This window comes from Acanthochromis polyacanthus, chromosome 6 (assembly GCF_021347895.1).
Source record: "Acanthochromis polyacanthus isolate Apoly-LR-REF ecotype Palm Island chromosome 6, KAUST_Apoly_ChrSc, whole genome shotgun sequence".
NCBI classification, from domain to species: Eukaryota; Metazoa; Chordata; class Actinopteri; family Pomacentridae; genus Acanthochromis; species Acanthochromis polyacanthus.
The window spans coordinates 7,461,835-7,606,013 of record NC_067118.1 but is presented as its reverse complement, the minus strand read 5'-3'; the positions used below and the strand labels follow the sequence as shown (position 1 = coordinate 7,606,013).

The 144,179-nt window shown below is 39.1% G+C and overlaps 4 protein-coding genes across 9 annotated transcripts in view; all 4 read right to left on the bottom strand.

Annotated features, from left to right (window-relative positions):
- Positions 1 to 37,909, bottom strand: part of usp19 (ubiquitin specific peptidase 19) — a 45,004-nt gene extending 7,095 nt beyond the window's left edge. The window contains exons 1-26 of one of the 6 annotated variants that reach the window (XM_051949813.1): positions 37,548 to 37,909; positions 34,561 to 34,955; positions 28,860 to 28,988; positions 27,602 to 27,738; positions 26,969 to 27,481; positions 21,639 to 22,017; positions 20,456 to 20,612; positions 20,292 to 20,363; positions 19,704 to 19,819; positions 17,141 to 17,379; positions 16,860 to 17,052; positions 15,716 to 15,849; positions 15,412 to 15,570; positions 14,660 to 14,770; positions 14,426 to 14,536; positions 13,434 to 13,535; positions 11,727 to 11,867; positions 11,528 to 11,646; positions 9,762 to 9,905; positions 6,569 to 6,960; positions 6,361 to 6,471; positions 5,196 to 5,412; positions 2,926 to 3,078; positions 2,610 to 2,776; positions 2,003 to 2,178; positions 1 to 481 (exon numbers count right to left, since the gene is read on the bottom strand). The exon at positions 1 to 481 is cut by the window's left edge and continues 5,925 nt beyond it. In XM_051949813.1, coding sequence (XP_051805773.1) covers positions 203 to 481; positions 2,003 to 2,178; positions 2,610 to 2,776; positions 2,926 to 3,078; positions 5,196 to 5,412; positions 6,361 to 6,471; positions 6,569 to 6,960; positions 9,762 to 9,905; positions 11,528 to 11,646; positions 11,727 to 11,867; positions 13,434 to 13,535; positions 14,426 to 14,536; positions 14,660 to 14,770; positions 15,412 to 15,570; positions 15,716 to 15,849; positions 16,860 to 17,052; positions 17,141 to 17,379; positions 19,704 to 19,819; positions 20,292 to 20,363; positions 20,456 to 20,612; positions 21,639 to 22,017; positions 26,969 to 27,481; positions 27,602 to 27,738; positions 28,860 to 28,988; positions 34,561 to 34,786 — 4,677 coding nt within the window. In that variant the 5' untranslated portion in view covers positions 34,787 to 34,955; positions 37,548 to 37,909 and the 3' untranslated portion in view covers positions 1 to 202. Of the gene's footprint in view, positions 482 to 2,002; positions 2,179 to 2,609; positions 2,777 to 2,925; positions 3,079 to 5,195; positions 5,413 to 6,360; positions 6,472 to 6,568; positions 6,961 to 9,761; positions 9,906 to 11,527; positions 11,647 to 11,726; positions 11,868 to 13,433; positions 13,536 to 14,425; positions 14,537 to 14,659; positions 14,771 to 15,411; positions 15,571 to 15,715; positions 15,850 to 16,859; positions 17,053 to 17,140; positions 17,380 to 19,703; positions 19,820 to 20,291; positions 20,364 to 20,455; positions 20,613 to 21,638; positions 22,018 to 26,968; positions 27,482 to 27,601; positions 27,739 to 28,859; positions 28,989 to 34,560; positions 34,956 to 36,731; positions 36,751 to 37,547 lie in introns of those variants that run through there. The other 5 variants (XM_051949816.1, XM_051949815.1, XM_051949814.1 and 2 more) reach the window with 5 other exon arrangements.
- A 1,864-nt stretch (positions 37,910 to 39,773) lies between these two features.
- On the bottom strand, positions 39,774 to 41,478 carry LOC110964619 (tubulin alpha-1A chain). The gene is made up of 3 exons (XM_051949823.1): positions 41,343 to 41,478; positions 41,109 to 41,257; positions 39,774 to 41,003 (listed from the first exon to the last, which is right to left on the bottom strand). Exons 1-3 carry the CDS (start codon positions 41,461 to 41,463, stop codon positions 40,023 to 40,025), a joined length of 1,251 nt encoding a protein of 416 aa, XP_051805783.1. The 5' UTR covers positions 41,464 to 41,478; the 3' UTR covers positions 39,774 to 40,022.
- A 14,547-nt stretch (positions 41,479 to 56,025) lies between these two features.
- LOC127534508 (homeodomain-interacting protein kinase 1-like) lies at positions 56,026 to 60,924 on the bottom strand. The gene is made up of 11 exons (XM_051949822.1): positions 60,806 to 60,924; positions 59,557 to 59,759; positions 59,184 to 59,372; positions 58,858 to 59,039; positions 58,627 to 58,750; positions 58,430 to 58,540; positions 58,256 to 58,339; positions 57,964 to 58,136; positions 57,397 to 57,811; positions 57,233 to 57,287; positions 56,026 to 56,465 (listed from the first exon to the last, which is right to left on the bottom strand). Exons 2-9 carry the CDS (start codon positions 59,737 to 59,739, stop codon positions 57,436 to 57,438), a joined length of 1,422 nt encoding a protein of 473 aa, XP_051805782.1. The 5' UTR covers positions 59,740 to 59,759; positions 60,806 to 60,924; the 3' UTR covers positions 56,026 to 56,465; positions 57,233 to 57,287; positions 57,397 to 57,435.
- Positions 60,925 to 62,948: 2,024 nt separating this feature from the next.
- lamb2 (laminin, beta 2 (laminin S)) lies at positions 62,949 to 143,108 on the bottom strand. Its single transcript, XM_051949812.1, has 35 exons — positions 142,974 to 143,108; positions 142,677 to 142,748; positions 111,969 to 112,138; positions 110,216 to 110,351; positions 106,080 to 106,153; positions 105,812 to 106,000; positions 103,825 to 103,888; positions 99,436 to 99,638; positions 99,216 to 99,336; positions 97,693 to 97,881; positions 96,031 to 96,210; positions 95,074 to 95,186; positions 92,238 to 92,317; positions 90,647 to 90,782; positions 89,650 to 89,808; positions 89,324 to 89,451; positions 88,047 to 88,179; positions 86,925 to 87,117; positions 84,226 to 84,369; positions 82,374 to 82,605; positions 80,943 to 81,112; positions 77,891 to 78,115; positions 77,592 to 77,809; positions 76,346 to 76,442; positions 74,057 to 74,238; positions 73,783 to 73,973; positions 72,111 to 72,295; positions 71,696 to 71,937; positions 70,632 to 70,835; positions 69,811 to 69,955; positions 69,508 to 69,715; positions 69,285 to 69,426; positions 67,029 to 67,205; positions 66,787 to 66,946; positions 62,949 to 65,206 (listed from the first exon to the last, which is right to left on the bottom strand). Exons 2-35 carry the CDS (start codon positions 142,711 to 142,713, stop codon positions 65,070 to 65,072), a joined length of 5,364 nt encoding a protein of 1,787 aa, XP_051805772.1. The 5' UTR covers positions 142,714 to 142,748; positions 142,974 to 143,108; the 3' UTR covers positions 62,949 to 65,069.
- Positions 143,109 to 144,179: the final 1,071 nt, after the last annotated feature.

Below are 144,179 nucleotides of genomic sequence, written 5' to 3'. Positions count from 1 at the left end.
TCTTTGATTGTTTCCAACATTTGAGTTTTTGTGGACAGTATGAGGCTTTATAGCTGCTACAAAATGGAAGTTTCGCCCCTTGTTTCCAGGTTTAGCACCCTCGTACCTCGTCTCTGGTTTACATCCAGCACCTTCTTCCTCAAACAGCCGAACATTCGTTACTTATTGATGTCTGAGCTCAGCGAGTCACCAACCACCCAGCTCAGGTCCAGCTGGTTTTGTAAAGCAGAGGGTAGACCAGATTGACGAAGAGAGCGAGCACGGCGGTCAGAGTCCCCAGGACAAAATATCGAACGCAGTCGTCGTCGGGATAGTCCGACATCCTCTGCCCGCGGTGCCGTCGCACCGGCCCTTCGGCTCTGTCTTCGTCTTCCTCATCCCTGTTCGTCTGTCGCCTTCGCAGCGCAGAGCGAAACAGTCCGCGGGGCCCCTTGTCCGGACCCTCCTCTTCCTCCTCCAGTTCCCGCCATATTAGAGAGGCCTGCGATTGGCGGAAACCGGTGTCAGCTTCTGGGAAAAGGCGTGGTCTAACAAACATTACATCAGAAACTTCAAACACGTCTACCTGCTGATTCATGAGCAGCCAATAACATTTACTATCGATACTTCATAGAAACACTGGGACAAAACCAGACGGACAGGTGAGGTCAATTTAGGACTAAACACAGGTGAAGAAATAAAAGCACCAGCAGGTCTAAAACCGTCGTATAAAAAGAAAAGTTTCATACTGAACGAACCACAATCAACAGAAAATTCATGTTTTTAAGTGAATAGAAAGTAAGACTGAGAAAAAAAACACATTTTTCACGTCACATCTGTCAGATTTTGTGATTAAAAACACAAAAAGGTACCCCATTAAACATCCTGTGGTGTTATTTTCCTTTTCTATTCATCTTTGTTTTGTTTGAACACTATTCCACCGATCAACATGAGGCTGTAAAGCACCAGCAAAAGAAGACATGACCAAGACAGAAAGCTGTCAAGCAATGCAGATTCCCTCTTTTAAAAAATGATTTTCCAAATGTTTATCAAGAGGGAATATACTCCAACGTGCCTGCTAGACCATTAGGGATACACACAATCTGATTTGCTGAGAAACACTGAATGCAAACATGACATCTGATTGTTAAAAAGAACATCAGAGAGTACAGACACCAAGAATCAAGCTCCCACTTTGACTAAAAGTAATAACTCAGGACACACAAGCTATAAGTTATGAAACAAGTTCAAATTGTTTATATTACCCTATGTTTGTTTTAAATAGAGTGAAAATACCAGAGAAGCATGCTATTAAAACCAAAAGAAACTGAGCATAACAAGATGCTAATCCTTCCTGACAGCCGAGCTTTGCTGAGTTTAGATTAACGGACCGTCTCAGTGATGGGCCTTCCCATTATGAACCCACTGGATTGAATGTTATTAAGAACCTCAGAGCAAAAGCTGCTGTCAAGACTAATAGAAGAGTTCTCGGTTCTCAGAGGCATTTAACACACAGGATTCTCTCTAAAGACCCGGCAAACGATGTTAATTCCTCATTAGCGGCTGACGTGTTATCGATTTCACCAAACCTGATGAACGGCAGATCTCGTGTTAACAACTTACGAAGAAGGAATAATGAAATGAGGTGTCAAAGTAGCAGGAAAACTGATTCTAGATCAGATGGGATAAACATGATTGACTTCATTGTCACTGTAATGGGATGCTACCACAAATAGATTATCTTATTTGAAGTAAATTATCACCAGTGAGGAACACGCTCATTGCATGGTACGACATTACTGCAATATTTAACGGTGGTACTTTTAAAGACTTGGTATGCTATTAACCAATTTAATCAACCTGTTAAATTGGATTCTGATGGTGGGAAATCCTTCAAACTATGTGCAACTTCCAGTCTTGATACCGTACAATGTAAGTCTACAGACTAAAACTAAAGCCTAAACCTCTGCAATCGCATTATAAAAATCCCTTTAAAAGGTTCTATTTACTGTGTTCTCCTCACCTGGCTGGCTGTAGCTCCTGCAGAGGTGGGCGACTCGGCTCCGACCGGTCGGAGGAAGCGTGGCGGCCGCTCCACCGGAGAGTTTCGGCGGCGGTAGAACAGGACGTAGGCGTAGCGGGTAACCACCTGACTCTCCTCCACCATCGTCACCGTGCTGTCGTCAAACAGACGCCAGCCTGAGAGACAGTAGAGGAGGAGATAGAGGGCAACGGGGTGGTAGGAGAGAGGAGGTAAATAGAAGAATTAAACACTCGTCAGAACAACCAGATGAATAAAGAACTAAACCTCAGAGACTGTAGACGCTGCAAAAAAGACATTGTCTTAGTTGAATACCCCCTCATTATACTATATAAGTACAATAACCCTGTACTATACTATATATGTACAATAACCCTGTACTATACTATATATATGTACAATACCCCTGTACTATACTATATATGAACAATACCCCTCTACTATACCACATATGTACAATACACCACATATGTTCCGCCCGTGTTTCACCAGGACGGATATTTCTGTTGCACAGCACGTTCACTTCCTGTTCTGATGCTGTAATGTGCATGCCAAGTGTGGAATCCGATTACCATCCAGCCATACTCACCGACGTCACTGCGCTGGCTGTTCTTGTCGCTCGGCAGGCGAGCGTAGGCGGTGTAGTGGCCTCCGATCATCCCTCCATAATGGTTGATGACCGCGTACAAGTCATAGATCGGAGGCTGCTGCATTTCGTCCTTCTGGCCGATACAGAATTTACTCAGATCTAGATTCCTGAAAGGACAACAAATAACCAGACTGATCAATGCTGGAGACTTTAATCATCCTCAGCACGTTGTGTGAGTGGAAAATATCACACCTTTTTTTACACTCAACCACAAATATAAGGACAAAAAGTGTAGTGAAAGGCCGCTTGTGTTTACCTGACGGGGAAGTCGACCATGTCGTTGATCTTGTCCCTCCAGATGAAGCTCCTGAAGGAGAAGCGTTTCAGCTGGATGATCAGAACATTGGGCAAACGCCACAGCAACAGTTGCTTGGAGGCTTCGCGGTGCTGCTGGCACTTTGGACAGTACCTGAACAAAGCAAAACACAGATTTACAGCTACAGTGATCTGTTCTCCAGACAAGAAGGAGAACCAATAACACGTCTAACCAGACCTGTAACTACATGTCAGGTTCACAGTTTCTTATTTTGAATCTTTGAAACTAAAAGCATGAAAAAAAACTTTTCATCTCCACTTTACAAGATGTTAGGATTGAGTTATCAGGTTTGTTGCACTTAAAACCTCTAAAGTCTGAGTCTGAGACAGAAACACTGAAGGTTTTACCACTGATTTCACTCATGATGTCCTCTAAGGTATATATTAAAAATAACACCATATGGACACGCAAAGAGTTTAAAAACCAAGAGTTACATCTTCAAAACTTTGAGGCAGATTTACTTTAAAACCTATTCAGCTAATTATCAGGGCTGGGACATTAACGCGCTAATTTCGATTAATTAACAAAAAAAACGCATTAAAAAAAATAACGCATTTAATCACACCTTTCTCAGTTCCCTGTTTTGTGGCTCACCAGTAACACTGATGAACACTCCAGAACAGTAGGTGGCGGTAACGAACCTAAAGCTTATTTTTCAGTTGTGAAGACGACGCACTGAGTGATATGAAGAAAGTTTGGTGAACAGTGAAGGAAGACGAGACCACACTGAGCTTGTCGGGTGGAAAGCTTTCTTTTAAAGATCTTGGTTAAAAGTGAGGTTGTGTGTAAATTGTGCAACAAAGAGTTTTCTGATCACCTTAATGTAAAACATGTTGCTGTTAGCACCAGAGCTAACGTTAGCAACAACAGTCCTGGTACCGGCTAACAGTGTAGCCATCCCACAATAGACCACTTTTGAAGACATTGAAAGTGTCTGAGTTTACAAAAAGTTTTAAAATGTTTAATATAATCTCTTCAATTGGACTTTGAGTTTGCAGTAATCAGTGAATGTAGTAGACAGATGAAAAGTGCAGGTAAATAGAAACAAAACATAACCCTATTTGTTGTTAAAGTTCATGTATATGTCTATTCATTGATTCAGTCGACAACCAAAATTTACTTGAATTGAAAAATTATGCTTGTCAAATATTGCTATTTGACAAAAAAGTGATTTATCGTGATTAATTAATTACAAAGCCTCTAATAAATGAGATTAATTTGTGTCCCACCACTACTAATTACATATTATATATAATTATAAAATAGGTTTAATATCCTGCAAATTTGTGTTTTGTTTGATGATTAGGAACAAGGATTTGTGTAAAAAACAACATACTGACTTATTAAATAGACAACAGAGCCGTGTCAGACAGTCAGCAGGGACCTGAACCATCCCCTCCACACTCACTTCTCCCTACTGCCCTCTAGCTGGAGGTACAGGACTCCTGGGTGGAAATGGGTGCGCTTCAGCAAAAGCTTTGTCCCCTCCGCCCTTGCTGCTCATAATCACCAGTAGTATGTTTTCCACCCATCTTTCACCAGCATGTGTGTTGTTCTATTGTCCTGTGTTTAACTGTTTATAAGATGTGTATTTCTTATGTACCTGGCAGTGTCGGTGACAATGAATATCCCCTTGGGGACAAGAAAGATCTATCTATCTATAGCTTGTCACTATGAATCACTTACCTTAATTAAAGACAAAACTATTGGAATTCTCTGGTGTAGCTTCTCCAGAGTCAGAATTTGTTTCCTTTCTATGTTCCAGATATCTATCTATGTTCTGGAAAGTTGCTCAAACAACATCAGAATAAAACACTGTCTTGGTCATTTCTCTTCTTTGACTAAAGAGTTAAACTAGCATCTAAATGATTGAGATCTGGAGCCCTGAAATTCTCCGTTTGAGGCTAATTCAGCAAATTTACCTTCAGCTGGGTGATTTCCTGTCTCACATGACACGACTACACTAAAGGTCATTTTAGAGTACAACTATTTTCAAGTTTCTGTCCGTAAATACTCAAGTGTTTGGGTGAATCTCTCCAAAAACGTAGCGCAACGATAATCTTGGACAGTCAGAAATATGAAACATTTTGTATAATTTTAGAGAATCCAAGTACAAATAAACTTCAACGATTTTATTTGTGCCTTGAATAGCAATTTGTTACACAGCAAGTACACAATAAAACAATGAAAAACCAACTAAAGGTTCCTACCAGGCCTCTTCTGGTGCCAGGACCTCTGGCTTGGTGAAGAGGTTGAGGCACTGCTCCAGGGTGAAGTGTCCGGCCCTGGCGGTCTCACTCAGAGATCCGGGATCCTCCTCATACTCCAGCTCTTTGGAGCTCACCAGAACATATTCCTTCAGACGCTCGTTGTTTTTCCACACCAGCTCCAGCGTTGCATCTTCAGGGAGGTCAGCCAGAGCATCCTCTGCAAGGCGGTCAGTAGGGGAGGGAAAAAGTAACGTTGTCTGTCAGGTCTAGACACAGCAAATAAACTACACGCTGCAATATAAGACACTAAAACACCACCAAGTTTAGTTTTAACAACACCCATCCATCCATTGGATGGACACCACTGAATCCTCATTAGGGTCGTGGGGGGCTGGAGTCTAGACCAGCAGACTAAGGGTGAATGCAGAGGACACTTGGATAGGTAACAGGGCTACACATATACCCCTTTTCCACCAAGAAGAACCAGGTGCTAGTTCAGTGCTGGTGCTTAGTTGGTTTAAACCTCGTGCCTCCTGAGAACCGGTTTGCTTTTCCATTGGCAAGGAGTCATGTTAGAGCCACGCTATTGGACATTTTTGCTTTTCTAAACATTAACACTAAACACTACGACTACACGCTACAGCTGTTTTAAAAATGCCCGTTCTGTGTTTTCATCGGTGATCGTTGGTCAGCATAACCCCGCCCCCAGCCCCTGACATACTCGGTTCTTAGCTCTGGCCCAGCAAAGAGTTGGTGCTCGCTAAGCACCAGTTTTTGCAGCCTGGAGCCAGTGCTTAGGTGGTGGAAACACAAAGAACTGGTGCTAAGTCAGGCTCTGGCCCCAAACTAGAACTGGAACCAGCTCGGTGGAAAAGAGGTAATAGAGGCAAACAATCACATTCACACCTATAGACAATTTAGAGTCAACAGTTAACCTCAGCATGTTTTTGGATTGTGGGAGGAAGCCGGAGAACCTGGAGAAAACCCACACATGCACAGGGAGAACATGCAGAAAGATCCCAGGCTGTGACACGAACCGGGGGTCTTCTAGCTGTGAGGTGACAGTGCTAACCACCAATCCACTGTGCAGCCCCTCAAATAAACTGGACAATAGTATGACAAGCAACCCAACTAAATTTAGTGCTGAAGAAAATCCTGCTCGTACCCTTCTCATCCAGCCGTTGCTCCTTGTTGTTGGAGTCCAGCAGGGCGATGTAGAACTGGCTGGCGTGGCCTGACGCTGATTCACTGGGGTGTTGGTACCCCGTTACTGCAGCTGCAAAATGAGGGACAAGGGACAGAAATAAGAGGATGCTGCTGCAAAAAACTAACAAGTGCATCAATGCTGGAGCATCTGTGTGTTGTGTTTTTACCTTCAGGTCGCACTGCCTTCTCACAGGAAGTCTCCTTTTCAGCATGAGGGTCCAGAGAGCAGCAGGAAGTGGAGGAGATGGGCTCAGAGAATCCTGAGTCTGAAGTCCTGGTGGTGGAGATGGACACCTGGGAGGAGGAGAGCGAGTCCGGCTCTCCGGAGTGGACTGCCGAGGCCTGAGCACACTCTGCCTGGGATTCGGCCGGCTGAGAGGGGCTCTCCATCTCCGGATCGCTTCCCCCTGCGGTACTGCTGCCGCCCACGGCCTCATCGCCCGACCCGGGACACTCTGGAGAACCTGCCGGCATCGGAGGTAGGTCAACCCTGGACTGGGGGGTTTCAGGGGACGTCCTGCCTGACTGGAAAGGAGGCTGGAACACGTTGACGGAAAACCTGCAGAGAGAAGAGCATCGGGGAGGTCATTAGAGGTGTAACAGTGAGTTTGGGTTGGTGATTTTCTCTTTTTTAAAAGCACGGGTGTAAACATGAGGCACAGGGGGTCAAAACCGGCCCTCCATAGGGTCCAATCCGGCCCACAGGACGACTTACCAAGATATTAACTGCAATTTTTTAATAGAAGTAACTGCTATTGTAAATTTGTCCACAACTTTTATGTATTTCTGTATAAATTTAATACATTTAAAAGTCAGGGGGATAACGTAACCTTCTTCCTTAATAGTTCCTATTTTAGTTTGTATGATACGATATGTCAGAATTACTACACAGATGTAGAAATTAATGTAAATTTAAAATAATTTCTAGTTCTTGACAAGTTGTTTTGGTGTTTTTTTTGTCTATTTTTTGTCCATTTGTTTCTTTTATTGTCATTTTTGTTGCTTCGTAACTTTTTGGTGTACTGTTTTGTCTCTCTTTTGTTATTTTGTGCCTCATTTTTGTAATTTTTTGCCCGTTTTTGTTGGTTTTTTTGTCTGACTGTCATTTTGATCATAAAGAAAAACACTACATCATTCAGTTCCAGACACCTGTGACTAATTTTTTTTCCTTTGTAGACACGCTGTGATCTGTAAGTTGTAATGTGGAAATGATAAACTGAGGCATGATATTGCTGAAATTTTATGTTTCTTAAGAAATTTCAGTTTGTTCATAATGTTTTGCAAAGAGATAGTTCTATTAAAAACTGAATGTGAACATTTTCAGAATGTATTTTTTGGCACTAAAACAAAGGGAACATTTGGAGTTTTTTTAGATGATGATGCTATGATTTCATTGGTCTGATCCATTTGAGATTTAAAGTAAACAACAATAACCCGGTGTGTGTTTGTGTAGTGTTTTATTTTCGTGCATGTTCTCATGGCTTTACTAAAGCACATTCTGGAAAGAGAAACACCGCTTGCATAATATTTGGCACCTATGTGAGATGGAGTGGTGTCAGAAGTAATAATATGAAGGAGGAGGGTGTTTTCTGTTCTTACAGGCGGCATCAGAGATGGATTTGAAGCTTTAAATAACAGCAGCTGTGAGCATAAGTGCTGCTCATTGTCACCTCTCGTCATTTTAATCATTTAATGCTAGGAGATAGTAAAGTCTGCTTACGGTTTTATGTCTAACAAACGTATAAAAACGAGGCATTAGGCTCTGATTTAATCACTAACATTTTTCTGGAATCTCATTCATCCATCTGTGCTGCTGGCATGGATGATAAACCCCTAAATACAGAGAGTACTGGTCCGATTATTAACGTAGTTATCTGAAGAAAGTTTACTTGAAAAGATGCAATAACAAATAACTATCACCCTACTGTTGTCTTCTCAGCTTTATGGAGTTTCACGGTGAGTTTTAGCTTAATGTCTAGCTGGCTTACTGCACAACTTTACTGTTTACGTTTGGTTTTGGCTCTCATTGTTTTACAAAACAAAACTCCAAACAGAGTGCAGTACTCCACCAAGGCTGCTCATTCCCCCATATGGCATGGTCAGAAATGAAGCATTTGTTTTTTAAATGCTGCATTTGTTGATTAGTTATTAATGATCAGAAATCAGGACTACATAGAATGTGTCCATTTAACATAGATGTACCCACAAACAAAATGATCTTGCACAGGCGCGTGTTATGCACGTGTACGTTATGTATGGATAAAATAATGCATGTCTGTTTCAAATAAGCAAGAACGCCGTTAGAAGACACTGGGACCCCAAGAAAAAAAAAAAAAAACTCGTGGCTGCCAGTTGTTGAAGAAATCTTCCTAATGCGCCCTAAATGCACATATATCCAAAACTGACACAGATCATCCATTTTATGTTGTTTTTCTTTATACATTCATATATGAGTGTGTTACAGTTTAAACAGCATTACTGTAACATGCTGTAAACAATGCACTTTACTGCTGCTTTGCATGTCTGGTTAGATGTTAAACCGCTTTTCCTCAATAAATTTGAATGTAAATGACAGAAACATGGTCAAAATGCACACTGTACAGAACTCAAGACAGTGGAAACGAGCTGCAAACAGACTTCCCACAACAGCAGCTACTGTTTTGCTTCATCTTTCCTTTCAGTGTGGTGTTTTGAAATCTCTACAAAGTGAGGAAAAATGGAAATGTATTCCAACAGAGACCCTTAGTCAGATGTAGGGCTGCAACTAATGACGCGTCGACTAATCGTCTGAGCACGCTACGTCACCAAAAGCGGAAGTGAGCGCGCAACAAATCGCAATCCAACCGGAGCGCGGAACATGGACGGACATTGGCACTGCATCGTGCATGTATTATGTATGCACGATGCAGCGCACATCCATGATCATTCGTAAACACGGATGTCAGCGTTTACTATACAGCTGTATCTAAACGCGGACATCCGCGCTGCATCGTTCATACATAATACATGCACGATGCAGCGTGTTTCGCGCTCCGGTCGGACGCTGATTTCTGTTGCATTGCGCGCTCTTGATGACGTATCGTGCTCATACGATTAGTCGATGCGTCGTTAGTTGCAGCCCTAGTCAGACGCAAATGTCAAATGATGGTTTGTGTCTTAAATCCAAAGCAATCAGGGTACCACAATAAGAACTGCTTTTTTTTTTGCAAAGTCCATTCAAACAATATTGCTGTCATGACTCAAACATTTAAATCAGTTGGAACATGTGCATGTTTGAGAGAGTCAATATTCAGATGAGGTACAGCCAAAATGATAACTAATGTGTGAACTAAGCTACAACTGGATGCACAGACTGATCACCTGGAGTATCCCTCGAGCAGCTGGCTGAGGCGAGAGTAGGAGAGTCGAGACTCCGGCACGCTGACCAGGAAAGGCAAACCAACGTTCTCTGTGTTGGGCCGACAAAGACCCTTGTGATTGGGCCAGTGGTTCCTCTGACACACTCTGGGGAGAGCAAAACAAAAGAATAAAAGATCAGTTTATTTTTGAAATCAAGATTAGTTTGATGGTCCTAACTAGGAACATGTTAGCTTCAAAGCAGCAGCATGTTATCTTAGTTTCAAACTAGAAAAATAAAAGCCTCAAACCTCCGGCAACCTAACATCAAACTGGGAGCACGTTTGCTTCGAATCGACATCAGTTTAGCTAAAAACCAGCAGCATGTTAGCTTCAAGCCAACAGCATGGTAGCCTGGATTCAAAGGATTTTGCAGCTGCACTACTAACGAACTACGATCTTTGTTGTGTGCTGCAGGCCGTTATTGAAAATGAGAACTAGTTCTCAACTAACGTACCTGGTAAAATAAAGGTTAAAAAAATTCTACAATAAAAAAATTTGAAAATAAAAAAGTTCAGTGGATTTGCTCCTATATATCACTCTATGGCATTACCAGCCCTTTAACCCTTTAAGCTTCAGTGTACCGCCGGCGGTACACCTACTAATTTGCATAGGAATTTCAGGAATGTCCGACGGGTGCAAACGCGATTATACAAACACTATACACCGATGGAAAGCTTAGATTCTCATGAATCTGCCGGTATAAACCACTTTCAGATGCGATTACCACAGCGGGTGAGAAAAACACATTTGTCCGACAAAAACAAATATTCATCCATCCGTTCTCTATACACGGCTTCAAAGCACACAGCGCGACTCACATTTCCGGGTTTATTATTACACACAAAAAAAAAGATTCCACAAAAAACGGCCATAATCCAACCTTTTACATCAGACGACACAAGCCAGTAAACTATTTTGTCCAAAACATGTCCTGAAGTCGGTATAAAATCCCCGAATCGGTCGTTTTCAAGGAAATGCACCTCCCGATGCGCGTCCAATATTCCCCGTATTTTTCGTAATTTTTTTTATTTAAAAATAGAATATTAGCGATTTTTTGTACTGAAAACGGCTGGAATTGACTGAAGCTTAAAGGGTTAACACCTACCATTGTGCTCATCCACCAGGACATATTCTTACTTCTTATAGTGTAGTGCAATTTCTTTGGAGTATTTTTATGTGCTTTACATCAATATAATCCTTATATACCAAGTTTTAATATGTCTTAACTAATGCAATAAATTGCTTACAAGTGCAATAAACCTAAAAAAAATGAAAACAGTTTTTTGCTTTTTTTCCACTTATATTTGAAAACCCAGAAATAGCATAGCTGTATCAATCAAATTAGTTCCACACTATCCCATGGTCTTGTTTATAAAGATTTTTGTTTTGTGCGCTTTATTATGTACTTTTTACAAACCCGTCCCTGCAACAAAAAAGCGCTCTGAGACCTGGTGAATGTGTGAAATGTTAGTGTAATTCCCCAGGTTTTATATGCAAAAAGAATGATTGATCTCTCTTATCTGGTTTCAAATCTACCACCAATCAAAAATGAAAACGCAGTCATAGCCCCCACGCTACGCTGGCCTCTGTAGGGTTCAAGCAACATTTTGAAGGAAGTTTGTTTTGTGGCTTTTATCCAGGTTGTTTTACATCCTTGCTGGTGCTGTATCTACTCCCAGATGTACGCTGCTTTGGATAGAAGCTAAATGAAACTGTAGAAAACTCACTGATTGCAGTAGCCCACACGATAGCACCGAGTGCACCTCTTCAGCTTGTCCTCCTCAGACACTGGAGGCCTCAGGCAGGCGGCACATTTTGAGATGGGGATGTTGGGAACCTGGAGTTTCTGGAAAGCAAACGGGGGTCCATTTAACATCTGGTGTACTTAACATGTTTCAGAAATATAAAATTAGGATGTTTTTTTACCTGCTGCACTCTGAGTAAGACCACTCTCTCTTTGGCCAGGTCTTTGGAAAGCACCTCAAAGCAGAACAACATGTCAGAGGAGGACACTGTGTCCAGGGAATGGGACGGCAGGAACATACGCTGGAAGCGGTTCTTTCCCACCTGAGGAAAAAAATAACAAAAAAATCAAATCAGGTTTTGTCCTCTGGTGTCCTTAAGCAACTCAGTACTAATTACTTTCATTTCTGTTGTACGAAAGCCAACAGTATCCAGTTACTAACACTGGTTTGTATCGTAAAGAGTCAAACACGGAGTGAATCACTGATTCATTTGAGCCATGAGAATAATCAGTCAAAAAAAGTACAGAGATCCAACAAACCCATTATTCCTTCAGTTAAAATTGAAGAAATTTCACAACATAGTAGATTAAAGTAATCTTCAAATTATGCATAAAGCTCATAAAGAAACTTTAGCAGTCAATCTCCAGAACAGATTTGCAAAAAGAGAAAGTAAGTTGGAGGAAGTAAGGAGATCTTAAAAACAAGATTTGCATTTCTGTGAAAGGGGTCAATTTATGGAACAATCTAAACGAGGAATCAAAGAATCTAAATCACCCGCAAGATTTAAAAACCAGCATATTACTAAAATACTAAGAAATGAAATGAGTTTCACAGAGTCTGTTATGAGAGAAAACTCTGAAAGGACTGAGAGTGGCTGTGCAGGGCTGTCAGACGTTATGGTCATAACTCCGCCAAGGAACAAGGCAGTGTTATGTGATGATCAGTGTTGGTTTGTTTGTCTGTCTGTCTGTCTGTTAGCAACATTACAGAAAAACAGACAAACAGATTTGGATGAAATTTTTTGGGAAGGTCAGAAATGACACAAAGACCAAGTGATTAGATTTTGGCAGTGATGCAGCTTATAGTCTGGATCCACAGATTTGTTAAAGATTTCTGTATCATTGTGAGATAGCAGCATGGCGTCTCTGTAACCATGACAACAAGTGAACACTACATCAGCTGCCTGCTGATGATCTCATGATTGTGATCCTACTACAAATCCACCACTGAGGACTTATCAGGACTTATGCATCAGAAATGATTCAAGGAACAACTGATTAAATTGTGGGAGTGTTTCTGAGTCCCATCAATTCCCGCCGCCCGCTACATATTTAGGTCACGTGATTCAGTTTAATGCTCGTTGTAAACGGATTTTTTGATATCAAGTAGCAGATTACATACACTATTGTTCAAAAGTTTGGGGTCACTTAGAAATGTCCTTATTTTTGAAAGAAAAGCTGTTTTTTCAATCAAGATAACATTAAATTAATCAGAAATCCAGTCTAGACATTGTTAATGTGGTAAATGACTATTCTAGCTGGAAACGGCTGATTTTTAATGGAATATCTCCATAGGGGTACAGAGGAACATTTCCAGCAACCATCACTCCTGTGTTCTAATGCTACATTGTGTTAGCTAATGGTGTTGAAAGGCTCATTGATGATTAGAAAACCCTTGTGCAGTTATGTTAGCACGTGTGAGTTTTCATGGGAAACATGGAATTGTCTGAGTGACCCCAAAGTTCAGACGGTAATGTAAGTTTATTCTTCTTTCTGCTCCCTTTCATTCAGAAGTTGGAAACATGTTTTTGTACTGTTTTTTTCCTTTTGTCACTGAATAAAGTAAAAGGTAACTAACTAAAAAAACTATAAAAAATTAAATATCTGACCTCTGCCAGTCTGAGGTTCTCTGGTTTGACCCTCACACTCCTGGAGATGGACTCGAGGACTTCAGCGGTGCTGGAGTTCTCCTTGCTCACGCTCACCAAAAACTGAGACACACATGCAAACAAAAACACATCAGAGAAGCAGTCAAACAAAACATATAACGCCACATTTTCAAAACCACAGTAAGATTTTGCATTCTATTTTGAATGAACCAACCAAATTAGAAAAATCTACAAAAAGAAAGGAATGAGGTGTATTATTTTAAAATTAAAATCAAAAACACCATTTGATCTGTTAGAGCCAGAAACTTTCAAGACTTTGCTTTTTGAACTACTTTCCTGTGACATGCGGTTCCATCTGAAAGGTGCATACAAAATCCAAACTTAAAATCAAGATATTTCACTGAAATAACTACATAATAAAAATTAGCCAAAATATATAATAGCTGCACCAGATTCTGTAAAAAACAAAAAATTCTGCACTGCTTGGCGCAACTGAGAAGCCGTGACCAACACACATTCAACAAAAAATCTGCAACTTTTGTCAGAACTGTAGGCAGTTTTTAAACAGAGATCAGAGTAAAGTATGGATGCAACTCAAAAATGGAAAAAGCTAAATATCTATAGTGTGCGGAGCCATATTTTTCCAGTATTTATAACACCTTTAGGGATTTACAAAAATGTTTGAATTTGTTTTCATTTCGAATCAGGACATTTTTGGAAAATAATATATTAAAGAAATTCCACTTAAATTTTTCTTCTTGTATGATTTATGGAATTAAAACTTTTTTATTCTACACAAAAACATGTGAGTTCTTTCTATTTCTAACAACTGTTTCAACTGAGGTGCAGAACTTTATAAAAGTAGTAGTAACGTAGAAAAAAGAACCCACAATGAGTGAAAATGTGAAAGAAGCAAATAAAAAACACTGAAACTGCTTTGAGGCTCAGAGGGTTACAACTGTTAACAAAAGACTAGAAACCACTTATCTTACCTTGATGGGTTTTTTATGAGGTTCCTTTGCAAAGTAGAAAACTGAGAGCACCTTTTGTTTCTGGGGCAACGGGACGGGCAGGTAGAGGAAGGGGTCAAAGGTGATAGACACCTGAAAATGAAGACACAGAAGTTAAGACAGCGTTGTCATTTCACTATAAAAGAAATCAACAGCATTTACTTGAGACAAATAAAACATTTTGTGCAGTGTTTGTTGAGTAGTTCCGAGTGTTACCTTGGAGCATGTGGGGCAAACAAGCTTGGATTTAAACTGGCCTTGGAAGAGGTCCACTATGAAGGAGTCGTTCCTCATCTTGTGTCTCTGCCAGGCCTCCTCAGCCACAACCTGCACCAACAGACAAAACATCAGGACAACGCTTGCGAAGAGGAAACGGCTCATTTTCTAATCGGCGTTCTCTCAGCTGCAGCATCATCGTCATGTAAACATAAAAACATATTTATATCATTTCTGCATCACCGGCTGAATACATGTTGGGTTCCCATAGCAACGTGACGCATACTTTGTACGATATTTTGACCACAAGGCTTCATTCAGTGGTTTTACAGATCAGCAGGTTTGCAGATGAAACATTTTCTCAGTTGAAAATCTGTATCGCTCATAAAGAATAGTCAGTAAATGGTTCGGTTAAAGTTTCTCTAGATGATTTAAATCCCAAACTGTGAACACAACATGCTCCGAATCATCAGTTACAATGAAGATCTAGCTCCATAGCATCAGTTACCATGGAGATCTAGCCCCACAGCATCAGTTAGCATAGAGATTTAGCGCCACAGCATCAGCTACCATGGAGATCTAGCACCATAACATCGGTTACCATGGAGATCTACCTCTACAGCATCAGTAACCATGGAGATCAAGCAGGTTAAAAGCCTTAGCAACACCGAAAACTCACACACTTCGCTAACACACTAATCTCACTTTGTAGTCTCATTTCTAGACACCCAAAAGGTGAGAAAAACACCTACTTCATCCAGCCGTCCGTCGGAGTCGACCGTCTCCGTGTACGGTTTATTCTGAATGCGGTTCAAGTCCTCATGGAGTCCGTCCAGCAGGAACGCCATGAACTCCTGGGCGTCGTGCTGGGCGTAGCCTGTAAACTGACTCGCTTTACTGGCCACGATCGCCTGCAAAGAAACAGGAAATGAGAGAAAGAGGAAATGAATGCACCGATTATTAAGTGACAAATATATGAAGTATGCACTTACAGAAGAGGAACAACGTTAGCGGATGTTTAATAAACAGAAAAACATCAGAGTTCTGCTGGTGTACCTTGAGTTTGGAGGGTTGGAAGGCATGATGCGTTCCCTTCCAAAGGGCCCTGAGCAGCACAGCAAAGCCGATGGCGAGTCTACCTCCTGTTCCCAGTGGATTATTGCAATTGATCTCTGCCTCAAATGCTCGATCTGGTAAAAGATAACAGAACCACACTCAGATCACTGCAGTAAAACTTGACCAAACTGATCTTCATGTGATTGAACAAGCAGTTAAAAGCACTTCAAAGCACTATAAATGTACAGGCTAGTGTGCCTTTAAAGACACTGTCCTTTGAGCTGCTGGTCACGGCTATGTTAAATATAAAATCTATATCTATCCATCCATATATACAGGATGACACAAAAAAACGGGAACTTAACAATCCAATAAAACCAAGAGTGATGGGAGAAAAATATTTTATTCATAGTAATTGAAACCTTAAAACATGGCATTTAAGAAACGATGGAATTTTCATTTTTTAAAAATTACTTCCTGTAGATGGCGTCCTATTCGTACAGGAGGACGCCATCTACAGGAAGTAATTTTTAAAAAATGAAAATTCCATCACTGTTTCTTAAATGCCATGTTTTAAGGTTTCAATTACTATGAATAAAATATTTTTCTTCCATCACTCTTGGTTTTATTGGATTGTTAAGTTCCCGTTTTTTTGTGTCATCCTGTGTGTGTGTGTGTGTGTGTGTAAATATATAAATAAATACACACACACATATATGTTAAAGCCCTTTGTGTTTTTATGTGATACAGCTACTACCTATTGCCCCTCAAAATTTATTTTCTATCAACCTCAGGCCATCATGTTCATAGAACTAGGTGACCCAGTTTTTCCAGCAATTATTTCGGTGTTTTTTAGACGCTTAAACTGCAGAAACTACAGTATTTCTGGCTTATACAGATAAATCCAGTGGAAGTCACTGAGCCCTAATTAAACCAGCCCCCCATGGGCCAACTCTGTGGAGCCAAGCCATAATGAAAAACTTCTTAGCAACAAAATGGGCGGCTGTTTATGGCCGCAGTATAAAAACAATAACATTTACTGCGCCTTTGGCTGGCTTTATGAGCTTTTCATCAGAGTGGTAGTGGAAAACACATGCTTTATTTAGGTTTAAGGGCTCAGGAAGTGGTGGAAATCAGTATTTACCGTGAAAGTAATCCCTGAGTTCTCTGGTGTTGGACAGGGACTGGATGACGCTGTTCATGAAGCAGGTGTTGCCCAGGTTGACCAATCCTGTAAAACCAGGCAGGCACACCTTCTTCTCCTCCTCTTCCTCGTGACGCTCGTTGCTGGCGGGAGGTGCGTGGGTCATGGGCTGGACCATGCAGGTAGGTTTCGGCTGGAGAGACATCACACAACCATTTATTGATCTTCCAGTGCAACAACTTTATTAAGTCACCATCAGGAAACACTGAAATAAGACTCACCGCGGTAACAGTGGGCTCTGGCTTGGTGATGGCGACATGCTCGGAGACGGTACGAGGAGCCACGGTGTCCAGACCCCCGTCCTCCACTCTGGGTGAAGCCTTGGGGGCCTTGGGTTTCTCCTCCCCGACCCTCGGAGGCTCCTCTTTGGCCGGAAGGCTGTGCTGGCTGCTGCCCGGCTGACTCTTCTCCATGCAGGCGGGACTGGAGGGCACGGCGACCTTGGCGCCACCCACTGCACCTTAAACAGAGGAGGATGGAGCTTGTGGTTAGAAGACTAGGGTCAACCGAGAGGGAATGGAGAACACTGGCAGTTTCCTTCATATTCATTTAGGAGTAGCGGGCCTCCATTCCTAAATCCTAGCCGTGACTCCTTCGAATTTCTTCCTTTTTTTTTCATTTTTATTGTCGCAAATACACCGCATGTCTCCACCTTCACAGCAGAGTCCTTCACTGTGTCGGGTACTCACGAGTACCAAGGTAAACTACAGATAACTAGCTTGCTCAGTATCTATTCTTTGATATGTCGGGTTAATACGATGTTAATTACTCGCGAGAGCGCGGCCTTGAAAGTGACGTCACATGAAGCATCCAGGTACCGGGTCAGTGAGTCAGAGGAGTGCTGTCTTGAAAAACAGGGCAGCCACTTACCAGAGAAAAGGTAGACTTATTAGCTTAAGCTTAAAATAACTCAGAATATATTTTACAAGTTAAATAGAAATATTGATGTCCAGCTAACGGTACGTAACATATCGGTCGTAGCTTCAGTTAACGTGAGTAAACTGCTGATAGCATGAAGCTAATATCTACTCCATGATGTAACTGCTGACTGCATTTTCACATGAGCTTGTTCAAATATTTTTATTTTTTGATTTTTATGTTCAGCCTTTAAAAAGCTATTTTTGACTGGCCATTCAATAAACAGGTTGTACAAATAAAATCTGCAGTCAAGTGTCTTTTGTTTACACCACCACGGCTCCCAGAGTTCCTGCTGCTGCTGAAAAAAAATCCTCCAGGAAACACTGACTGGGTATCAGTAGAAAAACTGTAGTATGTCACAGGTATCAATCTGCAGAATATTCTCAATACTTCCTCAGAATCTTGGTTCTAATTATAGGAAGCCGAGAAGTTCTGTGGAGGAATAGCTTGATCCAGTAACACCACTTCTTTGGGTTTTGGTTAACCTGCAGTCCGTAGAGCTGCAGCCACTCGTCAGCTGGCAGAAAACTGATCAGCAGCTACTCTCATAACTGCATATTCATTTTTTCTTTAGAGGAAAAACTGCACAACATTCTACACCTTCTCTTTTACAAGGTTTTTACCATTTTCCAACATTTTAAATCAATGTAAACTGATGTTCTCTGGCTTCTAGTGAACCTGCAGCTCACTAGTAGAGCTACATCCACCAGAAAACAGATCAGCAGCCGCTTTGATCACTGATTAATTGTTGTAGCCTGCAGTCTGTAGAGCTGCAGTCATTAATCAACTTACAGAAAATTAACCAGCAGTTACTTTAATTATTAGTTAATGATTTAATTTACTTTAATTGAATAACAGTTGCATCATTTGGTAAAGAGTGCCAAACATTCCACAGCATCTCTAATAAAAGGACTGGCTGTTTTCCAACGCTATAAACTGAACTTCTTTGGCTTTTATTTAACCTACAGCCCAATAATAGAGCTCCAGTCACCAGAAAATAGATCAGTAGCTAGTTTGATCAGTGAATAATATTTGCTTTTAGGCAAAACTGCCAAGCATGCTACTCCTTCTCTAATGCAAGGGTTTGGAGTTTTTTCTACGCTGTACATCACCGTAAGCTGACGTTCTTTAGGTTTTGGTCAACCTGCAGGTATTAATCAACTGACAGAAAACTGATCAGCAAACTAGTCTGATAATCAAATATTCATTCCTTTTATATCTGTAAAAGCTCCAACTATTCTGCATCTTCTCTAAAGTAAGGATTTGGAGTTTTCCAACGTTTCAAGTCACTGTAAATTTAACTTCTTTGGCTTGCTGTGGCCACCAGAGACGTGATCAGCAAACTAGTTGGATCACCGAATAATCACTATTTTATAGACAAATATGCAGAATTGCTTACAGCTACAGCCAATATTAACATTTTGCATTTCTCCAAGTTGAATTTCATTTGGGTTTTGGACCACAGAAGCCATGTGGAAGCACCAAGCTGGATTGCTGTGCCTAAGGAACAGCTTAAAAGCTTCTAACGATCAGAAGTTAAACCTGTTCAACCCAAAACATCTCCAGAGCTCAGGGGTCACACCATCTCCTGGTTACATATAGATTAGCACCCATATTAACTTACTGGTTAAGTTACACAGTTCAAGTTCCTGTTACTGAGATCTGCCTGAGTGAGACATAAATTGAACTAAACACAAGAGCTGCACATTAAACTGATGTCCAAAGAGCAATTAGCATTCTATAAGCTGTGATTTTCCCCTTTATCATGCAATATCCATGACCTATATGCTCATAAAAGCTCAGACTCTGACTGACAGTCTGCTGGATAGAGGTAGATGGTTGACAAGTAGAAGCCTGGCAGCAGACCTTGTGTGGCCGGAGCCTCCAGACCTCCCCAGCGCTGACTGTGCCTCTTCTTCAGGGTGATGTCCAGGCGGGACGGGGTGAAGGAGTAGCTGCACTGCTCAGGCTGGATCAGGTTCCTGAAGAACAGCAGGGAAAAACAATTACAAATTACACACAGGTTAACAGATGAGCATCAATCAGGTGTGACACTATTTGACAACTGATGTTTTGGAGACGTTTATAGACGAACAATGTTGGCTCTCAGAAGCAGAATTGTCTTTACACCTGCACTATTCTTGCTTTCATGGCAAGTATTAATGAAAAAAAAACTCACAAGAAGCCACTGAACACTACTACTTTATCCGTTTTATGTGTTTGACCCGATGCAGCACCAGCGTTTGGCGCTCGTTTTGTTTATTCATGGCTCATGAGGCTCGAATAACGGCTCCAATTAGCTGGCGAGGTTTCCTGGAACAAATCAATTCAGTGTACTTCTGCAGTGAGCCCACGCTTCAGAACAGGAACAACATGCTAACGCTGCCCCTCTCCAGCTGCTCTTTTTGAAACGTCGTCTCGTTTTTAAATCGAAGCTGCGATTCCGGCACTCACCTGAGTTTGACTTGCCACTTGAAGACTGTGTTTGGTCCACAGTCCGAATGGAGCCGCAGGAAGTTCACATCACTGTAAAAAGGACGACACGGGAGTCAGTGGCGGTCGTTGGAAGAGATTAAAAGTGGAACCGCTGGGTATTAACAGCAGCTTAATTTTTCTACCTCGTCTGAAAGATGAGGGTGAAGTCTTGTTCCCTGAAGATGACTCTGGCCGTGTCCCTGCAGATGCCCTTCAAGTAAACATTGACCACCATCAGGTCTGTTCCCTTCTCGTACGAGTCGTTCTTGACAAACTGCAGGTTCACCATCGGCTCTGGGGCTGCAGGAAGTTAATACAGGCATTAACAAACTCACATTTAGCTGCTTATTTATCTACTCCACTGTATATGCATGGATTTTGTGTGAGTGTGTAGGTGCAACAATCAGACAACAAATGAAAAGAAGAGCAAAAATCTGAAATGTGGCGTTATAACTTGTGTCTACTCTTGAATTAAAACGAGGCTCAAGATAGAGCAAAAGTTCTCAAAGTTGTAATAAAAGTTAAAGAGTCAATTTTAAATTCAACAATCAAAATTTTAAAACAAACATCTAAACAGGTATATTTACTCCTGAACTTTATAGAAGTCTGAGATATTTGTTAACCCTTCTGTCGTGTTGTGGGTCAAATTGAGCCATTTTAAAGTTAAAAAAAAAGGTTGTTTTTTGTATAAAGCTTCTTCTGCTTGATTTATTAAGTGGAATCAACTTATAAGATGAAAAACATTCATTTCTCATATTGGCAAAAACACCCTGAACACAAGAGGTGTGGTAATTTATCAACATCAAAAAGAAAAAAATCTAAACGTATTTTTTTTTTAATGGACGTGATTTAAAACTGTTGTATTTTAAATGTAGTTCTTTAAAATGTACCATTAAAAAAGTTTTAACAAGCATTTTTGTGAATTATCCTTACTGAACCACGATCTGTGAAGAACACCATTGCACGAAAAATTGATTGAAATGTTTAGTAATAGAGTTAATAATGAGATATAAACAATGTTTATTGGGATGTTTTGGTTTCGTTTGCATAATTAAACATAGCCCAGGTCAGGCTGACCCAGGAACATCATAGCTGTTCCTTAGAAATGAGCCGGTCAGGAGGGTTAAGTCAAGAGAAAGTTAAACTGAATCTCTGGTTTTCATTATTTGAAATTGTAACAAAATTATGCTTCAGAACTTAAAGAACCAAAACAAATACAAAACAATCAACTACAGGTCCCGCCTTACAGCATTCCTCTATGTTAGATGAAATTAATTTAATTTTATAAGATAAAGCCTTCTGCATTCTCAAAACTTCTCAGCTGACCTTCCTGTTGCTTCATCTCCAGCGGCGGTTCTTCCTTTGACTGGTCCCGTTTCTCCTCCTCGTCGCAGCTGCTCTGGTTCTGCGTTAGACCGGCTGACTGGTTTTGTTTTTCAGCCACGCTGGCGGCCGGTGCCGGTGCCGCCTCCAGTGATCCAGGCTGCTGGCGGATCAGAGTATCCTGCTCCGATTCCTGCTCAACAGGCTTTTTCTCTGGCTCAGAGTCCGTTCGGTCTCCCGGTTTCTGGGGAGAATCAGAGTCCACTTCCTTGTTGAAGGCGACGGGTTTGAGGCAGTCGCTGGTGCTGAGGGGAGCTTCAGGCTGGGCATCGCTGACTGCAGCTCCAGACGTGTCTGCAGACTGGTTTCGCTTCTCTTCCTGCTGAATGAGAAAAAGAAAAGGAATTTGACCTAAAAACCTCAAAAGGAGACAATACCAAGGAACTCTAATAGTAGTACACAGTAGCTTTCAAGGAGAAAACAAGAAACTTGATTCAGTTCTGATCAAAACCACGTAGAGCCCAACACAAGTGATTCCTTTAATGACATCTAAAGCCACGCAGAAAGAACTAGAAAAGCACTCAGAGAGCTCAATACTCCACCAAGGCTGTTCATTCCCCCATATGGCATTACTGGAAAGGCAGCATTTATTTATTTTTTTTAGAAATGCAGGACTTTTTTTTTTTATGAGTTCACTGTACAAAATGGTTGATGCTAGAGGTACGGACCCGTACCCGTAGCATCTGTACTAGAGGTACGGACCCGTTAAGGTCACTGAAGAGCTGGCGCCGGTTATTGCTGCACATTACAGGCAGTTTATATGAATGACTTTGACGGCGAACATTGTATAATTTAACTAAAAATACACCGTCTCCTCTCACACTTTACGTAGACAAAGTAGTTTTTACGCTTTTAGACGCCGTGTAAAAATTGTTTGAAGTCCAGTTCCTATTAAGTAGTTTACCGCGTTCAGTGGTGGAAGCGGCTGACGAACTCCATTGCAAATGTTCCCATTTAATTTCGGACGCTAATTTACAAGATAAAATTAAGGATGTCGAATATGAAACAAACACTCATGAATGGTGAGGAGCAGCTCTTTAATTCGGCATGAATTAAAAAAAAAAACACAAACTCCATTTACTGTGATATTGTGAGATTTGTTTGTGGTGATGTAAATTAGCCATTCAACAGAGTCCGCTAACATTAAAGTGACTGTGACAGGGTCTGTGTTGACAGACGTAGAAAATACGTCAGGGTTTTGTTTAGGTTGTTAATATGTAATAGTCTGTCGCTACTTTTGAAGGTAAATAAAATACTTATAGTTTGCTAGCTGTTAGTTCCGCCATTCATTCTGCAGATTCACCTCGAATCACGGAAGCGCCTTCATCAGCGTCGCCGGCTCATTAATATTTATGTCGTCGGATTACCAGCCAATCACGAAGCGCGTTCATCAGCCGGTTCATTAATATTTATGTACGGCTCATTAATATTTATGTTAAGGGAAAGTGCCGTATCCGTAGGCCACAGGCTACGGGTACAGGTCCGTATCTGTAGACACTACCGTACAAAATAGTCTGGTTTAAAACCGGAACATGGGCAATAAAGGTTGGAGATCGCTGATCTAAAGTATCTGAAAAGTTGACTTTTGTGACTTCAGATTAGAGATCTGCCAATACTGATGATTAGTGATCAAGAAAAGCAGATGACTGATGTTTGGGACCGATAAATGTTAAATCTAATGTTTTAACAGCATGTGATATTAGAGAACCTGTCATTCATAACTAGACCTCTTTACTCATAAAGGTTACTGTAACTGAATATGTAAAATAGAAAGCGGAGTGATTCAATTATCTCCTCTATGTGGATTGACTCAATCACTTTTATTGCCCACTAAGGGCCAGATCTTAAATTAATTATTGTTTTCCATATTCTGTTTCAGGTTAATCTGTGGCTGCCTTCACACTGAGCTGCTAGCTGTTAGCATAGCATTAGCCACTGTGTTAGATGCTAACTTCCTGGTTTCTTGTTCAGACATTTCTGAAACCACAGAGTGACGATAGACAGACAGAGGAGGCTGATCAGAACTCAAGCAGAACATTTAATTTATTGATAAACTGCGAAAAATGTATCAATAATTGGTCAAAAGCCAAATATTGGCCATAAACATCTGTCTGTCCCCGCACTAGATGCCCTGAAGACACCTCAGTACGCTACAGACAGGCAGTAATCTCCTGTATGACTCACTCTTCATTGCTCAATCTGTTTTGTGAACAAACTGTAAAACCGGTGACAGTTAGGCGACCAACAGAAACACACTGAGCTTGTTTGCTTATAATTATGTGGGGCGGCTGCCGTGAGTTAAAAAATTAAATTAATTAATAAAAGAACAAATCTCATCCAAGCTCTGGAGAAACTTGAAAAGGCAGAGCCCACACATGCCAGATGGTGTTACTGGCTGTCATCTTAATAAATCACAGCGATGAGCGATTTAAGGAAATAATCCAAGTACAGTTTTTCAAAAACTAAATTCAGTGACTGTAGTCACTTGTTGGATGTTCTCACAGAGTTCAGTTAGAAAAGTTTACTTCTATTTCTAGTTTGCCGGAAAAAAAAAATTAAGCCTGCAATTTGTAGCAAAGTGTTCAATTGGTGGTTTAATTACAATTACTCTAATTTAGTCAAATATAATTATCACAAACAAACAAGGGATTATGCACTGCCCGTCCAAAAAAAAAAAGTCAAACACTAATACTTCATTGGACCGTCTTTAGCTATGAAAATGACTTGCATTAAGTGTAGCATCATTTCAATAAGCTTCTTCAATGTCACAGCATTTATTTCTGTCTAGAGTTGGATTCATTTTCTACCAAGATCTTATATTGATGATGGGAGAGTCGGACCGCTGCACAAAGTCTTCTCCAGAACATCCCAAAGATCCTCAGTGGTTCTGAGGTCTGGAGTCTGTGGAGGCCAATCAATCTCATGCTCCCTGATCCACTCATTCAATGTGAGCCTCATTAATCCTGGCATCATCATCATCTTGGAACATGTCCATGCCATCAGGGAAGAAAAACTCCACTGATGTAAAGACCTGGTCATTCAGTCTCTTCATGTATCAGCTGACCTCATTCTTTGGGAACATAACGTCGCTGAACCTGACCAACCCCAGATCATAACTCTAACCCCCACAGGCTGGTAGACACTAGCCATGATGAGTTCATCACTTCATCTGCCTCTCTTCTTACCCTGATGCCCCCATCACTTTGGAACAGGGTAAATCTGGACTCATCAGACCACATGACCTTCTTCCACTGCTCCAGAGTCCAATCTTTATGCTACCTCGCAAACTAAAGCCTTTTTTCCTGACTAGCCTCACTGATCAGTGGTTTTCTCAGAGCTGTAGCTGTTTAGTATCAATCCTCTGAGTGTCCTTCACATTGTTCATGTAGAAATGTTCTTACTTTCACTATTAAACATAGCCGTGAGTTCTACTGTTGATTTCCTACGACCATCTAAGAGTTTCTTCCGACCACATTTGTTCCTCTAAGATGATTGTTCTCCACTATCCTTCAGGTTTTAATAATGCGTTGGACGGTTCTTAACTTGATTTTAGTAGTTTCATCTCCTTAGTTGTTTTCTTTGCTTGATGCAGGCCAATAATTCTGAGACAGATTAACATCCTTTCCATCACCACAGGATATGTCTTCCAACATGGCAGTTTAAGAAATGAGAAGCTCCTCACTGCATCAGCTAGAGTTAAAGAAGTTTTTGCAGCTGAAACATGTTCATCACTGCAGTAATTTTCCAATGGAAGGATCTTATCTGTTTGCTTAGTTAAATCCAGTTTCTGACTATTTTTTGGACAGGCAGTGTATTTTGTCTTCCAGGAGAGATCTACTCGGGGAAATCAGGCTTTCCTTATCTCCAGCCCAGATGACAGTAATCAGGTTTCTTGTTTGCATGAAAATCAGGGCACTGGAGCAAGATGACTGTAACCCGGTTATTTAAGCGCATGTAAACACAGTGAATGATGATGATGAAGTGCTGCTGTGCTTTTCTAGGTTTTGTACAGCTGGACAGAAGAAAAAAATAAAAGCAGCACAGAATCACAAGCCACAGAGGGCTCTTTTTTCTGACTTTTGTCCTCCAGAAACCTCTAATGCGGACGTTACTGTGGAGGATCGCTGAGTTCCTCAGCGGTTTCAAACTACTGGTCTAAAGTTCGTCTGTGGCCTGAAGCTCGAGGATCTGATGTTAAAAATGCATTCAAGTTGTGTTTCTAGACTCATCAAAAGCACAAGCATGAGCCACTGTGCCAAATCTGATAAAACAGTGAGCAGAAAATAAGCGTAAACTCCTTCAAATCACGAGTCTCGATCAGCATGTCTTTGGAAATGAATTCACAGATTTCAACTCAAAGGCCGACCTCTGATTAAAAAGCATTAACGTTCAAGTTTCTATATAAATATTATAGTATTAAGAAGTCCTAGATGGATGATAGCATTGGCCAAAATTCTAAATCATTTAAATAACTTAAATTTGTCGATGGCATAGAGTTTGCAAGAAATTCAGATATTAACACCAGCATTTTTTGGCAAACAGGTCAGAAAATGTGTAAAACATTTTTAATATTCACATTTTTGTCCATTCTTCTGCCACATAGGACATTTTAACTTAGCGTGTACATTACACTTCTTGTTCATTTTGCATTTTCCTTCTTGTCTGCTTCTCTTACTGTATATTTTTGTTTATTTATCTGTATCAATGGCGGCGGTAGCTTCACCTTTTCTGCTTTAACAACCAAATCTTCCCTTCTTGAATTAATTATTTCCATTCTACTCATGAAAGAATCTGCATAAAGTATCACTGAGATGTGCAATGCTGTTATTTCTTACGTATATTTTGGTTTATATGATTTTTTATACGACATTCCTCAAACGTTTGCACCATCTTTGCTACTGTAATGTTGAAAATTCCCCCACTGTGGGATTAATAAAGGCTTATCTTATCTTCAATGTGTCTTTAAAATTAGTCAGTTACAGCGTTTACAGAGTAAATTTAGCAGCAGCAGCTGTCTTTTTTTTATAGCTGGTGAAATTAATTGCTATCAGCTCCATATTAAAACACTCCAGTATGTCAATTCAGATTAAATAAATAAGGTTTGATTATTTCAGTTTTTTTGGTACATGTGTGCTCCGGTCTATACTGCTCACTATAATTCAGTGTCTGCAACAAATAAACTGAAATTTAGCAAAACCTAAACACACTTTTAAACCCTACATGAAAGCAACTCAGGCGTAGCACTTAATTAGCAACCCTGCGGCTCGTCTCACCTGTGTTCTGTTGCCTGCAGCAGCTACTCCTGGACCTTTTTCTGCTCGGTTGTCTCCGTCCCTGCGTTGCGTCTGAGGGCTCCGACCAGCGGGCGCTTTATCGTTAGCTGCTGTAGACTTGACAGAGGCGGCGTCCCTGTCGGCTGGTGATGCCGCCTCCTTGGTGGTCTTGGGCGGCCGTACGATGGGACGCTTGGCGCTGGGTTCCTGAGGCTGCTGCTCACCTCTCATGATGTTAACAGGCTTGCTGGTGGCAGCGGTGGCGGCTGAGGCGTCTCCGGTTTTCACCCCGACGGAGTCCGTAGCAGTCTTATCAGACGCTGGTTTGTTCTTCAGGCAGCGCTTTACGCCTCGCTCGGCTTTGCCACCGCTGCGTCTGGACTCTGTGCTGTGTGCCGGTGAAGATGGAGGCTGAGGTGAGGATAGTTTGGGTTTCTCAGATGATTCCAAGGCAACGGGCTTCGAGTCGTTTTTGGTCTCTGGGGGTGCCGCCTCCTTCTCCTTCTTGTTGGACTGCAGCAGAAGCAAAGTCAGACTGAGTTAAGAAACCTGGCTACAGTTTGAATCACACTCATTACTGAAAGCATTTATTAGTGCAGATAAAATCTTTAAACTAAAGGGAAAAAAAAGTACCTTAAGAGAAGGCCAGATGTGAAAGGGAATCTTCTTGTGCATGATGAGATGCAGGAATCCACCCTTTTCCTTGTACTGGACTCGACTACACGAGGCCTCAATTTCCTCCTGCAACTGGCAGCTCCACTGTCGTCCATCTGAAATAATTAAAGCACACGTTTAGAGCAGAACGAGCCTTCAACATCAACAATAAGATATACAATACAGGCCAAACATTTGGAAACAACTCCAAGTTTTTGTTCACTATGCCATTCTTAAAAAAATGTGAATTCTGTTTATTGCACGATCAGACTTTGTTTTCAATGAAGTGCACTATATTCTTCATTTTACGTTTGGGTACACATTGAAATTAAAAAACAACTGCTGAATAAATGTTAACAAAAGAAGAGAATGGCTTAGTTTTAGAATTGAGAAGATTTACAAGAGTCACAACTTCAGCGTTAAAGTTCAAAAGAAAAAAAATCACGGTTCGTATTGTTCTCTTTAGCTCTTTGGTTTTGGAGAGTTTGCAGACAAAAATCCTGATAAATCTCAACTGTGTCCATATCGCTGTAACGACCAAAGACAGAAACAAGAGTACAGATACAGACACTTCATGACGACAGTAAAAATGTATTCCAATGAGTGATTCTTTATATAATAATCATTATTTTGTTTCAAAGTCCACAAATTTGATCCTGCTTCCAAACATCTGGTCTGTAGTGTACAAGTCAGACAAAGATTGTAAAGCACTGCAAACAAACAAACTCTGGAGACTGAATCTAACACCCTGTTTAGGATACATCCTATCCTCTCTTCACTGGCTCCCAATCAATTCTCGTGCTCATTTTAAAACACTGGTGCTAATTTTTAAGGCTCTGCGTGTCTAAACACAGCAGCATGTTGCCAACCTCCTTCTCCGGTACACCCCAAATAGAGCTCTCAGGTCAGGCCAACAAAAATGGCTTGTTGTCCCTCTAACAATTATAAAACCCCTGGTGACTGTGCTCTCCAAGCTCTCATACCAAAACTGTGGAATGCTCTTCCTCTACAGCTGAGATCGGTCGACTCCTGTGAAGCTTTTATGAGGCAGCTGAAAATGTTTTCATTGAGACAGGCTTTTAGTTGACCTGTAGCTTTTAGCTGTTGCTCCCCTGTTTTAACAAATTATTACCTTCATCATTTTTGTTTTATTATTGTTGCAAAGCACTCTGATCTTGTGTCTGTGAAAGGAGCTAAATAAATACATTTTACTTACTATTTTCTAGTTTTGACTCACCTGGGAAGGACACATCGCAGTGTGTGTCGGTGAAGGTGGTGCTGATGTCCTCTATCCTCTGCACTCCTTCCCCACAGCGCAGCCTCACCGTCACTTCATTGACATTCTGCTTCCAATCCACGAACACATCTGAGGAGAACAAAGCGACATTAAAGTGAAACCAGAGACTGAAGCTGAAAATAAGCCTCTTCCTCATTCCATCGTTAGTCACGGCCCCGAGCGACTGCTGAAGTTTAAAGATTAGAAAGACATCATCTGGAAAATGAAGCACATAGAGCACAAAAACAAAGAGGCTTTACATGTACTACTAACCTGACAGATTACAGGCAAACACACACTGAAATACACCTGCACACAAACTCACATATCGCTGCTCAAGTGGGTCAGTCCAGAAAACTCACGGACAGACTGAACCAGTGGACTCAGCAATCACAGACGGGACGGCTAAATTTATCTGCGCCACACGGACTCTATTCCAAGTAAACAATCGCATGAAAAGCAAGCAGAATTTCAGAAACCTTGATACCACACACACACACACACACACACACACACACGCTTTTCTTGGTAGAATCAAGAGTGTTAAATAAATCCCAACACGAAGAACAAAAGCAATAAAAACAAAAGTACCATTTTTCATAGTGACCTCAGAGTTGTGGCAGCGACGGGAGAGAAATTCTCATTGCAAGAACATGAACAGCAAGTTCTGGATTCTCCGCCGGTTAAAAAAAAACAAAACAAAACATGTATGGATCGACCATGTGGTCCTCAACAGCAACTGGAGAGCTTCTACTTTCCCACACTGACTTCTTCTCTCAGCCTCGCTCTCTCTCTCCAACCTAATCGCCCCAGAAAGGTCACAGGCAACACTCAATCCCTTTCAGCTGGTCGCAGTCGTATTCCCGGAGGAGCGACGTCACGGCGAGCTCTCATGACCGCGTTAAACGGCGGACACGGACACGTTTTAGCACAGAAACACACACATCTTCTCGGCCACCAAAACTACATAATCCTGTGCACTGTTATGCTGCTGAAAACTGCACCTTCAGCTGCGGATAGATGGATTTTATTTATTTACTGCATTTATTTATTTAATAGGCTCTGGAACAAGCTCCCTCCTGACATGCACACCATCATTGATCTAGGGTTTTTTTTAAATCCAAACTCTAAAATCTAACTTTTTTTTTTTATCACAAGAATGTCTCATCTGTAATTTGATGCTTTTGGAGATTTTTCCATCTTTCCTTGGCTTCCTTATGCACATTAATGCAAATTTTTACCTAGGGTGCCCAAACTTTCGATCCCCACTGTAGATATTCCATTAATAATTTCCAGCTAGAATGGTCATTTACCACATTAACCATGTCTAGACTGGAGTTATCATTCATTTAATGTCATCTTCATTGAAACAAAAAGCTTTTTCTTTTTCAAAAAAGAACATTATAACATTTCTAAGTGACCCCAAACATGTGAACGGTCGTGTATATATTCAGCTATCCTTAATAAAGCACCATAGTTCTGAATGCCAGGTTTCCTGCTATCACTATTAAAATACAACATTTAGGGAGTCAAACGTCACTCATCTGTCTTTCCTGAATACCGATTATCACCATCGGTATCAGAAAACCCACATCAGTTGATCTATCTTTATATCAAAGAAAAAACAAACACCGAATAACAATGCAAGATATATCAGTGCACCATGATGAATACAACTAAAATTTACAAGTTACTGCTATTTTTACCATTACAATAACACAAACTAAATTTAAAAACAGAACAGTTGCGTAGGTCTGAATAACAATAATCAGCGTACGTCAGATTTCCTGTAATCATTTCTGATGCTGTTTTAATATCATCTTTTCTGTAAGATCTATTGAAAGAACACACAGAGTCCAGCAGGATGGGAGTATAACCCTGTACAGTATTTTGTGTCATAACTGCTAAATTATGGGCCACATCTGCATAAGATCCAACATTATAGCTTTATTTTCTTGCCATTTCAACTGTTTCATTACAAATTTACAAAGCAATCAATAGCGATGAGCTGCTAGAATCAATATTTTTAGGCTGCATATCAGATTACTCGGTAAAATCAATGTAAGAGACGTCTTGTATTCATTTTCATTCATCATGTGTGACTCTGAGCGTTGCTCTCTAACCGGAGCAAGTATCAGTGGATTTGCCATTTCAAGATTAACAGTAATGATGTGATGGCGTTAGGTGAAAACCTGTCATTTAAAACACGTATGGTACAGATGGCCACCATAGACATCTCCAGAATTACTCACAATGAATAAATCTAGCTGGGGAGGTCTACCTGCTTTTAAATGGTAGATCATATTATTTATCCAAAATGACTCCAAAAGTCCTACTGAAATAGATCATAAAGAAATCAACATTTTTTTAAAAAAGAAAATTGAGTAAAACTGGTCATAAAAGGATTGAAAATGGTTCAAAATGACTGAAACTGGTCACAAATTAATTTAAAATTGAAAAACTAATCATAAATCAGTCACATTTTGATGAAAATTACTAAAACTAGTACAAAATAAATCAAAAATTGGTTGCAAAATTGATTGTAAATCAACCAAAAACTGCTTAAAATGACAAACTGCTCTAAAATTCAATTAAAAATTGTTCAGAATTGGTCAAGATGATGAAAATTGACTAAAATAACTCTAAAAACAATTGTCATAAATGAAATTTGATCAAAATTATGACTAAAATTGGTCACAAATTGATCAAAAATTGTGAAGAATTTTTCAAAATGACTAAAACTAGTCATAAATTGATCCAAAAATTTTGAAACTGGTCATAAATGAATCAAATGTGTTGAATATTGTATATATTTATCTTCATTTTAACCTGTATATTATCCATAGCAATCAATTTTCTGGCACTGATTGTATTTTTTAAATCACATGTTTCTTCTAATTTTGCCTGTTGTAATCACAGTTGTTGATAGAGAGAGTCACTCCACTGCTGTGTTTTCATTCTTAATTACAATATTCTTGTGAGCAGTTTGTGCATCAACAAAGTATTTATCTATCCACCTATAATTGATTAGACAGTAGGACCAGTAAAACGTGACCTTCAGGATGTGGAAATAGAATTTTTTTCAAATTAAAAAAAATTCACAAAACATTGAGGGATTAAATACAAAGACAGCTCCTCATAGAACTTACTTTAATTCACATTAATTTAATTTAAATCCAACTTGCGCATTGTGTGCATGTGATTATTCAGAAAACTTTAACATCCATGCTAAACCCTTCAGTCCTCAGGCCAGACAGCCCACAGTTCCTTTCTTTCTATGCAAGATTTTTTAACCAGATTTGTCCTACATTTCCTGCACTTTTAAATGCACAAAGAAGGCTTTTCTGAGCTCTACCACCAGAAGTAGAATCTAGGAATAGTTGACATGTTGTTATTGTCAAACGCTGGTGTGTGGGAGTTTAAGAATCGAAAGAAAAACAACTCCAGCGCTGAAACCTCCTCCTGTTTGACCGAAACGTACACTCAACCACAAGTGCTTCAATGAAAGGCATCTAAAGGAGAGCCGTAATCCACATCCACACACGCAAAACACTGAAAAAATACTTCCAATTAACCACACACACACAAACTGCACAACAAGTGAAAAGAACAGGATGTACAAAGGAATCCACTCTAACAAAAAGAATTCAAGCCGCAGCATGAATTGCAATTAGGTCGATGCAATTAACAGCAAAGAGGTAATACTGAATAAAAAACAGAACCAAAAGGGGGCTTCTTGTCTTTTTCAGTACAAAAATGTGTTTGAATGGCTATTAGATAGAAAGATTAAAATGAGGAATAACAGAAATGGAAAGTGTAAAATATGCTTTTGACAGATCAAAGTGTGCCGACGGTGGTGTACCAACATGTCAAGAAAGTCACACCATAAATGTTCTAATGAACGACAACAGAGCAACGTCGGCCCTTTGTAGCCTGAACACACCCACAACAATCATCTTTATCTAGATGTGTTTGTCTGTTAATGATGCAAAACTGCAGGCCCAGAAGTTACACTTTCAGAAGTGCATTACTATTTTTAACAAGGACAGACCAATTATCAGCATGGCAGATTATTGCGACCGATATTTGGCATTATTACAATTATCAGTGTCATTATTTTTATTGGCCAATTACTAATAAATAAAATGCTGTACTTCAGGTCTGATCGGTCTCCTCTCTGTCTGTCGTCACGCTGTGGTCTCAGAAATTTCTGAACAAGAAACACAAACCAGGAAATAAGCTGCTTTCACAGTGTTAAGGCTACGCTAACGGCGAGCGGATTACCGTGGCCGAAATTTAGCATTTCACGATTTTTTTAAAATTTTATTTGGCAGATTATTGTTAAATTAAATGTACAATTTCAGGTCTGATGCACCCTCTCAAGCAGCAAAAACAGGAAGTTAGCCTCTCTCACAGTGACGAAGTTAGACGGGAGCAACAGACTAACATGAAATAGAATCTGGAAAATAAGAATTTAATATGATTTAAGATCTTAGCAGACAATAAAAGCGACAGAACATAGAAATATTTAGAAAACAGCGAAGAACAGCAGGAGACAAACTCGTTAATGTCAGCCATTTAAACAGAGAAGATCGTTTAATCTCTCCAATTTCTATTGTACATATTCAGTTACAGTCACTTATTAATGAACAAGTCTAGTTATGAATGACAGGTTCTGTGCTACCACACACATCGAAAACATTGCATGCAACGCAGATCGGGTCAAAATATTGGTTATCTTCATTTCTTGATCACCAATAGTCAACATCAGGCCTGGAAAACCCATATAGGTTGATTCATAATATTTTTACTATGTACCTAATTTACAATAAGGTGAGCATAATTCAGCTTCAACAGTTTACAAATTAAAAACTAGAAAAGCACTCAGAGAGAGCAGTACTCCTCCAAGCCTGCTCATTCCTCATATGGCTTTGTCAGAAATGCAGTATTTGTTTGTTAGTTATTGATGATCAGAAATCACAGCAACATAAAATGTGACCATTAAATATAGATGTACTCACAAACTAAATGACCTTGCGCTGAGCACAGACGTGTGTTGTGCATGTGTACGGATACCGAATCTGTGACCTAAATATGTAGCGGGTAGTGGCAATTGATGGGACTCAGAAACACCCCCACAATTTAATCATAGCTACTTGTATCAGTTCTGACAAATAAGTCTTGACAAGTCTGCAGCAGTGGATTTGTGGTAGGACTGCAATCACGTGATCGTAGTGTTCACTTGTTGTCATAGTTGTCCCTGATTGCTATCTCACAATGATACAGAAATCATTAACAAATCTGTGGATCCAGACTATAAGCCGCATCACTGCCAACATCTAATCACTTGGTCCTTGTGTCATTTCTGACCTTCCCTCAAAATTTCATCTAAATCCGTTAATGTGTTTTTGAGTGATGTGACAGACAGACAGACAGACAGACAGACAGACAGACAGACAGACAGACAGACAGACAGACAGACAGACAGACAGACAGACAGACAGACAGACAGACAGACAGACAGACAGACAGACAGACATTGTCACAACTCCACCGCATTCCTTGGCAGCAAAATAAGGTGTGTGTATATACGGTATAATTCATTGCTTTCAACAGTTTAAAACTTTAAAATGACTGTTTCTTTACTTTCAACACTTCTTACCTTTCTTGACCTCTGCTATAACTCCGTCCACGGCGGCGGCGGCAGCAGCCGCCGCCGCCCTTTTGGCCTCTCGACTCTCCTGGTTGGCTCTGTCCTTCTGCTTCTTCTTACTGGAGGGCTGGTCGGAGCCATTTTCTCGACTGCCACTTCCTCTCTGCTGAGCCCCGCCGCGACGGCCCACCGCATCACTACCAGCCATGCTGCCTCCTCCACCGCTGCTGGCCATCTTCAGGCACTTGGCACTAACAGGCCGCCCGTCGCCGGAATCGCTACCGCTGCTGGGGTCTGGATCTGAGGTGTGCCTCTTCCTGCCTGGCCCGGCTATCTTGGCGATGATACTGGTCTGAACTCCCCCAGAACAGAATCAGGAAGGCGAGTAAGTAAGGGATGGGGACCTAAAACACAGAGAAATTCAATAATTAAGAGGAGAACGTACCATTAACCCTGTGAACCTCCAAACTAGGGCTAAAACGACTCCTCAAGTAATTTTCTTACTAAAATGGCTCGTCACTACTGTTCAAATATTTGGGATCATTTAGAAACGCCCTTATTTTTGAAAGAATAGCAGGTTTTTTTCCAGCTGCTGACTGGAACCATACTCTACTGTTTTAAAGCTCCTACTGGTGTCAATCACAGGAAAAAACCTCAGCCTCTTAGGGTGAAAAATAAAGGTTATATGATTGGTGGAATATCGGAGTAGACAGAAATGTGGACAATTTTCAGACAAAATTTGCACCATCACATAACCAATTTGTATTAGTCTATCAAAACTAGTGAAGACTACATGTCCATGTCAATGAATCTACAAAATTTCAGGACTCCAGCTACATCATTTCTCAAGTTGTTGCACTTCAAGCTTTTATCACCCGATTGGTGCAAAAATCGTCATGACCCACCTGTTTAACTCATAAATTAATTACCTATAGGGTCAGATTTTACATGTTTTACTTAATAACACACAGAAAAACGATCTCAAAAGCACGAGACATCAGGTGTGAACTTTATTTAAAAGTTTAAGCCTGGTTTAATTAAATACAGTTTTACTTATATAGCACAGATTCACAGCATATGCTACTGTTCGGAAGTTTGAGGTCACTTAGAAATGTCCTAATTTTTGAAAGAAAAACTGTTTTTTTAATGAAGAAACACTAAATTAGTCAGAAATCCAGTCCAGACATTGTTAATGTGGTAAATGACTATTCTAGCTGGAAACGGCTGATTTTTCATGGAATATCTCCATAGGGGTACAGAGGAACATTTCCAGCAACCATCACTCCTGTGTTCTAATGCTACATTGTGTTAGCTAATGGTGATGAAAGACTCATTGATGATTAGAAAACCCTTGTGCAGTTATGTTAGCACATGGATAAAAGTGTGAGTTTTCAGGGAAAACATGAAATTGTCTGGGTGATCCCAAATTTTCGAGCAATAGAGTACCTTTATTTAACCAGGAAGTCCCACTGAGACTAAAGGTCTCTTTTACAAGCTGGCAGCCACACAAAATTTAGCAGTCATATAAACTAGATACAAATAAGCAATAAAACAGATTGACAGCTATCTAAGGACAGAGACCTCTCCTGAATAACACTGACACTCCTCCTTCACAATATTCTTCATGATATTTCTAAATTTCTTTTTCATTTTTACGTACAACTGAACTTTGTATGCACTTTTTGCACAACTAAAAGCGACATTTTCTCGTGTATGTTCAGAAATAAGGTGCTGTTACAGTTACAAGCTATCTTTAAAAGAACAAGTGATTCCAGTTTGTATAAATACACTTGCACATACTATTTATTTTTAACCCATGAGATGTTTAGACTTTATATTTACACATTTGTTCCTGTTCTTTTAAAATGTTGTCAGAAATTCTATTTCTACTTCTGGACATGCTTGTGCTGTTTTAATAGAGGTGAAGGACTTTATACTGCAGTGAAAAATGAGCAAAAATGCCTGGAAACTGCTGAGAATTCAGACGGTTAATGTCCACTAATTATTATTTGTGCATTCGTAGATGCTACATGCTATTAGCAAGATCTAAGAGAGTACAGTTCAAACAACTCAGGCATCGTGCCAGTCTGTCTGTACCGGGTTTAAGAACCCATTAGACACACAAACGAACTAATTAGGATTTTAAAGGGCTAAAACAAAACCGAGAGAGATCCACTGACCGGTATGTCTGACAAAAGAAATCATGTGGCCGCATACAAAGGTGAGCCGAAGCAGACGGACGCTGCGCCTTCCTCGTTTCCTTAGCATAGCACCAGCAGGCTGCTAGCTCGTACAGCCAAATGACAAACAAAGGACAACAGCTAAATCAGCCATTTTACTTGGTTATGAACACAACACACTCACTAAAAACCCGGACGGGCTTCACAACAAGCTTAACGGTGCGGCAGATTTAGCGAGTTAGCCAGCCGCCTGCAGAGGTTCGTTCATTATGAAGCACATCTGTTTGCGGCTGTCATGTGTCCGTCGATACGAGGAACACTTTTTAAACTTCTATACTTTTAAAACTCCATTTTGTAGAATTAGCAAAAATCCTCACCCATTAACAGTAAAATACCACTATAACACACCTGGTTTACAGCAGGGGGAATGTGGGACAACACACTCCCTGGGCGGCTCACCTGGATTTCACCTTCCAAAATAAATATATATATATATATATATCACTAAAACCAGCTGCATGGACTTTACTGATCAACCCCATTACTAGTGTATGATGCCACAAGTATCACACTATCGGTGGAACTGCTACAACTGGTCCATAATTCCATGTCTCCCAGTAGAGCGCAGGACAGGTGAGGTAATGAAACGCACCTACGGTCTTCGAGCCGCTAACGTCATTAGCCACATGCTAACGGCAGCTCCATCGGTTGATATGGCTACCTGTTTTACACTAACAACATGACATCTCTAGACACCTCACCCTCATTTGTCGCTAAACCGCCAAATTCACGGTGACATTAAAACGGAAGACTTACGGGGCTTTAATACGGCGGTAAATCCGTCTTAACACACAATAGCGGGCGACTCCTTCTGCTTCACCCAGCTGCTAAGCTCCTCCACGGCCACGGGCCGCTGCGCTCCTGGACACACTCGAAACCCCGCAGTCCACGGTGTTTCTAGAATATTCCGTCCTCTATCCGGGAGCCATTTTTGCGAGCTTTACACTAGATGTTTTAGAAAACCAGAGAAAACACACACAAAAAAACGAAGAGCCGTTCAGTCCATTGGGGTCATTCGGCCTCTGCAGGGAGAGTCCTACTTTGTTTGGAACAAAATGCTCCGCTGCTGCTGCCCGGCCAAACCTGGGATGAGTCCGCCGATAGGCTACTTCCTGGATGGTCCGTTCACGTGACCTGAAGCCCCGCCTTCCGCTTCCCCTTCGTTCGTCTTCAAAGGAAGATAAATAAGTAAATAAATAACAAAGAAAGGTAATTCAACAGAACATTAGAAAAGTAGAAAAAATATTAATAAATAAAAAAAACAACCCTTAAGAAAAGTAATTTAACAGAACATAAGAAAAGAAGATAGAAAATTACTAATAAATAAATAAACAAAAAGCAATTTAACAGAAAATAAGAAATAAGAAAAGCGGAAAAATAGATATATAAATAAACAACAATAAAGAAAGGTAATTTAACAGAACATGAGAAAAGTAGCAAAATAACTAAACAACAATAAAAAGGTAAATAAACAGAACAAAAGCAATAAACAATAATAAAATACTACAAAAAAGGCAATTTAACAGAATATAACCAAAGTCGAAAGGCAATTATTAATAAATAAGTAATACTAAAGAAAGGTAATTTAACAGAACAAAAGAAAAGTCGAAAAGATAAAAAATGAACAGTGCCAAAGGAAGTTAATTTAACAGAAGGTAAAAATAACAAAAAAAAAAAACATAGCGCTAAAGGAAGCAAAATTAACAGAACAGAGGAAAAGTAAAAAAACACAAATAATAAACAGCACTAAAGAGAGCTAATCAGAAAAAAATTAAAACAACACTGAAGAAAACAATTTAATCGCAAAAGAAAAAACATTGAAAAACTATTCTTGAAATTAAAAAACAGCTAAGGAAATCTAATTATAAAAAATTATAATTAAAACAGCATTAAAGAAAATTAATTTACCTCAACAGAAGAAAAACAGATTTTATTATGAAAAAACAGCACTAAAGAAAGCTAATTTAAAAATTAAAAAGCACTAGAGAGAGCTAATTTAATAGAACAGAATAAAACAAGGAAAATAGTTCAAAAGAAACAAATACACTCAGTTCTCTCAGTCGTGTTGTCTTCAGGTCATTTATGAAGTGATGCTGGTGAAACTCCAGGCAGACTGCAAATAGCGATTAGCTGCTGAGCAGAATGTCAAATTAAAATAATGTAATCATGAAATGTTAATAAAAAAGACTTGGCTTATGGATTTTGAACTGTGGCCCCATTTTTACAAAACACGCAAAGTGCATTCCAAACAGACATTTACAGATTCATCCCAGGAGTGAATCTCATTCACAATGTAAACATTTACTGTTGGCTTTGAGTCATAAATGATGGTATTAAGTGTGAAAGCCTCACAAAAGAATGATTTCAGAAAAACAGGCCTTTAGAACATTCTTTGGAAATTAAACTAGACGCTATTTTGTTTGACTTGTGTTTTTCGTCACCCAAAGCAAACACCAGAGGTCTCCAAATAATTAGAAACGGTAGCTGTACTTTAATTTTTTTTTTTTGTCTGCAAGTCCGCTCAAAAATGACACCAACCAACCATGGCATCATTGCTTAAGCTTCATGTGCATTTTTTTTTTTAAATTAAAGCTGTACTTTAATTACTTCAGTTCATTGTGGTTGAAACTGTTGGAAACACAAGTTCATCTCTTTTATCCCAAAGATTTTTTTTTTTAAATGAGTCACTTGTTGATTCTTAGTTGGGGTTTATTTTATTTTGGTGTCCTGTATTTACTGGACTTTCCTGAAGTCAGAAAATACATTAACTGTGAAAAATCTTAATAATACGGTGTGTTCACATTCATAATTCAGTTTCCTGCATGATTCAGATTGCAAGTTTTGAAAATAACAAAATTTTTAAAATCCTGTAAAGGAAGTCCTAGCTCAAATACAGTGACTGTAGCATTGAATACAGTTTGTACACTCCAATAAATAATACACCACAGCACAGACAAACTTCATGTTAAAAAATTTATTTCAAGGGTTTTATTTCATTTAAACGCTCACTTCCTCACCAACTGTCAGTTTGATTTCATCAAAATTAAAAGCAGTAAAATGATGAATAAAAACATCTTATTGGAACATATTAAAGCAAAAACTGTAAATTATTCATGTTTAACTCATGCCAATAACAACACTCAAACAAAGTAAACATCTTTTTCGAACATATTTAACAACATTTTGAACTGATTGATTTCTAAATTTATGCTAAATGCCTTCATGTTCATTTTAATACTCATTTTCTTCCTCCTCTTCCTGACCATCAACACTGTCGGCTCCCACCTCCTCATAATCCTTCTCCAGAGCTGCCATGTCCTCTCTGGCCTCAGAGAACTCTCCCTCCTCCATACCCTCACCTACATACCAGTGAACAAAGGCCCGCTTGGCGTACATCAGATCAAATTTGTGGTCCAGCCGAGCCCAGGCCTCAGCCACAGCAGTGGTGTTGCTCATCATGCACACGGCCCTCTGGACCTTGGCCAGATCTCCACCGGGAACCACGGTGGGCGGTTGGTAGTTGATGCCAACCTTGAAGCCGGTGGGACACCAGTCCACAAACTGGATGGTGTGCTTCCTTTTAACAGTGGAAATGGCAGCGTTGACATCTTTGGGCACCACATCACCACGGTACAAAAGACAACAAGCCACGTACTTGCCGTGGCGAGGGTCACATTTCACCATCTGATTGGCCGGCTCGAAGCAGGCGCTTGTGATCTCAGCCACACTTAACTGCTCATGGTAAGCCTTCTCAGCGGAGATGACAGGAGCAGAGGAAACCAGAGGGAAGTGGATGCGGGGATATGGAACCAAGTTGGTCTGGAACTCTGTCAGATCAACATTCAGGGCTCCATCAAAACGAAGAGAAGCGGTGATGGAGGACACAATCTGAGCCATCAGCCTGTTCAGGTTGGTGTACGTGGGACGCTGGATATCCAGGTTCCTACGGCTGATGTCGTAGATGGCCTCGTTATCTACCATGAAGGTGCAGTCGGAGTGGTCCAGGGTGGTGTGGGTGGTCAGGACGGAGTTGTAGGGCTCCACCACAGCAGTGGACACCTGGGGAGCTGGGTAAATGGAGAACTGCAGCTTGGACTTCTTGCCATAGTCCACAGACAGACGCTCCATCAGCAGGGAGGTGAAACCAGAGCCGGTGCCTCCACCGAAGCTGTGAAACACCAGGAAGCCCTGAAGACCAGAGCACTGGTCAGCCTGAGGACAGAGAGGGAGACACAGCAGACAAACATGACACAGGAATGTCATTTCATGAGTGATTTGTAAGATATATTAGAAAATAACTGCCCTGAATTTACACACCTGTTTGCGGATCCTGTCCAGAACCAGATCTATGATTTCTGTTCCAATGGTGTAGTGTCCACGGGCGTAGTTGTTGGCAGCGTCCTCTTTGCCAGTGATCAGCTGCTCAGGATGGAAGAGCTGGCGGTAGGTCCCAGTGCGCACCTCATCTAAAGAGACACATTCAATCAGAAATCACAGGAGCTTTGACTGACAGCCACAAGCAGCTTCTAGATCTACTGAGAGTTTATTTACCGATGACAGTGGGCTCCAGGTCCACAAACACAGCTCTGGGGACGTGCTTTCCAGCTCCAGTCTCGTTGAAGAAGGTGCTGAAGGAATCATCTCCTTCTCTAACAGTCTTATCGTCGGGCATCCGTCCATCTGGCTGGATCCTATGTTCATGGCAGTAAAGCTCCCAGCAGACGTTGCCAATCTGGACCCCAGCCTGACCAACGTGGACGGAGATACACTCACGCTGGAGGAAAACAAGAGAATTTAGACATCTTACCAGTTAGCTACATGCTATGATCTAACAACTACTAATTAGACACTTCAGAATACTCATTGTATGATAAAGTCAAATAAAACAAACAGTAGACTGAAATAACCTCAAATTGGAACAACAAAAACTCTTCGAAGGAACATAATTTTAGTTTGCCATAGCCAGACACTGCTACAGTCATAGTTTTCACACACACACACGTAGTTTTCTTAACTTCAGTCAACACATTATACAAGATGAACATTATTAGATCGATTTTTTGATTCACTGACTTCTTCAAGTTAGATAAAGTCAGTCAGCAGCAGCAGAGTGAAGTGACAGGTCGTTTGAAATGTTCACTAACTGTACAAAAGCTGGAACTGCAAGTAAAACTGGACTTATAACTTCTGATTTTTCAATTTAAAGCAAATCAGTAAGAACTTCAACTACACTTAGCAAATATTTAAAGTCACAACCTGTTAACCTAATAGCTAACTTTGCCAAAAGAATTTTAAAAAAGGGATTTTTGCTGACTAACCGTTAGCCAACGTTTCCACGGAATGTTAGCTAACTTAGCAAGTTAGCTAACGTTAATGTTACCTCTAGCAATTACACTTCAAATCAGCAACTGTCGATTATTAGTACCAACCTGAAACACGCAGTAATTGATTTGATGTGTTTAAAACCAGTTTACTCACCATGTTTGCGGATTTTGTGTTGTTGAAATACGAAAAAACGGACGTTACAATCTCACAGGTCTGTGTAAGAAGCTGCCGTTGCGCTACGAAGCAGAGCACTTTATACTGGCAATGCGCGGGACTCAACAGCAGCTGCATCTGATTGGCTAAGAGTCTCAAGAGCTGCTCCCCTATTGGATGAACACAAACGGTCGTCTTTTCAAACAAAATTTTGCCGTTTTTTTCCCACAGACTGTACAGTCTGTCTATGGTTTTACAGTCTATGGTTTTATCACATGCCATTTAGTCTTATAGTGAAACTGTCAGTTTGTCCTGGAAGCAGAAAAATCAGTTCACAAAAACCCCATTAAGATTAAAAATGTCACAGTGTAAGAAACATCCATCCATTCGCTATACCAGGGCTGTACGCTTAGCTTTTTCACTAGGAGCACAGGTGCTCCTAAATGAAAAAATTTAGGAGCACAGAAAAACATTTAGGAGCACTATGAATTTTCACGATGAATCGCACAATTTTATTATTAACATTCACACAACAAGCCAAACAGTAGGCTCAGTTATTTAGCACAGAGAACATCTCTGTCCCACATCTTTTTGTATTCAAGTCGCCTGGCACACTTGGATGAGTTCATCCAGTGGTCCACAGCAGGACTTGGATCAAAGTCCTCAAGACATGGCCCCTCCAAGCTGATCCTCATGAGGTCTTCGGTGGTGGTCAAATAAATGGATGCAGTTCTAACAGTGACATTGCACAAACAAAGCTTCTCCCACAAAATAGATTATCATCCCTCATCAGTGTCAGATACATCAGCTTCATTGGTCCTCAGGACTTTGTGAACTAATAAACCAATGTATTTTTTACAGATGGACATCTATACTACATCCGTCACAAGGAAACACCAAAGCCCATGTTTAGAGAGAGAGAGAGAGAGAGAGAGAGAGAGAGAGAGAGAGAGAGAGAGAGAGAGAGAGAGAGAGAGAGAGAGAGAGTGTGTGTGTGTGTGTGTGTGTGTGTGTGTGTGTGTGTGTGTGTGTGTGTGTGTGTGTGTGTGTGTGTGTGTGTGTATTTTGTTAATAGTTTGCAAAGAATTATGTTTGATTTTGTTCTCATAAAAGGCGGTGTATGTATGTATGTGTATTTTGTAATTAGTTTGTAAAGAATTATTGATTTTGTTCTCACAAAAGAAAACAAAACTTTCACCAATATGGCTTCCTTTCATTTGGAGTGTGATTGGTCTACTGACTTCTTTCTTTTGTCATATTTTCCATTATCACTCAGATGGCATTGTGTTACATTTTTCCAATTTCCAAGCAAAAAACTTGGTGGAAGCTACCATGTACACAAGACCTTATACAACAGCAGCAGAGGTACAGATGTTGTAGCTGAGAAAGTTTGGAGGTTGCCACTTCTTTGCCAAAATAATAGGGGAGTCATATTTTGTTAAGTGGCCCAACAAAATCTGACTGCAGATTTTATTTCATATCATACAATCTGCACAGTTAACTCAACCTGCATATTTCTGTTAAAGTCCTAGTTTTGAAATAGTCTCTCTGTTCTTAATCTGCCATACTGTGATCTGTTCTTACAGACTGTAATTTACTAGGATTTAAAAAAAAAAAAAAAACTTGTAATTTGGTGTTGTAGCTGTTGTAGCAAATAATTTCCCAGGTGTGGGACAAATAAAGAATTTCAATTCTATTATATATTGTTAACTGGCCCAATAAAATAACAACAATTACAAATAACTTTATACTTAAGAACTATACTTATATTAAAGACTTTATACATAAATACCAGACATATTTTGATGCCATATCTTGCATTTGTAGGGGAGTCTGATTATAGGTGCGGAATGCATAGATTGGGTTAACTGATGACAATTTTAGTTCAGTTATTACTTTATGGTATTTAAACTGTTTCACATGCTTAATTTAGTGTCATTTGCATTATTATAATTTAGACAGACACAGTATTTGGTTATTTCAAGTTAATGTGTTCATAAAAGCTAAAGACAAAAATAGGAGCCTGTCGCTTTAAGAAAGTGCGCCGGTCTGTGTGATGCTCGGTACTGTGTGGGGGAGACGGCCTGAGAGTCGAGAGGAGCTCACGGTTTTTCTGACCATGTCGTGTTGTAGCTTGCCGATGTGGGAAAAAAAAGTTGTTGAAGAAGAAGGTGTAGGCTATGACTTTTAGTTTGATCCACTTTGTGTGGATTTATTTTAGGAGCCAATTCGAATGATAGGGTTGACATCTGTACTCGCACGGGGGCTCCCTTTTTTTTTTTCTACTGGCACCGATCTATTTTTAGGCGCATATGCGAGTGAAACGCTCGCACTGTACAGCCCTGTATACACCGCTTTATCCTCACTAGGGTCATGGGGGGTGCTGGAGTCTATCCCAGCTGACTCGGGCGAAGGCAGGGGACACCCTGGACAGGTCACCAGTCTGTCACAGGGCTACATATACAGACAAACAATCACACTCACATTCACACCTACGGGCAATTTAGAGTAACCAATTAACCTCAGCATATTTTTGGACTGTGGGAGGAAGCCGGAGTACCCGGAGTAAACCCACGCATGCACAGGGAGAACATGCAAACTCCATGCAGAAAGATCCCAGGCCCACCCCGGGATTTGCTTGCACCTTCTTGCTGCAAGGTGAAAGTGCTAACCACTACCACACTGTGCAACCCCTGTAAGAAACAGAACAGAAAAATATAAGCATTAAAGAAAAGTGAGAAAAGAAAGTAAAACTGAAGTTACCAGGTCTGTGTATATTTTGGTAATTGGATTTTCCGCTCTGAAATGGGTATTGAAAAACAAACAACAACAAAAAAAAGAGTGGTCATTTGATTTTCGTTTTAAAATACAAAAATTAAAACAGAAATACAAGGTGAAGGTGTTTTTCCTTTTCATGATCAAAAATGGATATTCAAAATTTTAAAAATGCTTTGATTTCCGTTATATATTTACAATAACAAAAAATAAAATCAGTAAGAGACAGAAACGAAAAAAGACCCGTTTTTCATTTTCTGAGACCGGAAGGATCATCAGCAAGGGTGGAGCCAAACAGAGTAGGATGCATGGACTGTATATCAATTTTTTTTTGTTAGTTTACATGGTCATAATGAGAAATCAGGTGGCCAATCTTATAATATATCAATATTCAATTTTTTATAGAGCTTTAAAGTTTTACAAAGCCAGGGGGCGGGGCTATTTGATTGAGAGTCTGGTCTGGAATGGTTGACAGGTCGTCTGGAGCATAGACATAGAGCCTTTTCCAAACCGCCCCCTACACACTTCCCCTACCTTCTACCCCTCCGTTTGCGCGTCCTCGCAGAGGGTCCGCCATATTAAGGGCCATCCCAAACCGATCCACGGGGAGGGGTAGTGGGCTATAAAACCCATAGACATAATAAAGAGTAGACACCGCTCGGGGTGCTGTGCAGCGAGAAATACGGCCGCCATCTTGGTCCGGTCACCCGCTCCACTCAGCGCTGTTTGACAGCGCATTTAATCCATCATAACTCTGAATATTCAACTAATTTTCACGCGTTTTTTATTTTTATTTTTTTGCTGAAAACGTCATACATGTAGCTATGATACAGGACAAATGGTTCGGCGTATTTTAATATTCATAGTGGGAATAATAGATAATAATAATAATAGATAATAGAATATTCTGATATTAAGCTCGACTGTAGACAGGTATTTTGCAAACCCTGTAAACACACACACACTAATATATGTTAGAGAAGCAGATAATGACAGTAAAGTCAATTATTAAAATAATTGACTTTACTGCCATGTAAAGCATTTTTACCTTCACAAAAATAAAATTAGCACGGGTTGTGATGTGGTCTACAGTATAGTTCAGTGTGGCAGCTTCAGGGGGAACCAAGATTAACATGAGTAATTTCATCATCAAGGCATAGAGGGCAGCTACATGCACCTTCATAAATAAAATGATTTAGTAGGCCTGTCACAACTAAAAAGCATGGAAATTGCAGAGCAAACCATGGTATGGCTTTGAGATTATTTGGTCTTGTTTTTGGTAATGCTGAATTGTTATAGATTGACCACTGACGATATTTCCAAATTTAATGGAAATGGTTTGTGTCCGTACTGACATGCATGTTTGGCAGGACAAAATTGCTTCATGGTCCGAGAAACATGTTTCACGATAATAAGTGTAGGGTTAAATGCATATGAAGAAGAAAAAGGTTTGTAAAGCCACACTTTTTTATTGGTAATTTAAAAATTGAAATAATAATTACTTTATGTTCAGACAAATCATTTATAATCAACAACTGAAATTCAAAGAGAACATATGATATTTTTGTCACAAATAATCATGGTCAGCCAAATGATGTGGCAACTGGGCAGGTGCAGACAGGTGAGCAGCAACCCTGTCCCTTATCAGGGTTCCAGGGCTTTCCTGTCCAGCAGCACCGATGGAAGAGGGGGCATCTTGGGGTTGTTCATCTGGTGGCATGTCCTCCATCTCTTCAAGATCATCGTGCATTGTCAGACAGAGATTATGGAGGAATGCACAGCAGGCAATGATGTCTGGTGCAAATTGGAGTCGCACCTCCAGGGCCTTGGAAAGAGTGGCTCGCCAGTGTGATTTCATCATTCCAAAAGCTCTTTCAATGACAGAACGCGCCTTTGAATGATGTACATTGTACCTCTCCTGTATACAGTCTTGCACAGGATGCTTGTAAGGTGTTATGATGCCTATAGGTTTTGCGAAGCAAGGATAGGCACCATGCACTGGAGGGTACAGGGCCTGGTAGAAGATGGGGCTGTTACGCAGAACTCTGGCATCATGAACTGAACCTCGACAAACACATCCAGGAATCTGCCTCTTGCATCACAGATGGCCTGCATTTGGATGGATGGAAAAAGTTTGTAATTAAGGTAATCTGCATAGTGCTGATTACCTGGAGCTTTGATGCGTATGTGGCATCCATCAATGGCACCAGCAACATGAGCAAATGCAGGGCTCTGTGCAAGGTTGCAGAATCCTTGGGCAACGGCAGGAAGCTCATGCGGAGATGGCAGACAGATGACGCTTGAGAGCTTGGCCTTAATCTCCCCACATACTCTGTGGATCATATCATGGACTGTGCTCCTTGGTATCCCAAATGCTGATGTTACGGCCACAGCCGTATTCTGGCTCCTCCCCTGTGTTTGTGTGTGCGCTCCTCCCCTGTAATTTGTGTGTGTGCGTGAGTGCTTGTGCGTACGGGTGTGTGTGTGGCTGTCAATCTTCCCAGGCTGCCGGCAATCCGCTCCACCTGTGCTGGGTAATTGGAATCAGGTGCTGTGCTCTCGTCAGCCAATCCGGTGCGGCCCTGGTTCACCATAAGAAGCCGGAGTGCCTGAGAATCGTTGGCTTGTCACTGTACTCCAGTCTTGCCCATGTGCCTCATCGTCTTAGAAACTTTGTTAGCCATCCGGTCGCTCTGTTATTGTGGAGGCACTAGTCTTTTTCGTTGCTGTTTGTTACACACGCTGTGTTTAGGTTTATTGGGTACATTTAGGGTCTTTTTGTTAAATTGATAGCTCTAGTTTAGAGTCTCTTTTTGTTCTCATTTATATTTATTTTTACGTCGTGACTAGTGTCCTCCATTTTTATTTTATTTTGTACCTCATTCTCATTTCTTTATAATAAATATCTTTAAAGCCATAACCATCTGGCTCTTATGTTACTTCCCTTACCCACTACACGAGCCAGGGTTGTAACGGCTGAACTGACCACAGAGAGGAAAAGTCCATGGGCCAAACTATAAAGAAAAACAAGAACCCCCATCTCCTGGCCCCAACCGTGGTCCCTTGGGGAAGAGATTAACCTCAGGAGGTAACCCACGGTGGCTCTTGTTACACGGAAATCCCTCTTCAGACAGGCCTCAGGATTATTATACAGCTTCATAATTGGAGTGGCTGCATTCAGCTGCATGTACAGCCCTCTGCCCTCCCGAGATTAAACAAAGTGATTGAATTAACTTACTCATTTTGCAGCAAATTAGACATTAAAGGGCGATCTAGTGATTCAATGTCATATAATTTAATAAAGATGAATAAAATCAATAGCCAGATTGACTTTTACAGAATGCATTAGCAACAAAAAAGAGGCTTACCTTTTGCTGCCGCATGGTTAAAAGTAAAAGACACCTCAAACGCCTCAAACATCTGCGCCTTCTGGTGGATCGCAAATACTCATTTCTCAGTTGGTTTATCAAAGCCAGAACTGCCGCTCCCGCAAGATGCCGCTGCAAATCCATGGTAACATGGTAACATCCACTTCCGCTTTGAGCCTGAGAGAGGGAAGTTTGTCTGACGTTGTTCATGTGATAGACGCGGCATGATGCTGTTCACTGGACTAACAATGGTGGCCTTTTTTGGGCCTTTATATAGGCCTTCAAAACCCATTCTCAAATTGTGCAGATACTCACTGAGTATTGCTTGGTGTGTATTTGGTTCACTTTTGCAAAGTGACCAACCCATGTGCAATGAATCATGACAAAATGACAACTCATCATTATCTCAACTACCAGGGCACTAGATCATCAGTAAATCCACAATGAATAATTACAACCCCCCTACAAGTAGAATTCTGCGTACATTTCTACCTCAAAGTTTCTATTGACTGTCAGTATACATTTCCATCTTAAAAAAGGCCCCTGTTCAGTATTGCTTTAGGACCCATTATCAAGCATGTGCAGGTTGGTCCAAATTGGTCAAAGAATCTGTGAGATTTTGACCTTAATTGGCCATTTGGACATTAAAGGGGCACACAGTGTGTCCTCTGCTTGTCCTGAATCATAAATCAACGTCAGTAAATTTCTCGGTCTTTAATAAGAGATGTAAACGAGATGCCATATTCATTCAATATTCATTACGGTACTGGATGGTTTAAAAAAAACAAAACTTCATTGCAGTATGTCAGTGAACAAAACAAACAATGAACACCGGACCATGATGTATGGATTGTACTTTATTTCATGGGGAAAAAAGTATTTAATAGGCTGCATAAACACACCCACCAGGAAATTACGTCAGTTTGTTGATTATCTAATTAATCGAAATCCAAAATATTAAAAAAACTGATGCTTTTGTCGGGAGCGAGCGATAACATCCGGATTGTCTCAAAAACGGGGTGCCGAATTCCAAGGAAGAATATATTTGTAATCCCCGGGGCACTAAAATCCGTCTGAGGTTGTTTATTTATTGAATAGTGTTGTGAGATGTGTCTGGTTGCCAAGTGTAGCTCAGGCAGCTTAGTGTGTGAATGGGAGTGAGTGTGTGCGCGTGGCCGAGCCGCGCTGCGGGTGCACGAGCGGGGCGAGCAGGTAGAAGCCCGGGGTGTGTATGAGAGACGTAGAGGAGAGACGACTGAGACGGCGACCGGGGCAGGTAGTGAGCAATGGCATGTTGCTGATAACAGTGCAGTTAGTTAATAAAGAGCCCGTCTCTTTAAGCGGACAGCAGGAAAGGTTAACAATAGATATTGTCAGTAACTACACAAATATGTTAAGAGCTCAGATAGACACAATATAACGAATAAATACAATAACATATAGGCCTACACCATTTGGTTTAGCCCGTGGACGCTTCCTTAGCAACCACCACAGCAACGGTAACAATGTAACAATTCCATTCCGAGACGTGAAAGATTCCTCGTAATAACAAACAAACCAAAGATCATACACAAGAACTGAACGAATATTGTGAAATTAAAATGTATATTTTTCGCTATAAATGTCACCAAAATGCTTTTTTAAGTCCAAACTGTCTTGAAATAATGCATTTTCCACCGAGAATGAAAGGAAAGGCCGCCATGTTTTCATTTTGAGAGGCCGGCAGCAAGCAGTCACGTGACCTGTCGTCAGGCCAATAGAAAATAACAGGGAGAAAAAACGTAAACATTTTACAATTTTCAGACCTTTATTGTGAGACTGTTACGTTTTGTTCTGTGGACAAACTTAGTTATTTCACATTTGGCCATGAGACTGGGTTGGAATGCACCATCGGTCTGTATGCAGATGATGTCATTTTGACTCTTTCAGCTGTAAAGACTTCTCTTGCACTCCTTCTGAATCTGATAGATGGTTTTGGGCGAATCTCTGGGTTTACTAAAAATTGGGAGAAATCTGTGTTTGTGCCTTTAGCTGATGGCCTTGACCCTAGTTTTCTTTAAAATTTGCCTTTTAGAGTTGCTCATGATCAATTTTCTTATTTGGGGATTATTGTCCCCAGAAACCCTAAATTTGTTTTTAAAATGAACTGTTGTTGTGCATTCAGAAGTGCCACATCTAATGCCAGAGACCTGGGGGTTAGCTCTGATGGCTATGGCCAGAGGTTCAAGAGCTAATGCGAAAAGCATAGAGGAGAGACACCGGCCCTGCCTAGTGCCACGGTGCAACAGGAATGGAGGGGACCTGTCATGGTTAGTTAGCACAGAGGATCAGGAATTGGCAGAAAGCATCTTTAATATATTCATAAATTTCAATCCAAAACCAAATTTATCGAGCGCAGCAAACATGTACCTCCATTCTACCTGGTCAGAGGCCTGCTGGGCATCTAGTGAAATAACAGCAGAGTAAGGTAGATTTGTTGTGTACATCAGGTTTAGCAAACATCTCGTATTTGAAAAGGAAAATCTGTCAGGAATAAAATCTGATTGATCAGGATGTATTAAAGTACCAATAAATTTGCTTAAGCGATTGGCCAGGACTTTTGCTATAATTTTTTGGTCTGAATTAAGAAGACTAAGGGGGGATACGATCTTGTTTCATCTCTGTGATGTTTCAAAAGGACACAGATATGGGCATCATAAAGAGAGTAAGGGAAGGTACCATTTTTCACTGAGCAATTGATCATCCGAAGCAAAAGGGGTGCGACATTATGAGTCTTATAAAATTCTATCCCAAAACCGTCCAGACCACCTGCCTTACCGCTGACAAAAGAACAAATAGCATTTCTAATCTCAAGCAGCGTGAAGTCAGCGTCCAGAACCAGCCTCACAGACTCAGAAAGGACAGGAATGTCTAAAATGTTAAAAAAAAAAATTGGCACAGTCAGTATCAGTAGCATTAGATCTAGAGGTGTATAACTGTCTATAACAATTTAATATAAAAACACATTCTGTCTTCTGAGGCCTCGATAACATCTGGAGAACATTTTCTGAATGTTGTTTTGAGAACGTTCTTCTTTAGTTATCATGGAACATAATCTGACAACATCCTCCAAACATCCTCTGAATGTTAAAGCGTTCTGTCTTAATTTAATTTCAAATTTAATTTCTGGTTTATTTAGTCGGGACAGTGCACATTAATGGACAGTACATACATGATGTAATGTAAATATGCTGGAATTAGCATGCATGCTAAATTTCATCCTGTAGTCCCCAACAAAAAACATAAAAAACACTCAATACAATACAATACAAAGAACAATAAGAGACATTGAACATGTGCAAACACGCATATACTCCTAAAATAGGGGGACTATATATAGACATTAACGCCTCATGTGTATGTGCAAACGTGCATAAGTTCCTAAAATACAGATTTTAGTTCACTTTTAATCTCACAGGAACATTATTAGAAATGATTAACATCCTGAAAACGTTCTTTAAACATCAGATTAAAATGTTTTCTTTCAAACATCATTAGAACTTCTGGATATTGTTAACCAATGTTGCAGGAATGTTCTCTGCTTTCTTCACCAAGCTTTTTTTTGCTGTTCTAGAAACATTATCATAAAGTTCTGCAAAGTTCTAGTAGTGTTTTTAGCAGGAACCTTTCTCTTAGTTGCCAGAATGTTCTTCTTAAAGGCAGATAAAGTTCTGCAAAGATGCTCTAAAAATGTTGTATGTTGCATTGAGAAGATTCTTCCTTTGTTTTCATGTTACATTGAGGGAATGTTTTATGACTTAATGTCTTGTTTTTACTACTTAGTATCTTGTTTTTGCGAGTTAATAACTGGTATTTACAAGTTAATATCTTGTTCTTATGAGTTAAAATCTTGTTTTTACGAGGTAATATCTTGGTTTTATGAGTAAATATCTTTTTGAGTTATGATCTTGTTCTCACAAGTTATTAACTTGTTTGTAGAAGTTATTGTCTCATTCGCAGAAGATATCTTGTTTTCACAAGTTGTCATCTCGTTTATACAGGTTAATATCTTGTCAGGTTATCTTGTTTGCAGAAATCATCATTTAATATCTTGTTCATGCAAGAGAAAACATAATTATTAGTTTTCATTCATCCATAAGTTACCTGGTCTGCTCATGTAAAGGATATTTTACATAAAAGTCCTTATTTACATAATTTGCACACAACTGTTGGTCTTCAAGCAACTAGATAATAAAAAATGTTGTTTATTTTACATCTTTTATGGATTTTGTAAACATGAGTTCATGTCTTCTTCATACAAAATGGCAGCAAATGTTGATTTTGTGAACATAAGTAATAATTTGATCTTTCTGGGACTTCATGGGACTCTATTCAGAAGCTTTTTTTTACTATGTTTGATGTCCTCTGGTGTTTTATTTAATGTTTGGAGAAGCTGTACTGTCATGTTCTGTCTTTATTTCTGACCTAACAGAGTTTAAAACTCAATCAACCCATGAACCCTTCAGAGCGTTTAGTCGTCCTTTAATCAGCGACGTCCAAACATTCTGACAGTGATTTAAACGCTTCAGTCTCAGCAGTCATTAAAAGTTTGATCCACTGAACCTTCACCACTAAGAACTTGTGTGAAACTTCCTGCGATGCCACGGAGAGCGTCCTGCACCCGTCCCATGATGCACCTGAACTTCCTGCTGTCGTGAGCTGGTGTCGCTGGACAGTACGTGGTGGTGACTGACTCTAGACCACACATGATGCTGAATATTTTCTGTTTTGTGGAAAACAGGCAACTTTTTTTTTTTTGTTGTTGTTGAATGTGTATCATCACTTTCTGCTTCGTTCCTTGTCTGATTGTCTGTATTCCCTCCAATATGTAACGATGATTAATGTATATGGACGTCCTGTCCTTTAGCGTCCCGCCACTGGGGACATCAAGGCCTTGTATAGGAGGACATCAGTAATATCTACAGATAACGTCGTGTAAATGAACTATTTTAATGGCAATAGTAGTGTGCACAGTATAAACATCACTAGACTCCATCTCCCACCACACTGTATAAAGAAAGAAGCCCCAAATATTAAACAGCATGGAGGAAACGTTCTGTCGTCTTTATGTGTGTGTTTGTCTGCTTCCTGTGTGAATGTTTTACTTTAAGAGTCATTCCAGAATTGGAGGATATTGGAGCTTCAAAATGATTGGAAAATAAAAAAATATGTAATTTTCTGGTCCATATTCATCAATAATAGGTAATAAACTATCAAAGGCTTGATTGTCTCAGCTTACACATCAATGGTACCATTTTTATTCTGTGTTTTATTTGTTGTTTGTTAACCCTACTCTAATCACAGTAACAGGGTTGCTAATCCATGCTAATATTAGCTTTTTCTCAGCAGTAGAAGCTAGATGTTTAGCTAGCTGTTACTGCTGACCAAGAGGACAAACTGATTCCTGGAAAAATACAGAAAAAGAATTAGTCTGATCCTGATATCATGTATAACATGCATGAGGGATTTATCTGTTATAAAAATGAACAAAAATGAGTGAATCCAGAGCTTATAGCAGGTTACAGTTGTGGACTTTTTTGCTTTTTATCATCTCATCCTAATTAAAGATTTTGTACAATTTTAGGATAATTTTTTATCATGTTTTAATGCTAGGAAGAGACAAACTGACAAAACTGGGTTTAAAAAAAGAGAGAGCCAAACTGTAGTCATGATCATCTTTTCATCCACTATTGGAAGTGGAAATATTGTGGTGTTGGTGGTTAAATATTTCAATTTAAAACTGGCATTTCCACTGTGTAAAAATACTGCAGCAGTCCTGCATCAACATATTATCAGCAAAATGCACTTGAACCCTCTAAATCTTGCACGTTTTGCTCCTGTTGCATTCCTACTGCAGGTTGATGCCAAAATTCTCGTGCATTTATTTGTATTTTATTCAACCATTCAAGACATTAAATCAAGGCTGATAAATATGAAAAACAGAAGAGAGAACATAGCTTTGCTCGACCCATTCTTCAGGAAAACTGATTGATGATGCTAATTTCAGCATTTCATGTCATTCACTGTTTTCTTCTTCTACCAGATAAAAAGGTTTTGCTAACAGGGTTGTTGTGGGACACGTGAATTTCAGATTTCATTCATGATAATTATTATTTAAAATATTATGTTGATTTACAAAGTGTTCCCACAATTACAAGAGAAATCAATGAAAAAATACCAAAAAAGGAGATTTAAATTTCATTTAAACTGTTTTTCTTTTTTTTGGTTGTTTTATTTGAGATTCAGTTTGGTCATCAGGGGGTTGGAAAAATGTCATTTTAAGGGGAACTCCAGACTTACTTGGTATTTTAAAAAATATTTTCAAACATTCTTTTCTCCTATAGTTTTTTGTTAGATTTGGTCTCAGGATAAGAACATTTACACAACAGCTGCATGTTTTAGTATTTTGTACATGGATTATTTGAAATTTGATGAATGGGACGTAAAATGTCCTCCAGTTCTGGAATGATCCATACATATTTTTTATCTAAGTCCGGCTCCAGGGCCAAATCCGGCTGTTGAATTTCTTTGTGGCCCGCCAGCATTTGTGATCAGGGTATAAATACACACATTAAAAAATATTTTAGGTTTTACCACAAGGTGGCAGCCTGACCCATTCTGACCAGAGGAGTGTTCGGAAAGTTCAATTCTTTCAATGCACTAAAATGTGTTCCTCCATGTGCTCCTTCTCTTCACTGGGAAAATAATGGATACTTCTTCAAAAATATTTGGCCACATGACCAATTTCTTCCATGGTTTTCTAGAAACACATTGCTGATGACTAAAATATAGTTTGCTAATATTGTTTTTTACATTTTTGCCATTGCTTCCATTAAGTTTTTTTAGTATGATACAAACAAAATACATCATGGACTTGGTTAATACTTCATATTATGTTAAAATATGTTATTATTAGTGTTAAAATAACACAATAGTATGTTAAAATATGTTGCATATTAGTAAAACACATTATAAAGTTTGCTAATAATAACTTATTCGTCTTCTATTTTCAAAATGGAATTTATTTTAATGATATTAGAGAACAAGGTCTGATGGTAATAATCATTATATTTTATTATTACATTATTTTTGTTTTATTATAGTTGTAAAGGACTTTGTGATTTTGTATCTGTGAAAGGAGATATCCAATGTAAAGGATTACAAATAGTTAGGATTGATAGTTTGGAGACTTGTAAGTTGCGGAGTGCAGGAAAAATAACTTTATCACTCATTGCAATGAGATATGTTTGTCACTTCTAACCCTCTTAACACTACTGTGCTTAAAAGGCATGCTTTCTTTGAAAAAAATCTCCAAAATACAAATGTTTTTTTAGAGCCACAAACTGTAAAAATGGAAAGAATGGTTCAGTTTTCCGACTGTTTGTAATAAATACCATCAGTTTTGTGTGGTTACACTGAGAAAAAATATTGAAAATAAGCTGAAAATTTTTAGATTTCATTGTAGTCACTTTATTTAAAATGTCAAATTCAAAAATTCACCAAAAATAATGATGAACGTTTAAAAAAAAAAACCCAAAAGATTCTCTGTTCTGCACGGCAACTGAGAAGCCATGACTGACTCAGACCAGTTTGAGCAACAACCATGTGACCAAAATCCAGACACTTTTTGGGTGAAGCTTTCAATTCAGTTTCAATAAATTTTATTTAGAGTTCAAATGTGTCATGTCAAGACACTTCAATGAGAAAAGTAAAGACAAAATTATAGAGAGAAACCCAACAAATCCAAATTTTCCTTTGGATTCCCGTCTGAGCAAGCACTTGGCGACAGTGGGGAGGTAAAACTCCCTTTTTCAGGAAGAACCCTCCGGCAGAACCAGGCTCAGACAGGGCGGCCATCTGCCTCGACCGGTTGGGGTGAGGGTAAAGGAGAGAGAGAACAGGACAGTAGATAGAACTTTAAGGCAGGTGAGGCCAGGAACCGCAGCTCCATAATGTCAGCTCCATAACACCGTTCTGTACAATCTGACGTCTCTTCATCACGGCCAATCACCTGCTAGAATACGTGGTAAAAATCAGAAAATAAATTAGTCATATCTGCCGTGTAATCAACATTTTAAAAGTTGACTTGAGACAAAATGTTTTTCTAATACACTTTCGCACTATCTATGCTAAAGATGAGCACGTGTCATTTCCCTTTGAATTATTTTTAGATTTTTTGGTCCATGTGTTTTAAATCGAAGTATTTTTATTATTGTTCTTTTATTACTTTTTTAAAATCCTTTTATATCTTTAATGTAGCACTTTGAGATTTTGCTTCAATGAAAAGTGCATTACAAATAAAATGGAGTATTATTATTATTATTATTATTATTATTAATAAATCATTTTAGCTTTTTGAATTGAATTGAATTCTATGTTAGCAAGTAAGTTATGTTTTTGGAGTAAGCCTTCTGTCTGACTTTACATATACACAATACACAAACTGTGTATTGTATAGCCTGCATATTATATTTACAAATAACATACTTACATATTTTAATAAAATAATAATATTATATATATATATATATATATATATATATATATATATATATATAACTATTCTTTTGATCTATTTTGTGCTTTGCACTATTTAAGTAAATAATATTTAACACTACTGTCCTAATTTACATACTGTCAGTTCATAACAGATGTCTCAAGTCACTTTACATGATAAAATGAGGACTAGTCCATTAAAAATTAATTACAGACAGAATCCCAACGAATCCTTTGGATTCCCCTTAGAGCAAGCACTTGGGACACTTGGGAGGAACAACTCACTTGAAATGGGAAGAAACCTCCGGCAGAACCAGGCTCTGAGAGGGCGGCCTTCTGCCTGCACCGGTTGGAGTGAGGGTAAAGGAGAGAGAGAGCAGGATATTAGAGAGAAAACAGATCAAAACACAAGAGAACAATAAACCCAGAGAAGGATACTGAGGTCAGACCTGTGAGAGTGAAATGTGACTGCAGGCCATTGGTGCTGCTCAGTCCATCACATCAGACACACAGCAGCAGCAGAACGTCTTCTTCATCCGAGACAAGATGCGTTGGAAGGAGTTCTTCTTCTTCTTCTTTTTCTTCTTGCTTTGCTCCTTCTCGCTGTCTTCAGTGTACTGATGATTCTGCTCGACCTTCCTGAACTGATCATCTTTGCTCACGTTGCTGGTGTCACCGTTTTCACCGTCCTCAATGTCTTTAGCAGCTTTAGAATCAACACTATCCTCACTGTGCTCATCTTTGCTGCTCTTCTTGTGCTCCCGGTCTTTGTCCTCATCAGGCAAGCCTGTCAGGTCAGTTCTGTTTTCAGGGTCTGCAGGCTTAACCATGATGAACACGCTGGTGGAGGGTTTAGGTTCATCGCTAAAAAAAGGAAACGCACACTGTTGGGTTTACATCCGACAAGCAGAGAATGTAAACATGGAAATCAGCAAAAGTCCATATCAGTGTTTTGTCACTTGCTGGGCTGTTAATACCTCACAACCCGTGTACAAAGTAAATAGAAGCACACTTACCAACTGCTGATGGGGGAGCTGCTGTTGAGGTAGCTTTTAGTGATAAAAGGATGGTTGAGGATACCACTGGGGGTGATTCTGTCCTTCTCATCCCACTGAACCATCGCCTTCAACAGCTCGATACACTCCCTCCTCTCATCAGCCTCTGCTGGGTTGTCCGGCTCAGAATACACCTGGTGCAGAAAACGTTTGGAAAGTACAACAGTGGTCAAGTCACCTTCCACCTGAAATATGAATACAATAAATGAACGTCACTCTTCAGCAACTAGCTGCTGCTTCCTAAACTACCTACCGTCTTCATTTCATCCAGAGAGCCGAACCTGTGATGTGTGGGGATGGCGTACATGGCCAAGATCCCAAAATGCTCTCCTGGTGTCTGAAAGAAGAAAACAAAGATGCTTACTAAAGCCTTCATCTTATTGAGTGAGTAGAGGTCAGTGGTAAAATCACAGTAGGAGTATCGTACCTTCAGCCGCCACACACCACCACTTATTTCCTTAAAAAACAATCGTGATCTCGGACCAGCTTCGATGAGGTGTTGCGGTGGCGGACCCAGCAGACTGATCATTTGTCGGAGCTGCAGACAGAACACAACACCACGTTAGACCTGAAGCTAATCGTGCGACGGCTTCTAATGCGTTTCAGCTACAGTAATTTACTCACTATCCAGTATTCTGAGTGTGTTCCGAAGAGAGCAATACGAGCCACCATCCTGGCCATCACGCAGCCTAACGACCAAACGTCGATGGCCTCTGAATACGGCAGGCCCAGGATGATTTCTGGAGCTCTGAATGTGGAAAAAACATCAAATGAAGATGTGACACAGTAGACAGTAAGGAGACAGTGCTGAATTAAAGGTTTCTCAATGGTGAAAACTGATCAGTATTATCATACCTATATCTAAGTATTTGGACTAGATCTCCTGCTTTGGCCTCAGACCTGTACTTGGCCAAACCAAAGTCAATAAGTTTGACCTTGAAGGGCTGCTTCACACGATCCACCATCATGATGTTATCCATTTTCACATCAGTGTGGATTATGCCAGCACTCTTGGTCGTATTCAAAGCCACGGCCAGCTGTAAGAAAAAACAACATTTAGTTTGTTAAAGAACTTTGCCACATGACAATAAAAGTAGAGGTTGTAAAGGTTCCTGAACCACTGATGCTGATTATAGCACCACTGTAGGAGGTAAATATAAGGAGACAATAGAAGGTCATACCTGTTGAATAACTGTACGGACGTGTTCCAGTTGCATTGGTCCTCTTAATCCATGTACATAGTCCCACAGGGTGATGTCCAGTTTTTCCAACACCAGGAGCCGCGTACTTTTTACAAAGACTTCTCCCTTGTACTTGATGATGTTGGACTCGTCCGAGTTGTGGCTCATGAGCTTTTCCAAGATTTCCGCCTGTGGAGACATAATATGTTTGCTGAGCCACATAGTCCAATCAGTTCTTCTCAACAACTATGAAGTACATTAGATGACCAGTGGCACTACTCAGAATCTTATAGTGGTACTGCCATCGTTTTAAAAATGTCTTTTTGTGTCACTCTTCAGCTGAAATCCTATGTTGAGTATATGAGTGTCTTACCTCACGGTCTAGATTGTTCTTTTCGGGCATCTTTATAGCCACGTGCTCTTCAGTGCTGTCTTCCACACATTCCAGCACTGTTCCATAGCTTCCATGTCCCAGGTTTTTCGCCAGCGTGTAGCCTTTTGGGACTTTGGTTCTCCCATCAGAGGAAGACGGTGAGGATGATCTTTGAATGTTCATTTTTATGTTGTCACAGAAGACTGAAAGTGAAACAGACACAAAAGAGAGCCATAATCTATGGATGTCTTGTTAAACCGTTGGTAATCTACCACACTGTTGTGATCTCAGTTTTTAATCAAATTTGCTAAATATTGAACCAATTATCACAAAACAACAGCACTGAGTGTTACACCCTGTTCTGAATTGTGTTATAAGGCATATTGGACAGCAGCAAAATTACATGGATGCTTCCTCAGAAACTCCAAAGTGTTTAATTCAATAAACAGAAGAGTGGAGTTACTTACCTCACAAAAGTTTTACTAAACTACTCAGTAAACTAACAAATAACTCAGTAAAATAAAGTGAAATGGTGTGTCCACTCAGAGTTTGTGTTTAAAATGAATTCTAGAATGAATTTAAAAACAATTAGAAAGTTCTCAGCATTGTTTACTTTTGAAAATGTCATGTTAAATGATCAAACTGCCGTTGTTTTTCTCATCTGTCTGCATTTGTTAGAACATTTTCTGATCAACCGTGTCTCATTGGACAGATTTTTTCTAGCATAAAACATATTTTAAATATATTAAAAATACGAATATTTTTGAATGTTTTTGGATTTCTTATTTACAAATCCAGATATTTGAGATGTTTTTTAAAGCCTGTTTATCCACTTCCAGCACATTTTTTACATATTACAGGCATCTGAGGTAATGTTTAAATGACAATATCTCAAGAACTAATACAGATAAAACATGAATTTTTCACCGTCTTTTCTCGTTTCAACTACAGGACAAGTAGATGAAATAATCTCTGAAATAATCTCTTTACAGGAGTACTGGCTGGTTTTAGTTATCCAGTTAAGATAAACCTGAACACATCATTTACCAACCGAACTGCTGAAATCTTAGATTTGAATAAATGATGTTAAAAATTACACGACAAGCACAAAACTGAGTGTTACATCCTGTTCTGGCTCACAGATTTCATTACAAACTGGACAGAGTTGTAGAAAAACAGATTTTAAAACTTCCTTCTGAATGTTTCCTCTGGTGTTTGCTTCATCAAACAGAACAGTGAAGTCACTTACCTCAAAAATGTTCGCTTCTTTGGATTTTGTTGAAAGGTTGATGCTGAATCTAATTTCGATGTCCTGCTAGTTTCAGTGTAGTCCTGTTGTCCTCCTGAAATCTGTAAGACACTGTCCAGAGCTGACTCCACACTGTGATTTAAATGTGGTTTGAATTCTAGAATGTCCATGATGTCACATTCTGACAGCAGTCTCAGCACTACTTGGTTTAAACGTAAACAAATGCAATGGAGCAAATATGTAGTGTTGTTATTGTTTGAACTGTCACACTGACAGTTAAAAAAGCACACTGTGGGTCTGGGTTAATGTGAAACGCTGAAACACTGGTGTAGTCTTTGGATACGAGGAATATGGCTTTCAAAATAAAGTTTCCTTGTTTCAACTTCTGGTTAATTGAGCCTTTGGATAAAATATGTTGTGGTAAATTGTGCCATCAACTATGTTGAATTAAAATAAAAACTTTTATACCTCATATAATGTAAGATCTGTCTCCATTTGTTCATCTCAGACCTGGTGGGCAGATCCTGTTCTCTTGAACCCTGTTCTGGTTCCTTATCTAATGGACCTAATGTAATTATTTACCAATAATAAATGAAATTACTTTTGCTGAAGCTAAATTTGTGTTGACCTACGAAGCAATCAAAACAATTAACAAATAAATAACAAACTGATTTAATATTTCTTTTTAAATCAAACAATTAAACATGGAAACTACAGAACCTGTTCTAACAGTGAAATATTTCATCTCATCAACGCATTTAATCTACAGAAAGGAACTCCCTCCACATTCAACTTAAAGTGCACAAATACGTTATTGAGGCTTAAAAACATTCCTTTGGGTGCCTCAGATAACATGGTTCAAACCTTTAAAATGTCGATTTTGCGTCTCTTTGAAGACATGATGAACTGCAACCAAGTCTTCATCCAGTTTGCTCCACAACTGTTAGGATGGCCGAGCAGCTGCATCCAAGCCGTACATCACCAAGTGCAATGCAAAGCGTGGGATGCAGTGGTGTAAAGCACGCCGCCACTGGACTCTGGAGCAGTGGAGACGCCTTCTCTGGAGTGACCAATCGCGCTTCTCCATCTGGCAATCTGATGGACCAGTCTGGGTTTGGCGGTTGGCAGGAGAACCATACTTGTGGGACTGCATTGTGCCAAGTGTAAAGTTTGGTGAAGGGGGGATTATGGTGTGGGCTTGTTTTTCAGGAGCTGGAAGCTAAAACCCTGACGTTTCGGATATGAATCTCTCTCATGGCAGAAGTGTCGCAAAAGTCATGTAAAAAAACAGCCAATTGTGAATCCAAACATCTCGTAACTGGTGATTTGTCTGTATTTCCTGCAGATGTATAGCCGAATACGTAAACTTTTCACCTATGAATAACTTTGTACACACTGACAACTCTTTGTATGCATGGACAAATCTTATTACATGTACACATTTTAATACAGATTAGCAGATTTTTTACACATTTGAAAACCTTATTACAGACAAATTTTGAGACGACTTTTGCAGATTCCGGTTCGCATAGACAAATTCTTTTCCACGTTGACAAATCTCACTTCGGACACACGAATTGAAATACAGACAACTCTCGATTCGCATTGACCAATAGTTTCACTACAATAATGCCCCATGGATCTACTCCTGAGTCTGCCTGCTCTGCTCACTGCAACCAACCGGTGACTCACAGCTGATTGGCTGATTGAGACTCTTTCAAATTAAAGCTCAAAAATCTTAAAAGCTGCTGCTGATGGTTTGTGAAATATGCCGCTTTTCCAAATGAAATGTACTATGTAAGTGATATCTTTTGTATAATTCTAGCAGAACACATTTACATATACATATATTTTGGCACATTTAAAATTTCTTCAGAAAGCCTTTTTAATCAATGTTAACTCTGATGTAGTGCATTCACTTTTGTTTTCTCTCTGTCTGCTCAGACTCTTTTTAATGCCATATCCAGGGCTTGTGGCATCACTCAGTGGCAGCTGAATAGAAGAAAAATAGAAATAAGACATCTTGCACCCTCGCCAACCCTCAAGTGAACACAGTCTCCAGACAGCGTGGTGTTAAAATGAGATGAACTCAGTCACGGAGGGGTTTAAGATGCTAAAAGAAGGAACTTCAACGCAGAAAATGTGAAATGATTCAACCTTTATTCACAAAACTGTACACTGTAAAACTTTACACAGGTTTTGGGGTATTCTAGGCTTTAGTTGCCAACTATGTGGCTGCAGCTGAGAGGGTTTTAATTCCTGAAACAAAACTTGTCATGCAAATAGTAAATGAAACTGGCCATGTGAGGCACAACAAACACTGCACTGTGGATCCCGTTTAACATAAAGACAGCAGATTTTACATGTTTCATCACAGAATACATGAAAAAGACTCACTCATTTTGGTAAAGACTTGATCAATTTTGTGTCAATGAACACTGGTTGGTTTTTCTGCTAGTAAACATGTGCAATAGTGATGTTTTTCCATTTTCAGCATGCATGCTCAGATAAGCTAACATCTTCTGCCTCCACAAACATGTAGTTTCTATTTTTTGATCTCGCTTTGAGGGAAACAATGAATAAACCTGTTGTACAAAATGTCAAACTATTTCTTTAAATCCGTCCAGAAAAGACTTGTTGCTTACCCAAATAAAAAGACTTTAAACAGTATATGTTTAAAGTGTTTATGCAAACACCTTAAACTGTGTTTGCATAAAGCCTTTTCCCTCTGGACCACCCACTTACACACCAATTGATTTTGACATAAAATGGTCACGTTGTTTATACAAAGACTAACTGGATTCCTAAACCACACTTTTCACTGAAGAAGCCCGTTCTTCTTTTGGCTTATTTCAAAATAAACTACCACAAAGTAAAAGTAATTCTGTCAAGCAATCTCCAAAAACACAAATGAACCTGACCACGCTTGGATTTGATGTTTTCATGCATTTTAAAGCAGTTTACTGCTGCAAGAAGACACCGTCCACTGCAGTTTAACATGATTCCAGTGGAAGACAAAGAGAAATGACAGTGTAGAGTCCATCTACATTACAGGAATAAATGTCTTTAACAAGGATCCGGTGGACAAATGCTTAAAGATGCTGTCGACAGAAATCTGGAAAAGGAATCTAACTGACTGCACCACTAAATTCTCTTTACACTGTGGATTTTGTGTCTGTTCAATCTGTTATCTTAGAGGTAAACGTCTCCTGTCAGACCTTCTGGAGCCTGAAAACATTGCCAAGAATGAAGTTCCTGCAATATGTTGAGAACATTGTGCCCAGCGATGCCAAAAAACCCCCAAAACAACTGCCTACTCCGGCTTTAAGGCTCATCCCACATAATCACAGCTACACTATCAACTGTTAAATAAAGGCAAAAATAATAGAATATAAATATGATTACAAAAATAACCTGCAGATTATTTTTAAAGCTCGATTTTCTCCTGAAATCTGTGCATAGTTAACTTCTCTAAATCATACATTCCATATTCTTTGTTAAAATCAAAAGCAAAAATAATATGCACAAATTAAAATGTGTGACATCAGACAGCTTTTACATGTTCACTTATGTTTGTATAATTCAGTAGCCTGGCCCAGCTCTGAAGACGCAAGGGTCTAGGGCCGCTCGACAGGGAGGGAGGCGGGCTAAAAGGTTGTCTTTCAAATCACTCTGCAGCAATTGGGTAGGTACACAACCAATCAGCGCAACGAATAGGCTGACGGAGTTCCTAGAGCGCCGGAAATCAGAGGATGCGGGAGTTCGGTGAAGCCTTATTTATACAGTCAATGGGTGAAGCTCAAGTATATTACAGACATGTTAAGAGAAAGATTATTCAGAGTCGGTGCTAATGGAGCTCAACAACTGTTGTCGTTTTTGTTGTCGACCCTGGCAGAGAATTAAATTCGTTGCCGTGGGTTGTCTAGCGCGGCTAGGCTAGTTGTTTCCGGTTGTTTCTGTCAGAATCGTCGCGCCTCTGTCGTCACTTAGTTACACTCGCCTTCTGACTCTACACTTCATGGTGATTCATCGGCCAGTTTTAGGAGCATCCAGCCTCGAGGCTTATTGAGGGTAACTAGACCCACCCTGGCAGAGAATTAAATTCGTTGCCGTGGGTTGTCTAGTGCAGCTAGGCTAATAATTCAGTGTAACAGCAACAGTTTGAAACATTTACAAAAAAAGACAGAAAATATGCACATTCACTTTTTTTACCATAAAGTCTATAGTCAGGTTTGTCGAATGAGGCGGCAGAACAGCAGGTGGGTTACTGGCAGGTGTTGTAGATCTGAATCTGTCTGTTGATGTCGTTCAGGATTCCTTTCATCTTGTCCTCCAGACCGTCCAGCTGCCGAGCTTTTCCCTCCAGCCGCCTCTGGTTCTCCTCATAGTTCTTCTCCAGTTCTGCAGGAATTAAGATTTTCAGGAATTAATAGGAACTATTTCTAACTAGCTTTTGTTTCTTGCGAACTTTCTGTCAAAAGATGACTGTTTCCCAAAAAGTTCGTCCTTCATTGATATTCATAAGAAAAAGCTCAATATGTTTTAAAATACTTTTGGTATCTCCTAATAGTCCTAATTTCTATTACAGGGGGTCCTCCATTTATGTCAGAGCTCCGTTCCTACGGATCGATGTAAGTCTATTTTTGCTGTAAGCTGGAACTCCAGCGAGGACATAAACAAAACATTATGTGCATCAATCAGTTCTTCGGAAAAGTCATGAATACCAGTGACTTTTATGCATGTATGACTCATTTTACAGGAAGATAACAGAATATGTTGCACTGTTTGTACAACTTGAGCGTTTTATTCTGTCTAATTTAACTTCTAGATGGCTTTCCTTTTCTTCAAAGCGCTGCCATCAGAAGAGTCTGACTTACGCATGGGAGCCAAAATGAAGGGTAAAAAGTTAGAGAATGTAGCACAGTCCGAGGTGGCGTACAACCAGAGAATGGAAACAAAGCCGTTTTATAGCACCACGTGACGATGTATTTGTCTGCTCCACTCCACATAACCAGTTCTGACATGACGATGAAACGCTGCAGGTGGAGGACGTCATAAACTGAGGACCCCCTGTATCTTAAACTTTGATCTTTTAACCTGTTAGCCTGTTTTCATTTTGATTCTCATTCAGATTGTGCCATGTCTTAGTATTTTAAACTATTTGATTCTATTTTTGCCTGTATTGTGTAGTCTTTGCTCAACTCTTCTTCGGTTCACTTCTTTTTCACAAACACTGTATATTCTACCTGCTGCTGGAATGATGAGAAGGCGTCTTATTCCATCGCTATGCAGATGATACACAACTTTATAAGCTTCCTGATGACACAGGACCTACTGATGCTTTTTTAAAGATGCATTTCAAACAAGTTTTGCAACTCAACAAAGACAAAACTGAAATGCGTGTTGCAAGTTTTATAGCTTCAGAGAGAGCAACTTGCCACAAAATGAAACTGCAATAATAAACAGGCAAAAATCGTTGACATCTTTGGCACAGAATTATTATTTATTTCTTCTTCTTAAAAAGCTTTTCTGCCTTTTACATGCTGGATTTCAATATGTTTTAGCCCCCGAATTATTTTCATTATGTCACTGTTATCTATATTTCTAGTTATTATACTGTTTATGTTGTTTTATTGTTTCCATTTATATATTCAGAGTCTATATGCACAGGTTTGTGCTTTAAATCAGGCACAACTGTATAAAAAGTGTCAATAAATCAGTTTTTATGGACTCTGGCCTTTAAACTACAGTTCCAGGATCCACAAAATTGTTGATCTGCATTTTCTATCTGCTCTGTCTCTTCTTTTTCATCTTAATTTGCATCAGAATGTTTGAATTCATCGAAAAATATCCCTTTGAAGTCAAATTACTATTTTTGCTGACTATATATGAGGCATCAAGTTTCTGTTTTAATTGAGGACCTGTTTTCTTCCTCTAAACATGCAACAAACAGAGCAACAAACACAGGTATTAACAGGTACCTGCGAGTCTCTGCAGCTTGTTTTGGGCGTCTTTAAGCAGCTCCTTCGCTTCGTCTCTGAGACTTTCCGCCCTTTTCTTGGCGTCTTGCACAGCCTTGGCTTTGGTGTCGACCCGCTGCTGCACCTCGTTGTATTTATCTGTCAGCTGGCCGTCTAGAATCTGAGCATCGACACGGGAGAGAAGAGTTCCTGTAACGGCTGGGTCTGATTTCAGTGAAGAACAAACAAACGGAGTCACACACCTGCTTGGCTTCGTTGGCCTTGTCTCGGGCCATGGTGGCCGTCTCCTCGGCTCGGGCCGCTGCCATGCTGTTGTTGGCACGTTTGGTCTTCAGGGCGTTGATCTCGTGTCCCAGAGTGCCGAGTCGGTCCATGGCGTCGTTCAGGTCCTTCTCACTGTTGGACGTCTCGGACTCGATCTGTGGAGTGAGTGAAGGAGAAAACGGAGATCTGGAGCTCGTCACAGAGAGGATGGAACATGTTTTCATCACGCTGGATGCACTGGAGCGTCATTTCTCAAAGAGTAGCTCTGCATGTTCATATAATTATACTGTAGAAATCAGTGAGGCCTCACACTGCCACGGTTCTGCAAAAAGTTCTCCCACTTTAACCCTCCTGTTGTCTTCATTTACGGGCACCAAAAAATATTGTTTCCTTGTCTGAAAAAAAAATCCAAAAAATTCAGCCAAAAAAATCCCCAAATTTCTGAAAATTTGCAAAATCTTCGGGAAGAAAATTCCAATAATCCCTTAAAAGTTTCCCTTGAAAGTTTTATTTAAAAAAAAAATCCCCCAAATTTGGCAAGAAAATTCTTGTAAATATTTTCAAAAAATGAGTAAAAATCTTCAAATAAAATTCTGGAAGTATCTAAAGTGATTACATACAGTACCTTGTGAAAGTATTCGGCCCCCTTGAACTTTTCAACCTTTCGCCACATTTCAGGCTTCAAACATAAAGATATAAAATTTTAATTTTTTGTCAAGAATCAACAACAATTGGGACACAATCGTGAAGTGGAACGAAATTTATTGGATATTTTATACCTTTTTAACAAATAAAAACTGAAAAGTGGGGCGTGCAATATTGAGACGGTGATCCGGATCACCTCCAAAATCTAATCGATTGTTACTTTTGCTCTTCCGGACATTCTGTAAAAAAAAATGGTGAAAATCCGTCCATAACTTTTTGAGTTATGCTGTTAAAAGACAAACAGACAAACTCCGATGATTACATAACCTCCTGGCGGAGGTAATTAGACGTAGTCACATTAAACACTGACATTTTCACTTACTTTCTCATTCGTTTTTCAAGTCTTACTCCTGTTCTTGTTTCTTCTTCGTCTTCTTCTTCTCACACCGGTGTATCGGCAAAATAATCCTCAGTAATCCACTTCCGTTGTGGCTTTTTATTTGCAGCGTTTCTTTTTATTTGCAGCGTTTCTTTTTATTTGCAGCGTTTGTTTTATTTGCAGCAGCGTTTCTTTTTATTTGCAGCGTTTGTTTTATTTGCAGCAGCGTTTCTTTTTATTTGCAGCGTTTGTTTTATTTGCAGCAGCGTTTCTTTTTATTTGCAGCGTTTGTTTTATTTGCAGCAGCGTTTCTTTTTATTTGCAGCGTTTGTTTTATTTGCAGCGATGGCGGGTCTCGGCCACCGTAATTTATCATCATCAGTCATTTAGGACAACATTGGATCATTCAGAGATCCTCACTGAACTTCTGGAGTGAGTTTGCTGCACTGAAAGTAAAGGGGCCGAATAATATTGCACACCCCACTTTTCAGTTTTTTATTTGTTAAAAAAGTATAAAATATCCAATAAATTTCGTTCCACTTCATGATTGTGTCCCACTTGTTGTTGATTCTTGACAAAAAATTAAAATTTTATATCTTTATGTTTGAAGCCTGAAATGTGGTGAAAGGTTGAAAAGTTCAAGGGGGCCGAACACTTTCACAAGGCACTGTATATAGCAGTAAAACTTCTATTTTCTTTAAGAACATTCATTTAAAAAATTAACCAAAATTCAGTGAAATTCGCTGAATTTTGGTTGATTTTTTTGTGAGTGTTCCAAAAGAAACATTATTTACATTTCTGTTTGTTCACCAAAAAATGTTCAAAGATTTCCCAAAACTGTTGAAAATGTAAACATCAGAAGTTTCACTGAAAATATACATCCATCCATTCGCTTTATCCTCACTAGGGTCATGGGGGGTGCTGGAGTCTATCCCAGCTGACTCGGGCGAAGGCAGGGGACACCCTGGACAGGTCACCAGTCTGTCACAGGGTTTGAAAATATTTTTTTTCTCCACATTTTCAAACTCATAATTTTGACTGATATTTCTTAGATGTTTGCACTGCCTCCTTTGCTGCACATTTCTCCACTGTGGGACTAATAAAGGCTTATGTTCACCTCCTGCTTTAGATACAGCTGTTTGATGAAAGATGGTGAAAAACAGCCTTCTAGCCGAGCTAACATCTTTGTCTTGTTCAGTATGTTGCGCACCTCTGCCAGTCGATTCTCAGTCTCCCCGATGTCAGCTTTAGCCTTGGCAATGGCTTTCTCTGCTGAAGTCTGAGCAGTCTTAGCATCCACCAGGGCCTTTTTCACCGTCTCTGCTGTGCTCTTCACGCCCTCACTACGATGCCTTCACAACAACAAAGTGTTACTAAGAGCAAGAGGTAGAACTCATTCCACACCTTTGCATCTGTGCAGTTTTATTTACTACCTCGCCCTCTTGGCATCCAGCAGCAGCTGCTCTGCCTTGCGGACGTCGTCCTGCGTACGCTGCAGGATTGCATCCACGTTGGAGAGGCTGCGAACTCGCTCTTTGATTTCGTCAGCGAGGTGTCTGATCTGGACAGGCGAGGCCGGGATGGAGAGCTCCAACACTCGGTTCGCTACGTCCTCGATGCTGTCTGGGTCGGCTCCCTCCTCTGAAACAAAGACATTCATCAGACACGTCTAAGAGGCAGTAGGATTGTTCTACACGCTAGTGGTAAATCTGTCGATCCTGAGTAAAAAGACTTACGAGTGAGGAACTCCCGGATCTGTTTGATGAGGTCCCTCAGGTCGTTGTTGGAGCGCTCCACCTTGTTCTTGGTGGCCGTGGCTTTATCCAGAGCAGCCTGGGCTTTACCTTTGGCCTCCTCTGCTTTGGTCTTTGCCTCTGCAACCTGAATAAAAGGAGGAAGGTTTTTAGTCGTGACTAAAGACTGACAGATACAAACACAGGTTTCTGTGTTTGCTTGAAGGTTGACACAGTGAGATTGTTAAAGGAAGTCTCCTCTTTTGGCCACTATTCCAGCGTTTTCCTAGACTTGTTTAGGTGATAAAGAGTTTGAGTTTTGTCTCCAGATGTCTGAGAATCCAGCTACATCTTATTCAAAACATACAGTCTGCAGCCCGCCACTCTATTGCGAGAGGTTTGATCTATGATCTAATCTGCCCTTCATTTCAGTGGGAAGCCGCCTCGAAACAAAAGCAAACAGTGAAAGTGAATCAGTGTAAAACTATGTGCAATAAAAGGGTCTATGATTTTAGCCATGAGTTCAGTGATGCATGTGTCATGTAGTTCACAAATAATGAAAAACGTAATGATTACAGGTTGGCTTCAAAAATGATTATTACAGACTCCACTAAGCTCTACCAACAGGTCATAACGAGTGAATGACTATCTTTTCTGCATCCTGCACAGTAACACTCTTCTTATATTTCTGACAAAAGGAAGTGTTTTCCATCAGTATTCTATTGTTTTACTGATACAGGTTTGTATCTGGGAGATTTGTCTCAATGCATGCAGCCCCAGTAAACACATCTGTGCTTCATCTTTGTCCTTGATCTCCTCCATACCTTGGTAAAGAGTCCCTCCACCTCCCCCATAGCTTTGCTCAGCTCCTTCTCTGCATGTTTGGCTTTCTCCAGAGCATTATTGGCGGCCGCCACAGCGCCGTTACAGTTCAGGCCTCCACAGTGACGGTTCCCGTCATCGTCTCGGCAACCTGCACCACCACAAGGACTTTCTCCACAGGGAGCATCACCTGGAGCGCCACACACCTGGATTTGTACAGATATTATCAGGGCTATTAGGTATATTAGTGAAAAGACAGTGAATTATGCGGAGTTAAGACCAGAATCTGAATTTAAATAATTAGCTGTACCATTTAAATTTTTTTTTTTCCCATAAAATGCAAAATTGTCACAGAGGCCAGCAAATAGCCAGTTCAGTGAATGCTAGCATAAGAGTTAGCCACAGCTACCTTTACATAAAAACTAAATTTACTTGAATTTTCTACGGCCTGAAGCAACAAAAAAAATTTATTTTGTTCAACACACATCTTCCTTCAGTTATTCCGTATTCATAAATGAGGCAGTAGTCAAATGCAGTCGTGTTGGAGGGAAATAAACACAGCTGCTACTTCTTGCTAAAAGCCAAAACAAGCAGCTTAGAAGAGAAATAGCAGCTAAGCTAACTGGTACTGAAGTGAATTCACACTGTCATCTCATAGCACTTTACACAGTAAGATGTAGACATTACAAATTTGAAACAGAGAAACCCAACAAATCCAAAATTTCTTTTAAATTCCCTTTGAGCAGCACTCTGCAACAGTTTTAGGGAATAAAATACCTCCCCTTTACAAGAATGGATTAAAAAAACTAAATTGTAGAGTAATTTACCATTAATCTAGAGATAAGACAAATACCATGAACCACAAATAATCTAAAGTAGCACTAACTAGCTAGAAAAGGACATTTGGTTTGTAGATACGCTGCAGTTTTAATTCTTATGCAGGTTGATGTAGTCCCTTTTTTGTTTATTTGATCAATAAAGGGTATAAAAGACACTGGAACTCCTTCTCTCTGTCAAGCTTTATCAGGCTAACAGCAGCTACAAAGATTAATGAACGAGCTCAAACCTTCTCGTTGATCTTCTTCATGTCCAGGCCTTGTGCTCTGGCGTTCAGGTCTCCCAGCCCTCGCTTGTTTGCGGCGTTTTTCCGGTTGAAGTCGTCCTTCTTGGCGGCGATGAGGCGCTCGGTGCGACGGCGGGTGTCTGCAGACTGGCTGACGGTGCTCGGCCTGGTGGTCGTTGATTCATTAGCGCGTCGCTCTGCATCACGAGACTTGTTGTAGGAGCTCCGGATGCTGTCATACGCTCCTAGCAGAAAGGAAGGACATTTTATTCACATTAGAGGTGAAACAAGGAGATGCTGGAGTAAGTCTGGAAATATAGGTTGGACACTAGATAAAAGAGTGATAGAGGAAATAGGAATACTAATGCTTTTATGAGGAAAGGTAGGTGTAAAAATGTGGAATTTCCCTTTTTCTCACCTAGGAAGTTGGAGTTTTTGAGGATATCCAGTTGGCGGTGCAGCTGCTCTGAAGTGAGATTCAGTTCTTTAGCCTCCCTCTCCAGAGCGCTCAGTTCTTTACTCGCCTCAGAGCTGCTGTCCTGGACGCTGGTCAGGTCTCCTTCCAGACGGTTTAAGGTATCAGTGGTGTCACCAATCTGGGCTCTGTGGGAGAAAACAAGCAGCTGTCGGGTTTTCGAATAACTAAAAACCTTCAATCAAGTATCATTTTCTGGATCTGACCACCAAATAAATGCTGATCAGTGATATCCAACTTACAGCTAGCAATAAGGTGAGACCGTTTATTAAATCCAATCAGACTCCTGCACACGCTCTAACTTGCAAATATACATTCCTAGTAGTGCAGCGTTTTGGTGCTAGATCGCATACTGAAGCTCCATCAAACTATTTGCCTGGTGAAGGTTTTGCACCAAAACGTTATGCTAATAAATGTTTCCTTGCAAGTTGTACAGTGTGCAGGAGTCTGTTGGAAACGTTTGGTTGCGCTTATCCGTCTCTTACACACTTGCCTCATGAAACAGATGTGCAAAGACTTCCTTTGGTTTCACATTTTTTAAGTCACAATGAAAATAAACTGATTCACAATGGGATTTTGTTTTTGTTTGTTCAATTGGCAGAGGTTAATACCAAAATAAGAACAAGAAAAGCACTCATAAAGTTCAGTACTCTGCCAAGGCTGTTCATTCCCCCATGTGGCATTGTCAGAAAAGCATCATATTTTTGTAGCATTTTTTTAAAATTAGTGTTAAGCAACATGAAATTTATATCCCTTTACTCATTGTGTTTTGAGCCATGCTTTTATTCTGAAAGATGTGTGCACTGATACGTGGAAGTGAAATATTCTGTGAGTACCGGGAAATTGTTACTTGTCGTTTGTCAATCTATGTTGATTAATTTTCTAATAAAGATGTGGTGGTTATACCTGTTCCATGAAGAAGCCTGGAATTAATTCCTTAACAATTAGTTATTGATGATCAGAAATCACGGCAACATAGAATGTGTCCATTTAATATAGATGTACCCACAAACTAAATGACCTTGAGCTGAGTACAGGCGTGTGTTATGCATGTGTATGTGAAGTACGGATACCAAATCATGTGACCTAAATATGTAGCGAGTGGTGGGAATTGATGGAACTTGGAAACACCACCACAATTTAATCAACTGATCCTGTGTGACTTCCAGCGTGTAAGTCCTGGTGGATTTGTAGTAGGATCACAATCATGTGATCATCAGCAGGCAGCGGACACAACATTCACTTGTTGTCATGGTTACAGTGACACTGTGCTGGCTGCTATTTCTAATGAGGTGGTCCTTGTATCATTTCTGACCTTCCCTGAAAATTTCATCCAAATCCGTTAGTTTGTTTTTGAGTAATGTTGCTAAGAGACAGACAGACAGACAGACAGACAGACAGACAGACAGACAGACAGACAGACAGACAGACGCTGATCATCACATAACTCCACCGCGTTCGTTGGTGGAGTAATAAGAACTTCAAAGACAGATGAGTTATAAATATATTCTGTCATTTTGCAAAGGATGCCCCGGGGCAAATAGAGTATCCCTGCTGTAGATGATTATTTTCACATGTGAAACTTTTAAAATGCAGTGGAATCCAACAGCTATACCTCAGCTCTTCCATTAGCTCCATTAGCGTAGCGACAGCTGCAGCAGTGGCGTTGCGTGCGTTGACGATGCCCTGAGCTTGTGCCAGTTTCTCCTCCAGCTCTTTGAAGGCCTTCTCGTAGGGCCCGATAAGTCCAGTGGTCTGAATCTCACGGGCACGCTCAGCCAGAGCCTTGGTACGCACTGCCAAGTCCTGGTGATGAGACGAAACTGGCAGTTTATCAGTTGTTCAACATTTTACATCTGGCATCTGGTGGCTGAGGATCAAAGCTGCACCTGCACAATGCGATCCCAGTCCCCAAAGCACTGGTGGCAGGGCTGGCAGTTGGGGAACTGTCCAGAAAAGCCTCTAGCACACTGGTCACAGCGCACACCCGACACCCCCTGCTGACAGACACAGTGACCCGTCACTCGGTTACACTGGGAGGTCTCAATCCCACGCCAGTCGCAGTCGCAAGCTGGAGTGAGGGAAGAAAAAGAGAGGTTAGTTAATATGCATTAAGGAGGCCGAGTTATAATGAGAACTTTTGCTTCGTTTTTTTTTCTTGTGTAATGTTGGCTTTAGACCACATAAGAATCCCAGGAGCTGCACTGTGTTTCACTATTAGTCAAAATGAGCTGTGGGCCGCTATCTGTGCGATGGGTATGTATTAGATCAGTGGTTCTCAACCCTGTTCCTCAGGACCCCATGTCCTGCATGTTTTAGATGCTTCCCTGCTCCAACACACCTGATTCAAATGATCAGCTCGTCATCAAGCCTCTGCAGAAGCCTGATAACGAGCTGATCATTTGAATCAGGTGTGTTGGAGCAGGGAAGCATCTAAAACATGCAGGACATGGGGTCCTGAGGAATAGGGTTGAGAACCATTGTATTAGATAACAGTAAGTAGTTTATAACAGAGATTTTACTGTGTTTTTCCAACTATCTGTATTTTTATTTGACCGATTAGTAACATTCAACACTGACAGCGATTGTTTACACAGATGAGGTGAGCACATTTGCAGAGCTGTGTCTGTAAGGTGAGTTAGCAAATATGGTTCAAATTTGAATTATTACTAAAATCTTCCACAAACTAGCCTACTTTGCTCTCTACACTGAAAATGCCTGAATGGTTTACCTGTTGGTGTCACTGGAACCAGAACTTTATTTTACAGACAATAAGCCCAAAGCTACCGCTAAGAGGTTAACGTCCATAATATGTTTACTACTCATTAGTGAGTGTCCATTCTATAGGGGGCAGTGATTATGAGTTTTCTTTGACAACAGCCAGAGTGTATCTGAACAGCATAGCCAAATGAAACACCACAACAAACCAGTAATCCCTTCTTGAACCCTGTTGCCTGCTTTGCTGAGTTGGGAATTCACATTTAGTGTTTATCACCGAGGATGACACTTTTCTTTTTATATGTTCTTTAGAGTTCAGATGGAGTCCCAGTTAAGCATATTTGTTTATTCCTTCTGTCTTTTTTCCTATTGCAAAATTATGTACACTACTGTTCAAAAGTCTGGGGTCAGCCTCATTCATGACTTTAAATCTAAACAACAGAAGAAAACTAAGTTTATGTTATCAAGAATGACAATAAGCTGAGATGTGTGTCTGTTTTCCCTGTTTTCAAACCATTTCTGCTGCACTCCACGCACCCAGGTCGTCTTTTGTTGGATACTGGAGTTAGTGTCTTTGCATGGTTTTGTATTTTGATTAACCTTCGGCCGTCTAACTCTTCCCCTCCCAGCTTGATGAACCTATCTAACTACTGTAGATATTTGTGTACCGTCTGCAGTATCTGTATCTGTCTGTCTGAACCAACAGTTCGATGGCCAGTCAAGTTTACTTTTTGCTGTGAATCGATGGTAAATCATGAAAACACCTCCTAAAAAAAAGAGATCATGCCGGTGACCTGTTTCATGTTAGGTTTTGACGCGGCGTCCTTTGTGTTATTAACTTTGTTTAGATAAAAGCTAATGTTGTTAGCGTACGTTCTGCCACTGACTCATGAGCCCAGACAGATAATAATGACTTGGGGAAGCTGTTATCAGGTTAAAGGCCCTGGAGAGTTTTATTGACAGAAAACAGCATTCAGTCAGGCAGAGCTGTTATCCTGGGAATGCTATCAGTTTTCCATGTTTCCATGTTTTCCATGAAAACTCACACTTTTATTCATGTGCTAACATAACTGCTCAAGGGTTTTCTAATCATCAATGAGCCTTTCAGCACCATTAGCTAACACAATGTAGCATTAGAACACAGGAGTGATGGTTGCTGGAAATGTTCCTCTGTACCCCTATGGAGATATTCCATTTAAAATCAGCCGTTTCCAGCTAGAATAGTCATTTACCACAATGTCTAGACTGGATTTCTGATTAATTTAATATTATCTTCATTGAAAAAAATGCTTTTATTCAAAAAATAAGGACATTTCTGCGTGACCCCAAACATTTGAACGGTAGTGCATGTCATTGTGAGCATCCCAAGCACTTCATTTTGGAATCCAATCTTTTGGTTTCCACATCATTACAACTCCAACACTTTGTCAGATCAAACATTATGTCTTTATGTTTCTTACCTCTGCACTGAGTCCTTGGGTCTCCCCAGTAGTTCTCCTGACAGTCTGTGCAGGTCTTCCCTCCAAAGCCGTCGCGACATTGACACTGTCCAGTAAACTGCACGACAAAAAGCAGAGAAATAGTAAAAAGTATGGAACGTTGGGAGGCTAATTCATCTGGAAACAAGGGGTGTAACTGTCATTTTGAGTTATGACTGTAGCCTAACATCGATGTCGGCAAAAACTCAAATGTTTGTCGTCATTTATTTGCCGGTGAAGCCCTTTGAAAACAAGTAGATGACAAGAAAACCAAAGATGGACAAGAAAGATTTGCACAAAAACTAAATGATGTCCAAGAAAAGCTACAAAGTCATGGCCAACAGACTTGGTAAGGACCCTTTTCGCTATTTAACTGTAAAAAAGTGGGTTTGCTGATTGAAGGTGGGCCCGGTTGCGGTCATGATGGCCTTTATGGATATTCAAGTGAAAGCCATTCACTGTGTGTTGATGAATGATAGATGTGTGACTATCCGACACATACCAGAAACTATCGATTTTTTTGGCTTCCTTCTCACCTATTGATTGTCAAAGGACTTCAACTGCAAAGAAATGATGATATGAGTCTTTATGGGAGTTACGCCCCTTGTTTCTGAATTAACTTTCTGAAGTACCCTTGTAGTTCGGCATTGTGAATGTAATCGCACATTAAATTAAACGTTCTCAGCCACAACATTATGACCACTGACAGGTAAAGTGAACAACACTGATCATGTTGGTTCTATGAGGTGTTCCGCTGGAAAACCTTGGATTTTGGCGTCTGTGTTGATGAGACTTAGACACCCAAATAAAGATTGTCCCAGAACAAGCACACTAATGCAAATGGGTATCCCCAATGTCACTGGTCTATAGCCACAGGAAAATGCACCCCACCACATCGCAAAAACATCAAACAATCAGGAACATCTTGAGGAACATGACAATCGCCCAAGATGTTGATTTGACATCCAAACTTCCAAGACCCCACTCTGTTCAAGCATCAACAGGATGCAGTGGGACAACTTTGGCTCACACAATCCCTACTAAACAAATGAGAGTACTCAAAGGATCCACTGTCAGTGCTCTGGTACCAGACCCCATAGAACTACCTGAGAGGTCCTCTGCTCCAGACCCAATGGTTCAGATCATATTTAACGACTTAAGGGGGGCCAACACAATACTAGGCAGGTAGTCATAATGTTCTGCCTGATCAGTGTAGGTATTGTTGTACCTCATTACAGGAAGAGGTGACAGAGTTGTTGGGATCACAGCTGCATGGTTCGCATCCTCTTCCACTGGCCAGGTTCCAGTGACTCGGGGCGCAGTGGTCGCATGTCAGGCCGATGACGTTTGCCAAACACTGGCATTGTCCAGTCGCCCGCTGGCAAACACAGTCCTCCCGTTCCATACACTGGCTGCGCTCAGTTCCCAGGAAGTTACATGTGCACTCTGTAGAATAAAAGTTTGCCATCATTGCAGTGCTTTTAGAAGAAACATTAACTGCAGCAAGCGTCTCTTGATGTCACTCACTCCTGCAGTTGCGTCGTGAAGCATCTCCGAAATATCCGCTCCTGCAGATGCCACAGTTTGGTCCCTCGGTGTTGTAAAGACATTTCCTGCACTCTCCAGTCTGCCTGTCGCAAGCGTCCACGTCCGACATGTCGATGTTGTTGTTGCACTGACACGGCTGGCAGCGACCTCCCGGCTGAGAGGGGTTCCCATAATAACCCGGGGCACATTCCTCACATCGGGCTCCTGAGTTGGGGAAAAAAAATCGACAAAAAAGGTCAAACTGAAAGTCAGAGCCGAGTGGAGAAAGGAGATGTGATACTAACAAAAAACTGTGACTTTCATTTTTGAGGTTCTGTGAAGTGGTGTGAGGGTTTTCCCAAGCAGGAAGCAGGAATCTAGTGAACTCACAGCAGCAGAATCAACAGCTAATCCCAGTTTAACAATGTAATAAGGAACCTGGATTTTACCGAGTCCTAATCTGAAACTGAGATGTTTTTTCATTTGACTTTTCTATTGAAAGAAACATGTTAGTCTGACATTTCTTAATTCCTATATTAATAGAGTCTGTTACTCATATCAGTCTTGTTACATATCGTCACTCAGTGGGATTTGGTTAACCAGTTCTCATTAGTTAAGGTTACCACTCCCTTCTTCAGTAGATTACATGAAGAATTATTGTACTTGCTGATCACATACAGGATGCCTTGTCACATTAGTCAGCAGTCATTTACATTCTGTGATTTTACCATTGTGTCTCAGTCCAATTCAAGAAATAAAACAATGTAAGGACACCGTCTGGTTTACAGCATCCAAAACCGTCGTTTGTATTCTGTGTGACTGAGCTGAAAATAGATGAGTCAGCACAACAAATAGCTCCAAGCACAGGAGCACAGACTTCTGATAAAGATATAAAGTGGCTATTTTGTTCAGTTTTTTCCCATTTTATTGCCCATTTTATTGTGTATTGGTTGTTATTTTACTTGACCATTTTGTCTGTTTCCCTCTCTTTTGATTGCCCTATTGAGTATTATCTGTGTCGCCTGCGTCAGGAAACTTTGGATCTGTTGTTTAAAATTTGTAACGTTGTGCTACGAGACGATGATGTGAATTCAGCTCAATGCATGTAAGTGTATTGTTTAAAGTTAGCTTAGCTGCTATTACTCTTCGACATGAAAAAAACATGACAACATTGTGAAAAAGCTTTCTATTTGTTATTATTATTCCGTCAAGGAACGCAGTGGAGGTATGTGACGACCGATTTGTCTGTCTGTCTGTCTCTTAGCAACATTGCTCAAAAACGGACTAACGGATTTGAATGAAATTTTCAGGGAAGGTCAGAAATGACACAAGGACCAAGTGATTAGGTTTTGGCAGTGATGCACCTTATAGTCTGGATCCATGGATTTGTTAAAGATTTAATATAATTGCGAGATAGTGGCATGGCGTCACTGTAACCATGACAACAAGTGAACACTACGTCAGGTGCCTGCTGACGATCACATGATTGTGATCCTGCCACAAATCCACTGCTGCGGACTTATCAGGACTTATCCATCAGAAATGATTCAAGGAACAATTGATTAAATTGTGGAGGTTTTTCTGAGTCCCATCAATTCCCGCCACCCGCTACATATTTAGGTCACACAATTCAGTATCTGTACATAACGTACACATGCATAACACATGCTTGTGCTCACTACAAGGTCATTGTGTTTGTGGGTTCATCTATATTAAATGGACACGTTCTATGTTGCCGTGATTTCTGATCATCAATAACTAATAAGCAAATACTGCATTTAAAAAAAGAATGCTGCATTTCTAATAATGCTATACGGGGGAATGGACAACTTTGGCGGAGTATTGCGCTCTCTGAATGCTTTTCTAGTTTATTATTATTATAGCTGCAAATGTGATCAACTATTTGAAATGAACAGCATCACACAGTTCCAGCAACTGTCAGGATTCTTCTGCCAGTCTACCTCTAGTACGTTTGCCAACGCTAATAGAAATATTTGGCATATCTGAGCTGAGCAGGAACTGGAACACAGGAGGAAATTAGAGAAGGAAAGAATGATGATGTGGACAGATGATTAGGTGAGAGCAAAGTTGGATGGAGGACAGGAATGAAAGTAATCTGCTGCAGCTTCTTTGATTTTTTTGGGGTCAAATAAATCTCTAAACTGTTTTCAGTCATGTTGCTCTATCTAACAAGGCTTCAGCAGTGCTTCGTGGTGCTTCAGCTGAAAAGCCAGGCTAGTACTGACTGCTAAACATTCATTTACGGACAAAGCTGCACAGTTAAACGTACTGCAAACAGGAAAGACAGAAGCTGACCCAGACTCTGCACACATACCACCCTTTCTTTTTTTTTTGGGTAGATTTGTTTAAAGGTGCAGATTCTGACTCAGGTTCAGATGCCGGGAACATTTGCACAGACCTTTTTCAAACTTAACCACTTGTGGGTTTAGTGGCTCTTTAGTGTCACACAGGCAGCCAAGGAAAAAAACAAAGCATTTGATGGGGAACTTTTTGATCCAGGCCTCACACAGGAGAAGGGTGGGACTGGTAGAGTGGAGGGTGGAGGTGGGTGGAGAGGGATAAGAGGAAGGGACGGGGGTCAACCATCACTACTCACGCTTAAAAATGGTCGCCCCGGAGCGTTTAACAATCCCTGTACCGGTAATACAACAGATGAAGGAGGAAATGAAACAGGTTAACATTCACCAACAAACATCACTATCACCTCATCTGAGTTTACACTGACGCAAAACGAAGAAGAGTGGAGTTTTATTTTCTAAAGTCATCTTTAATCGTTGGGTGATCCACTGAGGTGTCCTTTAGCTTGGTAGACACAAACATAAGTTGGCTGTTTTTGACTCAGATGAGATTTGGTGGTCATGTTTAGAAACTAAAACAAAGCACATCACAATGATTTACATGAAATTCACTGTCGCTGCAGAGACATACAAACAAGTAGACACTCCGATGGTCTCGTCAGTATAACTCGCTGAGGACAAAATGGACAAACAGAAATAGAGAAACCGAGCAGGAGGACATATCTGAGGTTCACCTGTGTATCCCTGGTTACAGTTGCAGATAATTTGTCTGTTTCGGTTGTCCTGGTAACAAGAAGCAGCAAAATGGCGTCCACTGTTGGGTCCATCTGGACAGGGACATGGACGACAGTGACCTCCGGATGATGTCCCCAACACTGGGTTACCATAGTAACCACCGGCACATCTGCAGAAATGACAAAGAAGGTAACTCAAAGAGTAAACCAGAACAGTGATTACCAATTATTGTGCTTTAATTTGCTGTTTCAGTGCTAGTATTAAAATGGATGAGCCAATAAGAACCAAGAAATTTTTTTTTTGCAGTCAATACAGCTGATTTCAGTCTCCTGTCTGCATCCTCACATGGATATCAATTTATGACTGTAAGTAACCATATTAACAGACAGAATAACATTCAGAGGATGCTGTCAGATTATGTTCCATGATCACTAAAGAAGAACGTTCTCAAACCAACATTCAGGAAATGTTCTCCAGATGTTATCGAGGCCTCAAGACAGAATGTGTTTTTATAAAACGTTCCTGCAATGTTCTGAGGATGTTGCTGTTGGGACTGTTCTTCTATAAAATGTTCCCACAATGTTCCCACATTTGGAAAACATTTTAAGAACATTTCCAGAATGTCTTTAGATAGATTTCAACTCACACTCTGGGAACTAAAGGGAACCTTCCTGTTGAAATATTACGAGAACTTTCTCAGAGTGTTTTTTTGAAGAACAAACTTCTGAGTTAAAGAGCAACCCAGCAGGCAGGAACGTTCCCACGACATTGGCTACTAATACATACAAGTTCCAACAGTGTTTCAAAGAAAACAATTTAATGTCCAAAGAATGCTTTAAGGATATTTATCATTTCTAATAATGTTCCTGTGAGGTTAAAAGTGAACTAAGACAGAACATTTTAACATTCAGAGGATATTTGGAGGATGTTGTCAGATTATGTTCTATGATAACTAAAGAAGAACGTTCTCACACCAACATTTAGAAAACATTTTCTAGACGTTATCGAGGCCTCAGAAGACAGAATGTGTTTTTATAAAACGTTCCTGTAATTAAAATAATCAACAAAGGAGGAACATTTTACAGGAACAGGATGTTTTGGGATGTTCCTGTTGAGAACGTTCTGCTATTAAACGTTCCCACAATATTCCCACATTTGGATAATGTTTTAAGAACATTTCCAGAATGTCTTTAGACAGATTTCAACTCATATTCTGGGAACTAAATGGAACCTTCGCGTTGAAAACATTACTAGAGCTCAAATTTTTTGCATAATATCTTGTTTTTATTGATGCTATTTATAACATTTTAGTTGATATAAGTTCAGAGTTCTTGTCTTTACATGTTCACATCTCATGTTGCATGAACCCTGTCTGATTATTGATCCATATCTTCTGTTAAAACACAACCTGACCCCTGGCAGACGCTCACCTGTCACACTTGTCTCCTCCAGTATTGTCCCTACAGTTGATGCAGGCTCCGGTTCTCTGGTCGCACTGGTCTGCATGTCCGTTACACTGGCAGGGTCTGCAGCTGGGGAAGCCCCAGTGACCGGCCTGGCATCCGTCGCAGCGCTGACCGAACGCTCCGGGACGACACTGACACTGACCGGTGAACTTATCACAGAGTCGAGTCACCGAGCCTTCGAGGCTGCAACCACAAGCTGGACGGAGGGAGGAGAAACAAGAACATGAGGGAAAAAGGAGAGGAAAAGGAATTACAGGTGGAAAGACAGAGGAAAGATGGAGATGAACTTGCAGAAATAGATTAATTTTAGCAGAGGGAATGCAACAGTCTGCGACAAATTCTTGGTAATGACTTCCCAGTGGGTCTTCATATCTGACTGCTGGTTAACTTCACCAAACTAAAACATCACCGTCAGTCACTGCAGGGCTTTTAACTGCAAAGAACTTGGATTTCAGAACAACCTGTGCCAGCATGGTTCTGGATTATTGTAATAAATGACAGAAATGATAATAAAATCCTATTTTTGGCACATAAAGTCTAAGCTTCCATCCATGTTCTTGTTTCCTGACTGCAATACGGTGAAATACAGCAATTTGTTTACAACTCAGACTAGGTTTTGTCTTCCTGATATTTTTTAACAGTTAACCAGAAGCCATAAAATCCTTCTTTTTTATGGACTAGCAAAGCAGCACCAGAAAAATTTAAATTTTCCTGAAAACAAGCTCCACATCTTCTAAATGAGAAGTAAAGCTCCAGTTTATTACAGTTTTTAATGTAGCATCATTTCTTTCAGTTTTGCCATTGGTTTTTTTGGTTGTTACTTGGTCATAAAGACGAAACTTCCATCCTTGTTTTTGGTTCCCCACCATGAAATAAAGCAATCTTTATAACCCAGACGAGGTTTGTTCTTGCTGATATCATTTACAGTCAACCAGAAGCTATAAAATCCTTCTTTTTAATTGTCTAGCAAAGCAGCAGCTATCAACATACAATTTGCTGTAAAACAAGCTCACAGCATGGAGCTCTGGGATTAAAATATTGTTGCAATAAGAAGATTGATTGTTTGTTTCCAGCTTCCAGATGAATTAGCTGCAGTTCTCACATACATGGATTCTTAAAAGGACTGTTTATTGGCAAAAGGTGGGATTTCAAAACAACCTGTGAAGCAGGAATATGGATAAAATAAAATAAACCACAGAACTCAAGTGAAAATGCAATCCTTTTTTTTAACTTAAAGAGCAATGTCTCTAAATTTCGGTGCGACGAAAATTTCTGTGAGACTTTTCACACTTGAATCAAAGGAGAAGGATGTGCAGTTAACTGATTTTAATGAATCTAATGTGCCCTGAGAGACAGTAGAGGGCGCCAGGAGCACAGCAGAGTTCATCAGAAAGACTGCACATGTACAGATGTAACATGCTAGAAATAGAATATCTTTATTTGTCGTCGTCTGCAAACCTGTTCAAGTGCATCAAGTCAGAGGCTTATATTTACATTAAACTAACTATATAAAACATTGTTTAAAAAGAAAGTAAAAGATTCTCAAAAGAAAATGAAAAATACAACATGGAAGGCATCTGATTCTGCATGTTTTGCAGTAATAAGTGCAGTTTTGGCTTTCAGGTTTGAGCTTTTATTGTCCTGAAATGTCTGAAGAAAGTTTGAAATCGATAATCTCAGTTTTGTGTGAAGAGATTTAATCATAATTCCCGTGAAAACCCATTTCCTTTGCTCTTGAACACAAAATTTCAGCACTGAATGTGAGTCTTTAATGAGACATCACGGATCACATCTGAAGGTAAAACAAGTTTCTCACCGATACATCCTGAAGGTCCGAAGCCGTAAGTTCCTGGAGCACATTGGTCGCAGCGTCGGCCGACAACGTTGGGTCTGCAGCGACACTGGCCTCCTCGGACATCACACATGGAGCTGATGGATCCCTGAGGGTCGCAGTTACAGGCTGGAGGACGGAGAAGAACCAGAATCAACACACCGAACACCAACAAACAAGAAGAACCTGAACATCCTACTGCAGGAGTGAAGAGGTTCAGCCTTTCTGACTCCATTATGGTGCAGGATCCAACAGTTTTCACTCCAAATGCATCAAAATAAATAGCAGTTACTGGACTTACTCTAGTTCTGTTTGCACATAGGAGAAAAAACAATGGAGGTTTGTTCTTTTGGTGGATGTATGATGACGTTTATTTTGTTGATGGTGATGTTAGAGAGGAGAAAACACGACCAGACGAGGACACCAAGAGAGCAGAAAAATGGCATTTGGTCATTTTTGAGTTTAATCAATCAACATTCGTGGTCACTGAGAAGCACCTAGCTGCTTTTTTCTGACAAAGAAGTTACCTCAACGAGTAAACAACAGAGTAACAGACGCACTTTAATATGCTCTTATGCTATTATCAAAATGGCCAATAAAAACTAAGACGTTTACTTTTCAGTCAACAATCAGCGCTTGTCTTTTTTAGGTTCAGTCAATCAGCAGTAGTGTCTCAGGGCCACTTAGATGCACCGACCATGAAGCAGCTGCTTTCTACTCCACTTTGAAAAGGTTCTACAGGGATGAGTCTTCTGGTAAGAACGCACAGAAAGGTTCAAGACGCTTTAAAACCGATCACTATTTCCTGTTGTGGAAAAAAAAAGACCTTTCTGACCCTGATTACAACTATAATGGAAAAAGAAGTGATACAAACTGACGGCTAAAAGTACCTTGAGATTGTGATATGGGTCATTCCAGAATTGGAGGACATTTTACATCAAATTTCAAATAATCCATGTACAAAATACTAAAACATGCAGTTGTTGTGTAAATGTTCTTGTCCTGAGACCAAATCTAAAAAAAAATAGGAAAAAAGAATGTTTGAAAAGATTTTTAAAATACCAATTAAGTCTGGAGTTCCCTCTAAAATGACATTTTTCTCTTGTCCCACCTCCCTGATGACCAAAATGAATCTCAAATAAAACAGTTAAAATTAAATTTAAATCCCTTTTTTTGGTTTTATTTTTCTCATTGATGCCTCTTATAATTGTGGGATTTTTTTTAAATCAACATATTTTAAACAATAATTATCATGCATTGAACAAAATGTAGAAGAGAGGATGAAGCTTTGCTCTACCCAGTCTTTAGGAAAATTGATGATGTTAATTCCAGCGTTTCATGTCATTTACTGTTTCATATTTTCATCACATTGTCAGCCTTGATTGAATGTCTCACTCTACCTCATGTTATAAGGATAAGACTAATTCTTTTTACTGTTTTCCATCAGTCAGTTGGTCAGCAGTAACAGCTAGCTAAACATCTAGCTTCTACTGCTGAGAAAAAGCTAACATTAGCATGGATTAGCAACCCTGTTACTGTGATTAGAGTAGGGTTAGCAAACAACAAATAAAACACGGAATAAAAATGGTACCACTGATGTGTAAGCTGAGACAATCAAACCTTTGATAGTTTTTACCTATTATTGATGAATATGGAGCAAAGGAGGTGGATTTTTTTTTAAATTTGAAGCCCAAATGTCCCCCAATTCTGGAATGACCCTTACATTGTTTAAATAGAAATCGAGGTTAATTGTCTGGAGCACATTCTAAACATATTAGTTAGCAGCCATTAGCGAGTTAACCCGCTGGTCCCTGGATGAAATTCTACATTTTCAGAAACGCACTGTGTTGTTAAGTTTGTAATCCACCTAAAAAGCATTTTATATGTGACTTAGATGAAGGAACATTCATAAATTCCACCTCATTAGTGCCAGAATGTATACATTTTGTCTGAGGAACACAGTATTCAATCACTAGTTCTTGAGAATAAGTTCCTGGTGCTTCCCAAAATCTGACTTCTGGTTAACTTCATTATTTTAAACCATCACCATCTGCAGGATTTTTTATTGGCAAAAAGTGAGTTTCAGAACAGTCTGACAAGCTGGTCCAAACTTTGCACCTTATTTGTGCCAGAATATATAAATTTTGGCCGAGGAACACAATATTCCCTCACAAATTCTCGGGAGTAAGTTCCTGGTGCATCTTAAAATCTGACCACTGGTCAAGTCCACCATCTTTAGCCATTTACTTTCAGTCAATGCAGGACTATCTGTTGCCAAAAAGTGGGATTTTGGAACATCTTGTACCAGTAAGACCGTGGATTACTGAAATAAACAGCAAAAACAATCATGCAAACTGATTCTGACGGACAGAACACACAGCAGGGAGCAAAGGTACTGAAGTTTTGTTGAAATAAGAAGATGAGGTCTGTTTATTTGGTTTCCTTCCAGATGATTTGTGTGATTTGTGATTTGTGTGAGTTCATTTAGCACTAAAACACATAATCATCTTGCAAGATGGAACCAAAATGCATGATTGTTTTCTATGACAAAGATTCCTGGTCTTTACAAACCATACGAACAAGAAGGTGTAAAATAACGAGGAACACTTTTACTATTCCCACTCATGAAGTCATGTTGTCTGTCCTTCCACGATAAAACAAGGTCAAAGTGTTTTTTCACTCACGCAGAGCTCCGTCGTTAATGATGGCCGACATGCTGATGATGAGTTTCGCGCAGGTGTCGCTCATCACTGGACGGGCGACGCTCTTGGCGCCCTCGTGGCACCGGTAGCGCTCGTAGGTCTGCTTCCTGTTGTTTGAAGACGGATCTCCGGCATTGAACATCTCCATGGAAGTGTGACGAGGCATCAAGGCGATCTGGAGATGGAAGGAATCATGAAAACAGAGAGGAAGGAAGAGAAAAGGTACAATTTAGCCACCCACATGAATGAATAAACAGCATAGGTGAAGGGCAGCAGTATGTAAAACAGTCATCTGGGTTGGTCACAATTTTTAGGCTCACATCAGCATCTTCAGCTGAATACTTAACAAGGATTTGTGTAAAATACATGTTCATTTATGTATATTTACACTACCGTTCAAAAAGGTTTGCTTGGGTGCTACCGGCTTCAAAAGTGAAAATCACGGTCATGCTTCCCATAATTACAGTTTACTCAGAGTTGGAGCACATCTAAGGCTTGGAACGTTTTTAATCGTTAAATCATCAGTACAGAATACTAAGAATTCTGCTGCTAACTGTGGAACTAAAAGAAAATGTTCTGTTTAAAACAGAACTAAAACTATTGCAGAACTTTCTCAGGATGTTTTTAGAACCAAAAGAAAATGTAGCTGGTTAAAGTAAAAAAAAAAAAAATGCAGCAGTGTCTCAGCAGTCTGTGATGCTATTATGAACTTTGGTGGTCTTTGTGTAATTTTTCTGTTGAGCTAATTTTTTTTTGCATAATATGTTGTTTTTTATTGATGCTTTATGAGCATTTTTAGACCATCTTTAGAGAACTTTATCTGCCTTTTAAAGAACATGCTGGGAACTAAAATAACACTTCCTGCTGAAAACATGAAGAGAACTTTGCAGAACTTTCTCAGAACATTGTAGAACAAAAAAGCACTTCTAGCTGGGTCCCAGTCATATTTCCCAAAATTTCTCTTTTTGTGTCCATTTCTTCTGTTGTCCAAATCACACGTTGTGTTAAATTTGTCTGTTATTTATGGTGATAATAGGAGAAAATCCAGTCAAAATCTGTCAGTATCTTATTTTAGAGGAATGTAAATAAAGCAGTTATTCTCACAGAGTCGACGAGGACGACGGCGTTGGCGGCTCCGTTGAGGATGCTGTTAGCGTCCTGGTAGCGTCTGAACTCAAAGCGAAGTGTGTAGGTGACGCCTCTTTCCAGACAAACTGGCTGAGGAGGAACCATGAACCTGAAGAGAACATAATCAGAACACAGTTTACATCAGCAGGAACATTACACATATCAGTGTGTTGTGGTTCCGGGGTTCTGGTTTCTGGGTTTGTTTTGTTTTTCTGTTACTGTTTGTCTTTGTGTCGATCTCATGTCTCTCTATAGTTACTTCCTGTTAAATTTTTTTGAAATTTGTGTGTTCCTCTTTTCCCTCTCTTTTGATTGTCCTGATTACTTTAAAGATAAAAAAGGCAACCAGATAAAGTGCAAGCCAAGATCCCCCAGCAACCCAAAATCCTCCACCAACACAAGGCGCTACAGCAACCCAAGATGCCCAAGGTCCCACAGAAGCCCAAGGTCCTCCAGCAACCCGAGATCCTCCAGCAACCCAAGGTTCCCCAGCAACCCAAGATGCTCAAAGTCCCACAGAAATCCAAGGTTCTCACCAAGCCAAGGTGCCCAAGGTCCCACAGAAGTCCAAAGTCCCCACCAACCCAAGGTCTTCCAGCAACCAGAGGTGCCAAAGGTACCGAAGCAACCCAAGATCCTCCAGCAACCCAAGGTCCCCCAGCAATCCAAAGTCCCCCAGAAACCTGAGGTGCCCAAGGTCCCACAGAAGCCCAAGGTCCTCCAGCAACCCAAGGTCCCCCAGAAACCTGAGGTCCCCCAGCAACCCAAGGTGCCAAAGGGCCAATAGCAGCCCAAGGTCCCCACCAAGCCAAGGTCCCACAGAAGCCTAAAGTCCTCCAGCAATACCAGGTGCCCAAATACTGGCTCCAGCAACCTCAGGTGCCCAAGTACTGGCATAAGCAACCTCAGATGGTACACTATCCATACAAGAAGCCAGGCTACCAGCCCAAGGTGCTACAACAGAAGCCCCATTAGACCAGTCACCAACCTTAGTATTAGATAAAGATACAGACAAATGGAGACAAAAGACTATTTTAACAGTGCTCAGTGTTTAAACAGTCTTGTTTCTTTGTTCTTCTTTCTCAGTTCTTCTTCTTCTGACCCTTATTTCTAGTCTTTTTGTTTTGGATGTATTTTTGCCGTCTCTAGTTTGTTCACCTAGACACCCCAGTAGGCTCATTTTACTCAAGCTTGTTTCTTTCCTGCTTGCTGCAACTGCACTCTCTCTTCCTGACACACTGAGAGTTTCTGACCTGGACCCGGCCGGCAGAGAGACGGTGATTCTGTCATCATCTGGGATGGTGTTTCCACAGGGGCTGCTGGTGGGAATCGGTCCAGGACGGATCACCGTGATCCTCACCTCCTCCCAGTCCCGAGGCATCTAGACAGAACCAGAGTGGGGTCAGTATGTAGACCGAAAACACTGCCTTTATCAGTAGACATGATGAATAAACCAACCTAGTCTCCACAAATTTACATTTGTTTTGCAACTAAACTACATTTGTTAAGAATTTAAGAACGCAGTTTAGTTGTCTAGGAGCGCACACTGTGGGTGTGGACTGCTGGAATAAACACCAACCTGTGACTCGTATCGAATCAGTAAATCATACTCCATGGAGTATGGGACGTTACTGATGATAAATTCTAAAGTGCCGCCTTCAGGGACCCGGGAGAAGCCGAGACCCGTCCATGAGGCCGGTCGACCGGGTTGATGCTCCCTGATCTCCAACGTGCTGCCCTGAAAACAGACAAAGACATCATCAGGCACTGCTGGAAAAACAGGATTTTTGCTTTTTCATCTGTTTTGCCATCTTTTTGGAAGATTGCAGTTTGTTTAAAAGCATCTCAATCAGACATAGAAGAAGGAAAAACCACAGAAAAATACAATACAGTTTTAAAAACAGTTCTCTAAGCAGTTCAAACACGCTAGAATAAAAATATAGAACCTATTTACTCAGTAAAACTACGGCAAGAGATTGCAAAAAATACAATGAATTAAACAGAACAACATTGGGTAAATACACTACCATCCAAAAGTCTGGGGTCACTTAGAAATGTCTTCATTTATGACAGAAAAGCATTTTTTTCAATGAAGATAACATTAAATGAGTCAGAAATACAGTCTAAACATTGTTAATGTGGTAAATGACTATTCTAGCTGGAAGCAGCTGATTTTTAATGGAATATCTCCATAGGGGTACAGAGGAACATTTCCAGCAACCATCACTCCTGTGTTCTAATGCTACATTGTGCTAGCTAAATCATCAGTACAGAAAATTAAGAATTTTGTTGATAAGTGTGGAACTAAAAGTAAACAGACAGACAGACAAACCAACGCAGATCGTCACATAACCTCCGCCGAGTAATAAAAATTACATGAATTTTACATGTCAATGATACTTAAATAAGTTATTATCATGTGTATTAATCAGTGCATTGATTTTAATTCTTTCAACACAGTCATGAATCCGTCTATTTGCTTTATTCGATCTGTCTGTTTTAAAAAAATGAAGCAAATAAAGCGGCTGATGTTTAGATAAAAGATAAAAATGTGCTGAGAGTAAAAGCAGCCTCACCTGCCCCATCTTGGACCACTCAGCCTCATACAGGAAGTGATCCAGAGCCATGAAGAAGAATCCAGACTCCACCTGAGCACACTGACGTCCGACCATGTGACTCCGGCAGCGACATTGACCGCTGTCCATGGAGCAGCTGCAAATGATGAACACATCTTTTATTTCACTGCCACAGTTTATATATATAAATATCTATATGGCTGCCATTGCTGGGTGAAGACAAAAGTTCTGACTAAAACCTTCATTTCTACACAACAACATGAAGAGTTGACAGCCATGTTAGCATGTCTGTGATATTTAGCATGTTAGTGTTTCATAATTAGACTAAACAAAAAGTACAGTTGAGGAGACTGTTCCTAGTTTCCCAGGTATTTGTACATAAACCGAAGTGTAACAAAATGTATTTTTTAAAATTTTGATCTGACCATGTAAGTTAAGAAAATGTTAAGAGGTGAGAACACTGATAAAATTCATGTGGGTTGTGGGACTGTTACCACAACCCACTCGGTGAGTTCTAATGGTGTTTGACAGAAAACATTTTAATCTTATGTTTAAAGAACGTTCTAAGGACATTTATAATTTCTAACAATGTTCCTGTGAGGTTAAAAGTGAACGAAGACAGAACGTTTTAACATTCAGAGGATGTTTGGGGATGTCAGATTATGTTCCATGATAACTAAAGAAGAATGTTCTCAAACAACATTCAGAAAATGTTTTCCAGATGTTATTGAGGCCTCAGAAGACAGAAAATCTTTTTATGAAACGTTCCTGTAATTTAAAATATTAAAAAAGGTGGAACATTTTACCTGCAGTGTTCTGAGGATGTTTTGTGGATGTTGATGTTGAGAACATTCTTCTAAGAAATGTTCCTACAATGATATCCAAGGAAGGATGTTCTTGATATTCGGACAATGTTTGAAGAACTTTTTTAGAGCATCTTTGGAGAACTCTCTTGTGGTTTTGAGAAGATTTCAGGAGGTAAAAGAAAACTTCCTGCTAAAACCGTTTAACAGAACTGTCTCAGAACATTTTTAGAACAAATAAATAACCAGCTCAGCTGTTCCTGGTTCCAAAACTAAACATAACATCCATGTTTGCCATAATTTGTCTTTCATTTCATTTGATTTCTTGACCTTTTTTTGGATTAAAACTGTTCTTCGGTTAATTAAATGCAAATCTCTCAATATCTGCAATTTGTCCACATATTTTAAAAGCAGTTTAAATAAAGGAAGTTCTAATTCTAAGTAATGTTCCTGTGAGGTTAAAAGTGACCTACAACAGAACGTTTTAACACTGAGAGGATGTTTGGACAAAAATTTTAAAGTGTCTTTAGAGAACTTTATATAAAGTTTAGGACGCATTATTATGACTCAGTATGATGTGACGGTTGTATGAATACTGCATGAAATACTATGTGAGGGAAACAAACTGTGATTCAGACACTGTCTCTCTAATAAATCTATTTTTGCGACAGGAATCTATTTCTGAATGCTGTGACCTTAACCCTAAAGCATTTAAATGGAGCCTCAGAGCTGTAAATTCTAACTTCAACCAGTTTCAGACTCCAGAATAACGCTGCAGCTCCACTCACTGGTTGTCCAGAGCTCCTCCGACGTCACATTCACAGCCTCGGCAGCCGTTCAGGTCATGACTCAGAGCCCAGTGTTCAGGCTGGAAGGACAAAAGGACAGAATGAATGAACGGTTGCATGATTTCATCTCTATTGTGGACTGACGGGAACTTCCACTGCAGTTTCACTATAAAGACGGATACTGTTTCAATCTACGATCCAGTAAAACAACATTCACAGCTTCAGGGCAATACTAAAGTCACTTTAGTTCACTTATTTTATGTCAAAAAGAGTTGTTTTGTCTTCATGTCTTTGCATCCTCTCACAAGAATATGCTCATTTTTAAGTTAATTCAGTTCAAATGTACAATAACAAAGCAGTGTGTGGCTGTATTTTTCCTCACTAGGGTTAAAAACAGCAACAAAATGAACATCTGAAGCTTAAGTTCAGTTTCAATTCTTCCTTTTTCTCTATTAAAATAATTTTTCCGTTCATCTCTTTATTGTTTCTAAACTGAGGCCTCATCAGACAACAGGATCCCCTTTCGGACCGGGTCCAGACCCTGACCATGTTAGGCCCGCTGAAACCTCACACCAACCGGACAAGCCTCGAATCCCAGCAGCTAAATTTAGACGCTCGACCTCGACAGGAGCTCACATTCCTGCCGACACTATTCCCGGCTCGGTGGGTTTCAGAACAAGAGGCTGAATTATTGCAGGAAGCCGATTGACACATGACCATTTAGGATGAAAAATACATTTGAGTTCTGGTAAAAACTGCAACCAGATCACCACAAAAAAGGTGACGTTACCACATAAAGACATAAGATCGCCACATAAACATGAGAAATTACCAAAAAGACTCTAAATAATGACCACAAGAAGATGAAAAATCCCAACAAAAGCATTCAAGATCACTACAGAAAGACACAAAATGATCACAAAAGATACAAAATTACACACAAAATTACCAGAAAGAGAGATGAAATTACCTCATGAAGATGTATAACCACAACAAGAACACACAAAATCTCAACAAAAAGAGGTGAAATTATGACAAGTTGCAAAATCACCACAAAAACATGCACAATGCGAAGACTACATTGAATTTTTGTTCATTTTCTCTATGAACAAAGGCTGCACAGAAACTGAGAGAAAAGCATCACAAAGTGAAGTTAACACGTTCTTATCCTGCCGCCTGAACTTGAGTGATGCTAAAAATAAGCTATTACAATTGTAAACGAGGTCAAACACAAAGAGGCTGAGTGAGGATGAAGCTAAAGATCTAGTTCAGCTCTTATTTAATCTCATTTTACAGCTTTTTTTCACCCAATTTCTCATCTATTTCTAATGCAAATGTCAAATATTGGCAAATAAATGTTCTACAAAGAAAGTGAGAAAACAGCAGCAGCAGAAACAGAGAATAAAGATATACTTTTAGGGATATTCATGATCAGCCAACATCTTTTAAATATACCAGGCTTTGCAAAAGTTCTGTTACACGGTTTCATGATTTTTAGAGATGTTTACATGTCGGAGTGAAAAATTCCATTAAATAAACTGAAAGTTCTACCTTATAGGCAGGTGTCCTTAATACAGTTTTTTTCTCCGGTGAAGTTGTATCAAGATGGAAGTCAAAAGAGTTGAGATATCTGCTCTCCTTCATGCTGGACACAACAAGTCTGACAGAGCCAAGCAGCTGAACATCAGCCTGATGACCGTCCACAGAGTCGCGGAGAGGCTCAAGAATGGTGAAGATCTTTCAGATGATCTTTCAAGAATGGTGAAGACCTGAAAGATCTTCACCATTCTTTAGCCTCTCCGCGACTCTGTGGACGGTCATCCGGCTGATGTTCAGCACAAAGGAGAGCAGATATCTCAACTCTTTTGACTTCCATCTTGATACAACCTCACCGGAGAAAAAAATTGTATTAAGGACACCTGCCTATAAGGTAGAACTTTCAGTTTATTTAATGGAATTTTTCACTCCGACATGTAAATGTCTCTAAAGATCATGAAACCGAGTGTAACAGAACTTTTGCAAAGCCCGGTATGTTGGAGTCTTATTGAAAAGGGAAAATGATACAACCAGAAATGTATTACACTGGCTAGTTAGCGATGTTGCTAGTTAGCAGCATAGCTAGTTAGCACCCCCGTCTGCTACATGTACTGCAGACTGTAACTAAAAATTACATTAGTGGCTTTTTGGGGAGTTTTTCCATCTCAAATCATCAGGTTTCTTCTGCTCAATCAGCTCTGATTGACATGACACTTTTTTAACATAAACTATCAATATTTAAAATAATATCTGTGCCATTTTAGCTTGATGTTAAATACTTTCAAAGCTAACATTTCTGAAAACACCGGCCCTTGACCCACTTTCAGCAGGTTTTTCTCACATTTAAATTTGAGGGTGTTTGAACAACATCCAAAGCACTATTACAGATAAAAACCTGAAATTTTCAGACATTTCAAAGTCAAATTTTGACTTTTTAAAGTAAATATGAAAAATTACGAAGGCCTTTTTGTGCCACGAGACAAAAGACTTGACGGGGAAAATGATAAACTGGAACTTTAGAGGAATAATGACAACATTAAATCACAATTTTGACAAAGTAGATTAAATGTTTTAATGTAATATTCCAGTTTATGTGTAAAAATGATGCTGTTATCTCATAGTTTTCCCTTAATGTCATTTATTTAGCACATCACAAATGTGAAATAATCTAATTTAATCTCCATATCTGAAAGAGTAAGTCCAAATGTTTTACCATAATTATGTCCATATTCTTAATATAACTTTTTACTTGACAGAAATGGGCTTCCATAGCCTAAACAGAGCTTTAGTGTGTTCTTACCAGACACTGATCACAGCTGCGACCAGTAACCAGACGTTTACAGAAACAGTCTCCACTAACTGGATCACACTGGGAGCTTCCAGACACTGTTCCTCTGTAGTCGCACTGGCAGGCTGTAGGAAAAAAAATATAAATGATCATCAAATACTTTATACTGTAGTGAAATAACTCAGTAATATTTCTTTAAACTGTGAGCACAGCCTGAGAGGAAAACCTGAAGAAGGTCTCAGAATGTATCATGTTTTATCATCAGGGATGGTGTGATTACAAAAAAACACAAACATAAAAAGTAAACAAAGTAGAATTCCTTAGTTGGAATAAAGCAACTTAATAAAATGGGGGAAAAAGAACAAGAAATGGGAAAAAACTGACGACAAAATATAATTATGTGTGTTTGTTGTCATATTCAGTGATATTTTTACTTTAAAATGATTTTTAAAAGAGCAATTCTTTTTTAAATATTATCTCTGAATTCATCAGTAAAGTTAAAGGAGATAAGATAGGTAAGATAAGTTAAATGAGATGAGATAAGTGAGATAAGATAATTTGAGTGAGATAAGAGAAGTGAGATGAGTTAAGTGAGATAGGTTAGGTTAAGTGAAACAAGATATGATAAGTGAGATAAAATAAGTTAAGAGAGAGGAAAAGTTAAGGTAAGTGAGATATGCTAGGTTAGGCTAAGTAAGGTCAAATATGTAAAGAAAAATGACATAAATAGAAGACATTCTTTTGTCTTGGACATCTTCAGTATCTGCTGTTAAAATACATCACAATACATTATTATTTCACTCATGCAAACACACACTGACAACAACAACACATACAGACAGTCAACCAACAAACTACACAATGCTCGTCGTTCAGCCATCATGAATACAAAATAAAACCAGTAATTTAAAGTCATACATGTAAACAAGTGGAAGCAGCACCAGTGTTATTTCTAACAGATTTACTCACGCTGGCAGCCCTGAGGGTTTTCTGCACTCAGGCCGAAGAAGCCGGTTTTGCATTTATCGCATCGAGGACCTTCAACATTGGCTTTACATCTGCACTGACCTCCCACCATACCGAGGGAAGGATCGGTGTTACTGTCACACATCCCTCCATTCTGGGAGCCGTCTGGGTCACAGTCACAAGCTGCAATAAGGAAACAGTTCAATCATTCCATCTGAAATTCATATAGTTTTACAGCAACATCTGCTCGACCAGCTCTCAGGTTTTTATTGTATAAAATATGGAAATTTATAGATGTTGTGGAAGTTCAGTAATGTCAAGAGAGGATGAGGAGGCAGACAGAGAAGACACAATGGAGACTCAGATGATTTAAGGTCTACTGGTCTGCAATAGAATGGACAATATCTAATCTCCTGTCTAAAGGCCATTATGACCCAGTCCCATCTTTATAGTAAAATAAGTTTATGAATTTAATATATAACAGTTCAGTGTCTCTCTCAAGTTTACAAAGTGGGGTCCAAAATGAATAATATGCTCGTATCAAAAAGTATATTCTCTCATATCTGGGAAACCACTTTAAAAATCTAGAGCTGTATTCTACTTGGATCAAACTATCGTCCAGTATTTTAGTTTTTGTGGTACAACTTGTCAATCAGTTATGAAGGTTCAACCAAAATAACTTTTTTTTTCATTTTTCTGACCACATATTTAATGTCAGAAGTGCTCTATGTTTAGTTTTGTACTACTGTGACATTCAGCTACACTTTTTAAAATTTCACTAGCTGACTTCTGCATTATCAAGTTTTGTTAATTTGAGCTCAAAGATGAGACTTTTCATGATGACTTCAGTATTTTTTCATGTTTCAACTCAGCTATAATCATTTATTTGTCCAGTAATATACATTCTGAATCAGTTACAAGGTAATAAACAACAGTGAAAATCATATTTTTTAAAAAATCTGTATCTTTATCAAACAGTTCCTCAGATATTGTTGTTCAAAAATCCGTAAATTTAAATGCGGGAAGAAACCTACTAAAACTGGGTTGACCAACAATTCTGAAGACAATTTTATCTCTAAAAGTATCTAAAATATCAAGATAAAATGTTACAGATGCTAGTTTAACTAGCCATAATTTATGAACTAAACTCAGTGCAATTTGTCTAATTTTCTCGCATCTCAAAAATAAAGGGTTAAGAAATTAATCAGTGTAAATTTTGGCCTAAAATTAAATGCATCAACCTATTTTTAGTGCCTTGGATTCTGCAGTGTTCATACGCTAAGAATGGACAGTCCAAAGAGGAAATAACATGTCAAAAACATTTGTATTTTTATCGAATCTAGTATTTTTATTGAATCTACCATTTTGAATGAGAAAATACCACACTTAATCTGCACTGATGAAACATTTCCAGTCAGAAACTGTGAATTGAAGCAGATCTTACGGCATCTTTTACTGTATATTTAATCTGATGACAGCTGTTATTTTGTAGGAGTCATGTTGTCAGACCATTTCCTGTCTGGAACAGTTACTTACTGAAGTTGTAGTTGGTTGTGTGGTGATAGAGCATTTTGACCTCCTGTTTTCCGGTCTTTATCAACTCTATCAGCCACACAGTAGCAGTATAACCACTGATAAATCTGCTTCTGGATCATAAACGCTCACCAATGCAGACTCGAGGGTCCCTGATGTCCTTAGTGGGGTCTTTGAAGTAGAAAGGTTTGCACGTCTCACAGTTTCGTCCCATCGTGTTGTGCTGACAGTCGTCACAAACTCCTCCGCTGACGTTTCCCGTCGCCAGATACACCGCCATGTCGAAGTGGCAGACGGACGAGTGGCTGTTGCAGTTACACTCTGGAGAAACAAGAAGGATTTGTTGTTTTAATGAGCTTTTTTAAATGGAAACATGGCGCCAGTTATGGTAGTTACATGATCAACCATCATAGTCGCTACTTTATGAATCCATAGTTGATGACCTAAACTTGAGGTCAGAAACAACTAACTACACAGCTAAAGTCATTAAAGGAGCTAACAATGGGGCTAAGTCATAGAGGAAGCTAACTACACAGCTAAAGTCATTAAAGGAGCTAACAATGTGGCTAAGTCATAGAGGAAGCTAACTACACAGCTAAAGTTATAGAAAGAAGCTAACAATGTGGCTAAGTCATAGAGGAAGCTAACTACACAGCTAAAGTTATAGAAAGAAGCTAACTACATAATCCAGAGCCACAGAAGGAAGCTAACAATGCAGTAAAATCACAGACTGAAGCTAACTACACAGCTAAATTAATACAAAATAGCTACACGCCTGCGGCCATAAAAAGACACTAACTACATAGCTAAAGTCATTAAAAAACAGCTAAAATTAAAAAAAAAAAAGCTAACTACATACTTAAAGACATACACAGAAGCTAAGAACACAGCTAAAACCATAGAAGACAGCTAGCAAGGCTGCTTAAGTGAGGGGTTAGAAGCAGAGTTTTCTAACCCATAAATAATCTGAACTGAGTTTGTTATGGTCTAGATTTTAGTGGCAAAGTTGTCTAACCCACAACCCAAATATAGTGTTAGAGTGAATGTTAACATTCTTGAAAACACAAAACTTTGAACCCATTTTCTCATAAACTACAGAAAGTGCATCAGACCACTCTGCTTCCAAACTCTTCGGTTAAACTCAGACATGTTTTCTGTCCCATAATGCAAAATTTTAACACCATTTTTGCTCATAAAACCATTTGTTGTTGTTCTGAGTCACTCTGAGTTAATCTGTTGGTTCCTTTGGTAAAAACAGAAAGACTAAAAGAGGGCTTTATTCCTGGACGAACCACCTCTAAAGCTGCCTTGAGCTCCTGGAGTGGAAAGACACCTAAAAAACATAATCTCCCCAAGGATCTAAAGGTTCTCTCGGTCCTTTGTTATCTGCATTGCAAGTTTAATCTGAAAATATTACCTAAATTAGTTAACTGACATCTGTTTTCTTGTTTCATTTTTAGCCAAAGTTGAAGACATGTTTTGCTCCAACAATAAAAGTCTGTCCTCATAAATATTATTCCACCAAATATCTCAAACTCCTCCAAGAACAGCCCTGAAAGACCTTCTGCAGGGATGGTTCTTGAAGTCAAAACAACCACAAAGGTTTAGAAGGCACTAAAATTAGCTTCCACACTGGAAAACACCATGCAACTCACTCTTGCAGGCGTTGGTGTTGCGTCCTTCTGCAGGCCTCCAGGGCAGATCGTTGTAGAAATCATCACACTGCTCACAGTTCAATCCTTTGGTGTTGTGGTTGCAAACGCACCTGCCGTGAACCTTAAAGAGACACGAGAAGAAGTTAAAGCTTTCTATAAGGTACAAAAATATGACATGAATCTGCTAATTAAAGGTGTTTCCTGTATGCAGGATCCTCACCATTCCTTCTATGTCGTCCCTGATGCCGTCGATGGGGGCGCACTCCGAGGCGTGTCCATAGCAGAAGCAGTTTCCACGAACCACCAGCTCATATATGGCGTAGTAATACTTCTCCTTGATCTCAGCTCTGGGGTCCAGCAGGTTGTCGCCCAGCGTGTGAAGTTTGGTGAAGTTCACTCTCAGGTTGGTGATTTTTAGCTGGTCTGATGGGAAGAATGCACAAAGAGAGATACCACCTCAGGTTTTTAAGTCCATTTTATACATTTGTGCAAAAGTTTGACATTATTAATGCATGGATTCCTAAATTTAGAGACATTGAGACATAAGCGAAAAATAGATACCACAAAAGGAGATTTAAATTTCATTTTAACTGTTTTATGTGAGATTCAGTTTGGTCATCAGAGGGGTGGGACAACAGAAAAGTGTCATTTTATGGGGAATTCCACACTTATTTGGGATTTTAAAATACTTTCAAACATTATTTTCTCCTAGTTTTTTTTATAATTGTTCTCAGGACAAGTACATTTACACAACAACTGCATGTTTTAGTATTTTCTACATGCATTGTTTGAAATTTGATGGGTGGGATGTAAAATGACCTCCACTTCTGGAACTTAATTCCAGAAAACTCCAAAAGTGATGGACATTAATGAAAACTGGTGCTGACATGGATCTTCCCTAGTCCTGCCTCTATATCTTCTCCAACTATCTGGAGGAGGAACGTTTCTTTCTGGAGGGATTCGTCTATCTTTGCACTCCATCAATCTGCAGAACGAGCAGCTCTCACTGTTACAGTCCAGCTGTTCACCACTAATGTGCAAAAACATGTACATACATTTTTCACAGGGACGCACACCTTTGCCTTCATTGTAATGCATAAATTCTGCAGCTTTTCTGCTTCTTCTGGGCCTATTTTCCCAAACTAACAGGAGAGGAAACACAGAGGTGAACTAAAATGTGGACAAAGACCATGTATGTGATATCAGTTTTGAGTTTCCAATGACTCCTATAAATCTTAATTTTCTGCAAAACACATGTATCTGCAGCAAATGTCACATTTCCAGAAGATCTGTAATACATCTATGAAAGAACCAACATGTAGGATGGTTTTTGTGCGAAAGGTACATGCTTTTTTGCATAGAAAATGATGGAAATTCAAGACTGCCATCATAAATGTGGTCTTTACAAGTGTATGTAAACTTCTATGATGATTAACAGTAAGACACAGGCCACACATTAAATACAAATTATGAGCATTTTCTGCCTTTAAAAACACTAGTTCTCATGTAATTAAATACCAAAGCAAGTCTACTGGATTAGTGAATGGAGCAGAAAATGACCTGTCAGTTCCAGTAGTAATCCCTGTAAGCATCATTATCATAATACTGATGATTCTAAACATTTGAACACCACAACAGCTGCAGCAAACAGGACATTTTTCAGCATCGTTTATAAACTTTTAAACCCTGCAGGAGCCGAAGCAGCGAGATGGATGAAGGAAAGCATCACTGGAGGATTTATTTCCCTCCAAACTCCGACCCGCTGACTTTATCTGCAGTAATAGAATCTCACTCTGACAGACGAGAGCTAATCCGTCCAACTTCCACAACACTGAAACTCTGTTTCTGATGCAAGAACAGACCAGAGGACAGTGATTTAACTCAGCTGGAAATGAATTCAGCAGCCGAACAGCAGCTTTCTGCAGACCGAAGGCTGAAACTGAGACATGTACAGCATAAATTAGCAGCTCAAATAACTTTTTAGATCATGAATATGTCACACTGATGCTTGTTTCATGGATATATATTATAATTCAGACAGATGCTCGTGCAAAAGGGGCAAGAAAGCAAAAATAAAGAGAATGAACAAATGAATGCTGACAGCAAACTTTTAGAATAGCAAGAAAATTGAGTGTTTTATGGTTTCTCACAGGCTGCAGATGTTAAAACTTTTTTATGTTGAGCAGAAGAGACACTCACCACTGATTCATGATGAAACTACAGCTTTATCTGTACAAAATTTTCATTACTGCAATATCTGAATGTATACGTTAAGTCTGGATGATACACAGCAAACACAAGAAATAAAAAATGACAGTAAATTTTGCATGGTTGCTTTTTAAACCTTTTTTTGATGACAAAAACTAGACTGATAATATGAGAAAATCTCCTCAGCAACTTCAAATAATCATTTTTTACAGTGTTTTCTAGTTTATGTGACTCAGTTTGTGCATAAGAGTTGATCACTGACACTAAAATAATAAAAACAAATCATAAAATAATCTGTGACTACAAGTGAAAAAGTGAAGTCATCATGAATTCTTTTCTTTATGGTTTAATAACTCATTTCATTGTTGAACACATGAGCTATGTTTACTGCAATAATAAATGCATTATCTTCAAAAGCAGCACAACACTGCTGCAGCCTTTAGCTTCATCTCACGTCAGACTCGTCCAGTTGTGCAGAAAATGTTAATTAAAGCCGTGACGTCTGCAGGACATCACCAGGGCGGTGATTTGGACACAAAGCCGACATTAAGCAGCTGCAGGTTTACGTAAAAGGAGACTAAAACCAGCTATTAACAGGAAAAACAGAAACGTGTGAAGTTGTACTTTCCAAAGCCGGGTCTTCAAAAGCAAGCGTCACATTCTGATGCTTTGAGCAGCACATTAGGTTTTTAAAATACCCTCGCTAACATCATTACTACCTCATAGTCTATCTAGAACAGACGATATCCTGTAAAAGAAGATTAAGAGCTCCTCCAGTGGCTTCCTGTCAATGCACGATTGGTTTTAATTTAATTAGTCGTCTAGTCTTTGTGCATCTTGGTTTTTCTTTGCTAAGGATTTTGGAGTCTTTTTAGAAGAAGCTTACATTTAGTTTTGGACCTGGCTTCGTATTGGTTTTTGACTTTTGTAGGACTGGTTTTGGACTGCACACACAAACACTGTGTTGGGAAAGTTGGTAGCAGTAATAATCCAACAAAACTGAATTCAGGTGGAATGATCCATTTAAATTCAATTCAATTCAATACTTTATTTCAGACACAATAACTGGTCCATAAAAAAACAAAAAACAAAAACTGAGCACTTTGAATTTCACCGTCTGACCTAATTTACTTTGATTATTAACAGCAGAAAACGAAGATGAACCCTTAAACAGGAAGTAGCAACACTGATATGAAGGAAACTTACTGGAAACTGCAAAACTTCAGCTGTAAAAAACTGCAATTGTTATTTTCGAAAAGAGGTTTTTGAAGTTGGTTGCAATGTAAGGATGTCTAATACGACGTGTAATAATTCTGAAAAGATAGCAGTCAAAATGTTCACATCTTCACATCATAAACGCGTTAAATGCTTTATATTGCCCCTAAATATGTAAAAATCCTGTAAGAATCATTTAAGTGTTGAGAAATGTTGAGAGTTAGTTTCAGGAGCAGATATCTCTTTCTGAAGCCTTCTATTAAAATAGCATTTTGCACTTTCATGTAGTGCATCTATTGCTGCTGATCTGTAATTCACATTTTGTGGTAACACAGAGAAGCTGCCAGACAGAAAATTTTTCTCTGGAACTTTTTTGTTCTCAGGGTTCCTCACAGGATTCTTTATTATCTCGAAATACTTTAGATTACAGACGGTCGGGATCAGATATCGGGGTTTGAATGTGTCTGTAGAATTAGGCTCGAAGGCGTGACTAAAGTGACGCAGAAATAAAAAGCTACCAAATAAAGTTGGATGTCATTGATCGTTTGTCTCAACGTTAAACAGTAAAAAAGGCTCTTTTAGCTACAAACTGGATCCAGTTTTGCTGAGATATTTGACAACAGAGTAGGATGGAGCTGTGAGTTTCTGAGAACAGCTCTCATGTGCTGCCAGTCTAAACACGAGTGCTCGGACAGGGAGATCTGTGTGGGAGAGAAACAGCTGCTTTTCACATCTCACCATGTCTTCATACTGCAGGGAAACGTTTCACACCCCAGAGAGTCCAGATTTACCGTCTGCAACGAGTCACAGCTGGATAACAAGAGCTAATTGTGTCTCCAGGAGTTTGATTCATGGCGACAAATGTGGACCCAGAGAACAAGACAGAATTGCCTGAGGGATGATTATACCAAAGCTTTAAGTTTTGCTTTGACGTTTGTGTTGGATTTACTAGATTAATGCTCAGTTTGTAACATTAAAGTATCGTGTATTTCATGATATGACTGCAATAAAAGCCTATTATTCCATGTTGTTGAACTTTTATTACCTCTTAAATCAAGAAAACATCCGTCTGGATGGTACCACTTGCACAGACCCCCATAAGTTATCTATTTGCTGACGTTTTAATATTTTAAATCACACAGGATTAGACATTATACAGTATTAAGTTTACATAAGTGTGACTTACTCTGGATGTCAGGGCTGTATGGGTCCTCAATGCTGATGGCTGGATCCAACACTTTGTAGATGACCTAGGAAAGAAAATATACGTACACTATGCAACCACACATGACATATTTGCCTTGAAATGTTAGGGGAAAAAAGCAGCAACTTATGTAGAATGAGTCTTGGTGCCACATATTTGATATGCATACATGCAACATTTAATGTAAAGATGTGGAATGTACTTTTTTCTGTTGTGCAACTATACTTAAAAGGGTCAGGCATGAGCAGTTTATTCTTGAATTTTGCTCAATATTACGTTCAAAGGCAAGACTTGCTAATTAAACTGTTGTTAGGTCATGGATTAAATTTAAAAGTGACCTCACATGCTACTTAATTCAAGCAATAGTTCAACACTAATACCACTAACACTAAGAATTACCAGTAGCTTCCATTCCAAATTTTTGGACAAACTTTTCAACAACTTATGGTCAGTTTCAAGAGTTAACCAAGAATCATGAAAAAGCAGGCCTGAATGAATGAGAAGCTGCTGGAACACAGCTGTCAGTGTCCACAGGGTTTTACATCAACATGAGCTGAGAGACTCCATGAAGAAGAAAGTTCTTCCTCTAGAAGCAGAACCTTAAAGCTCCACTCAAGTCTGCTGCTGATCACATGGACAAAGAAAAGACCTTCTGGAGGAAAGTTCTGTGGTCAGATGGAAGAAAAACTGATCAGAAATCTGTTTGGAGGAGAGAAGGTGAGGCCTTTAACTCCAAGAACACCAAACCTACCATCAAGCATGGTGGTGGCAGTATCATGCTCTGGGCTTTCTAGAAGTGCTTCTGGACTGGTTTCAGACTGTATGTTGGACTAATTCTAGATTTTCTTGGGACTGGTTTATATTTGGTTTCAGTCTTGGTTCTCCTGGTTTTGGATGTGATTTAAAGTTGGTTTAGGATTTATTTTAGATCTGGATCTGGCCCTGGCAGAGAACTGGTTTCGGATTGTCTTGGGCAGACCTAAATTTTAAAAGCAGTTCAGGTTTGGTTTTGGTTCTGGCTTTGCACTGGTTTCAGACTGGGTTCAGATTGTGTTCTGACTGGTTCTGAACATTTTTTTGGACTGATTTAAATTTAATTTTGTTCCTGGTTTTAGACCTTTTTGGGATTGGTTTCAGACTGTCTTTGGCGGGTCTTTTTTTTAACCCCAAGAACTACAGACCTACCATCAAGCATGGTGGTGGCAGTATCATGCTCTGTGGAACTGAAGCTTTACACAGAGTAAATGGAATAATGAGGGAGGAGGATTAAAACCTGAAATCATCAGCAGAAGGGTGATCCTGAACACAGTTGAATGTTTCAACAAGACAATGAGCCCAAACACACATCAGACGTGGTAAAGAAATGGTTCAATCAGGCTAGAATGAAAGTTCTAGACTGGTGTCTACAAAGCCTGGCTTAAACCCATCAAGAACCTGTGGACTAATGAAGAAACAAGTCTGAGTCAGAAAGACAACATGTTTTGTTGAACTGCACCAATTCTGTCCAGAGGAGTCAAAGATAAACCAGAAGTTTGTGGACGGAAACCAGGAGAACCAAAATGAGGTGGAAATAGTCAAAGGACATTTAATCAAATATGAGCATTTCTGTATGTATATTTTGACCCAGCAGATTGTCATATTTCCAGAAGGCCTTCAGTACATCTATGAAAGTACCATAATGCATGATTGTTATTAGTGATAAAGATTCAGGTGTATCGATGGTTCCATTATAGACAATTAAGAGCTATAGGAGTCACTGGAAACTCAAGACTGTTGTGATATCCATTGGTCTTTACAAGTGGACGGAAACTTTTGTTCACAACCTTATACACAAAGACAACAATAAACTTTGATGTCAGGAACTAAGACTAAACTATTGGTAGCAAAGTGTAATTCACAAAAAAGATCTTTTAGTGTTTGCCTAGCACAACTATTTTTGATTAATTTTGGCTGGTAATTAGGTGCTCACCTCTCCTTCTGTCGACGGTTCGATGTCAGAATATCTGGACTCACAGATGACGTCGTTAACAGTTCGTAAATGACCCTGAGAGACTCCAGGAAATGAAGTGTCACAGTCGTGGGCGAAGTATCGATAAACCTGCCAGCTGCGACCGAAATCGGCCGAGCGTTCAATCAACATGGCTGCAGGACGGAAAGTCTGCAAGAGAAGAAAGTTACTCGTTGTGGTTTCTTCTTGCACAGGTGACTTTGTGAAGTGGTTGGATGTGATGTTTTACCTTAAACGTCATAATTAGGTGTGTAAAGTGAAACTCTGCCTCCAGGTCCAGTTGGATAAAAACGTCTGGCTTTCCTGCAGAGACACAGAAAAGCATTTTTTTCAATGAAGATAACATTAAATGAATCATAAGTCCAGTCTAGACTTTGTTAATGTGGTAAATGACTATTCTAGCTGCAAACGGCTTATTTTTCATGGAATATTTCCGTAGGGGTACAGAGGAACATTTCCAGCAACCAGCACTCCTGTGTTCTAATGCTACATTGTGTTAGCTAATGGTGTTGAAAGGCTCATTGATGATTAGAAAACCTTTGTGCAGTTATGTTAGCACATCAGAATCAGAATCAGAATCACTTTATTCATCCCCGAAGGGAAATTCAGCTGTCAGGGTTCTTATCTGTTTAATTTTGAATTGAATAGCCCAACTGCTGATGGCAGGAAAGATTTCCTAAATCTTTCTGTCCTGCAGCGCAGGGATAGGAGTCGTCCACTGATGTTTCGTTGTTCATTGAGGCAGATGTGAAGTGGATGATCCATGTTTGTCAGAATGGCCTCCATCTTGCTCAGTGCCCGTCTCTCCACCTCATCCTCCAATGTGTTCAATCCGATTCCAACCACAGAGCCAGATTTTTTAATCAGTTTGTTTAGACGCCTTGCATCCTTCTGTTTTATGCTGCCTCTCCAGCAGACTGCAGCATAAAACAGGACACTTGCTACCACAGACTGATAAAACATCTGCAGCATCTTACTGCAGATGTCTAGTGACCGAAGTCATATGGATTTTTTATTATATATATATATATATATTTTTTTTTTAATCAAAAATTATCAAATGACATATTTATTATTACTTTTTTCATCATATGGATAAAAGTGCGAGTTTTCATGGAAAACATGGAATTGTCTGGATGACCCCAAACTTTTGAACAGCAGTGCACATCGCTTTGGAGAAAAGCAACTGTGAAATGAAACCGTAAAGTTGTAGAAACCTCCTTTACAGACACCAACTGTCAGCTAGTTAATAATTCACTGCTCTCTTTTCCTTCTATATGATTAACTCCTGACGGATGGACGACACAGTGGCAGTAAAGTGAAGTAGCAACCAGGCCTTTTTGGCTTCTGGACAGGAAATTCATCCAGCGTTGGCAGCAGAAAGGCAGGCGGCATGTCGGAAAAGCCCACACACTTCCTGAGCTGTACAACACTGAACGCTCTCTCTACTTTCACTCTTGTTCTCTGTGTTTTCTATTACAAACACAGCACAAAGCCAAGAGGACTTTCCCATCCCTGCACATAAAAGGCACCACATGAATTCAGACTCTCACAACTTTAACGCTCTGCAGACCGAGAAGTTTTTAAACTGGTGGTTTAAAGACAAACCACAACACAACAGCTCTTTAACACACATGTGGGGGGAACAGTAAAGAAAGTGGCGCTTATTAAGTTACATGTTCTACAGAAACTCATCCATGCAGCCCAGATAATGACAGAGTGAGTATCTGAGGTGTAGATTACTTTCCTGAGGCACATCGTCAAACTCCAGAGGATGGAATGACTTCAAAACATGATATATCACTAATATGAATAGATTTTCGTACATTAAAGTCCTCAAGTAACGATGTGTAATATAGAATATGTTGCTCCCAGTGTAAAAACACACATTAAAACATGACTTTGCTGAGCTGTTCAGGACTACAGAGCCTTTTTAGTGCATCTCAACTTATTTAATCAATAAAACTCTATTTATAAAGCACATTTCATGCAAATTGAATTTAACACAAAGTGTTTTACAGAATAAGGAATTAACAGCTCTAGAAAACAACACACCCCAACCAACAACCTGTCATTAATGAAGGACTAAATAAAACAAGGACTGAAAAACTGAGGAAAAGCTATCATTCATTCATACATGAAAAGAAAGAAAAGACAATGAGGTAACACCAGAGGCAGGATCAGTCAAAAATATACAAGCAAGACATGAATAATAATAATAATAATAATAATAATAATATAAAAAATGACAAAAATTTAAATTAAATTAAATTAAAATGACCAAAAACGGATTTGGCAGGATCAGTCAAAAAATTACAAGTAAGATATAAAAAATAATAATAATAATAATTAAATAATAATAAGAAGAAGAATAAGAACAACAATAATAATAATAATGATGATGATGCAATAGTAATATAAGTAAAATAAAATAATATAATAATAATAATAGATTAAAATATCAAAAATTAAATACAAAAAATAATTTCATTAAATTTAATTTTAACTAATTTAATTTAACATGACACAAAAATGGACCAACAGATTTGGATGAAATTTTGAGTTAAGGTCAGAAAAGATGCAAGCACCAAGTGATCAGATTTTGGCAGTGATGCTGCTTATAGTCTGGATCCACAGATTTGTTTGTTAAAGATTTCAGCCAACAGAAATGATACAACGACTGAGCAGCCTTGGTGGAATACTGCACTCTGAGTGTTTTCTAGATTATAACAGCTTTTTAGCTTAATTTTATTAGGATTTTCCTGCCTGTCTTTAATTTCATCAGTAAAAACGAGTCTGTTCAAAGGTAACTAAGCTGCTGAATGCTGAGGAGGAAGGAAAAAGTTGTAAAAGAGCAAGGAGGAAGGGTGTGACCCGGCAAGGAGGGTAAAAATAGTGTGAGAACTTGCTAATAGAGAGTTTTTGGCTGCTCGTACGTACTAGAACATAATAAGAATGACTCAGAAACACACCTGTTGTAGCTGACGGTCACTCATAGAGACATTTTAATGTCTATGAAATCCCCTGTTTTCTATTAATGAGCGAACACAATAAAACCACTGTGACCTATAATGAAACAGGCCCACTGTGATGGAAAAGCTGCAGCCACCAGGAATAAAAATAGTCCCAAAGCTTCCTGTCTTCCTTCTTCTTCTCCTTCTTCTTCTACTGTTTCTCTCTGGTCTATTCTGGGTGCATCAGCAGCAGCTCAAATAAGCCTCAGTGTCCAACTGGTCGCTCAGGCAAACGTCTCTGTGGTTACTAGAAGGAAGATCTCTGAGCGCCTAAAAATATGCCAAGTTCAAATCCGTCCTGATTATTCCATCCTCCTTTATTTTTATCTTTCCATTAGGGCTTTAACTTTCCCCACAGTTTGTCCCGCTCTGTTATTACGTCCATCTGTCGCTGCTCTGTGATCCCCCATGAGTGCAAACCTAATACTGCATTTAAAGTTCTTCATGGTTGCTTGTGGTTCTAATAAACTTTTAGGATTTTTTCCAACTTATTTATGCATAAACGCTATCTAGAGGAACATTTTAAAAAAAGCTGAGTTTCTTTGATGCTGAAGACATGAAATTTTCACTGCGACACACTCCATCTGCTTAAGAGTCATGTAGAAATAAGAGATTTTGTCATTTAAATGAGCAAAATTCACCTAGAAACAATGGAAACACCAATAAGATGAAACCTAATAAGAGTTTGTTTCTATACCTAACTGTGGGATGGGTGAGCTATGAGGCTAATATCTGTCGATCAATCAGACGGATGCGTTTTGAAAGTTTAAAATTCTGTTTTAGTGAATTAAAACTGTTAATCCAGTTACTGAAATTGACAAAAAAAAAGATGAAAAAATAACAAAAAGATGGAAATGACTGAAAATGAGACAAAAAAAACAACAGAAAGACTGAAAATGACAAAAAAATCAACAAAAACAAATCAAAAATGACAAAACATTAGACAAAAACAACAAAAAAGATTGAAAATGACAAAACATTAGACAAAAACAACAAAAAAGATTGAAAATGACAAAAAATGAGACAAAAAATGACAAAAAGATTGAAAATGACAAAAAATGAGACAAAAACAACAATAAAAAATGACAAAAAATTAGACAAAAATCAACAAAAAGATTGAAAATCACAAAAACATTGACAAACAATAGCAAAAAAATATTTAAAATGACAAAAAACAACAAAATAAAAAATGACAAAAAATTAGACAAAAATCAACAAAAAGATTGAAAATAAAAAAAAATTGACAAACAACAGCAAAAGAAAAAGGTTTAAAATGACAAAAACAACATAAAAGGACTGAAATTGACAGAAAAGTTCAATCAGGTGGTAGATGATGATAAAGACTCCTCACCGTTTTCTGACTGCCACCAGGACTTCTTCCGGTGCGGCTTGAAGGTGGTGATGACGTTCTCGATCCGGTGGTTGATGGTGTTGTAGACGGGATCGTACGGTCGTCTGGAGTCGCAGTCGAAACACTTCTTCTCATCCTGCAGCAAAAAACAGTAGAACAACGTCGAAGGTAAAAAATTTGAAGGAGTCCAGAACCTCATGGAGAGAAAAGACGAAGGACGGACAACGAAACCTGGAGTTAAATGATTAAATATCAGAGAATCTTAAAGCTCTGGCATTATTGTAGGACTGGGCGATGCAAGCTAAAGAGATATCAATCTGTTATATCATATCCATAGAATTTTAGAATATTTTATGGTTAATAAAAGTCAAGAGATTGAAGTGAACTTATCGATTTTAACCTCTAGAAAAGGGTGGAGCGATAAAGCTGAAAAGTATATATAGATAAAGGGTTCCATTTCAGCTAATATTTATAATTATTGATCACATCATAATTTTAAATAATGACCAGCAGAAAACCACCTAACTTAACACTAAAAGCTCATTAAAAGGCACACAGAGAGACTAAAATCAATAAATATACACAAATAAAGGTTTAAGAATCAGGCTAATTCCTGGGTAAGTTTTCTGTGGTGCAATATGTGTGCAACACGACTGTCAGTGAAACAGGAAATGCTCTTTTAAGATGCTTTTCTACATTGATCTTATTTCACACAGTTACTTTCAGAATGTTGAATACTATCTTTTTTTTAAATGTCAATTTTGATTCTCAGCTCCCCCCCCCCCATGGTTGTTATCTAACATTGAAATGATAAAACTTTTTTTCTCTGGATTTCCTACTGCTATTCTGGATAAAGTGTTGATTTAGTGCAACCAAACAGCAACATATTGACTCGTAGCTCTATGTATAAGGCATATGTCAGACTGCTTGTGAAAGAAAGGCAGCCAAAAGGAAATTATGAAAATGACAAAAAATGAGATAAAATAACAACAAAAGAGATTAAAAATGACAAAAACTTTGACCAAAATCAACAAAAAGATTGAAAATGACACAAAAAAAACAGACAAAAAACAACAAAAAGGTTGAAAAAAACTGAAAATTTGGGAATGAAACAACAAAGAGAATAAAATGACTGAAAATGAGACAAAAAACAACAAAAACATTGAAAATGGCTTAAAAATTATTTTAAAAACAAAAATGCAATGGAAAAAGACAAAAATGAAACAAACAACACAACAAAAAGAGACTGAAAATGACCAAACAAATTAGATGTTTAGACGTGAACATTATGAAACCATGGATCCATCCTGCCTTATATCAACGGTTCAGGCTGCTGTTTGTGTAATGGTGTAGAGCAGTGGTTCTCAACCCTGTTCCTCAGGACCCCATGTCCTGCATGTTTTAGATGCTTCCCTGCTCCAACACACCTGATTCAAATGATCAGCTCGTCATCAGGCTTCTGCAGAGGCTTGAAAATATGGACCAAAATCTGTGAGGAACGTTTCCAACACCTTCTTGAAAGTAGACATCAAGAATTAAGGCAGTTCTGAAGGTGAAAGAGGGGCCATCCGTTTACCAGAAAGATGTACCTAATAAAGTCACCAGTGAGTGTATAATTTGTGATTCAAATATCAGTTATCTGTCTTTATTGATCACCATATTGATCCTATCAAAACTATATCATTCAATTCCTACCAAGCAGTACCACTTAGAGTATTAGTACGTTGACAGTCTGTCTTTACCACATACTGACCTGTAAATGGCTGACGATGCAGTACGGTTCTTTCCTTCTCATCCCACATGTCGACGAGGCCTTCAGGTTCTTCTCTCGTCCAACTAGAAGGTCTCCGGTTGCCGGGTAACAGCTGCCGTGAGCACAGCCGTGACTGTGGTCGGGTTCCTGGCCGACGGCGGCGGACAGGACTGTAGGATGGAAACAGGAAACTAGTTACAGTGAACAGGAAGTAGCATCGTACACCGATAGAGCAACCATTCACAAAGCTGAGATGGAAAAGAAAAACAAAGACAAAAGACGGAACATAAGAGCTAATTATGTGGATTTAAATGTCAGTGAACATGGGTCAGCTGTGTCCTAAGTTTTGAAGAGCTACCTTTAAATAATGACCATCTGGGATGAAAAACTAATAAAAGCTACATTTATGTTGTCGTTTTTGTGATAACCACAATTCTTCTTGTAATGGTTCGCATCACCAAAAACTTTTGACGTAATTTAATGTGTCATTTTTTTTCCATTTACAATATTTTGATTTCATATGCAATATTTCACTTTCACGTACAACGCTCAATGTAATGTGAATATTTCATTTTCATCTAATTTTTCTGGAGCCATATTTCACTATCATTTGTGTTATTACTTATTATTACCTCTGTATAATAGCCAGCATTCATTTTTACTGTTATATTTTAGCCTTATTGTAGCTTACTTGTTTTATTTTCAGTAATGTATCACACCTATATCAGGCTTTTCTATTTTTTATTTTTATAAAAGCTAAAATTTCACAAATATCTCAATAAATATCCATAATTTATGCTGAAATAATTTAAGTAAAGTTTAATAAGAAAATGTACATTTATTTTTTGAGCTCCACAAATGTGTTGTCTGGTTCATGTCACCCAGAAAGCACACAATGACTTCTCCTCTAAGTTCCATTTATAAATGAGTAAAGACTCATTTATAAATGGGTAGAGTGGCCGTCTTGTAACTGGAAGGTTGCCGGTTCGATCCTCGGACCGTCGAGCTCATGTCAAGGTGTCCCTGAGCAAGACACCGAACCCTTAATTGCTCCTGGTGGGTCATGGTTAGCGCCTTGCATGGCAGCTTCCGCCATCAGTGTGTGAATGGGTGAATGTGACGTATCATGTCAAGCGCTTTGGATAAAAGCGCTATATAAATACAACCATTTACTAGCGATATCAGCTCACTGCTAACAAGCTAAATAAGCTAGTTGGCTAACAAACTAGCTGTAGCTAAAATAAGCTAGTTGGCTAACTTTAAATCTATGCTTCACTATGTTACATGACATTATGCTACGTTGCATTAAGCTACACTTCATTACGCTGTGGTATGCTATGTTATGCTACACTATGTTATGCTATGCTATGTTACACTATGTTATGCAACGCTATGTTATGCAATGCTATGTTATGCTAAGCCATGTTATGCAATGCTATGTTACACTACGTTATGTTACGCTATGCTACGTTACACTTCGCTACATCACACTACGCTCTGTTATGCTACGCTACATTATTCTTCATTATGCTACACTACAATACGCTGTGCTAAGTTGAGATAAACTAAACTGTACTAAATAGGCACATGGTTCAAGTTTCTTTTTGTTAAATAAACTGAAATATTTTTTTTTCCTTGTGCAGTTTCTGGTAGTTATCAAGTTAGCCAAATTAGCTCATTTTAGCTACAGCTAATTTGTTAGCTAAGTAGCTTATTTAGCTTGTTAGCAGTTAGCTGGTGAAGCTAGTAAAGGCTAATTTACGAATGGAATTTTAGAGGAAAAGCCTTTGTGCACTTTTGTGGATAAAAGTAACCAGACAAGACATTTATGGAGCCCCCAAAAATGTGTATTTTTAATTAAATATTTTATGTGTTTTTCTCATTTTTACGGATTAATCATGCTTAAATCTTATCACTTTTCTACTTTTCAGTCACTTCAATTCTCATGTTATGTCATTTTGTTTTTTTGGAGCAACATCTGGCACAAGAATTTCTTTCAGGATTAATAAGAGTTTTATCCTATTTTCGACCAGCTTCTCATGGGAGTGTTTCATAAATTTGATAGAATGAGGTTGAGTGCTGAGAAAACATCCATTATTTCAGTGAATTGAGCTGACAGCAGGCCTCAGCTAACGGCTAAATCTGGAAACAAACCACTGCAGGTCACACTGAGGGCAGCACAAGTGGCTGGAAGGGTTTGAAATGAAGGCTCATTTAATAAAAGCTAAATCTTCTACGGAGGTGCGACATTAAATAACGGAAACGGTTGTGTTTACTGCAGCGAGTGTGTCTGTGATGGAGCTCCAGTGTGACTGAATAAGTGAACTATGTGTGGGAGTTAAAATAAACCTTATAAACCTTCATGACAACCAGCAGCAGCCGCCACACATTCCTCCGGACATCTCAGTGTGAAACTCCTACAGGCCTCTGGGAAGTGTGGGTTGTTGTGAGTCTATGCGTGTGTGTCTGTGGGTCGTTGTGTGTCTGTGGATTGTTGTGTGTCTATATGTGTGAATAGACTCAGGAGTCCTGCTCTCAGTCTGTGGTTCGTCCACAACAGGTGTTTCTAATCCTGACTCTATATGTGAACAGTCAACATGGAAAAATGTAGGTTACAGCTCTGCAAAACTCGAGTTCACATTCATATAACCCACAATGTAGAAATATAAGTGTTTTCTGTATGCCTACTTCACGTTAACACACTTAGCAAAAAACATCATCCTGAGCCTGAAATGAGAATCTTTGAAGTGTTTTACTCCAAAAACATTTATTTATGTCATAAAGAAAAAATCATATGAGAATTATTCCATCAAAAATCATCAGCATTCTTCTGCTAAACCATCTTGAATTGGCTAAAAAATTATTCATTTTATTTATTAAGTTAGGTTAAGCTAAACGAAGCAAAGTTTGTCTCCTTGCTTCTTTTAGTAAAGCTAAGCTACGCTACCCTAAGTTAAGCTATGTTAAGTAAAGTTAATTAAGTTAATTAAAAGTGAAGTTAAGCTATGCTCAGTTAATTAAAGTTAAGTTAAATTATGGGCTGCACAGTGGGGTTGTGGTTAGCATTTTCGCCTTGCAGCAAGTTGATCCCTGGTTCACGTGCCGGCCTGGGCCTAGGATCTTTCTGCATGGAGTTTGCATGTTCTCCCTGTGCATGTGTGGGTTTTCTCCGGGCCCTCTGGCTTCCTCCCACAGTCCAAAAATATGATGAGGTTAATTGATTACTCTAAATTGCCCGTAGGTGTGAATGCGAGAGTGATTGTTTGTCTGTATATGTAGCCCTGTGACAGACTGGCGACCTGTCCAGAGTGTCCCCTGCCTTCGCCCGAGTCAGTTAGGTTAAGCTGAACTAAGTTAAGTTTGTCTCCTTGCTCATTTTAATAAAGCCAAGTTACGCTACCCTAAGTTATGTTAAGTGAAGTAAAGTTAAGCTATGCTATTCATCCATCCATCCATTCTCTATACACCGCTTTATCCTCACTAGGGTCTCGGGGGGTGCTGGAGCCTATCCCAGCTGACTCGGGCGAAGGCAGGGGACACCCTGGACAGGTCGTCAGCTATGCTAAGTTAATTAAAAGTTAAATTAAGTTAACTGAAAGTTAAATTAAGCTATACTAAGTTAAGCTATGCTAAGTTAAGTAAAGCTAAGTTAAGCTATGGTCATTGCTCTAATTTTACTGAGGTTAAGCTAGGCTTAGCTAAACTAAGCTAAGCTAAATTATGTTAAGTTTCTCTCCTTCCTAAGCTATGCTAAGTTATACTATGCTAAGTCAAGTAAAGTTGAATAATACTAAGTTAAGCTAGGTTAAGTTAAATTGTGTAGGCTAAGTTAAACTATACTAAGTTAAGATATGCGAAATTAACGAAAGTTAAGTTAAGCTATACTAAGTTAAGCTGTGCTAAGTTAAGTAAAAATGCTCAAAATGTTCATTAACATGGTGTAGAAAGATTGTATGAATGGCTAAATCTCTTAAATATTGAGATTTATCTTCAGAAAAGACACATTTTCTGTGCTAGTCTCCACAATTGCTGCGCTTTGCTTCCACTTGCATGATTCTGCACAATAAATAAATGAATGGTGAACATATATTAGCCTTGTGAGCACATCTACTGTCTATTCTTCAATGCATAAAGCAGCACTGCTCTCTGTCTCCAGACCTGAGCTGACAGATTAAAGGTGGACAGAGTTTTATCTCAGCTAGATATGGAGCCTGCTGGGAACCGAGCGGAGGAGGATTTCACAGTAACACCAGAAGGTTCTGGGTTCTCCTGGCACCAGGACAAGTCTCAGGTTGGTGCCAGCCAAGTGAGCAAAAACAAAACATTCCATGGCACGTGTGTGTTTGTGTAAAAGTGTGTGATTGTGATAGTATCTTAATTACAGTATTAAAACCCAGGATTCATGTGACACTGTAAATACAGATACAGAACGCTGCATCAGGCGTGTTCTCAGGGAGAACACTAAAGACTCCTATTAGAGGATTTGTTCTAGAGGAAGATAACAGACCGAGCTGACTAAAGTTTATCATTATCAGCTGAGACGACAGTCGAAATAATGACCTGTGATAAAACACAGCTGATCCCCGTTCTTTATCTGAGAGCCTGAAAAAAACAGAAGAATCAGAGATGGCTAAGCAGAAATTGTTCTAAAACGTGACAAGTTCAAAATAGATGACCCAAAATAGAAGAATTAAATTTCTGTTATGTGGTTAACCTAATTAATTTTACTTAATTTCAGTAAGTCAACTAAAGTTACATAAAGTTTAAATAAGTCAAGTTATGCTGCGTTCCATTACGCTACATTACGCTACACTATGTTGTGCTACGCTATGTTCCGCTATGCTATGTTACGCTACACTATGTTCTGCTTTGCTACGTTCTGCTACACTATGTTTTGCTACACTATGTCACGCTACACTTCGCTACATTCCACTGTTATGCTATGCTTCATTATGCTATGTTATGTTACATTGCACTATGCTACACTACACTACAATACACTATGTTGTGCTATGCTATGTTATGCTATTCTATCCCCGTGAGATCGTGTTGTACAGTAACATTACGCTACATTACACTATGCTATATTACCCTATATTATGTGACACTATCCTACAATGTGCTATGCTATATTACGCCATGCTCTGTTACTCTATGCTACATTACAGTATGCTACATAACACTACGCTACATTACACCATGTTATGACAAATACACTGTTATGACTTTATATGAGAACGTTCTTCATTGTGTTCCCTAAAAAAGACGACTAAATGTGCAATAAAGGAACGTTTTTATATGTTCTGTAAATAAAAAAAACTATCTGTCAGTTCAGACCTTGACATGAACTTTCTTCCTTTGTTTTCATGGAACATTGTGAGAATGTTTTATAGAAGAACGTTCTGCAATGTGTTCCCTCAACAACATCCAGATTGTGCAGGCAGAATGTTCCACCTGTGCTAAAATGTATATTAGAGGAACGTTCAAAAAAATCATCTGGAGAACATTTTTCAATGTTGGTTCTGTGTTCCCGACATTAAAACATTATACTATCTTCATAGGAGCATTCCTGGAAATTAAAATATTCCTGGAACATTTGGTTAAAAATATTTTCTTTAACAGTTTGTTAGAATTTGTAGCTAATGTTCTCCAATGTTGTGGGAACGTTTTCTTGCAGCTGAGTTGTCTGCAGTACATATTCTTAGTACTGCAGACGATGAGAACCATCCAGACACAACTCGATATCAGCTCTGTAAACCTCTGGCAGGTTCTCAAAGGTCTGAGTGTTGGAGAGACAACAGGAACCTGAAGTAGACGTCTGGTGATCAGTAGGTTTGTCATCTTTTATCTTTTTACACTCATGAAAACAAGACGTGCAGAACAAAAAACCTGCTTCTTCCCTTTTCCTACACTACATAACTGGATTGAGAACGTTTTTTAGTTATCATGGAACATAATCTGACAACATCCTCCAAACATCCTCTGAATGTTAAAACGTTCTGCGTTTGTTCATTTTTAACCTCACAAGAACAGTAATAGAAATGATAAATATTCTTAAAACGTTCTAAAAACATCAGATTTAAAGGTTTTCTGTCAAACATCAGTAGAACTTGTAGGTAATGTTAGCTAATGTTATGGAACTCTGCAGTTCCTTCAGATGTTCTGCATCACTGTAGCTGCCATCATATTAACTGTTAAGTCTATTCTGAGCCACAGTTTAAAAAGACTGGTGCTAAATAACAGTGAAATCTGACTCCGTGCCAAAAGGCTTTTTTCCACATGACGGACACAGAAAGAATCTCCACTCCTGACCTGCTCTCTCCTGTAATTCCAGACTTTCATCTTCGTCTTTGAGTCATTTTCAGTATCTTTAAGCCCAAAGTGAAGCATAAAGAGCTGCCAGTAAATAAAAACAAGTCTGGTTCATGACAAATGGATGTCAGGAAAGATGAAAAGAGCAAAGAGCTGCAGGAAAAAGGATGTAGATTTTACAAGAAATTTAAAATAAAGCAGTATGGCTTGCAGTGTTTACTAACACAAGGATCATCATCGGTATGCGCGCGCAGACCCGGTGCAGAAAGACAATGGCACAGCCGAAACTTATTGTTAAGAAATCATACCTTGACAAGCTGTCACCTGCCGATCGTACCTGTTACTTAAACAAGTTGACACTTAGTACAGGTACGCAACTACCGGACCCGTACTCATTGCCGCAACAAGAGTGGTTACGGGATATGAGGCAATGGCCTAATATTCAGTGGCCGGACATCTATTTATATTTAATCAACTCGCCAAGCGTTTACACGAAAGAGAATTTAAAGGCATACAAATTCCTTGATGCTGTTAATTTCGTGCTTTGCGGCCACGTACAAGAACTCACATACCATCCAGTATCAGAAACGTGGTGTGAGTGTACAAATTACCTGTCAATTTTGTTCTTAGCTTTGGTGCTGTTGGCACTGTCACGCCTGTGAGGAAATACCGAAATCAGGACTGTCTGAATCGTCAGATGCACGACCTGTTAAAATTGTACTTATAATTATTAAAGTCCCGTAAAACAAAATAACAAGGCTAAGTCAACAAACATATTCATTGCGGTAATGACAAAACACCCTATTATCGCTCACATGCACGATAATGATATAAAGCACTATCCACGGGATCTTTTCTCTTCATGTCTAATTTTTATATTGGGTGATGTAACATTTCCATGATTTTAAAGGATTTTACAAATAGAAATCAAAATTGAATGACCGTTTACCTGAAATGAAATGTGCACTGCAAAGCCGCATTCTTTATTTGTGCCTCCGGCCGGTTATCCCGGTTGATCGCACGTAGCCACTCACATCTGTACATCTGCAGACGTTTGCGTTTCTGAGGAGGACGTGGTGGAGTTTCGGGGTTAGACATTTTTAAATGCCCCGGTGCAGTGCGCAGCAGTCTGTAACTAGCAACTTGTGACAGGACCGTGCAGGCAGGCAAACAAAGACGCAGACGCCGGGTTTCTTCATGTCACTTTACTCCACACAGTTCGTTGTTATGGAATAACCAGTCAATACTTATCCAAAGAAAGTCATTTTTTATTCCAGAATGGTACAATAAAGGGATCATATTTATAGTCGCCATAATGGACAGTGTTGGTGTTTTCTTGGATTATAAAACTTTTGTTAACCGGTTTAATTTGAATTGCACCTACAGAGAGTATCAAAGAGTTTGTAAAGCTGTGCCTTTGGCATTATTACAACTTATTCAGAACACTGTCGTCCACTCTAATGTCACTCCTGTTCTCCCAAGTTTGTTAATTGATTGTATTAAACTGGAAGACAAAAAATGCAACAATAGGGCTATAACAAATGCTTTCAAAGCTAAACTGTTCCATGATTTTGGAACAAATACTTCTGGGCGCCGTAGGATTCTGGAAAAGGCTTATTCTAAATATGTAAAATGGCCGAGTCCACCCAAACTCAAGGAAACTCATTTTAAAATCTGTCATAAAATCTATCCTGTCTCTAAATTCCTTCACAACAGATTTAAATTTGACTTAGCTAACTGCACATTCTGCGATTTCCCAGATGAATCTTTGGAGCATCTGTTTTTTGCATGCCCTATAACAAATAAATTTTGGAGTGATATTAGAGTTTGGCTGTCCCTCAAAATATCAAATATTCCCATTCTTAAATGTGATGATATCTTATATTTTTTGGAAAATGTGAATAATTCTGTTTCCAACATTGTTAACATTATCTTTTTACTCACAAAATACCACATACATTGTTGCAAATGGAGAGACTCCCGTCCCTGCTTTGAACATTTCATGAACGAATTCAAACTGTATTTTTCCTCGTTAAAACTTATAAACCCTGCTCTTGCTAAAAAAATGTATACTGAACTGTCCAAAAATCTTTTGTTTTAAGTGCTGCCATGCTCCAAGTTATTCTCGTATTGCTTTTCTTTATGCCTTACATTTTTTGTACGACTGTAGTCCCATGTTACTACTTAACTGTTCAGTACAATCAGAGTGTATTCAATATTTGTACCTCAGCGAGACTCTGTATTTTTGTCAATAAAAAATAAAATTTAAAAAAAATAAAGACGCAGACGCTGGCTTCTGAGGTCTATCCCAATGGTCTATCCGCTGTATGTCACGTCGGGTCCTCACTACGTAGGTCCTACTCAGATGAAATTGGCTGTCCTTAATATTTCCTGTGTTTTATTTTATTCATTATACAGTTTTGATGACTGTGACAGACGTTTATGGTACATTTATGAAAATACGGAACAAATTGCATCCCGTATTGAGTCCATACGGGACACAACAATTAATTGTCAAATAAAGGACGATTCCGTATTTTACGGGACGGGTGGCAACCCTACCTCCAGGTATTGAATAAAATTTTTAAATGAGGGTTGTCTTTACTTCGATTCTGACAGCCGACAGCACTGGCTAGGTAAACAAGCTTTGTTTTGCACCGGCTCTGCGCGCGCAGCTGCCTAATTAAGTATGCATACGTCATGTGAAATCCATCTATAAGACAGCTTCCAGTTAGCTAAGGAGCCAATGCTAAACGATAGCTGATTACACGTAGCAGAAACGTACTGTTGTTCATCTTTTGTCATTCTTTTAGACAAGCTAAGCTAAGTTCGGCTAGTCAAAATTATGCTCAGTTGTGGTGAGTTATGCTAAGACTGTATCAATCCTGAAGGAAATTATTTTACCAGGTGTTGCTCGGAAAATAAAATTACATAACCAGAGAAATTCAGAAAAGTAATTATATGTAAAAACGATTGAAAAAAATGAAATTCCGCTTTTTTAATAAATTGAATTGTTTTTCTTCCTTTTTTAAATTTTTAGAATTACTCCATCTTTGATACTTTGGCGATGTTGTAAATGTGATATTTATGCCAATAAATGATATTGAATTAAACGACATCAAACTGAATTGAAACTAACTGAAATGTTCAGTATGTTTCATTTTAATTTAACAAAATTAACAGTTTTCATCAAGAATAACTGTAAATTTCAAATAATTACTGAACTACTGTTGTCATTGTAAAATGCGTGTTTTTTGTGCTAGAACACAAAGTCTGACAGGTGCAGCAGTAATTCAAGGTTTACCGCTTTATCTAAACTGTGATCACCAAAAAACCCTCATGTTCTACCTCTAAATCTTAATTCAGAGGCACTGATTATGGAAAAAAAAACTACTGACACATAAACAAAGTGTCTGCAAAACAACTGGGAAAAATAGTTGCTTTTTTATAACACATTGCATAAATTGTGCTATTTTCTGCAGCCTTTCTGCATCTGAAAGCTTAATTTGCTTCCAAATAGCACAAATTTGACTTCAAGCCCCCCAAGAAACCTTGCAATAAATCAAGAAATACGTCCAGGTCCTGCATTCAAAAGCACAAAAAAAACCTAAACAGAAAAACAAAGGTATAAACTACACCAAAATAAATGAATACTGCTTTTAAATAATTTCACCTCATAACAAACTGCAATTTCAGAAAACACAGCAGTAGCTCATGATTTGTATGAACGCTAACCACCTTGAAAGCTGCCAGTCGGTGTGTTTTCCTGCTGCTTTAGTTTGTTTTTTCCTCTTTTGTCATTTGCACCGGTTCAATCAAGCATCGGAACTGAAGGATGTAACAGCAGAGTGATGTTTTCCTCACAGCTTACCGACGTCCACCAGTGTAAACAACAAAGGAAAACCGAGACAACAAAAGTCAACAAAACACAACACATCTGCTCAGATAGCAGGATGTCAGACGCATTTCCAAGAACATTAAACCTGTAGAGCTGATATCAGCGAACAGACGGGATTAGTGTCGTTTAAAGATCGTACTCGACCTGGAGGCAGCTCAGATAAGTTTAGCTCTCGACATCAGACGGCCGCTTTAAGAGCCCAGTCGGGGAAAAAGTCAACAGCACTTTATTTTTAACTCCCCCCGGCTAATTAGTTTACATTCTCTCTTTGCTCGGCACTTAGCTGACGGACAGTCGACTCCCGAATCCAAACATCCAGCTGTTCTCCTCCTTTATAACTCCCAACCTCCCACCTTCTTTCTCCTATATAACACCTGCTGCCCTCCTTAACCACTGTTTCCATCCTCTTTTAATCAGAGCCGCTGACCTTAATGTCACGTATCATTACTTATTCATATAGAAAATGAAGAACCACAGCTGGAAAAGGTTAAAAAAAAGACATAAACTATGTCCACATGACATATTTTACGAAATAAAATTAGCTTCACCATGTACATCGGTCATCTCTGCAGGATTATGTTGTGTTTTTAATGCTGCTAACAACACTCGGTTCTACATACATGCTCAAACAACCAGCTCTACATGTCTGCTTCATTTAATGATCTAAATATTGTAGTGACTTTTATTTTTAGAGCAATTTACTCCTGTACTTCTATAGAAATAACACAACCATGCATACAAGATCTATATGTCTTCTGTAAAGCTATAATGCCATAAATAGTGAAAAATAAGTTGAATTTCGTGCTGCACAGTGGACTAGTGTTTAGCACTTTCGCCTTGCAGCAAGAAGATCCCTGGTTCGAGTCCCGGCCTGAGCCCAGGATCTTTCTGCATGGAGTTTGCATGTTCTCCCTGTGCATGCGTGGGTTTTCTCCGGGCACTCCGGCTTCCTCCCACAGTCCAAAAATATGCTGAGGTTAATTGATTACTCTAAATTGCCCGTAGGTGTGATGTGAGTGATTGTTTGTCTGTATATGTAGCCCTGTGACAGACTGGTGACCTGTCCAGGGTGTCCCCTGCCTTCGCCCAAGTCAGCTGGGATAGGCTCCAGCACCCCCCGCGACCCTAGTGAGGATAAAGCGGTGTATAGAGGATGGATGGATGATTGAAAGTTGAATTTCTCTGTTTATTTTGCAAAAAATCCAACAAAAACCGTTAAAAGTACCAATAGATGTTACAAATACTAGAAAGAAGTGTTAGTTCTACGTACTATGGGTATTTAATTATGACTCCCAAATCCAAACGTACATTTGTTTATTTTTTATTACTCCCAACCTCCCACCTTCTTTCTCTTATATAACACCTGCTGCTCCCCTTATCCACTGTTTCCATCCTCTTTTAATCAAATCCGCTGAACTTAATGTCGTGTATCATTATTTATATGAATAAAATGAAGCACCACAGCTGGAAAAGGATCAAATAAACTCCAACAGCTATAATTAAACAGAAGAAACTGTGTCCACGTGACTTATTGCACTAAATAAGATCAAGTCTACAATTTAGATTGTTTATTTCTGCAGGATTATGTTGTGTTTTTAATGCCGCTAACCACAACAGTTAGTTGTAATGCCAGAAATAGTGAAAAAAAAGTTGAAGTTCTTTGCTTATTTTGCAAAAAATCCAACAAAAACCATTAAAATACGAGAAATAAATGTTGGTTCTGTGTACTATGGGTATTTGATTACACCAGCTTTAATTGATCAACAGATGAAAAGTCTCTGAATTATTGTTATTTGACTGTTGGACTCAGCTGAGTAAATCCATTCTTTACGGTTGTAGAAAGGAGCGCAGAATTTTTAGGTTTTTCTTACAGAAAGTGATTTGAACAAATGGCTTCATTTTGGCCAATTTTCAAAGTACAGTAAAGCAACTGTGGCGAAAATCATCTTCATCAGTTTGGATTTAGTTCATTTTTTCAACATCACAGACGAGTAGTTCAAGGACAGTTGACAGATCTGACAATTCCTCGTTATTTTTTGACAGTTTCTGGATGATAAATGGTATATTTTTTGGTGTTTTTCTAAAAGGCAAATGACTTTCAAACCCTACAGCGGGTTTTGTAGCTCAGAGGGTCAATAGCTGCAGCTGAATGAGGACAAAACTGATTTGGGGTAAAAAGAACAAGACAGAAGACAAATGCTGAAATAATGAGGCATAAAATAAACATTCGTGCAGCACGATTAAAGCAAAAACACCAAATTTTGTAATTTATAAGGGAATCCTGCCTAAAATGAACCTTTTCTTTGATGTAACCCGTCTTTAGTGGTAATTTTACTTTCTGGCCAGAGAAGTAAATTAATGAGGAAATAAATTAAGAACAAGATCTGTGTTTGTTAAAAAAGAAATGGAATAAATGTTTTAAATAACTGTGGAATGATTTTACAGCTGCCTCAGTTTAATCATCTTTGATATTTTTCCACTAATTATGATTTAAGCCACCGCTGAATTAACTGTGGACTAATATAACTGTGGTTTCTTTTAAATTAAACCACACTGCCACCATTTAATTACTGCAATCATAAAACATCTACAGCTGCTTCAAAACACCAACAGAGACTTTTGCATTCAGAGAATTCGCATTAAAGCATCGTTAATATTTCACGAACTGCTGTAAACTGAGCTCATTTCTATCTCCTGGTCAGTTTTTCTGTGTTTGGTCTGCATTCGTGGTATGTCTGGTGTGGGCTCCTCAGCTGTCTCTGGGTCTGTTCTTGGCTTCAGTGAGACAGTTTGATTAACAAGGCAGCTGGACGATTCGGTCACATTCCTGCAGACGTCTGAATCGCTCCACGGCGGGAGGAAATATGGAACGAAGCAGCAACAGGTGGAGCGGAACAATGTCGCTTCTTATCTGAGCAGCAACCAAACCTTCAGTCTAAAGACGCTGAAGATTTAAACAGCAGAAGCAACCTTTGAATACAGATTATCACTGATGCAATACTAAACCATCTGAACCAGTACTTTAGGTTGATTTTTACGGTTTACTTTTTAAATGTTTGCTTCCTTCTGCTGCTGTAAAAATGCATATTTCTCCACTGTGGGATTAATAATGGATTGAACAATGCTAGGGATCAAACAATGTTGAGTTTTTTAGAGGTGATGTCGATTTTGATTATTGACAATCAAGAAAAATAACTGAAATCTGGAACCAATATACATTAAACATAATGTTTTAACAGCATGTGATATCAGAGAACCTGTCATTCATAAGTAGACTTCTTCATTGACGAGAAAAGCACTCAGAGAGCACAGTCCTCCTCCAAAGCTCTTCATTCCCCCCTATGGCATTGTCAGAAATGCAGCATTAGTTTTAGTTACTGATGATCAGAAATCACAGCAACATAGAATGATTCCATTTAATATAGATGCACCCACAAACTAAATGAGCTTGTGCTGAGCACAGGCGTGTGTTATGCCTGTGTACGTTATGTACAGATACCAAATCACATGACCTAAATATGTAGCGGGCGGCAGGAATTGATGGGACTCAGAAACACCCCCACAATTTAATCAGTTGTTCCTTGTATCATTTCCAATGGATAAGTCCTGATAAGTCCTCAGCAGTGAATTTGTAGTAGGATCACAATCATGTCATCAACAGCAGGCAGCTGATGTAGCGTTCACTTGTTGTCATGGTTACAGTGATGCCGTGTTGCTATCTCGCAATGATACAGAAATCTTTAACAAATCTGTGGATCCAGACTATAAGCCGCATCACTGCCAAAATCTAATCACTTGGTCCTTGTATTATTTCTGACCTTCCCTGAAAATTTTAGCAAAATCTGTATGTCTGATTTTGAGTAATGTTGCTGACAGACAGACAGACAGACAGACAGACCAACGCTGAATGTCACATAACTCCGCCACATTCCTTGGCAGAATAAAAAGGGTGACTATAATTGAGCATGTAAAATAGAAATAGGAGGGATTAAATGATCTCCTCTGTTTATGTGGGATCGACTGACAAAAATCCTACCAATAGAACCTAAAATTCGACAAAACAACTCAAAAAAATCTTCAAAATGCTTAAATTTTTTTACAAAAAGTGACTCAAAATGTTTCTACACTGACTCAGAATACGTCAAATTCTCTAAAACTGAAATAGGAGCCATTAAATGATCTCCTCCATTGACATGACTTTTTTTTAATCTTTCACTGTTTTATCACTTTTATTGTTCACTAAGGTCCAGATCTTACATTAAATTCTTGGTAACTCTGTTTAAATTAGCCGTTCGCTGTTGGCTTAGCATTGGCTGCTGTGAGAGAAGTTTTAAGGTTGTACAATAACAGTAAAACTCTACAAATTTAATAACTTGTTTAATAAGTCTTGGTTAAAGTACGTAAAGTAAGTAAAGTTAAAGTACGGCGGCCCGCGGGCGGGCCGTTTTTTTTATCGGTATACGCTTTTTTTTAAAATAGAAGGACACTGCAAACACGATTATACAAACACTATACACACATAGAAAGCTGAGATTCTCATGAATCCGCCGGTATAAACCACTTTCAGATGTGATTACCACAGCGGGTAATATAAACACATTTATCCAACAAACAACAAGTCATGTAAACGTGCACAGCTCACCTGTCGACGCAGTTTGGACGCTCGTTTCTGGTCATAAAAGAAGATAATCCACAAAAACTGGCCAGAACCCAAGCTTAGCCATCCAGAGGAAACAATCCAGTATAATACTTTGGCCAAAACATGTCTCGAAATAGGTAAAAAATCCAGAAAACGATCGGCTCCGTGCGCGTGCACGCGGCGCGTGGTGGCGCTGTGCGTTTCATATTCACTGCATCTTTCTATTATAACTTTATCATACACGGTCCTATTCCCTTTGTTCGCGATTCAAAATGGATACTGAACGCTTCTCGACCGCTTCAAACCGGACTTCAACCAATCAGGTGACTCGTTTCCGCCTACTTCGGCGATATAGCCAACCATGGCCGAGTCTGACAGATATCGATTACATCACTTGATTGACTTGTTTCTCAGCAAATCACGCCGGAGGAAACGTTAGATTGACAGGCCTGGTAGCCAATGAGCTTGCTGAATGGCTTGAATATAAATCCCGCCTCTGCCAGCGGCTTTATATGATGTTTCATTCGTGAGCTCCGGGCTCCACCTGCTGTTTCTCTGTATTCCTCTCAATCTGTGTGTGTGATCGACACTGAAGCCTATCTGAAGTGATTTTTTGAGTTCTTTATGAGTTTTTGAAATGAAAATGAAGTGAAAATGAAGTGAAAATGAATTTATACCATTCTGTAGAGAGTGTGCACAGTGTATAAAGAGTGTATCCAACATTGACAGGGGCGGAGCATATCAGTACAAATACATGTGTGAAACACTCATTTCTTGTAGTATTGCTCTGAAATTTTGACCTGAACTATGTAAGACCCCAGGCTTTTTGCAATATTGTGTTTTCAAGCTCTTACAGTGCTGCCACACTGATTTTCAGGTGTTTTATTAGGGAAAAAATGTAGGCGAGAAAAAAATTCATCCTAATTCAGTGTGTGCCAACATGAAATACTCTGTGCCAGTAGCACCTAGAGTAATTCTGACTGCACTGGGTGAAAATTCAGGTTGTCAGCTTTCAAATGAGACCCCAACCATGCATGTACTCCAAACAGTTCAAGAACAGCATTCAATTTACTTTCTGTAAATCTCAGTAGAAATTTCGGGCGGAAATTGCCCAGACCTTAAAGGGTAAAGGGACACTCCACTGATTTTGCACAAAAAGATTTGTTCACTAAATCTTACTAAAGCCTTTTAAAAAAGACAGCTATATGAAGCTCTGGAGTCTGATAGCAACCTTGTCGATTCCATCAGGATTCCTCAGCTTTTAGGTTTAACTATTCAACAGAAAATGTGACTTAAACCTGAATTTGCTGCTGTACTAATGACCTTTGGAAACAGGAAAAAGCTGAAACCTTAAGTTTTCAGTCTCCAGAGCTCAGAAAAAAAGTCCTTAAACACTGTTGTGGTAGAACATAAAAGTCCTCGGTACAAAAAACCGATGCCACTGTGCAGCTCCATCACTAAAAGCTTACCAAGTGCAGCATGGATGACGACGATTGCATCTAAAATCAGTTACCGGCCACAAGTTCAATGAAGCGACCAAACAGAAGGAGCACGTGGACAGCAGATGTTGGGCCGTCGGTCAACCAGCTCGGTCCATCTGTGGCTTTGGTTTGTGATCAAGACGTCGTGTGTTTTTGGAGAAACATGGAGCCGAGTTGCTGCTGCTAATCACAGAAAACCTGGCTCCTCTTAGAGGGAAAAACTCAGGAAACTACGTTACACCAGGGACCGAAGACAAGCATCTGATGTGTGTGCAGGTTTCTGATACGTGAAATGATATCCAGCGTACATTTATTCCTAAAACGTGCATTTGTGCTCATGTGCACATCTAAAAATCAGCCTAATAACATAATAGTGTTGGACTAAAATGCTGAAAGTGAGACTCTGTGTGGCCAAAAGTCAAAAGGTCAGACACTTGGAGGATAATCTGGAACACACAGGAGACTACGAGTCATTTTTCAACATTAGTCCTGAAATGATGATGACCTGAAGCGTCCCCTGACGGAAGAATGAAAAAAGTCTTTGTGGTTTCTCTGCAGATATCTGTGGAGTTAAATGATGGGAATCAATCAGCAAACTCCAGAATCTCACTAATGTTCATCAAAATGATCATCATATTACATATACATAATTGTTGCACTCTGCACAATTTAAGTTTGACTAAAGTTTTGAGAAAAAAAACCCTGAATCTTCTCAGTTTGGGTTTTAACAGAAAGTCAGTTACGTATCCAAACTGCAGTATTTTAAAGGCAAATATGATGAATCTTAACACAATTTTCAACAAAAACAACTATCAAGCTGCATAACTGGAAGTGTAGATGTTATTTTCCTGCCTCACATGTCTGAATATCTTCAACTTTGACAGTTATTTTTTACAATATGTCTCTCCAAAACCCTGTAACATTATACTAACCCTAACTCAGTTTCTCTGTAATGCTGACTTGCTCACTGTGATGGATTATCTAAACTTTCTAGACAATGCTGGCTGATTATCACATTATTTGGAAATAAATGTGTTGAGAATGTTAATTTGTCCAATAAAACACCATTTAAAATGTAAGTAATGTGATTTCTTTACTCCAGTATTTCTTTACTGGACTCTATTTTAGGTGTGAAGTTGTTAAAATAGACGAACATGGGAAATTAATATAATAAGAAAACTTATATATATTTGTTGTTGTTACGACCCAGTGGTCTCAGGTTGGCTGGGCGGAAATAAAAAGAGGAAAAGAACAGATGCCATTGGTTGGTTGATAATAGAAAGAAAATACAGCTGGTGGGTTTTGCTAACTTAAAGACCAAACAAAACCAAACGAAAGCTAACAGAGTTACAGAACTAGCTAAATAAAACAACAAAACTCCTGAAACTAGCTGAACAAAAACACCTCCACTCCTGAAATTAGCTGAACAAAAGAACTAAACTTCTGCAACTCGCAAAACAAAACAACTAAACTCGTAAAGCTAGCTAAACAAAGACAACAGAGCTGGCGGGTTTTTCTAACTCAAAGTATCAAATAAAACCAAACGAAGGCTAACGGAGTTACAAAACTAGCTAAACAAAACAACTAAACTAACTAAACACAGTTAGCATTCAAGCTAACTAGCCTCATTTCTCAAATCTCTGCACCAGAGTCAGAAAATGCAAAGTAACACAGTTTCTTTCATGAATCAAACACATCAACATGCTGAAATAGAGATGTGTGATCCCACATGTGAACTACAGAGCAGACGTGTGTCATAAAATAACATGTTTGGTTCCCTGGAATCACAACATGTAGCGACATGACGGCGAACATGCAGAGTTTTAGTTAAATTCTCATGCTGTTTGAAATAGAAGTTGAGATATGAACAGGTAGACTTTATTAGATGTTTTCACGTTTAATTACTGGTCTGAAAAATGAAATGCCGTGGCTGCAGGTCAAGCTGTTTCCACGGCAACAAGCGTGTTCAATTTAAAAAATGGTAAAATGAAAATAATAAGCACATTAAATACGACTTTCTTTCTTTCTTTCTTTCTTTCTTTCTTTCTTTCTTTCTTTCTTTCCTGCCTCCTAACTTTTCCTCTTGTCCTTCAGTGTCGCTCTGTAATTGCTGCTTGTCTGCTATTAGATAATTACAGGTTTCGAGTGTCTCTGAGGGTTTTTAACAAGCTGCACAACACAAACTTTGATTATCCTGTTATTAGACCAGACCTGAGGAGAGTCCAAGAGATGAAACATCAGAAACAAAAAGGCCAGATGTGACGCAGTGACATTCTAACTGTGTTTAAGACTGAAATATCAGCAGACTTCTGACATTTGATTGTGTAAAAGCAATTTTTCGTTAGACTAAACTATAATAAACTGGGCCCTCTATGCTCTCTTGGTTTTCAGGTAAAAACAGTCACACCTGGAACTTCTGTGGAAAGCACAAATCATGAAAAACTTCTGCTAAATATGCACAAAAGCTTCTAAAAGCCAAACGACTGCAGTGGTCACAATGTTTTTTGGGTTAAAATAACTTTAAAACTGACACAAACTGTCAGAGATTCAACCCGTCATCAGAAAATAAATGAAAAACTGATTAAATTTTGTGTCCATTTAAGAATTCAACACAAAAAGCAACTGTGTTTTTTTTTTGTGCTTTTGATTTTATGCTGAAATCGAAAATAAGAAATTAAAACGTAAAAGAATTGCCGGATTTTCAACCTAATTTCCTAACTGTTCTTTAAATTATCGCGTGAAAAATAAATGCGATCTAAGTTTTTAATATTTATTCTACATGTCTCATTTTGAAAAATCATCAAAAACAAATGGTTTGCATGAACCAATTTCTGTAAAAAGGAAAATATTCTGCACTTCTTCATGCAACCATGAAGCCATTTGTGACTCAAGTGAGACAAACAGTCAGATTCTAAAAATTCAAGGACTTTTTTGGATGAACTGCAGGATGTGTTTACACAACTATGATAGGAGACAAGTATAGAAACAAACTAAAAATGGAAAAGTTCTGAAGTATTTAGCATTTTTCCAATACTGGTAACACATGAGGGCACTTAAAGAAAGAAAGAAGTTTACATGTTGACACCAGGGTTATTCACTCATCAGAGCTGGAAACTGTAAAACCGAAAAGAGTTGTTGGATTTTCAGCCTAATTTCCTGACTGTTTAAATTATCCCATGTGAAAAATGAATCAAATCTGAGGTTAAAATTGTAATATTTCATCTACACATCTCATTATGAAAAATCCCCCAAAATAAATGGTTTGTACTCACTTATTTCTGTAAAAATCTAAATATTCTGCACTCCTTCATGCAACCATGAAGCCACTAGTGACCCAGCTGTGACAAACAGTCAGATTATTAAAATTCAGGGACATTTTGGATCGACCAGATAAGAAAGATACGAGACAAGTATAGAAACAAATTAAAAACGTGAAAAGTTCTATCATATTGACCATTTTTTCCCCTATTGGCAACACGTGTGAGCACTTCAATAAATAGTTTACATGTTGAATCCAGGTTTATTCATTCACCAGAGCTAGAAAACTGTAAAACCTAAAAGAACTGTCAGATTTGCAACCTAATTTCCTGACTGTTCTTTAAATAAATGTGTGGAAAATGAACCAAATCTGAGCTTAAAAGTTGCAATATTTATTCTACCAAAAACAAACAGTTTGCACCAACAATCACATGTAATTCTGCGCTCCTTCATGCAATTTTTCGAACCGTTGTCTGTGCTATAATGTTTTGAATAAAACCTGTGAGAATGTTGTATTAACAAGGTCTTTGTGACCGACTTTAAACGTCTTCTCTGTGCTGTAGATCACCTGTTTCACCATTCAGCTCCACTCTGCCAGCCTCCTCCATTGTTTCTAATCAGTCCAGCTCCATTTCCTCCCCCTCTACTCCTCTTTTATCTTCACCTCCTCCTCTTTCATCCAGAAAAGCTGCAGCCGACAGAACAGGGAAACTTAACTCAACGTGAGCCGACCTTCTCCCTTCCCCCTGAGCATCAAGTCTTCCCCTCCTTTCTCTCTCTTTGTCCTGACTCCATCTCTCTCCCTCTATTTTTCAGCCTCTCTCTTGTTTTCTAGCTGCTGCTGGTTAGTCGGCTTTGCTAAGCCATTGTTCTGGGATCTGCACATTTCCGGAGGCTCTACAAAGGCTTCGGGAGCAAACTCTCCGGCTCCCAAACCAGCTCTCACCTGCCCAACAAAGAGCCGACACACTCGCTCATAAACCTGCATGAAAGGTGAATTACTGCAGCTTTACTTTCATGTCAAGCTTTCCTTCCTACACGAGGAGCAGCATGGATTTATGAAGCAGGATAATAGTCTCTGGCTCTGCCTACAAATGCATCAAAAGATAGGTTTAGATTGTTTTTACATCCATTTTTTAAAATCTGCATGAAAAAAAATCAGAGTTTATTTTAACATTTAAACAGTCTGAGAGGGTATTTTATACAAACCCAGCCAGAAATTATGTTAACTCTGAACTCCAAGCAGCAGTTTCTGGTTGTTTTTAGCTCCTGTTTCATTTTTACTCACTGTTGATTGATTCATTTTTCACTGCAACATAAAGTCCAGCACTCTTTAAAAACAGAACAGTCATGACTAGAATGAAAAAGAACTCCAAAATATCGAGTTGAAAAGTTAAAAAGTCGAGTTAAAAAGTCATAAAATCTAAAAAAAAGTAAAAATCATGTTAATCCTCCAAACTCCAAGCAGCATTTTCTGACTGGTTTTTCCTCACTGTTGGCTCATTTTTCACTTCACTTTTCACTAAAAATGACCCCAAACTACCTTCTGTGCAGTTAAAAAGTTGTAAACTTAAAAAAAGTAAAATCATGAAATCCAAGCAGCCGATTCTGATGCTTTCTTTGCTCCTATGTCATTTTTCCTCACTGTTTGCTCATTTTTCACTTTAAAAAGAAAACAAAAACATATTCTGTGCAGCACGACTCAGTAAGAATGAAAAAAATCAGCTAAAAACTTAGTGGCAAAAACTGCAGAAAATGACTCAAAATTAATCCAAAATGACAGTTTCTCACAGCGGAACACAAGGTTTTAATATTATTTAGTTTTTTTTACAGGGTTCATTGCTTAGATCACAAAAAACTAAATATTTTCATTCCTTGTTGGCTCACTTTTCACTAAAATCAGATAGAAACTGACATTTTTTGATTACTTAGTGGCACAAAATGAATCCAAAATGACAGTAATTTAATGTTACTTAGTTTTTTACAGGGTTAATGCCATAGATCATAAATAAAATTATACTATTACTCATTGTTGGCTTACTTTTCACTGAAAAAGAACCCAGAAATATCATCTGTGTAGTAGGACTCAGTAAGAATGACACAATCAGTTTAAAAAAAACTTTGCAAAAATTGCAGAAAATGTCTCAAAATGAATCCAAAATGACAGTTTTTCACAGCCACTGCTTCTCAGATGTGAAGAGGAGCTCAGATTTTTAGTTTTGCTTTTGTTTTTTTGTTCTTTTTTACAATATTAATAAAAAAAACATAAATACAGAAACAAAAGGAAAATTGAAAAATTTCTTCTGTGCAACACGAAAGTTAAAAAGCTCCAAATCTTGAAAAAAAAAAAAAAATTTAAAAGCACGTTTATTCCCTGAAGTTCAAGCAGCAGTTTCTACTTGTTTTAGCTCCTGTCTCATTTTTCTTCATTTTGAACAATTTTTTCACTGCAATATAAAGTCCTGCAGCTCTTTAAAAACAGAACAACCATGACTAGAATTTAAAAAGAACCCAAAAAATATCTTGTGTGAACTATAAAACAGTTAGCATGACACGATAAACAACAATAAAAACAATAAATACATGAATTATTTAGTTGAAAAAAAATGCAGAAAATGATTCAAAATGAATCCAAAATGTGTGCAGAGAGCTCAAAATTTGCAGTCGTGTTCAGGTTTTTACAGCATTAATGCCAGAAATCATAAAAACAGAAACAAAAAGAAAGTTGAAAAATATCTTCTGTGCAAACTGTGGGTTAAAAAGCTATAAAACTTGCAAAAGAAAAAAAAATTTGATTATTTGTTAAACAAAAAATGTAAAAAACTGGAATCACCATGTGCCAGGTTTGCTGTCATCACATGCTGTGTTTAAATCGTAACTTTTAACATAAATCGGTTTCAGATATCGACTTTTCTGAACAACCAAGAATCAATATTTACGGTAAAAAAAACACTCGGATCGATCCATACAAAGTGTCCCAGCTGTATTCATGCTGTACAAAACAATCTGTGGTTTGTGACGTAAGAATAAAGAAAAAGTACGAAATGCAGAATGTAGCAGCAGAGAGGAAACTCAGAGGAAGAAATACGTTTCTGACAGTAACAGCGTCTGGAAAACCTGAGACAGAAAACTGTCCGTTCGACTCCCGACGCCTCCGAGGACGAACCATGACGAGGTCAGAGGTCATTTCAACCCTGGAGGTCACAGTGGGGGTTAACTGGTGTTTAAGTGTGTGATTAGAGAGAGAGAAAACAAAGACCTGAGGACAAAACAATCAGCAGTGCCTCCACTTTCCTCTTCTCACTTTCTATTCCCTGCAGGTTTGGGGGTAAATCAGGCCTTGTGTGGAGCTGGACATGTTTGTATCTCCTCTTAAACAATAAAAACAGATTTTATCAGGCAGAAAACGCATCACATATGTAGGAAATGTAGCCCTTTAGCTTCTTTTTTTTTGCAAGGTGTGATAATACTTGAAAATCCACCAAAAATATACCAATAGCACCAGCCAGATTCTGTGAAAAAAAAAAATAATCTGCACTTCTTTATACAACCATAAAGCCATTTATGACTCAGCTGTGACAAACTGTCAGATTATAAAAATTCAAGGACTTTTCGGCTGAACTGCAGGATGTGTTTACACAAGTGAGATACGAGACAGGTATAGAAACAAATAAAAAAAGTCATAAAAGTCATAAAAGCAGTATTTTTTCCAGTTTTGTCAACACGTGGACACTTCAATAAACTGTTTACACATTTATTCCAGATTTATTAATTCATCAGAGCTGGACAACTGTAAAATCTAAAAGAATTGCTGGATTTTATGTGTGAAAAATGAACCAAAGTTGAGCTTAAAATTGACAATGAATAAAAAAATAACTAAATTTTGTCTCCATTTATGAATTCAACACACAAAACAAATGTGGTTTTGTTTTTTGTGCTTCTGATTTTATGTTTAAGTCAAAAAAAGAAACTAAAACCTAAAAGAATTGTTGGATTGTTGAATTTCCTGACTGATCTTAAAATAAACGTGTGAAAACTGAACCATATCTGAGCTTAAAATTTCAATATTTCATCTATATGTCTCATTATGAAAAATCACCAAAAATAAATGGTTTGCACTAACTTATTTCTGTAAAAATCTAAATATTCTGCACTGCTTCATGCAACTATGAAGCCATTAGGGACTCAGCTGTATCAAACACTCAATTCACAAAAAATCTGGCACTTTTCGGCTGAACTGCAGGATGCGCTTACGCAAATGGGATACGAAACAAGTATAAAAACAAATTAAAAATCTAAAAACTTCTCAAGTATTTAGCTTTTTTCCCCAGTATTGGCAACACATGTGAGTATTTAAATAAATGGTTTACATGTTTATTCCAGATTTATTCAATCATCAGAGCTGGAAAACTTTAAAACCTAAAATAATTGTTGGATTTTCAACCAAATCTGAGCTTAAAATACATGTGTCATTATGAAAAATCACCAAAAACAAATGGTTTGCACTAACTTATTTCTGTAAAAAGCAAAATATTCTGCACTCCTTCATGCAATCATGAAGCCATAAATGACCCAGCTGTGGCAAACAGTCAAATTATTGAAATTCAGGGACTTTTTCAGGTCACATGAGGCTAAAAATATCATCAGTCCTACTTGTATTGTATTTATTCAGTTAAAGTGATCCTCATTAATAAAGCAGAAATCTAGTTATGATTAAAAAATGTTTAAACATTTAATAGCCATGACTAAAGAAGCAGCCATCAAAGCCCTAAAACCTCATTTGACGATATTTCTGTAAAGTTTACTGAACAAAAACTCTGTTAATCCGCTTCATCGTCGCTGTGATTCTGTGATTTGATCAGACTCGACTGTCATCATGTTGTTATTGCTGCACACAAACTCATGACATCTAGAGGCCTGGAGGTTTGAGGATTAACTTTAAGGTCCTCGGTTCGGTCAGGCAGGTGCAAAATGCCCAAACATCGTAAAAACCATTATCTGGTATAGAATTAAACCTGATCCCACCACATAACCAAACAGCAGAATGATAATGAGGTGCAGTCAGACCATTCTACACTAAATAGTAGTTCGCTAAGCGATGACTTGGTTGGTTTGGCTTACATGAGTAGTTCAATGACCATCAGAAAATTGAAAATCTGATAAATCTTTCTGTCTTTACAGTTTTTAGAGCTAGTAAATGGTTTAATTTTGGTCATTTTTAAAGAAAAAACGCAGCTTTCAAACCCACCGGTGGATTTTGAGGGTTTTATTTGTGCTGTTCCTTTAAAATAGTGATGGTAGCATTATTCTGGTGGACCATTTGCAGAACATTTACAATCAATCACTGTTATTTAAATGGATAATCCACATTAAAAACAATCCAAATAGTCTTTTTAACCATACAGCAGAATGATAATGAGGTGCAGTCAGATCATTCTACACTAAATAGTAGTTAGCTAAACGACGCGACAATTTCAAGCCTGAATTTGATAGATTTTGCTCAGATGAGTAGTTCAGTGACCATCAGAAATTTAAAAATCTGATGATTCTTTCTGTTTTTACAGTTTTTGGTGCTTGTAAATGGAGTAATTTTGGTCATTTTTGAAGACAAAAAACAGGACTTTCAAACCCACCGGTGAGTTTTGGGGTTTTTATTTGAGTTGTCCCTTTAAAATATAAATGATGGAACTGTTCTGGTGGAACGTTTGCAGCTCATTTACAGACAAACACTGTCATTTAAATGGATAATAGACAATAAGAACGATCCAAATAGTCTTTTTAACCGTTCAGTAGAATAATAATGAAATACAGTCAGACCATTCTATGCTAAATAGTAGTTAGCTAAGCGACGCTACAACTTTAAGGTCAGATTTGGTTGGTTTGGATTAGATGAGTAGTTCAATGACCATCATAAAAGTTGAAAATCTGATGATTCTTTCTGTTTGATGCTCAGATAAATGGTGTAATTTGGACAGTTTTAAAGAAAAAAAACACACTTTTTAAATCCACCAGTGGGTTTTGGGATCCAGGACAGAAATGACAGCCACCACTAATGGTCTTAATGTGTGTTTGTGGATGGAAGTGTTGCATTTAGGCCACCAAAGTGTAAAAACCTTCAGAAGACAAAGCTACAAATTGTGTCCTCAACCTCCTGCTGAGCTTTTTGTTATCCAGAATAAAGAGATGAGTGAAGGCGACACTGTGGGTGACAACAGCAGCACTAATAGACTTTAACTGGAACCTTTAGTGTTCCAGCTGCAGAGAACAAAGCTTCAGGATGCTCTTCACTGAGGGTCATTACTCTGATTAATCTTTAGCTCGACGACTCTCTGCTCGGAGCAGAACATCGCGTTAAAAGAAGCTTTAATTAGACGGTATTTAGTTCACTAGTTAGCTCTCTTTAATTCTGTATAAACTCATGAACACAAGACGGAACGTTTAAAGAACATTTGGAGGATGTTGTCAGATTATGTTCCATGATAACTAAAGAAGAACGAACCAACATTCAAGAAACATTTTCCAGATGTTATCAAGGCCTCAGAAGACAGAATGCGTTTTTTTAAAATGTTTCTGTAATTTGCAGTGTTCTGGACGTTCTCAAGGCAACATTAGGTAACTGTTGTAAGAACATTTTTACAGCGTTTTCAGAGAACTTTCGACGACTACAGCTTTGAGGAACTTTCTCAGAACCTCTTTGGAACAAGAAAAATGTTCTAGGCGAGTCAAAAAGCAACCCAGCAAGCAGGGAACTTTCTCAATAATTTGCAAACATTGTCTAGAAGTTCTAATAATATTGGAAAGAAAATATTTTAATCTGATGTTCAAAGAACGTTTTAAGGATATTTATCATTTCTAATAATGTTCCTGTGAGGTTAAAAGTGAACTAAGACAGAACGTTTTAACATTCAGAGGATGTTTGGAGGATGTTGTCAGATTATGTTCAATGACAACTAAAGAAGAACGTTCTCAAACCAACATTCAGAAAATGTTCTCCAGATGTTATCGAGGCCTCAGAAGACATTATGTGTTTTTATAAAACGTTCCTGTAATTTAAAATATTAACAAAAGTGAAACATTTTACCTGCAATGTTCTGAATTTTCTCAATTTAGCATTTGGGAAATGTTTTCGTAAAGATTTTTGAAGCGTCTTCAGAGAACTTTCAACTTACATGTTAGAAACTAAAAGAATATTTGAAAACATTGCCAGAACTTTCTCACAACATTTTTGGAACCCGAAAAATTCTACCATGGTCAAACATCACGAAGTGTTCCCAAAACTTTGGCTCATATTCTAGCCGTTCTCAAACCAACACTCAGAAAATGTTTTCCAAATGTTCTCAAGACCTCAGGTGATTTTTACAAAAATGTTCATGTGATGTGGTGTTTTAAGAAAGATGGAACATTTCACATGCAATGTTCTGAGGATGTTTTGGGGATGTTGCTGTTAAGAACGTTCTCCAAAAAACATTCCCACAATGTAAACAAAGGAAGGACGTTCTCAATGCAACATTTGGAAAAAGTTTTAAGCACATTTTTAGAGCATCTTTACAGAATTTCATCTGCCTTTAAGAAGAACATTTTGGGAACCTAAAAGAAAATGTCACGCTGAAAATATTACTAGAACTTTGCAGAACATTCTCAGAACATTTTATCAAAGAACGCTCACAACAGCAACATCCCCAAAACATCCTCAGAACACTGCAGGTAAATGTTCCACTTTCGTTATTATTAGGGGCTCGGGCATGAAATGCCAGAGACCCTATTGCTCTCCCGCGGAGTTTATTTTATTTTATTAATCTTCTTCCGCCTAAACTTTGGCTCCGTATTTCGCCTAGGCCTTTGACAAATCACACACAAATTATATATCGGCTCGTGCGGTTTTATCGGGAATCGATGGCTATGACTTTTCTAAGACATTCATTCATATTTGCCAGAGTTATGAGCAAAAAACTGCATTGATTTTCCACATACACATGAATGGGATTACTGAATCACTCAGACTGAAGACTCACCTGTTTTCACAACGCCACTGCTTCGCCATACTTTCACCTAGAAACGTCATTTAACCATCAAAACGTAGTGATTTTTCTTGTCTACGCAGGGATGTATTTTATGTCATGCTGACATTTACAGTTTTTGCTCAGTGAGTCCTCAAAAAAGTGAAAATTCTCAAAATCTGCTCTCTTTAGAGTGTGTCATGTGACTCCGCAGAGTGGAGTAGAGATGCAAAATCCGCCTGAAACTTTCACGATTGAATCGCTCTCACGACCAAACGACAAGTATTAGGAGAATTAAATTTGGTCAGATTGTAGACAATTTTCCTGGGCGGCGGGGGTTCGAATCCCGGTTGTGATTTTTTCCTGCCGATCTTACCTTTTTTCTCTAAGTCATGTTTTATGACGTGGTTCGTCAGAATTTCACCTACACACTTCATTTTAGTCTTAAAAACACCCAAATCTCGTCTTTTCAGGCATGTATATATTGTGATGCTGGGATTTATGCTTTTCCATACATAATTTCACCTACACACTTCATTTAGTCTTAAAAAAAACAAGCTCTTCTTTTCAGCCATGGATATATTGTGATGGTGGGATTTATGGTTTCTCATACAGAAGCCTCCAAAAAACCCCTGTCTTCAGCAACAAACAAACAAAAAAAACCCTCTCAGGACATGTGCTACAGTGCCACAGAGGCATCACTAGGTTTAAAGGACAGGGGGGCTTAGCCCCCAGGTGATGCATAGGATGTGAACACACATTTCATTTCACAGCTAACAAAAACCTCTCTGCTTCAAACAGCCTTTAAAGTAACTCCAATCCACATTTTCATCAGGTGACATCTTCCTGTCTCCGCCTGTCAGAGATAAAAGCACCGTATAATTTCTAAATGAAAGCCTGTTACGGCCCGGAAAATGCCCAAATAAGACTCTGTGGATGGGGGTCGCGCGAGGGCCCGACGGGTGGACGGCCCGAGCCCCTCCCACGATTTCCGTATGCGGGAATTGTCTAGTTTTAAATTAGAGGAACGTTTTCTAAAAACACATTCTGTCTTCTGAGGCCTCGATAACATCTGGAGAAAATTTTCTGAATGTTGGTTTGAGAACGTTCTTCTTTAGTTATCATGGAACATAATCTGACAACATCCTCCAAACATCCTCTGAATGTTAAAACGTTCTGTCTTAGTTCACTTTTAACCTCACAGGAACATTATTAGAAATGTTAACATTGTGAGAACGTTCCTCCTGCAGGCCCTCAGGAAGGTTGGGTTCTTGCAGTATGTAGGTGGAAGCTGGTGTCTCTATTTGCGAACTCAGCTGGCTGTTTTAGGAGAACCATAAACAGAACGACGCCACCCACAGAGACAGACAGAGTTGACCCCAGAGACCCTCAGGGCATCTGGGGCCCTAAAAACAGAAACATGGGCCACCTTATCTGAGGAACCGACACTCACATCCAGCTACCGGTTCTCAGAGTTCTCTCCTCTCTGTTCATGTCCTCTCCACTGAGGATTAACACAACAAGAACTTTGCAGAACTAGAAGAAAAACTTTAAGTAGAACAAACAGTAACCCAGCAAACAGAGAACGCTCCCACAACTTTACCTGCAAGTTCTAATGATGTTGAAAGAAAACATTTTAATCTGATGTTTAAAGAACATTTTAAGGATATTTATCATTTCTAATAATGTTCCTGTGAGGTTAAAAGTGAACTAAGACAGAACGTTTTAACATTCAGAGGATGTTTGGAGGATGTTGTCAGATTATGTTCCATGATAACTAAAGAAGAACGTTCTCAAACCAACATTCAGAAAATGTTTTCCAGGTGTTATTGAGGCCTCAGAAGACAGAATGTGTTTTTATAAAACGTTCCTGTAATTTAAAATATTAACAAAGGTGGAACATTTTAGCTAAAATGTTCTTAAGGATGTTGGCTGTTGAGAACGTTCTTCTATAAAACGTTCCCATAATGATAACAAATGAAGGATGTTCTCAATGCAACATATGGAAAATGCTTTGAGAACACTTTTAGAGACTTTCATTTTTTTTTTCTGTCTTTACGAAGTGGTTTTATAGAAAAACGTTCTCAATAGCAACATCCCCAGAACATCTTCAGAACATTGCAGGTAAAATGTTCTCCTGAGGCCTCGATAACATCTGAAGAACATTTTCTGAATGTTGGTTTGAGAACGTTCTTCTTTAGTTATCATGGAACATAATCTGACAACATCCTCCAAACATCCTCTGAATGTTAAAACGTTCTGTCTTAGTTCACTTTTAACCTCACAGGAACATTACTGGAAATGATAAACATCCTTGAAATGTTCTTTAACCATCAGATTAAAAGGTTTTCTTTAGAACATTATTAGAACTCGTTGGTAATAGTTCTGTGTTGTTGGGTTGCTCTTTGACCCAGCTAGAACTTTCTTGGTTCTAAAAACATTCTCAGAAGGTTCTGCAAAATGTTTTCACTGAGAAGTTTTCCTAAAGTTCTCTAAAGATGCTCTAAAAATGTTCCCAATACAGTTCCCACTTATTGCATTGAAAACATCCATCTTTGTTAACATTGTGGGAACGTTTTATAGAAGAACGTTCTCGACAGCAACATCCCCAAAACATCCTCAGAACACTGCAGATAAAATGTTCCACTTTTTGTTGTATTGTAAATTACAGGAACGTTTTATAAAAATACATTCTGTCTTCTGAGGCCTTGATAACATCTGGAGAACATATTCTGAATGTTGGTTTGAGAACGTTCTTCTTTAGTTATCATGGATCATAATCTGACAACATCCTCTGAATGTTAAAACGTTCTGTCTTAGTTCACTTTTAACCTCACAGGAACATTATTAGAAATTATAAATATCCTTAAAACGTTCTTTGACCATCAGACTAAAATGTTTTCTTTAGGACACTACTCGAACCTGTCGGTTGTGAGAACATCTCTCCTGGTTCCTTCAGACAGTGCACAGGATTAGATAAACGCTCCAGCGGCTCCGTACTTCCAGGGACTAATCAAAGAGAAGCTCTCTGACCTGCAGCTGCCTGTTTTCGGTCAGAGCTGCGCTTCTGAGGATTTAGTTCTGGAGCAGAAAACTCGGAGCGACTTCAAAGTGAAAACTCACCGCAGAGGAGCGTCAGCAGCGGGGTTCTCATCTCCATCCAGCCGGGGCAACCTGTGACCCGCAGCAGGTCCTCTGGAGGGACACGAAGATAAAAACATTCACTTATGTTTAATTATTTATGAGCAAAACGCTGGTGGTGCATTTATAATCCGAGAACAAATCAGTATAAATGTGAACTTTTCTGCAACTGCACTTCTGTGGAAGTAAAGTGGATTATAACGTTAAAAACTCGTGCGAAATACAAAGCTCCATAAAAGGTTTCCAGCTTCTAGAACCACGGGGCGGTTCTTCTCTCACCGGTTCGGTTCTGGTTCGGATGTTTCTCTCGGTTCCTGACTTCCACGCAGCCTCCCTCTCGGTCCACTTGTTGCCAGACAGAAACGCAGCCGAGCGGCGTTCTGCTGTGGAGTCCTCCGCTTCTCTCCGCCCGGAAACCCCGAGCTGGAGCCCCCGGAGCGGATCAGAGAAGGGAGGAGCCCCGCTGGAGGAGGCCGGAGCTTGGCCGACTGGAAGGTCGTCAGTTCGAGTCCAGCGGTGGGAGGATGATGTCCTCTGTAAACTATTTTAGGTTAATTCGGCTCAAAAATTCATGTGTTAACGCACTGACATTATTTTTTGGTGGTTTTAATAGTTGTTAATTAATTTAATAAATGTAATATTCCTTTAAATATGTGTGGACTTTAAGTAGTTTTGTAATATGTTGTCTGTCTAACGTGTAAAATGACACTTTATTTCTGTGATTTACAAACAGTCTTTATAAAAAAAATAGCGTATATTTTTTAAACATACACAATTCTTTAATAAAACAATTTTTCCAAGCTTCTTCTTTTCCTCTCGGCTTTTCCCTTCAGGGGTCGCCACAGCGAATCAATTTCCTCCATCTAACCCTGTCTTCTGCATCCTCCTCTCCCACACCAACTACCTTCATGTCCTCTTTAACCACATCCATAAACCTCCTCTTTGGTCTTCCTCTAGGCCTCCTGCCTGGCAGTGGGAAACTCAGCATCCTTCTACCAATATATTCACTCTCTCTCCTCTGGACATGTCTGAACCATCTCAGTCTGGCCTCTCTGACTTTATCTCCAAAGCCTCTAACATGTGCTGTCCCTCTGATGTACTCATTCCTGATCCTATCCATCCTGGTCACTCCCAAAGAGAACCTCAGTATCTTCAGTTCTGCTACCTCCAGCTCTGCCTCCTGTCTTTTCCTCAGGGACACTGTCTCCAGACCAAACAACATGGCTGGTCTCACCACAGTTTTGTAAACCTTTCCTTTCATTTTAGCTGAAACTCTTCTATCACACATCACACCTGACACTTTTCTCCAGCCGTTCCAGCCTGCCTGTACACGCTTCTTCACCTCTTTTCCACACTCTCCATTGCTCTGGACTGTTGACCCTAAGTACTTAAAATCCTCCACCTTCTTGATCTCTTCTCCCTGTAACCTCACTCTTCCACTTGGGTCCCTCTCATTCACACACAGATACTCCGTCTTGCTGCGGC

Bases quoted from the DNA above. Each gene is read 5' to 3' on its own strand.
- lamb2 (XM_051949812.1), bottom strand. From the start codon at position 142,713: ATGGAGATGAGAACCCCGCTGCTGACGCTCCTCTGCG. The intron at 96,211-97,692 runs GTGAGCGTTTAT...TCCTTATTGCAG, and splicing joins GGACCCTCGAGTCTGCATTG to CTTGTGACTGTGACCCAGAC. The intron at 89,809-90,646 runs GTGAGGCTGCTT...GTCTGTTTTCAG, and splicing joins AGTGGTCCAAGATGGGGCAG to GGCAGCACGTTGGAGATCAG.
- LOC127534508 (XM_051949822.1), bottom strand. From the start codon at position 59,739: ATGAACATTCAAAGATCATCCTCACCGTCTTCCTCTGATGGGAGAACC. The intron at 59,373-59,556 runs GTAAGACACTCA...ATGTCTCCACAG, and splicing joins AGAACAATCTAGACCGTGAG to GCGGAAATCTTGGAAAAGCT. The intron at 57,812-57,963 runs GTAAGTGTGCTT...TCCTTTTTTTAG, and splicing joins AGCTCCCCCATCAGCAGTTG to CGATGAACCTAAACCCTCCA.
- LOC110964619 (XM_051949823.1), bottom strand. From the start codon at position 41,463: ATGCCCGACGATAAGACTGTTAGAGAAGGAGATGATTCCTTCAGCACC. The intron at 41,258-41,342 runs GTAAATAAACTC...GTGTCTCTTTAG, and splicing joins CCTGGAGCCCACTGTCATCG to ATGAGGTGCGCACTGGGACC. The intron at 41,004-41,108 runs GTGTGTAAATTC...CTCTGTCCTCAG, and splicing joins TGGACAGGATCCGCAAACAG to GCTGACCAGTGCTCTGGTCT.